At 43.0% G+C, this 144179-nt stretch overlaps 1 protein-coding gene across 2 annotated transcripts; it reads left to right on the forward strand.

Moving 5' to 3' along the window:
• The first annotated feature begins 4348 nt into the window (after window positions 1–4348).
• On the forward strand, window positions 4349–114758 carry SLC38A1 (solute carrier family 38 member 1). Of its 2 annotated transcripts, none has more exons than XM_077265392.1 (16): window positions 4349–4548; window positions 25236–25426; window positions 42549–42627; window positions 44164–44279; window positions 54265–54338; window positions 54583–54675; window positions 55199–55280; window positions 79030–79112; window positions 79480–79538; window positions 79657–79776; window positions 82463–82542; window positions 85554–85654; window positions 88016–88134; window positions 103662–103803; window positions 106364–106461; window positions 112301–114758. In XM_077265392.1, exons 2-16 carry the CDS (start codon window positions 25308–25310, stop codon window positions 112379–112381), a joined length of 1446 nt encoding a protein of 481 aa, XP_077121507.1. In that variant the 5' UTR covers window positions 4349–4548; window positions 25236–25307; the 3' UTR covers window positions 112382–114758. The 2 variants fall into 2 exon arrangements, with proteins under 2 accessions (XP_077121507.1, XP_077121508.1); XM_077265393.1 differs by lacking the exon at window positions 4349–4548 and adding an exon at window positions 14595–14717.
• The last annotated feature ends 29421 nt before the right edge of the window (window positions 114759–144179 follow it).

Below are 144179 nucleotides of genomic sequence, written 5' to 3' on the forward strand. Positions count from 1 at the left end.
TTAATGAGGCGGCACCATGTGACTGCTCACACAGGGCGAGCTGCAGTCGTGCAGTCGCTGAGAGCTAGTGATGGGCAGTCTGGCTCTTTTTGGTGATCCGGCTCTTTCGGCTCCGCTCACTATAAAGAGGCGGCTCTTTCGGCTCGTGAACCGGCTCTTTTTTAAATAAAACTAGATTTTACTCTGTCATCGTTCCCACTCTTTGCCTGTAAAGTGACAGCCTCATGATACACCTGTGTAAGTATCTAGTGAAGCAGTAAAGACTGTTTTTTAGCGTTGCTGTTTCCGCAGATTGTTGGCTCTTGTGAACAGAGCCCGCGCTACTTGGTTGTAGTCCTAAGGCCGGGTTCACACTGCGTTAGCAGCAGCCCGCTCAGCACATATGCTAACTGGCTGCTGTTAACGCAAGTGCCGACGTTACATCGCGCTAGCGCAGATAGAGCATCTTCTAGCTCTATCTGCGCTAGCAGTGACGGACCCGGAAACGCTGCAGCCCGCGGCTCCGGGTCCGTCACTCAATGATGGCATATCCCTAGCGCTCGCCCATTGTGGGTGTGCGCTACTGATGCGTCCGACAATGGAGTCAATGGTGGCCGTAACGGACTGCGTTACACCGCGTTTATGCCGCTGTGTAACGTAGTCCGTCTAACAGACGCCACTAACGCAATGTGAACCCAGCCTAACCTGTATTACTTTGTAATATGTGCCGTTTTTTGTACACGTCCTTTCCGAATTAGCAAGTGCTGTGCTATATGTTGGTGCTGTATAAGATTGTAATTCATAAAAATAAAGGCATGCTGCAAGCACTGTGCTAAGGCTACTTTCACACTAGTGTCGGTACGGGGCCATCGCTATGCGTCGGCCCGATGTACTGACGCACGTTGTGAAAGAAATGAACAACGTGGGCAGCGGATGCAGTTTTTCAATGCATCCGTTGCCCATTGTAAGGTCTGGGGAGGAGGGGGCGCAGTCGAAAATGGCAGATGTGACGCACAAAAAAAGTTACATGGAACTTTTTTGTGCCGACGGTCCACCAAAACACAACGCATTTGTCGCACGATGGATGCGACGTGTGGCCTTACATCGCAATGCGTCGCTAATAAAAGTCTATGGAGAAAAAACGCATCGTGCAGATAATTCTGCAGGATGCGTTTTTTCTCCAAAACAACGCTAGTGTGAAAGTAGCCTTACACGCACACTGTATACGCACACTGTACACACACTACACACACATACACTGTATACATACACAATGTATACACTGCACACACACTGTGCAAAGCATACGGAATAGTAAACTCAGTTTATTTCAACACAACGTGGAACAGAAATGTATAATTGCTACTATACCATCAACTCCTGCTGGTGGTGCACAGCACTACAAATCCCAGCAAGTCAAACAGAATATGGCACTGCAACCCTAGTTACATACCAACTTTATTAACAGTTAAGTTACAGTAAATATGATTGAGGTAGTATTACAGATAGAACAAGTTTAAAGAGATTGTCCATGACTAACATTGATGGCCTGGCCTTAGGGTACCGTTACACTAAATGATTTACCAACGATCACGACCAGCGATACGACCTGGCCGTGATCGTTGGTAAGTCGTTGTATGGTCGCTGGGGAGCTGTCACACAGACAGCTCTCCAGCGACCAACAATGCCGAAGTCCCCAGGTAACCAGGGTAAACATCGGGTTACTAAGTGCAGGGCCGCGCTTAGTAACCCGATATTTACCCTGGTTACCATTGTAAATGTAAAAAAAACAAATACTACATACTTACATTGTGATGTCTGTCATGTCCCCCGCCGGCGGCTTCCCGCACTGACTGTCAGTGCCGGCCGTAAAGCACAGCACAGCAGTGACGTCACCGCTGTGCTCTGCTTTTACTTTACGGCCGGCGCTCACAGTCAGTGCGGGAAGCAGACACCGGGGGACGTGACAGACATCAGAAGGTGAGTGTTTTTTTTTTTTTTTTACATTTACAATGGCAACCAGGGTAAACATCGGGTTACTAAGCGCGGCCCTGCGCTTAGTAACCCGATGTTTACCCTGGTTACAAGCGAACACATCGCTGGATCGGTGTCACACACAACGATCCAGCGATGACAGCGGGAGATCCAGCGACGAAAGAAAGTTCCAAACGATCTGCTACGACGTACGATTCTGATCGGTCCCAGATCGCTGCTGCGTGTCAGACACAGCGATATCGTATGGATATCGCTGGAACGTCACGGATCGTGCCGTCGTAGCGACCAAAGTGCCACTGTGAGACGGTACCCTTACTGTAGGTGATCAATGTGGCGAGACGCTGCAGAGAAGCGAGTGCAGCCCCAGCCTCCTGTGATGCCACGTGTGAGACCACCTCAAATGAAACCGTGCACTCTGAACTACGCAAAACAAATCCCCCAAACTATACGGTGGAATTGCTTCCCCACCTTCATTTTACCTCACTGTGAACTTTTTTTTTCCTGGTTTTTCCAGGACATTATATGGTAAAATGGGCTCATTCAGAACTAAAACTTGTCCTGCAAAAAAAGAAACACAAAACCCCAAGCCCTTACAAAGGCTCCTGAAAGGTGTGGCAGAAAAAGAACAATAGCTGCAACATGAAGGGGTTAATCACCATGATTTGCAGATATTTTGGGTGCATTACAAAGGTTGCAAAAGTGTAAAGACAAGAAGAGCTGCAGAGTGTCAGATAATTGGAGATGGCACAGAACTGCAGCCGTTATTAGAGGGAGCTGATAATAACAGCATGGCCACCTCTCCAGCACAAGCCTGGCCTGACGGGAGGCTACAGGCTGCACAGCTGCGGTACTTGTGTGAGGTGAGTGCCCGGGTGCTGAGGGGAACAATACAGCGACACTTCAACCGCACCGGCTGTGCCTTCCTAGGGAGTGGGGACTGATTTTGTGATCACATCACTGGACTCACCGGCATTTCTTTACACTCCACAGACTCCACATCTCCCTCTCTCCTGTCTGCTCCTCCCACATGAGTCACAGTCACACTCACTGAGCTCGCTGAATCTGATAGGCTGCAGGTGCCAGACAAGGAAGGAAAAAAAAAGACTCGGTTCACTCACGCTGGCAGATAGAAATTTTAGTAAACGGCTGCCCCGTACCGGGTCGTACCGGCTGAATCCCACCCCTGCCTGTATGTCATCTCCTCCTGTATGTAGTATGTACCTGTATGCCATCTCCTCCTCTATATAGTATATACCTGTGTGTCATCTCTCCTGTATGGTAGTGTGTGGCGCATTTTGTGTGTGTGTTCATATCCCCGTGGTGGTGTGGTGATTATCCCATGTCCGGGGCCCCACCTTAGCAACTGTACAGAATATACTCTTTGGCGCCATCGCTCTCATTCTTTAAGTCCCCCTTGTTTACATCTGGCAGCTGTTAATTTGCCTCCAACACTTTTCCTTTCATTTTTTTCCCCATTATGTAGATAGGGGCAAAATTGTTTGGTGAATCGGAAAGCGCGGGGTTAAAATTTCACCTCACAACATAGCCTATGACGCTCTCGGGGTCCAGACGTGTGACTGTGCAAAATTTTGTGCCTGTAGCTGCGACGCCTCCAACACTTTTCCTTTCACTTTTTCCCCATTATGTAGATAGGGGCAAAATTGTTTGGTGAATTGGAAAAAGAGTAACTACTAGGCTGTTAACCTGGATGCTGTGCATTGCCATAGTGTGAACAGCGCCCCATACAAGTCTTTATTGTACATTAATATACCAAGCAACCACCCCCTCCATGGATTGGTAGGCCGTGAGTGGTTGCCTCATCGGTATTCTTGCACCCGTGTTACCGCGATCTTATGGGTCCACTATATCCAGCTAGTGCATTTGTTTGGAGGCCTGGGCAGGTAAGGATCTCTGCCTTTTTGCTGCATTTTTGTAAATCTCTCAGTATAAAAATCGTTTATGATTGAAGTAGATAATTTAGAGAAAATAAAGACTTTTCATGTGACTCAGATACATACACACTGCGACTAATTAATACATGAACTCCAATATTGCTGCAAACGTTAAACACACAAGGTACAGTGGGCAAAAGAAGTATTTGATACAGATACATTGTCGATTTTGCCAGCTTTCCCACCTACAAAGAATAGCCAGGTCTGTCATTTTTATCGTAGGTACACTTCAACTGTGAGAGACAGAATCTAAAAATAAAAGCCAGAAAATCCCATTGTATGATTTCTACAGAATGAATACGTCCCTATTCTTTCTTTCTCTTTTTCACGTGAGGAGCAGATTCTTAAGGTGGACCTAATCCTGTTCAGTGTAGCTACCAGTGTGGGGAGCTGTAATAAGCAGGCAGGCTGCCGGATGCTTCATCTACACTGACTCCACAGCACACATGCTGCACACTAGTCTGATGCAATCCTTTGTCTGTTCAGTAGAGTGCACATATTCACTTGGCCGGCTGGCTCCTACTCATCTCCCCATCCAGACCAGATTGTGATACAGGAATCTACCTTTGGATGTACTGCCCGGTCATCCCTATCGGACCAGCTGCACTGCTCCAGGACCCAGGTAACACCCATTCTCACCATGCTTTCACCCTCAACATCTATGTGACCAAATGTCTCGACCTTGTTCTTAGTGCCTAGCGGCAAGTACCTTCTTGTGCTCGGACAAAATTTATTAACCGGATTTTATATATATGTATATATATATATATATATATATATATATATATATATATATATACAAGTTTCCATGGTGCAAATACAATAAGGCGGCAAGTCATGATGTGCAGTGTAGAAGTCTCGCTGTCAGCCCTGTGTAAACAGCAGCACGCTGACATCCCATGATTGCTCTATTGAATGGATGCCGGATGGAGCTGTCCTTCAGTCATTCATTGCAGGGCACCAGGACTTGTGCTGTCACTGGACGCGTCCTTTATAAATTGTGCATTCTAGTCCGTCATTGAACTCAATATCTTGCATTTCCCTCCCTTTCCGCCCATTTCCCTCCATTTTAGAGGCTTTCAATAAGCATATATTTAACGCTTATACAATAGGATTATAACAAGTGACCTAGAATATAGTCACGTTGTGATGTCTGAGGCTTTAGACATATGATGATGACATACATCATAAAGGGAAACGTCCTCATCCTCTGACATAGCCTAAGCATGCAGCTGACATGCGAATTGATGGAGGGTCATTTGTTTCATTCATTGGAGGAACAGAAGGAAGCTGCATGTGGCTATGACGAGCGGTGCCCTTTAACAATGTGCTGCTCTCACATGATATTGTGCAGTCACAATGTATTCATTACGGTTGGAGGTGAGACTGACGTCACAAGCACAATGCCATGAATATACACGTCCCCCCGGGCATTTGTCACAGAATTCTCTACAGACAGCATCATGGTAGCAGCTGGGTTATTCAACAGCATTCTTCACTTATTTTCTATTTTCTAACAAATCAGCCATAATTTAAAGGGGAAATTCCATTTACTAAATGACTACTAGGAAGTGACGTTTGAGGAAGGCAAGTTTTTATCCACCATAATCCTCTCTGATCACGCAGTATAATCTAAGCTACAGATCTGTAAGCAAAGGAAGAACGGGCAGAAGGCTTTGTATAGTGTCTAACAATATTCACATGTACAGTAATAGATGTAAAAAAAAAATACAACTGTAGCTGGGAGAAAAAATTGGGGCACAATTATTATCAAAGGTGAGACTTTTGTGGCATAAGTTGTGTTAAATTTTAGGTTGTTTCTGACGGGTTCTACACTTTAAAAGTGTCTAGACAACTGTCTGTCTGTGCTCGTGAGTGTGTTTATATGTGTGTGTGTTTATATGTCTGTCTGTGTGTGTTTAGGTGTCTGTGTATGTGTGTGACCAGGGGCGGACACTGACAGCTTGAGGCCCCTGTGCAAGAAATGTGTCTGGGCCCCCCTCCTTTTATGGCAACAAAGTTATATATATAAGTTTTTGTTGTTTTTATAATATATATGGAGCGCCCCCAAAGGCCATGGGGTACTCGGGCCAGATTGAACAGTTCTTAAAGGGGATGTGGTCGCGGCAGCTGTGACACGGTACGTGGCCCTGGGCATCCAAATAAAGGTGAAATAAAGTTTATGGAAAAGGGAATTTGTTCGTGACGCCACCTGTGGTACTCGGCAATAAAGGTGTTAACCAACGCTGCTCCAGAGTCCACTGGGGCTGATGGTGATGCAGCAGAGTTGGTACAGCTCTCCACAGATAGAGCTAAACCCCAGGGCAACTGAATGAATAGATGATGAGATGATGGTGGTTGTGGTAGGCCGGGCAGGTATTGTAGAAATAATGCAAAGACACAGTAAGGTGCAGTTTCCATTTTTACTCACAGTTCTCCAGTCCACAAATGCTAGCCAGATGCTGTGTTCTCCAGGTCAGTGGTCCAGCAAACTCCCAGGTAGATTGGGATGCACCTTTCCAGGACTCCTTTCATATGCCTTTCTCTGGCCGTCTCACTACACTGGCTTTTCACTTCTCCTGCCCAGCACCTAACCCAAAGTGTCCGAAGCCAGCAGCCACAAACCTTGTCGGGCGACGTTCTCTGAGTCCCCTGGATTCTATATGGTTGCCTTTTTGGCGAAGTATGGAAGTATGGGTGGATGTGGCTGTGCTTCTTGCAAAAGCCACAGCCTCTGGTTTCTTAGCTGAACTTGAAGTATTCCACTAAGTTGGGGCCAGTCCCCTAACTGCAACCTGGTCCCTCCATGTCTGGATACGGGCCCCATGGGTGGCTTCTGCCCCTAGGAACTCTTCTGTCCTTCTGGGAGCTTCCTTCTGTCTCTCCATTTCAAGTCTCTCTTCGGGCTGTCAGGAGCTGCAGACCCTCACATCTGCTCAGCTCCACTTCTCTCACAATTTCTCTCTCTGACTCCCTCTGACAGGGAGCCTCTTTCTGCACGTCTTACTCCATTCAGCTCCTCTCACCATCTCTCTCACTTCCTAATTAGCTCCTCCCCTACTCTACTTTCCCTACCTACTCCCCAACACCTTTTCCTGCCCAGCCTGGCAGGTGGCCATCCTCCCTAAGGGTACACTCAGATGCCCCAACTGAACTAGTGTGTGTTGGATGTGAGTGTTAGAGTCCAGGGTAGTGCTCTCTCCCTTACCTGAGAGTGGGATACCACACCTCTGGGTGAGGTGCAGTATCTCTGTGGCGACTGGACCCCAGGGGCGCCACATATATATAGCCACACACACTTACATGTGTATATATATTACATAGTCTCCTTTATTATGTATATTGCCGTCCCTTATTATACAGTGCCCTCTCTTGTTATATACAGTGGAGTCCCATACATATAAGATTATATAGAGCCATTTTTTATTACATATCATCCTGTCTTGTTAGCTCTATAATGCAATGATGGCTGATGGAGCTTGGGAAAGCTTCTTTTCTAACGGAGGAGCTGATGGACTGGTCGTCTGGTCACCTGCTCCTCCATCAGCAGTCATTTTATATCTAAAAAGAGAGGGGACTATGTAATAAAAGAGGGCGCTGTGATTAACAAAATTAACAAGAATACACTATGTAAGAGACAGCACTGTACATAACAGCAGAGGAAGCTATATAATAAGGGATGGCAGCATATATAACTAGAGAAGATGGTCTGTAATAAGGGACGATGTTATACATAATAAAAGAGGAAATTATGTAACTATGGATGGTGTTATACAGAATTAGTGAGTACACTATATACTAAGGAACTGAGTTATGCATAATAAGTATGTACACTCTATATTAAGGGACTGTGTTAGGCTAAGTACACATTTGCGTTTGGCAGCCCTGCGTAGGGCTGTGTACTTTTTCTCTTCATATCCGCACAGCTGCGCATGCGTCCTGCATACCTATCCTTAACATTGGGTACGCAGGGACATGCTTTGTCAGCGGGCATGTCTTGCTTACCCAATGTTAAAGATAGGTACGCAGGACGCATGCAGAAGTAGGCAGACCTAAACGCAAATGGGTGGAGCTTCAGGGAGGAAGTACGCAGCCGTCTATAAAGCCACGGTACACAAGTGTGAACATAGCCTTAGACAGAATAAGCCATAATAATGTCTTCCTCCACCTCCCCCTGTTCCTAAGTCCATTATAAGTCCCTCTTCATCCCATCTCAATCCCCCATACCCCTCATTGTCCTTCTCCCCCACATCCCATTATTGTCCTCTCCCCCACCCCATCATTGCCCTCTTCACCACCTCCATCATTGCCTTCTCCACCACCACTACCATTGCTTTCTCCCCACCACCCCATATTATTGCCCATTCCACCACCACCATCATTTCCTCCTCCCCATCATTGTCTTTTCCCCCACCACTACCATCATTGCCCATTCCACCACCTCCATCATTTCTTTCTCCCCTACCACCCTCATTATTTCCCTTTCCACCCCCACCATCATTGCATTCTCCCCCAACACCCCATCATTGTTCTTTCCACCACCTCCATCATTGCTTTCCCCCACCACCTCATCATTTCCCTTTCCACCACCCCATCATTGCCCTCTCCATCACCCCAATCATTGCCCTTTCCACCACCTCTATCACAACCTTCTCCTCCACCACCCCCATCATTGCCTCCTTCCCCACCACTCCCATTATTGTCTTTTCCACTACCACCATCATTGCCTTTTCCCCCACCACCCCATCATTGCCCATTCCACCACCTCCATCATTTCATCCTCCCCCACCATCCTCATCATTGCCCTTTCCACCACATCCATCATTTCCTCCTCCCCCACCATCATAGCCCTTTCCACCACCACCACCATCATTGTCCTTTCCACCACCACCATCCTTGCCCATTCCACCACCTCCATCATTCCCCCCTCCACCACCATCATTGTCCTTTCCACCACCACCATTCTTGCCCATTCGACCACCTCCATCATTTCCTCCCCGCTCCACCACCATCATTGTCCTTTACACCAACACCATCCTTGCCCATGCCACCACCGCCATCATTTCCTCCCCCTCCATCCCCCATTATTGGCCTTTCCACCACTTCCATCATTGCCTTCTCCCCCACCACCATCATTGCCCATTCCACCACCTCCATCTTTTCTTTCTCCCCTACCACCCCCATCATTGCCCATTCCACCACCTCCATCATTTCCTCCTCCCCACCATCCCCATCCTTGCCCATTCCACCACTTCCATAATTTCCTGCTCCCCCACCATCCCTATCATTGCCCTCTCCATCACCCCATCATTGCCTTCTCCCCATCAGTCCCATCATTGCCCTCTCCTCCCCTACACACACACAGCACCATTCACTTCTCTGCACATTCCCCTGCAATGCTACACATGCACACACACCCACAACACACACACGTGCTACGCATGCACACACACAGCACCATCTCACCTCTCCGCACGGTCTGCTGCAGCATCATCGTCACCTTCCTCTCTCTGGCACAGGAAGCGCAGGCAGGAAGCAGGACAGATCTCTGCAGCTCCTCTGCGATTTTCTCTTGCAGGCAGTGGAGCTGCAGGGATCGCTCCCTGCCTGCCGCACATGAGGGCAATCTGGCCAGGGGCCCCCTGGAGCCTCGGGGCCGGATAAACAGGCCAGATTGCCCTCATTATTAGCCATCCTGCAGGGGCCCCCCAGAGCCTCTGGGGGCCCCGATGCAGCCACACAGGCTGCACATGGGGTATGTCCGCCCATGTGTGTGACTGCCTGTGTTTGTGTATGGTTTATATGTGTGTGTCTGTCTGTGTTTTTCTGTGACTGCCTGTCTCTATGTGTGTGTCTGTCTGTGATTGTGTTTGTGTGTCGCTGAGTGTGCCTGTGCTTGTGTTTGACTGTGTCTGTGAAACTGTGCGTGTGTATCTGTGTGTTAATGAGTGTGTGTGTGTGTGTATATATATATATATATATATATATATATATATATGTATACATATATATATAGGTAGGTTTTTTTGTGCTAGTTATAAAAGTTGAGGTTGTTGGAGCTGCACAACTATTTAGCAAAGAATAGGTAGACCTAACCATATGTGCAGTCATGCCCAAAAGTGTTGGCACCCTTTAAATTGTTCCAGAAGATGAAGTATTTTTCCCAGAAAATAATGCAGTTATGCATGTTTTGTTATACACATGTTTATTGTGTTTGTGTGCACTGAAACAACACAAAAAACAGAGATGAAAGACAAATTGGACATAATTTCACAGAAAACCCCCAAAATGGGACAATATTGTTGGCACACTTAATTTAATATTTGGTTGCAGTCCTTTGGAATAAATAACTGCAATCAATCACTTCCTATAACCATCAACAAGCTTCTTACACCTCTCAACTGCAATTTTAGACCACTCTTGAGCAAATTTCTCTCATATATGAAGGGTGCCTTCTCCCAAAAGTGTTCAATGGGATTTAGATCTGGACTCATTGCTTGACACTTCAGAACTCTCCAGAGCATCTATTTCTGGGTACTTCTTGAAATATGTTTTGGGTCATTGTCCTGCCATTGTGACCCAAAATCCTTTGGAAGTCATCAGATTTCATGATGTCTTGCACACAGTCAAGGCACCCAGTGCCAGAAGCAGCAAAACAACTCCAAGACATCTTTTAGCCTCCATCATATTTAATGGTAGGAACTGTGTTCTATTCTTTGTAGGCCTCATTCCATTTTCGATAAACAGTAGAATGATGTGCTTTGCCAAAAAAGCTATATCTTGGTCTCATCTGTCCACAAGACACTATCCAAGAAAGATTTTGGCTTAGGTATTTTTTGGCAAACTGCAGTCTAGTTTTTTTATGTCTCTGGGTCAGCAGTGGGCTCCTATTGGGTCTCCTGCCATAATGTTTTATTTTATTCAAATGTCGACGGATTATTCACATTGACAATGATGCATCCTGAGCTTGCAGGACAGCATGAAATTCTTTGGAACTTGATTGAGGCTGCTTAAACACTATCTGGACTATCCTGCTTTGCAACCGTTCATCAATATTTCTCTGACATCCACGTTCAAGGAGATTAGCTATAGTGCCATGGGCTACAAACGTTTTAGTTATGTTGTGCATGGCGGACAAAGAAGCACCGAGATCTCTGGAGATGGACTTGTAACCTTGAGATTGTTGATATTTTTTAACAGTTTGGGATCTCAAGTCCTCAGACAGTTCTCTTCTGCTCTTTCTGTTCTCCATGCTTAGTGTGGCACACACAGACACACAATGCTAAAATTAAGTCAACTTCTCGAATTTTTATCTAGTTTCAGGTGTATTTTTCTTATTGCCCACATCTGTTAATTGCCACAAGTGAGTTTTAACGAGCATCACATGCTTGAAACAAAGCTGTTTTTCCACAATTTTAGAAAAGGTGCCAATAATTTTGTTCAGTCCATTTTGGGGTTTTGTGTGAAATGATGTCTAATTTACCTTTTTTTATCTGTTAGTTTATACACACATGGGAAATAAACATGTGTTTAACAAATCATGCATAATTGCAATAATTTTCCGGGAGAAATACTTAATGTTCTGGAACAATTTTAACCACTTAACCCCCTGAGCTTTTTTCGGTTTTGCGTTTTCGTTTTTTGCTCCCCTTCTCAGAGCCATAACTTTTTTATTTTTCCATCAATATGGCCTTGTGAGGGCTTGTTTTTTGTGTGACAAGTTGTACTTTTGATAGACACCATGGGTTTTACCATATCGTGTAACAGAAAACGGGAAAAAAATTCCAAGTGTGGTGAAATTGCAAAAATAGTGCAATCCGACAATTGTTTTTTGTTTGGCTTTTTTACTGGGTTCACTAAATGCTAAAACTGACCTGCCATTATGATTCTCCAGACAAGTTCATAGACACCAAACATGTCTAGGTTATTTTTAATCTAAGTGGTGAAAAAAAATTCCAAACTTTGTTAAAAAAAAAAAAATGCGCCATTTTCCAATACCTGTAGCGTCTCCATTTTTCGTGATCTGGGGTTGGGTGAGGGCTTATTTTTTGCATGCTGAGCTGACATTTTTAATGATACCATTTTGGTGCAGATAATATCTTTTGATAGCCATTATTGCATTTTAAGGCAATGTCACGGCCACCAAAAAAACGTAATTCTGGCATTTTGACTTTTTTTCTCACTACGCCGTTTAGCGATCAGGTTAATCCTTTTTTATTGATTGATCGGGCGATTCTGAACACGAAAATACCAATTAAGTGTATGTTTGATTTTTTTTTTACTCGTTTTATTTTGAATGGGGCAATGGGGCTAGAGGGGGGTGATTTGTACTTTTATTTGTTTTTTTATTTTTTTTTAAATATTTTCAATAGCCTCTATGGAAGACTAGAAGCTGCCACAACCCAATCACCTCTGCTACATTGAGGCAATGATCAGATCATCTCTATATAGCAAAATTACTCACTTGCTATGAGCGCCAACCACTGGATGGCGATCACAGCAAGCCGACACTGACAACCATAGAGGTCTCCAGGAGACCTCCGGTTGTCATGCCAACACACCGGTGACACATGATCAAGTGACATGGGTCACCTGTGGGCGAATTTTCAGCGCGATTGCTAGAAGCGCTTGTTAAATGCCGCTGTCAGTGTTTGACAGCGGCATTTATATGGTTATTAGCCACGGGTGGATCGCGATTCTACCCGCGGCTATTGCGGGCACATGTCAGCTGTTCAAAACAGGTGACATGTCCCGGGAAAGATGTGGGCTCCGGAGGTGAGGGAGGGAGTCCGACATCGGCATAAATATACGCCCGATGTCGGAAAGGGGTTAAGGTACCAACACTTTTGGCCATGACTGTATATTACAATTGAATAACGCAACTAGCGTAGCAGTTTGACCACTTAGGACATATTTAAACATAGGTAGGACCAATAATGAACTGTGTGATTTTAATATGCACTTTAACATATGATTTGCACTACCTACTCCTAGTTTAAACTTAACAATGAAAGATTATGTTTTATTTTGAATTGGGTAAAATAGAATTATTTGGCAATTGGCTAATGGATTAAAAAACAAATGTGTGTTTGTCAGTGTGTGTTTGTTTATGTGTATGTGTGCATATTTATACATAAAAAAAATATTAAATATAATACAAAAAAGTAGGTAAATAAAAAATTGATTCTTAGCATAAAATATATTGGTTTAAACCGTAAACTTTAAAATAAGTTAGTGAAAAATATATATTTACATTGTGACTTTTCAAAATGTTGAAATCTCTTTTTTTAACATGATCCTAATATACTAGTAGAGACTTAGGGTTGTCCATAAAATATTGTATTGAACTGAGTTCTGGTTGCCCTGAAACCCCTCTTCTAAAAAGAAGTCAGACAGGTGTGGAAGATGTTGTGGAGTTTGTTCTTTACTCACTGTTCCTTCAGGAGTTCTTCCTACCTCTCTGTCCATGGGACTGGTCTGGCTGTAGCTTCAGACAAAACAGGAGACCTTTTGTACGGGTTAAGCATATGGCTCTTTTAACATTTTGATGGTCTGATGATGTACAGAAAAAAAAAATCGGACTTGTGTCCTACTTTGGTCTGATTTGCGGACTAAACTCGTCCACTCTAACTAATGTGTTTGCATTTCGTATAGACAGCGCACAAATGACATCTATATCAAACTTTAAAATAGAGTCTTACTCTATTCATGGTTTTAAAGGGTTTTTAAAGGGTTTGTCAGCTCAAACCCTATTGATGACCTAGGATAGGTCATCGATATCAGATTGGAGGAGTTTGAAATACGGCTCCCCCACCAATCAGCTGTTATAAGCAAGGCACAGCTTCATTCAATGTGTAGTAACTGCTGTTAGGTTCATTAGAATAGGACCTGTTCTACACCATACTGCAGCTCCATTCAAAGTGTTTACATCTGGTTGCCACCACAGTTTGTAACAGCTGATCCATGGGGTTGGCGGGTGTCACCCACTCCAAGCCAACACTGATCTAATATTGATGACATGCAGAATCGCTAGAAGAAGACACAAGCTATACATCCGTACACTGATGTGCCTGCGCTCTAGGGTGCTTCCCTTATAGCGGCCCTGCACAGCTCCCTGACGATCCCAGTATCTGGAAAGGGAAACACATTGAGAAAGATATGTGTGACATTTATATTTTTGCTGTCCAGGGCTCTTATTTGTCTGGGAATAGTTCACATCATGTCTTTCTTTACTGGAATAATACTAATTGATTGTGATGGCCTGCAATTGTACTGATTTAAGGTTTAATGAAGGTTTATTATTAATGTTTAACTTTCATGTTTTGTGCAGTAATGATATTGTGATAGCATTGTAAAATGTTTATTCAACTTTTTTTTGCCAAAATTGCTTGCTTTCTGCATATGTAGATATCAGACGTGTCCATATTTAGCTTTTAACTGTATTTTCTATGTGATGTATTAGTACAACTAATGAAAGCTGCACTGTCGAACACAGACAGAAAAGGGCCTCTATGCAAGAACAATGTTGCATGCATGTCACTCAGTATATGAAGGCGATACAAAGGAAACATGAGTTTTTGTTGGAATCCTGGGAAATCTTACTCAGGGTGACAATTAATTATAATTTTTCACAATATAGGGGAGGTAACGGTTTACAGGCACACAGACCAGCTATGACACAGTTGTGAGCTGCAGTTGATCACAGGGGTTTTATTCAAGATTCTTTTCATCAGACAGATTCACTTCTCTTCATGCAATGCTTCATCAACATATATGGAAGTCTCTTCACAGGTAACTTCTCTTTACAGATAACATCTCTTCACACACAGTGTCTTAACCTAAGCAGGAGTGTACCTTGCTCATGAGGTGGGGGAGGGGGGATGAGTCCAGTGCTGTAGCTCTATCACTTCTATCGTGAGGTAATAAAGATGCTCCTGGCTATCCAGACTGCTTCTATGATTACAGCAATTGCTTCCCAGGAAGAACTGGTCTATACAGCTTGTCTGATTTCAGTCTGACTGGATGCTCTCTAACAAACATCTTCCTCTTGGATGTCCAGGACACAATAACAACTTTACCAGTATCCCCTGGGGCTGAGCTAATCACTCCCTGTCTGCTATAACCATTTTAACCCCTATAGTTGCTGGATATTTCTAAATCAACAGTGCAGGTTCTATCTGTCACAACAATATAGGGGCCCTTTTCAGTCTAATAGCTCCTCATAATTCACATTTCTACCTGCTTTAGAGATGAAAATGGGTCCCCTTACCTCTTGGGCTCCTGTGTGGCTGCACAGGTTGCACCAATGATATGTCCATCCCAGCATAGCAGTATTCCGGTTATCTCATGTATATTCATTGTGCAAATTACTATCATAACTAAATACCTTATTTCTCTAAGCATTCTGTGTGGGTTTAGAAATAGACTAGGAAAAGGATAGGGAAAGCAATCAAGGAGCAGGGCATCACTAACGCATACTAAGACGTATGCCATCCTTCTTGGTAGAGACTTTATTAATTATTCCTATTTATGATATTCTTTCATCTTTTTTCTGCATCTTGTTTTTGATTGGTTCCACAATATTACTTCTAGTCGTTTCAAGATCAGTATATTTTTTTGTCTATTGGATACATTAGCTCCAATTCATCAAGATCTGGGTGTTGGAGTCAAATGGCTCTTAATGAGTCAGCAGCGTCTGTCGAGTGGCATGCATCATTGTGCGTCACGCCACAAATCTTACGCCACTATTGGAGTATGATTTCTGGTATGTGGTGCTCTGCAGCCCGTTATAAATTAGATGCGCTGTAGCATCACACTCGTTTTCTGCCCGCATCCCACCCAGGCTCTACTCATTTTGGTGGAGCTGAGTAAAACTGGTGTAAAAATGCCAAAAGTCGCAACATTTTTGCACAACTCAAAACTTTTGTGACTTTTCAATGGAATTTATGACAGAATTCCGGCATACCATATATACTCGTGTATAAGCCGACCTGAGTATAAGCCAAAGCACCTAATTTTGCCACAAAAAAATGGCAAAATTTATTGACTCAAGTATAAGCCTAGTATACATTGTCCCTTCATCCACATCCTGGTATGCATAGCTCCTTATCCCTTCCTTGTCTGCATGACTCCTTATCCCCATCCTTGTATGCATGGCTCCTTATCCCCATCCTTGTATGTATGGCTCCTTATTCCCATCCTTGTCTGCATGGCTCCTTATCCCCTATCCTTGTATGCATGGCTCCTTATCCCTATCCCTGTATACATGGTTTCTCATCCCTATCCTTGCATGTGTGGCCCCCATGAGAAAAGCCAGCAGCTCCTGCAGCCGAGCGATCACGTGTCCCCGCTCATTAGGTAATCAATATTCACCTCTCTCCGTGCCTATGGGAGTGGAGAGAGGTGAACATTCATTACCTTAATGAGCCATCATCCGTGAGAGCCCGGCAGCAGCTGAAAGTCAGCAGCTGTAACTGTACACGCTATCAGAGAAATGAATATTCATTGCCAGTGCAGTGAATATTCATTTCTCCTTAGCAGCAGGCACAGGCTTTAGCTGCAGCCACCAGCTCCTGCCTCCTCTGACCCGCCGCTCCCCCTCCCCCTCTGTCTTCTGGGATAATGACTCGTGTGTAAGCCGAGGGGGGCGTTTTCAGCACAAAAAAATGTGCTGAAATACTCAGCTTACCGGTGTATACAAGTATATACGGTAATTGCTTTGATGACTCAGGGCCAGTGTGTATATGTTTGTATTTTTAACAAGTATATTTAATACAGCTTGTGTTTTTTTTAATAGTATACAGTTTACAGATACTGTGCATATATTAGCTGAAAAATTATCTAACCACAAAAACTTAAAATGGAAGTTAGCTCTCTCTCTGCGATACCAACTACCTGATATTTTAATTCAAACTTATTACTCTAAAATTACAAAAAAAAATACATTGCACTGTTTTGATGCACATTCACAGGCAGAAACATTGTAATTTTTTATTAACCCATGTTACTGACCTACTGGCAGTGCATTGAACAGCAAGGTGGATTGTTGCTGAAGGAGAAAGAGAAAAAAAAAAATTCTTTAAATCTTCAGCTTAGGGAGTGTGAACGAGCTAAGTGTGACCTGAGCGTAAGTGTGAACGGCGGAAAGTGTGACTTGTGATTCAGTGACTTTGGATACAGGGAGTTTCCAAGGGAGGAATTGCTGAATTACTGTCTGTATTTTATTAATACTTTGTATTTATTTTTATTTAACTTTTCTGTCTGGTGCAATCCCCATTAGGAAATGTGCTCCACTATTGTTAATGCCATCCAGTGCACATCTTGCCACATGTATGCAGTCCTTGATCAACCGGTCGAGGGTGCATACTGCTGTGCGAGATGTGAGCACGTTGTGCATTTGGAAGCCTAGATTCTGGATCTAAATGTGCAGCTGGCAACACTGAGATCCATAGACAATATGGAGAGGAGTCTTCTGCTCACTGAGCAGACACTCAATGGGGTAGATGAGGGGGGGATGGTAGGATGGAGCTGCAGGACAGTGAAGTAGCTAGCTGGGTGACAGTTAGGAAGCGGGGTAGAGGGAAGAGTGCCAGGGAGGCTAGTCCTGATCTGGCACACCCCAATAAGTTTGCTAAGTTGGCAAATGAGGGGGGTGCCAGTACAGGGGTAGCACTGCTGCAGCCAGGCATGTCCTCTGAAAGCCGGAGGAGTGACTGCTATAGTAAGGAGGGAAATAGGAGAGCAGGGCAGGCTAGACAGGTGCTGGTAGTGGGGGACTGAATTATTAGGGGAACAGATAGGGCAATCTGTCACAAAGACAGGATCGTCGAACGGTGTGCTGCCTACCTGGCACTCGAGTCTGACATATCGCTGATCGGGTGGACAGATTACTGGGAGGGGCTGGTGAGGACCCAGCAGTCATGGTGCACATTGGCACAAATGACAAAGTTAGAGGTAGGTGGAAGGTCTTTAAAAATGATTTCAGGGAATTAGGCTGCAAGCTGAAAGCAAGGACCTCCAACGTGGTATTTTCCGAAATACTGCCTGTACCACGTGCCACGCCAGAGAGGCAACGGAAGGTTAGGGAGATAAATAAGTGGCTCAAGAATTGGTGTAGGAAGGAGGGGTTTGGGTTCCTGCAGCACTGGGCCGACTTCTCAGTTGGCTACAGGCTCTACACTAGGGACGGGCTGCACCTCAATGGGGAAGGTGCAGCTGTGCTGGGGAGAAAATGGCTAGAAGGTTGGAGGAGTGTTTAAACTTGGGATTGGGGGGAGGGTATTCATTTCATAGGAGGGGAAGATAATGCAGATAGAGACCTGGGCACAAATAAGGAAGTTGGGGGTGACGGTGGCATGGGGAGTGGGGTTAGATCAATTATTAATTTAAGAAAGAATAGAGGTACAGAGAGGAACATCAAGTGCATGTATACTAATGCCAGAAGCCTCGCCAACAAAATGGATGAATTAGAATTATTGTTGTTGGGGCATAATTATGACATGGTGGGGATATCTGAAACATGGCTGGATGAGAGCCATGACTAGGCTGTTAACTTGCAGGGTTATAGTCTGTTCAGAAATGACTGAATGGATAGGTGAGGGGGAGGAGTGTGTTTATATGTAAAATCGTCCTTAAAACCCATCTGGCGTGATAATATAGGTGTATCTAATGAAAATGTAGAGTCCCTGTGGGTGGAGATAAGGGGAGGGGGAAAAATAATAAATTACTGATAGGGGTTTGTTATAAGTCTCCAAAAATAATGGAAGCAACGGAGAATATCCTCGTAAAGCAAATAGATGAAGCTGCGACTCAAGGAGAAGTCATTATTATGGGGGACTTCAACTACCCTGAAATAGATTGGGGAACAGAAACCTGCAGTTCCAGCAAAGGTAATCGTTTTTTAACAACTATGAGAGACAATTACCTTTCACAACTGGTTCAGGACCCAACAAGGAGGGGGGCACTGCTAGACCTAATATTAACCAACAGGCCAGACCGCATAGCAAATATAAGGGTTGGGGTCACTTGGGTAATAGTTATCACATGAATCCTTTTCATGAATCCTTTAATAAGATGTGTAGTAGAGGGGTGACAAGGACACTAAACTTCAGGAGGGCAAATTTCCAACGGATGAGAGAGGATCTTGGTGCAATTAACTGGGACGATATCCTGAGACATAAAAATACACAAAGAAAATGGGAGACGTTTATTAGCATCCTGGATAGGACCTGTGCACAGTATATACCGTATGGGAATAAACATACTAGAAATAGGAGGAAACCAATATGGCTAAATAGAGCTGTAAGGGGCGCAATAAGGGACAAAAAGAAAGCATTTAGAGAATTAAAGGAAGTAGGTAGTGTTGAGGCGTTAAATAAATATAGAAAATTAAATAAATTCTGTAAAAAGCAAATCAAGGCAGCAAAGATTGAGACAGAGAGACAGAGAGACTCATTGCTAGAGAGAGCAAAAATAACCCCAAAATATTCTTTAACTACATAAATAGTAAGAAACTAAAAAATGATAGTGTTGGCCCCTTAAAAATAGTCTGAGTGAAATGGTGGATGAGGATGAGGAAAAAGCCAATATGCTAAATGACTTTTTTTCATCAGTATTTACACAAGAAAATCCCATGGCAGACAATATGATCAGTGATTTCAAAAATTCCCCATTAAGTGTCACCTGCTTAACCCAGCAGGAAGTACGGCGGCGTCAAAAATCACTAAAATTGACAAATCTCCGGGCCCGGATGGGATACACCCTCGAGTACTGCAGGAACTAAGTACAGTCATTGATAGACCATTATTTTTAGGCTATGTGCACACGTTCAGGATTTCTTGCAGAAATTTCCTGAGCAAAACAGGACATTTTCTGCAAGAAATCTGCATGCGTTTTTCTCGCGTTTTTTACCGCGTTTTTGGTGCGTTTGTTTGCAGATTTTTCCGGAGGTTCCCAATGCAATAATATAGTGGGAAATCCTGAAAAAATCCACAAAATTAATGAACATGCTGCGTTTTTTACCGCGATGCATTTTTTTTGCGGAAAAAAACGCATCATGTACACAAAAATTGCAGAATGCATTCTAAATGATGGGATGCATAATGTATGCATTTTTTTCACGTTTTTATAGCAAAAAAATGTGAAAAAAACATAAAAAATCTGCTACGTGTGCACACAGCCTTAATCTTCAAAGACTCCATAATAACAGGGTCTGTACCACAGGACTGGCGTATAGCAAATGTGGTGCCAATATTCAAAAAGGGGACAAAAACTGAACTCGGTAATTATAGGCGAGTAAGCTTAACCTCTACTGTGGGTAAAATCCTGGAGGGTTTTCTAAGGGATGCTATACTGGAGTATCTGAAGAGGAATAACCTCATGACCCAGTATCAGCACTGGTTTACTAGGGACCGTGCATGTCAGACTAATCTGATCAGCTTCTATGAAGAGGTAAGTTCTGGACTGGACCAGGGGAACCCAGTGGACGTGGTGTATATGGACTTTTCAAAAGCTTTTGATACGGTACCACACAAAAGGTTGATACATAAAATTAGAGTAATGGTGATAGGGGAAAATATGTGTAAGTGGGTTAAGAGCTGGCTCAGGGATAGGAAACAAAGGGTGGTTATTAATGGAGCACACTCGGACTGGGTCGCGGTTGGCAGTGGGGTACCACAGGGGTCAGTATTGGGCCCTCTTCTTTTTTACAAATTTATTAATGATCTTGTAACGGGGGCCAGGGTGGTAGCCGTACCGAGGGATTGCTGCTGCTTCTTCATCACACCCCGATGCTCCGCTACAGAAATATCATGTCCATTTTGTGGTGTGCTGTGTGTGTCATGTATTTCACCCACCTGTGGGTCAGAATCCTTCACAGCATACAGGGCTCCAATCCGTCGCAGACACACACAAATGTTCTCAAAGTCCAAGTTCATTTTCAATAAAACTTTACTTAACTCGTGCATCTTCATAACAGTTACAGTCCATCCATTTTCCCCAATACATGAGTAATCCATCTCCTGCGTTTTCCCTGGTCTGCTCCCTCAGCTTTTCTTCCTGCACCGTGGCTCCCAGGCCCGCAGCTTCCTGAACCATCCAGCTAGCTGATACTGAGTGCTCCCCGTCCACTTTCCCCATCTTGGGTGAAAATTCAGGTTGCCTCCACAATTCCTGTTCAGACCGTAAGTCCCGGACGTCATGGGAGGTAACCCACAGACTAGCCACTGATTCTTCCAGGCTGCCTCACTCTCTTAACTCTACACTGTTGCTCTGTTCAGCTTTCTGTCACAACTTCTAGAACAATTCTCCTCACACAGCTTTAGCTCCTCCCACTACCTGAAAATCACCTCAGGAAGGCACTCTCCCTGCCACTACACTGGCTCCGCCCCTTTCTCAACTGTCACTACTCTGACTGAAACCAGTTCTCAACACAATCTAATCTCCTACTCTACAGTGCCCCCTTAACACTAACCTATAACTACAATGCCATAACCCTTACCAATGCTAACCTACCACTGCCACTGACTTTCCCTATTCCTGTCCCTAAGGGTACCGTCACACATTGAAATTTTCATCGCTGCGACGGCACGATTCGTGACGTCGCAGCGTCGTATAAGCATCGCTCCAGCGTCGTAGACTGCGGTCACACGTTGCAATCACGGCGCTGGAGCGATGCCGAAGTCCCCGGGTAACCAGGGTAAACATCGGGTAACTAAGCGCAGGGCCGTGCTTAGTAACCCGATGTTTACCCTGGTTACCAGCGTAAACGTAAAAAAACAAACAGTACATACTCACCCGTCGGTGTCCTTCAGGTCCCTTGCCGTCTGCTTCCTGCTCTGAGTGCAGCCGTACAGTGAGAGCAGATCGCAGCACCGCTGCGCTCTGCTCTCACTTTCCGGCCGGCACTCAGAGCAGGAAGCAGACGGCAAGGGACCTGAAGGACACCGACGGGTGAGTATGTACGGTTTGTTTTTTTACGTTTACGCTTGTAACCAGGGTAAACATCGGGTTACTAAGCGCGGCCCTCGCTTAGTTACCCGATGTTTACCCTGGTTACAAGCGAAGACATCGCTGGATCGCTGTCACACACAACGATCCAGCGATGTCAGCGGGTGATCAAGCGACGAAAGAAAGTTCCAAACGATCTGCTACGACGTACGATTCTCAGCAGGGTGTCTGATCGCAGTAGCGTGTCAGACACTGCGATATCGTAACGATATCGCTAGAACGTCACGAATCGTAACGTCGTAGCGATGGAAATTTCAATGTGTGACGGTACCCTAACACACAGATATCAGAACAATGTCAGCCATTATCATATTAAACAGTGTCAACTATCATAAACTACACAGGGCACACAGCAAACACAAAACATACCCAGTTTCATTAGGTAGGCATGCACAGGAATGCAGGGCTCAAACAAGCCGCCTGCATACCCCCTTACAACCTTGTAGGGGGCATACAGAGTGGAATTTCAATATTTGCAGATGACACTAAACTCTGCAGGGTAATCAATACAGAGGAGGACAATTTAGTATTACAGGATGATTTATGTAAACTAGAAGCTTGGGCTGATAAATGGCAAATGAGCTTTAATGGGGATAAATGTAAGGTCATGCACTTGGGTAGAAGTAATAAGATGTATAACTATGTGCTTAATTCTAAAACTCTGGGCAAAACCGTCAATGAAAAAGACCTGGGTGTATGGTTGGATGACAAACTCATATTCAGTGGCCAGTGTCAGGCAGCTGCTACAAAGGCAAATAAAATAATGGGATTTATTAAAAGAGGCATAGATGCTCATGAGGAGAACATAATTTTACCTCTATACAAGTCACTAGTTCGACCACACTTAGAATACTGTGCACAGTTCTGGTCTCCGGTGTATAAGAAAGACATAGCTGAACTAGAGCGGGTGCAGAGAAGAGCGACCAAGGTTGTTAGAGGACTGGGGGGTCTGCAATACCAAGATAGGTTATTACACTTGGGGCTATTTAGTTTGGAAAAACGAAGACTAAGGGGTGATCTTATGTTAATGTATAAATATATGAGGGGACAGTACAAAGACCTTTCTGATGATCTTTTTAATCATAGACCGGTGACAGGGACAAGTGGGCATCCTCTATGTCTGGAGGAAAGAAGGTTTAAGCATAATAACAGACGCAGATTATTTACTGTAAGAGCAGTGAGACTATGGAACTCTCTGCCGTATGATGTTGTAATGAGTGATTCATTACTTAAATTTAAGAGGGGACTGGATGCCTTTCTGGAAAAGTATAATGTTACAGGGTATATACACTAGATTCCTTGATAGGGCGTTGATCCAGGGAACTAGTCTGATTGCCGTATGTGGAGTCAGGAAGGAATTTTTTCCCCAATGTGGAGCTCACCCACATGGGTTTTTTTGCCTTCCTCTGGATCAACATGTTAGGGCATGTTAGGTTAGGCTATGGGTTGAACTAGATGGACTTAAAGTCTTCCTTCAACCTTAATAACTAAGGTACTATGTTACTATGTATGCTTAGAGGTTGCCCTGCACCAAGTACCTTAGGACCATACAAGCATACTGCATGGCCCATCTGAGAATGTTACATTATAGATCTTTGAAGAAAAAGGAGAGATGCTTGCAATGCTCACATCCCTAAATTCTGTTATACTGAGTTAACATTCCCCTATATTATGCAAAAGGATCATGTAACTCTCTAGTGGACATTGTATACCAATACAAAAAGAACCTCACTGCTGCACTCTAGACCCTGATTTGTGAAGAATGCTATCAATCATATTTATTTTGCAATATAGTACAAAAAAAAGTACCACTATCTCAGTAAAGCCTTATTACATGACCAACTGTGGACACCAAATACCTGGATCTAAAACTGAAGCTTAAGAGGCCGCACAAGCAATGGATGATTGTTCAGCCAGCTGATATCTATCGCAACTCCTTCATGAACAGGTGGTTGCTACAAGAGCTGCTGCCAGACTGCCCTGGCGGCAGCTTATCCTGCCAAGAACAAAAGGATCAACAGTCTGGAATTGGACATCCTGAATCCTTGTCCCCTCCGACATCTTCTGTTGTGGTAGAGTCGGGAGGCCTTCATACACATTAAACCGTCTACTGAACCCACAGATATTAGTGTTGCCCATTGCATACTAATGTTATCAAGAAAATCAAATATAATTTATTCGCTGCATCAAGCTTTTCCCACTATAAAAATATACAGAGCATTAACACAAAGTTGTGGGTTTTTTTGGCTTCACTCTTTTGTATTTAAAATCGTATCTGACTCCTCTTTCAAGTTGGTAAAAAAACATGGCCTAACAAACAGCGAAGGTGCATGACAAAACGGGAAACTGTTTTTTCATACTGTGGGCCTTTAATAGTCTGTGGATATGTTCCATGCATACATCAACAAATTTCCTAAGGCTGCACCATACCGAGTTTTTTCTTATCAGATTTATGCATTTATGGTCATTTTAATGCATACCAGAATTTTACCTTTGCAAATCACAGACTAGTATCTTTCTGCTGTGGCCATTTACATTTTTTTTTCCCTTCCTTTTTTATTCCTATCAAGAACCATCTTTTTTTATTTTTCCATCTACTTAGCAGTTAGAAAACATGTTTTATTGCTTGAAGAGTTGTAGTCCAAAAACAGCACCATTTAATTTACCATTTAATATCCTAAAAAAGGTCAAAAAAGTTGTTTATTGGATATGAATTTTTTGGCTTTCTCTGTGCTGTACAAATGACGTAGTAACTTTATTATTTTACATTTTATTACAATTATAGCTGAAAGGGGTTTTCCCCGTTCTTAACTACTCTTTTTTTATATAAAGCACTCACCATTGTAAAATTAAAAGTACATATACTCACTTCCTGAACTGACGCCATTACAGCAATGTTTTGTAATGTATTGGGCATCTAGAAATAAAATGTGATCCCTGTTGTATCCAAAAGCTACAGTTGGGAGATTTTCATACATATTCAACCAATCTTGCAAAAATTGTCATGTTTCAAAGACTCATCTATCCGTATGGCCACTTTTACTAGAATAAAACTATAATAAATCTAATAGGTATTAAAAGCAAGTTTTCCACACACAATAAGTACATTTAGCACTTACTTGGCTATAGAATGTGGTTATGTGTCAGAAATCAGAAAATGTAGCTTGCGACCCTCAAAAGGGTTTATGCAAATAATGGCAACTTAGGTAGAGCTGTAGGTGATATATAAACAATAGAAAATAAATATATTAATATATAATACATATTGTGGTTCATTATTGCTGTCATTTTTTTCTCTTAAAGGTTCGCCACCAAGCATACCCAAAGAAAAATATATACTGAGTAAAAGCTAGCAACTGGAAAGAAGGGGTTAAAATGCCGTTCAAAAATGGCTTGGAATTGACGGAATTGCAGAATATGAACACACCGGAGGATGACAACATTAGCAATGATTCCAATGAGCTCATTGAAGCAGATGGCAATCGTATCAGCAGGTTAGTGATTTCCCTTATTACAAGGTATGGATCACTGATTACCAGGTGTATTGCCGTGTTACAGATCATGGCTACGTGAGATCTTACTTTGAGTCTTGTATCCTCATTACTGAATTTGTCTAACAAAGTTGTAGGATATGGAATATACTGTCTATACAGGCAGGGAGATTAGATTTAGAAAGAAAAAATGATGTCCAAGATTTTTTGCTTTTTTTTTTACTAGTACTTATTAAAAGATAAGGTCAACGTCGGTGTCACTGTAGTGATAGTCTGTAAGGGCTGCTCACATAAACATTTCTCTCGTACATGTGATGTTTGTGGGTTTTGAGAAGATTCCAAAGTGTTTTCTATAAAGAAAATCTCTCAAACATTACTGATTATAAGCACAATATCCGTGGATGGCCAGGCAGACTTGTAAATAAGAGTAGAAAATATATACATTCAATGGTAGTTAAAGTGGACCTGCCATGTCCAGAAAAGCTGTTTACCTGCAGATATAGGGTTAACCTGCAGGAATGAAGCAGAAAGGCAGAGACAGACTGCTGTATTTCTCGTGCAAGGATCGTATCGCACTGCACGGACTGGCCGGCACCTCTCCTGACCTGAGCAAGGCAGCATGATGGATTACTATGCAGCTGCCAAGCTCAGGTCAGGAGAGCCGACAGCCAGTACGAGGTTTACAATGGGATTCTCACACGAGTAATACGGCAGTCTGTCTCTGCCCTTACAATCCTGCCTGGCTGCCTTAATAGAGTGGTGTCTACAGGGAGCAAATTCACTTTTATCCTCCCTGTTAGGCACTCACATTCAGTCATCGTGGCAGTGCAGGGGGCAGATACAGTCACCTGCTCATTACACTGCGAGCGCAGCTGTAATCACTGCCTGGCGCTTTAATTGACTGCTTTCTCTTCAGTGTACGTGTGCAGTGTGTGCAGTGCAGCCTGTCATTAAACCCGCACTCACAATATAGTTAGCGGTGACTGTCACAGCCTCCTACACCACCCTGATGACTTGAAACGAGCAGGTGCTGGGAGAATATAAATTAATTTTCTCCCTGCAGCCACTGCTGCAATATTAAAGGATATTAACTCTATTTATCATGCAGATTAACAATATATTTGTAGGTAAATAATGTTTTTGGACATAACAGATTCCCTTTAACATCAATGTGCTGTAGATGGCATGGGGCAGTTTATGATGCCGTGTTCCTTTAAAGAAAAAAGGTAGTTGAGAACATTTAATAAGGCCGGGGTCACACTAGCGTATTGCATCGGATGCGATATGTTATTGCCCCTTGGCTCCTGCTCTGCTGCAGCAGGAGCCGAGTGTCATGCGTCTGTTCTCCGAGCCTCTCGCACAGAGCGAATCGGAGCACAGCTGCGGAGGAGGCGGAGAAACTAATTTCTCCATCTCCTCTGTTGTCGGCATATATCGCACATCACTTGGATGATATCCGAGTGATAGGCGTTGTCTCACTCGCACCCATAGGCTTATATTGGTGCGAGTGAGCTGAGACTCGGCTGAGTGTCTGTGACAATTGCAGCATGCTGCGACTTCAATCGCACACTGAAAATGGCAGAGAAAAAAAAACCCTAATGTGAGCTGCCCCCTAGACTAACAGCGGTCCGAGTGCTGTGTGATGTTTTATCGCTTAGCACTCGTCCGTATTCATCGCTAGTGTGACTCCGGCCTAAATCAGGCAACCTAAAGGCAGTGGTGATAACATACAATTTTGCTATAAACAATAACACCAGAGAATGCCACTGTTGAATTCACACATGACCTAGTATAACTCTTTATTGTTTCTTTGTACCATTGGAGGTGAAGGATCTGGTGCCATAGGGGATATAATAATCCTGCTATCTCATAAGGGGACAAAAGTATTATTAATGTCAACTGGTAGGTGATAGGCCCTGTTACAAATCTTACATTGGCACCCTGGATGCTCAAATTACCCTGTGCAAGTGTCTCATTTCTTTCTTTAGAAACACTAGATTAAGAGTATAGTTTTAGAAAACTATAAGGTTCAGTCTTTGAGGTTTAGAGTAATCGCCGTTTTAATTATTTCAGAAATTAACAGGACACATGAATATAAGAAATGTTGTACTTTGTCCCATCAGAGAAATCTGCTTCTTTCTGCTCCAGGACTGATCTTTTATTCTTAAAGGGATATTCCAATCTCCAAGATACTATCTCAATAAATAGTAGGTGTAATAATAATGATATTAGCAAGTGCCTCCAATTATAAATGTAGTATAGTTCTTCTGATTTGCTATGTGTCTTTCCTCATGTGCAGGCATTGCAGGACCTTAGGTATCAATGATTATGACCACTGACATAGTGACAGTTAGCTAGTTGCTAATGGTTGTAACTATAGATACCCAAGGTCCTGCAATGCCTGCAAATAAGGAATGAGGCATATTGAATCAGAAAAATATACTACATTTTTAATTGGAGATATTTGCTAATATTATTATTATTATTATTATTATTATTATTATTATTATTATTACTACATCTACTACATATTGGGATGTTAATACCCCTTTAAGATTTTCAATTCTCAGGTAAAATCTGTGATAAATACAGATATTCTCATTACTGAGATAAGAGATGACAGTTGGTGCTCATAAAGTTCTGTGGAAAACTGTAACTGTTATTTCAAGAGAAATTACAGCAGAATGTTGGTGTCTGCCTTTAGTACCTCCTCCCCTCTCCATAGAACTTTAAAAGCACCAGCTGCCATCAGGAATGTTAGGAACCTTAGGAATGTGACAATCTGTCTTCACTGAACAAAGATTTTAATAGTAAAATATCAGTCCTGGAAGAGAAAGAAACAGATTTTTCTGGTAAGATATTACAAAGTTTATTACTTTAATGTGTCCTATAGATTTACGAAATAAAAATTGAAATGATGATTACTCTTTAAGGCAATTTTATTATGATTTAAAGGGAACCTGTCAGCAGGATTGTGCACAGTAACCTACAGACAGTGTCCGGTCGGGGCCATTATTCTGATTAAAATTCTATCTGGGTTGATGAAATCCATCTTGTGGTTGTTGTTTAATCTTTATTTTCAGTCAATGATATGTTCGTGCTCCGGGGCGGCCTATGGGGGGGGTCTTAATGTGGTGCTCTGATTAGGTGTTCATACTGATGGCTTATGACAGGTCACTGATCCATCAGCGACCTCCCCATATTTTACATACTGAATATTATATGGAATGAAAAAAAAATCACATCCAGCAAGCAGGAGGTGGCGCAGCATGATCACATGTATAATATGTATTAAATTATTTTATTTAGGGATATACCGTATTTTCCGGCGTATAAGACGACTTTTTAACCCCCGAAAATCTTCTTAAAAGTCGGGGGTCGTCTTATACGCCGGGAATCGACTTGTACGCCGGTGTATATGGTGGGTGGGGAGGGGGAGGGATCCTGATGACGAGGGGGCGTCTCACAGGAAAGTGAGTAATCCCCATTACCTTATCCTAGCGGTGCAGCGTGGGGGTGTCAGTGCTGGGAGCGGCGGCGGCTGCTGTGTTCTGGTGCGGCGGCTCCTGTTCTGTGTGGGGCCTCTGTGCTGTGAGGTGGCGGCGGCAGCGGCGTATCTTTATCCAGTTGGGGCTCCTCCGGCATCTCCTTAGCCCTGGAGGCCCCGCCGCAACTCCATCGGTGCAATGTGGTGGCCTCCGGGAAAATGGCCGCTGCTCAGATTCAGATCTCGTGTCCCGAGATTTCGGGACGAGATCTGAATCTGAGCAGCGGCCATTTTCCCGGAGGCCACCGCATCGCACCTATTGAGCTGCCTCCGGGAAAATGGCCGCTGCATTGCACTCATGGAGTTGCGGCGGGGCCTCCAGGGCTAAGGAGATGCCGGAGGAGCCCCAACTGGATAAAGATATGCCGCCGCCACCGCACAGCACAGAGGCCCCACACAGAAGAGGAGCCGCCGCACCAGAACACAGCAGCCGCCGCACCAGAGCACAGCAGCCGCCGCACCAGAGCACAGCAGCCGCCGCCTCCCAGCACTGAGACCCCCACGCTGCACCGCTACGATAAGGTAATGGGGGATACTCACTTTCCTGTGAGACGCCCCCTCGTCATCAGGATCACTCCCCCCCCCCCCCCAAAAGGCACATATTCACCGGCCCTATAAGACGACATAGGGTGTATAAGAAGACCCCCGACTTTTAAGAAGATTTTATATTTTAACTGGTAAAGTTGGGGGGTCGTCTTATACGCCCAGTCGTCTTATACGCCGGAAAATACGGTACATTTATTCTGAAAAAAAAAAAATCTTTTTCAAAATGGTTGGTAGAGCCATTTTTTTTTCCTCTAGCAAAATGGCGCCAGCGGCACCTGTGCAGTAGCATCTATCAGATACTACTGTGTAGGCGCGGCTGGCGCAATTTTGAGAAAGATTTTTATTTTTTTAATAAAATAATTTAATGCATATTATAGATGCCATCATGCTGCAGCGCAGGCACCGCCACCTTTCTGCTGAATGTGATTTTTTTTTTTTCAAAACATATTATATTCAGTATGTAAAATAGGGGGGCAGGTCACTGAGGGATCAGTGACCTGTCCTAAGCCATCAGTATGAATAGCTAATCAGAGCACCACATGAAGACCTCCCACGAGCACGAGAATTTCATTAACTCATAACTGAAAATAAAGATTAAAGAACAACCACAAGACAGATTTCATCACCCAAGGTATCATTGTAATCAGTATAAAGGCGCCGACCTGACACCGTGTGTAGGTTACTGTGCACAATCCTGCTGACAGTTTTTGTTTAATTCTGTACAGAAACATAGTCATTGCAGTCTGAAGAAATCTCCTAGCTCTTTATCACGGTAGTATCTGCTCAGCATAATACTTTTTTACAATTTGAATTCAAAACCACTTATTAGACACCTCATACAATGATGATGGTGCCGATTTTACAAAATGTCAAATTACGCATGTGGGTAATGGGAATGGGCTTGGAGACACAACAATTTCGGTAAAAATGTTCCTATTTCTGAAGACCAAACATTTCAATAATAAATGCATTATTGTCTATAATAACAGGACCTATATAAACGGATATGAGACTTGTAGTGGAATGAGTAACTAACAGTTATAATGGAAATATACTGTACATAACCTATGCCCTCATTGTGATACCTCAGAAGATGCACTATAGTCTCAGCCCAAACAGAAGGTTAATTAATGGCTGGCTTCTTATGCTGGTCACTAGGTAAGAAGATTTCTTAATCTGATCCCGGTCATCCTGCTGTGCAGGATTTGTCAGTGCCAGTTTTCAACTGTGACAACACAGTGCATAGCAGACACATGCGGTGTACAGATCAGGGTCTACCATTCTGCCTGTTACTCTTCATAGGGAGTTTTAGAGACAACCATTTTGTGTGTGCTTTCTTAAAATACTAATTTATTTATAGTAATCACAGTATCAGTGTATGAAGAACAAATAATGAAAAGATGTTGAAGTGGTCAGATGCTAAGCCCCAAACACACGCACACCCACACACACACACAAGATGGCTGTCGGCCTAAGATGGTTCGGTCAATCGTTTGCCAAGCTGCTATCTCGGCCATCTCTCCCATACACAGGGTTGTGCTGTCTGTGTTCTCTGGAGAGCAGTCACCAGACATGTCTGGAGGTGGCTTATCTTTGGCATAACAAAAGAATTGGTAGACTGACATTGGAGATGTCGGATCCTTATCCCCCTCGACAATCAATTTTCTAGGGTTTCCATACCCATTAGACTGAGGTAGAAGTCATCATTTTCTATGCAAATAACTGACAGTAGTCTAGTGTGTAAGGAAGGCACTTAGATGTCACTGGGTCATGGAAGAATGGAGTCAAAGTTATTAGGGACATTGCTATGGTCTAAAAAATAGCTGTGTTGGGCTGAATTACATTTTAAACCCTTCCTGTCATCTGTTGTACATGTATGGCGCATATCAGTGCAAATGCATGGAGTGGGCTCTAACCCATAGGATGCCGGCTGTGTTATACAGATGGCATCTGCAACTAACAGTAGTGATCAGAGATAAGCACCGATCGCTGCTGTTAATCTCTAAATTGTCCCTGTTGATCTTTGACAATGTCATTTAAGGTGTGTGGACCAGAAGACATGATGTATTGGAGCTCATCAACCACCCAGGAAAGCAATTGGTGCCAATGGATTGCTATGCTAAAGGCCTCCATGCTATGTTGGTAGTCCTGTTCATTAGAGATCATTATTTTAGCTATGCTTATTTATTTATTTTCCTCACTTAAATACCGACATTAATTCCACAGCGGTTTACAGAGATATTATCAACTATATACTACAATACAATTGTACTACAGTATATACAGTGGCTTGCAAACTTAATCACCCCCTTGACTTTTTACCTATTTTTTTACATTACAACCTGTGTTTAATTATTTTTACAATCCTATTTGTGTGTAATGCATCAGCACTATTTTAAGTTGATGACATGAAATGAGAACTATAGGAATAAATTTAATTTATGGGATCAAATAACTAAAAATTGGCATGTGCATATGTTTTCACCCCTTTTGCTATGAAGCCCCTAAACATTTCTGATGCAAACAATTACCTTCTTAAGTCACATGCTTTGTGAAAGGAAGTCCACCTATGTGCAATCTATGTGTCACACAGTTTGTCAGCATATACACACCTTCTCTGAAGGGCCACAGAGGCTGCAACACCATTAAGCTAGAGGCACCTCTAACCAAGCAACAACATGAAGACCAAGGAGATCTCCAAACAAGTCAGGGACAATGTTGTTGAGAAGTGTAAGTCAGGGTTGGGTTATAAAAAAAAAAAAAAAAAAAATCCCAATCTCTGATGATCCCCGGAGCACCATCAAATCCATTATCATCAAATGGAAAGAACATGGTACCACAACAAGCCTACCACGAGAGGGCCGCCCACCAAAACGCTCAACCTGAGCAAGGAGGGCAGCACAGATACCATACAACCATAATAAGCCGCACACTGCATAGAAGTGCCATTTATGGAAGAGTGGGAAGAAAGAAGCATTTATTTACACACAAAAATCGTAAGGCTCATTTTGAGTATGCCAAGACACATGGGAGACTCCTCAAATGTATGGAGGAAAGTGCTGTGGCCATATGAGACCAAAATTGCACTTTTTGGCCACCAAGATAACAGCTATGTCTGGTGCCAAACCAACACAGCTCATCACCCCAAGAATATCATACCCACAGTGAAACATGGTGGTGACAGCATCATGCTGTGGTGATGGTTTTCGGCAGCAGGGACAGGGAAAATGGTCCTAGTCGAGGAGAAGATGGATGGTGCGAAATACAGGGATAGTCTTGAGTCTTGTCTCAGTTTGTCATTGATTTGAGACTGGGACAGAGGTTCACCTTCCAACAAGACAATGGCTCAAAGCATGCTGCTAAATCAACTCTCTAGTGGTTTAAGTGGAAATGTGTAAATATTTTGGAATGGCCTAGTCAAAGCCCAGACCTTAATCCAATTGAGAATCTGTGGTCAGACTTGAAGATTGCTGTTCACCAGAGGAAGCATCTAACTTGAAGGAGCTGGAGCAGTTTTGCCTTGAGGAATGGGCAAAAATCCCAGTAGCAAGATGTGGAAAGCTCATAAAGACTTATTTAAAGCGACTTGCAGCTGTAATTGCCATAAATGGAGGCTCTACAAAGTACTGAATTTAAGGCGGTGAATAAATATGCACACCGAAGTTTTCAGTTATTTTGTCCTATTTACTGTAGGCATGTTATTTACATGAACCTGATGCAAAACCTCATGTTTTTGAGGTAGCAAAACACAAAAAATGCAAAGGGGGTGAATACTTTGGCAAGCCACTGTAGAATAAGCAATCAGCTGATCACAGGTTCAAGTCCTGTCAGATAGCTAAAATAAAAAATGAAAAAGTAAAAAAAATATAAATCCTCTTTAAACCCTTTTAAAAAGAAGAAATGTAAATTAACTGTGGAATTAATTGCGCTATATACAGTAAGTGGGTAAAATAAATAAATACATTGTGCCACAAGAAATACAGCTCCATATTGCTATTTTGATGTAAGAATAAAAAACATTCAGCTTTTTGAAGTCGGGAAGGAAAACAATAAAAATAAAAAACAAAATTGGTCATGGTGGAAAGGAGGTAAATAAAACTCAGAGCTACAGTACATGTAGGAGAAAACAGCATAGGACAGATGCATCACAGGCAAACTAGATAACAATTCCGATACAGCCACTGTTTCCAGGTGCTCCTTTTTTTTGGGGGGGGGGGGATGATAATCATTAAGGGTAAAATATAACTTTTAATGAAAAAAGTAAAAAAAAAGTCCAAAAATAATTTATTAATGAGATAAGTGCTGAGTGCAAAACAGTGATGTGCAAATAGATGCAAGCAATTGAAGATGGTAAATATAGGGGAGTATATTAGAGAGAAAACATCCCACATCAATTAACAGAGTACCAATTGTATGGCAATATAGCAGCCACACTCTTTGAATATACAGGATACATCCTATTGAAGCTCCCCTGATGAATCTTTAATGACGAAACGTGTTGGGAGATAGGTGTTTGTACGGGTCTTACTTACAAGTTGATTTAAACTGGATACAAATATCATCTTGTGCTATTTGTACTGTGTAGATTATGGAATAAGGGACATCATATCATGCATTGCTTTGATGCTTTCCATATCCACACGGGTATTTTCTTATATAAGGAATGGATTGAATGGCATCACGTTACACATGTCTAAATGCTTTCTATAGCCACATGGTTTTTGTCTTCTACAGTCATGTTTGCGGCTGCTAATGATTATGTTGTGACTGGTAATTATACCGTATAAGAAAATTCATTTTTTTTTATTAAAGGCCCCGTCTCACATAGCGAGATCGCTAGCGAGATCGCTGCTGAGTCACGAATTTTGTGACGCAACAGCGACCTCCATAGCGATCTCGCTATGTGTGACACGTACCAGCGATCAGGCCCCTGCTGTGAGATCGCTGGTCGTGTCGGAATGGCCTGGACCTTTTTTTGGTCGTTGAGGCCCCGCTGACATCGCTGAATCGGTGTGTGTGACACCGATCCAGCGATGTCTTCACTGGTAACCAGGGTAAACATCGGGTTACTAAGCGCAGGGCCGCGCTTAGTAACCCGATGTTTACCCTGGTTACCAGCGTAAATGTAAAAAAAAACAAACACTACATACTCACCATCTGATGCCCGTCCGGTCCCTAGCCGTCTGCTTCCTGCTCTGACTGAGATCCGGCCGTACAGCGAGAGCGCAGCGTGCAGCAGTGACGTCACCGCTGCGCTCTGCTCTCACTGTACGGCGGCTCAGTCAGAGCAGGAAGCAGACGGCTAGGGACCGGACGGGCACCGAAAGGCGAGTATGTGCTGTTTGTTTTTTTTGTAACCAGGGTAAACATCGGGTTACTAAGCGCGGCCCTGCGCTTACTAACCCGATGTTTACCCTGGTTACCCGGGTGCTGCAGGGGGACTTCGGCATCGTTGAAGACAGTTTCAACGATGCCGAAGTCGTTCCCCTGATCGTTGGTCGCTGGGGAGAGCGGTCTGTGTGACAGCTCCCCAGCGACCACACAGCGACTTACCAACGATCACGGCCAGGTCGTATCGCTGGTCGTGATCGTTGGTAAATCGCTTAGTGAGACGGGGCCTTTACTCTTATTTGAAGATTGGTATAACACAGACCTAAGGCCCCGTCTCACTAAGCGATTTACCAACGATCACGACCAGCGATATGACCTGGCCGTGATCGTTGGTAAGTCGCTGTGTCCCCCTGCAGCACCCGGGTAACCAGGGTAAACATCGGGTTACTAAGCGCAGGGCCGCGCTTAGTAACCCGATGTTTACCCTGGTTACCAGCGTAAATGTAAAAAAAAACAAACAGTACATACTCGCCTTTCGGTGTCCAGGTCCCTTGCCGTCTGCTTCCTGCTCTGACTGAGCCGCCGTACAGCGAGAGCAGAGCGCAGCGGTGACGTCACTGCTGTGCTCTCACTTCTCACTGTACGGCCGGGAGTCAGTGAGAGCAGGAAGCAGACGGCAAGGGACCTGGACACCGAAAGGCGAGTATGTACTGTTTGTTTTTTTTTACATTTACGCTGGTAACCAGGGTAAACATCGGGTTACTAAGCGCGGCCCTGCGCTTAGTAACCCGATGTTTACCCTGGTTACCAGTGAAGACATCGCTGGATCGGTGTCACACACACCGATTCAGCAATGTCAGCGGGGCCTCAACGACCAAAAAAAGGTCCAGGCCATTCCGACACGACCAGCGATCTCGCAGCAGGGGCCTGATCGCTGGTACGTGTCACACATAGCGAGATCGCTATGGAGGTCGCTGTTGCGTCACAAAACTTGTGACTCAGCAGCGATCTCGCTAGCGATCTCGCTATGTGAGACGGGGCCTCTAGTGGTGAGCTTATCTCATTGGTATCACTATTGCCTCTTTTATATACTCAAGGCCAAGTGAGGTTACAGTTGACTGTGTTATTGCCATACAATTGGTTCTGTTAATTGATTTGAGAAGTTTTCTCTCTAATATACTCCCCTATATTTACCATCTTCAATTGCATGCAGCCATTTGCATATCACTGTTTTGCACTTAGCACTTATCTCATTTATAAGTCATTTTTGAACTTTTTTTTTTACTTTCTTCATTAAAAGGTTATATTTTACCCTTATTGCTTACCCACTTCCAATTTACTGGATATATTTACCTAGCTTCTACATGCTCCTTTTGTTGGCATGTTAATTTCTGATATAAGAAATAAGGGACTATCTATTCGATAATGATCTATGAACTATTATCACACAGACCTAAATCTGCAAAGGAAACAGAGAGCAACAGAGCCCAAAGAGGGGACAGAGAGCATCTCAGCTCACAAGATAAGACAGAACAGTATAGCCCAAAGTGAGGGTAAAGAGCAGCACAGCCCATGTGGAAAGACAGGGTAGCATATTCCAAAGAAAGAGTAGAGAGCAGCACAGCTCACAGGAGACTACAGAGCAGCAGATCCCAAAGAGAGGATAGAGAGCAGCACAGCCCACACAGCCCACATGGGAAGACAAAGCATCATAGCTCAAAAAGAGAATGGAAAGCAAAACAGCCCATAGAGTTAGACAGAACAGTACAGCCCAAAGAAAGGATAGAGAGCAGGACTGTCCACAGGGGGACGAGAGAGAAGCAGGACTGTCCACAGGGGGACGAGAGAGAAGCTATATCCGCAGAGGAACAGAGAGCAGGAAATCACATGGGTAACAGTAACACAGCACAAAGAGGGGATAAAGAATAGCAAAGCCCACAGTGGGTGCAAAGAGCAGCAGAGTTGAGGGACATGGAAACAGCAAGCACATAGGTGGGGACGAAGCAACATCAGGAACACAGCAAGAAACTGTAAAGCAGCAAGCACATAGCTGGAGGCATACACCATTGTGTAATTAGTTAAGAAGGCACCAGAGCTTGCAGAAACTACCAGGAATATCATATGGTAATACTGCTACTGTTCTCCATGCACAGGATGCATGTGTAGAGACACAGGGGTCGGCGTGCACCCAGGTCCGCTAGCCGAAACCACATGGACCAGGGAACTTTCTGCCGAACGCCCGCTGCCCCTTTAAACGTGGGCAAAATGCTACTCAGGCTGAGGCTAAAACAGTGTGGCAATGCTTTGTTGAACCACAAAACAGGCAGATAACATGTAGAACAGTCCCAGCCAAATATCCCAAGATAGTGCACATTAGAGTCTCACCCTTCACCAGGATAATGGCAGCTGTTACTTCAGAGCTCCCAGTATCGGCTACCCCACCTGTGGCACACACAGAGAGGAGGTAAGACAAGCTTAGGAAGATGACAGTCCATTGAGTTACAAGGCCAGTTGACCCGAGGATCACAACCTGGCTTCTCTGAACATCTCCATGGAGCCGTTCAACCGAGAGGTCCCAATCCTGGCTTTCTCCAAACGTATCCATGGTTCAGTGATGGTCAATAGAGCAGATCTGTATTCTTCCAACCAGAGCTGAGGTCACCTAGGTTGTTTCCTGTAGAATTATAGATCCGTGTGTTTTGTGATGGGGCCATGATGTATTGGCAGCAGTCCTGCAGGGTCCCCTGGATGTTTGGATGTCTTGGCAGAATTTCTGTCTCTCTCTCTGTGTCTCTCTACAGAGGCATGTAACCCATTTTTATATTTAACAAGCGTCCTTAAGTCCAGCATCACAGATAAGGGGAAGAATGGTGATGACCAAGTCTCCTTGTTTGATTATGTAATCTATTTGCATAATTTTCCTCCTCTGTTTTAAAAATCAGCAAACTATGTGGGCTACCCAATGCATAATTAGCATATCAATACACATCACTAGTCATCAAGGATAAGAGCAAAATATGTTATATCAAATATCAGCTTACGAGTCAGTATTCCAGGCTTACACAAACAAAAGTCTGTTTTCTTGACCAGCCAGAAAGAAATGCTTAAAATTGAAATATCAACATACAGATAACAGCATACTCTTTCTGGCTTGCTAAAAAAAAGTTGTCTGGTTAATTAAGTTACATAGTTATTAAGGTTGAAGGAAGACTTTAAGTCCATCTAGTTCAACCCATAGCCTAGCATGCCCTAACATGTTGATCCAGGGGAAGGCAAAAAAACCCCATGTGGTAAGAGTAAGCTCCATCATGGGGAAAAAAATTCCTTCCCGACCCCACATACGGCAATCAGACTAGTTCCCTGGATCAACGCCTTATCAAGGAATCTAATATATATACCCTGTAACATTATACTTTTCCAGAAAGGCATCCAGTCCCCTCTTAAATTGAAGCAATGAGTCACTCATTACAACATCATACGGCAGAGAGTTCCATAGTCTCACTGCTCTTACAGTAAAGAATCCGCATCTGTTATTATGCTTAAACCTTTTTTCCTCCAGACATAGAGGATGCCCCCTTGTCCCTGTCACCGGTCTATGATTAAAAAGATCAGCAGAAAGGTCTTTGTACTGTCCCCTCATATATTTATACATTAACATAAGATCACCCCTTAGTCTTCGTTTTTCCAAACTAAATAGTCCCAAGTGTAATAACCTATCTTGGTATGGCAGACCCCCCAGTCCTCTAATAACCTTGGTTGCTCTTCTCTGCACCCGCTCCAGTTCAGCTATGTCTTTCTTATACACCGGAGACCAGAACTGTGCACAGTATTCTAAGTGTGGTCGCACTAGTGACTTGTATAGAGGTAAAATTATGTTCTCCTCATGAGCATCTATGCCTCTTTTAATGCATCCCATTATTTTATTTGCCTTTGTAGCAGCTGCCTGACACTGGCCACTGAATATGAGTTTGTCATCCACCCATACACCCAGGTCTTTTTCATTGACGGTTTTGCCCAGAGTTTTAGAATTAAGCACATAGTTATACATCTTATTACTTCTACCCAAGTGCATGACCTTACATTTATCCCCATTAAAGCTCATTTGCCATTTATCAGCCCAAGCTTCTAGTTTACATAAATCAGCCTGTAATATAAAATTGTCCTCCCCTGTATTGATTACCCTGCAGAGTTTAGTGTCATCTGCAAATATTGAAATTCTACTCTGAATGCCCCCTACAAGGTCATTAATAAATATGTTAAAAAGAAGAGGGCCCAATACTGACCCCTGTGGTACCCCACTACTAACCGTGACCCAGTCCGAGTGTGCTCCATTAATAACCACCCTTTGTTTCCTATCCCTGAGCCAACTCTCAACCCACTTGCACATATTTTCCCCTATCCCCATTATTCTCATTTTATGTATCAACCTTTTGTGTGGCACCGTATCAAAAGCTTTTGAAAAGTCCATATACACTACATCTACTGGGTTCCCTTGGTCCAGACCGGAACTTACCTCTTCATAGAAGCTGATCAAATTAGTCTGACATGATCGGTCCCTAGTAAACCCGTGCTGATACTGGGTCATAAGGTTATTCCTCTTCAGATACTCCAGTATAGCATCCCTTAGAATGCCCTCCAGGATTTTACCCACAGTAGAGGTTAAACTTACTGGCCTATAATTTCCGAGTTCAGTTTTTGTCCCCTTTTTGAATATTGGCACCACATTTGCTATACGCCAGTCCTGTGGTACAGACCCTGTTATTATGGACTCTTTAAATATTAAAAATAATGGTCTATCAATGACTGTACTTAATTCCTGCAGTACTCGGGGGTGTATCCCATCCGGGCCCGGAGATTTGTCAATTTTTGTGATTTTTAGACGCCGCCGTACTTCCTGCTGGGTTAAGCAGGTAACATTAAATTGGGAATTATTATCACTAGTCATATTGGCTGCCATGGGATTTTCTTTTGTAAATACTGATGAAAAAAAGTCATTTAGCATATTGGCTTTTTCCTCATCCTCATCCACCATTTCACCCAGACTATTTTTAAGGGGGCCAACACTATCATTTTTTAGTTTCTTACTATTTATGTAGTTAAAGAATATTTTGGGGTTATTTTTGCTCTCTCTAGCAATGAGTCTCTCTGTCTCTCTGTCTCAATCTTTGCTGCCTTGATTTGCTTTTTACATAATTTATTTAATTTTTTGTATTTATTTAACCCCTTCACCCCCGGAGCTTTTTCCGTTTTTCCGTTTTCGTTTTTCGCTCCCCTCCTTCCCAGAGCCATAACTTTTTTATTTTTCTGTCAATTTGGCCATGTGAGGGCTCATTTTTTGCGGGACGAGTTGTACTTTTGAACGACATCATTGGTTTTACCATGTCGTGTACTAGAAAACGGGAAAAAAATTCCAAGTGCAGTGAAATTGCAAAAAAAGTGCAATCCCACACTTGTTTTTTGCTTGCCTATTTTGCTAGGTTCACTAAATGCTAAAACTGACCTGCCATTATGATTCTCCAGGTCAGTACGAGTTCATAGACACCTAACATGACTAGGTTATTTTTTACCTAAATGGTGAAAAAAAATTCCAAACTTTGCAAAAAAATAAATAAATAAAATTGCGCCATTTTCCGATACCCGTAGCGTCTCCATTTTTCGTGATCTGGGGTCGGGTGAGGGCTTATTTTTTGCGTGCCGAGCTGGCATTTTTAATGATAGCATTTCGGTGCAGATACGTTCTTTTGATCGCCCGTTATTGCATTTTAATGCAATGTCGTGGCGACCAAAAAAACGTAAATCTGGCGTTTCGATTTTTTTTTTCATTACGCCGTTTAGCGATCAGGTTAATGCTTTTTTTTTATTGATAGATCGGGCGATTCTGAACACGGCGATACCAAATATGTGTAGGTTGGGCTTTTTTTTTATTGATTTATTTTGATTGGGGCGAAAGGGGGGTGATTTAAACTTTTATATTTTTTTTATTTTTTTCACATTTTTTTTTACTTTTTTTTTTTACTTTTACCATGCTTCTATAGCCTCCATGGGAGGCTAGAAGCAGGCACAGCCCGATCGGCTCTGCTACATAACAGCGATCATCAGATCGCTGTTATGTAGCTAAAATGCAGGTGTGCTGTGAGCGCCGACCACAGGGGGGCGCTCACAGCCACCGGCGATCAGTAACCATAGAGGTCTCCAGGACCTCTATGGTTACAATGTACAAGCATCGCCGACCTCCGATCATGTGACGGGGGTCGGCGATGCGCTCATATCCGGCCGCACGGCCGGATGCGGTAGTTAAATGCCGCTGTCTGAGTTTGACAGCGGCATTTAACTAGTTAATAGCGGCGGGTGATCGCGATTTCACCCGCCGCTATTGCGCGCACATGTCAGCTGTAAAAAACAGCTGACATGTCGCGACTTTGATGTGCGCTCACCGCCGGAGCGCACATCAAAGCGGGGGTCCCGACATGTGACGTACTATTACGTCACATGTCGGGAAGGGGTTAATGCCTCCTCACTACCTACTTCCTTTAATTCTCTAAATGCTTTCTTTTTGTCCCTTATTGCGCCCCTTACAGCTCTATTTAGCCATATTGGTTTCCTCCTATTTCTAGTATGTTTATTCCCATACGGTATATACTGTGCACAGGTCCTATCCAGGATGCTAATAAATGTCTCCCATTTTCTTTGTGTACTTTTATGTCTCAGGATATCGTCCCAGTTAATTGCACCAAGATCCTCTCTCATCCGTTGGAAATTTGCCCTCCTGAAGTTTAGTGTCCTTGTCACCCCTCTACTACACATCTTATTAAAGGAGACATGAAAACTTATTATTTTGTGATCACTATTCCCCAAGTGACGCCCAACCCTTATATTTGATATGCGGTCTGGCCTGTTGGTTAATATTAGGTCTAGCAGTGCCCCCCTTCTTGTTGGGTCCTGAACCAGTTGTGAAAGGTAATTGTCTCTCATAGTTGTCAAAATCCGATTACCTTTACTGGAACTGCAGGTTTCTGTTCCCCAATCTATTTCAGGGTAGTTGAAGTCCCCCATAATAATGACTTCTCCTTGAGTCGCAGCTTCATCTATTTGCTTTACGAGGATATTCTCCATTGCTTCCATTATTTTTGAAGATTTATAACAAACCCCTATCAGTAATTTATTATTTTTTCCCCCTCCCCTTATCTCCACCCACAGGGACTCTACATTTTCATTAGATTCACCTATGTTATCACGCAGGATGGGTTTTAAGGTCGATTTTACAAACAGACACACCCCACCCCCTCGCTTATCTGTACAATTAAGATACAATGCTGTGTCTCCACAGTATGCTAATACAATGACGCCAGAGCAGGGAAACCTGCCCCCTTGCAAGCTCCTTTGCACTAGTGTCTATACATAAGTTGGCACTGTTCAGTTAGAACTACAAAATAAACTTTATCCTGCAGGACTGAATAAACTACCTCCTGCATTTTACCCAGCACTCATCTGCAATTGACCTGTTCTGTACAGTGCTCAGAGTTTGAGTGTAAAATATGATAGTAATCCATTTATATGTGTTCTGTATTTATCTACAAAATACGTGGGATTTTTACATTTACAGTCTGGATGCCCCCCCCAGCTGAAACACAGTTCTTCAGCATGAAAGAGTTAAGAATTATAATAAAAGTAAGCACTCAATGTCCTTCACTTTCTCTACAGTAAATTTATTGCTGATCGTGAAAGCAGAAGAAGTCTAACTAACAGTCACCTGGAAAAGAAGAAGTCCTGCGATGATTATGTAAGTGGCCTTGCTCTTTACTAGTTGGCTGCTAATGGATATTCCTATTCTTGATATTCCTATTATTGACATTCTGAATATTGCCATCCACATATAACATTATGTTTTGATATAAAAAGGCGATAATCAAATCTGGGAACTGTAACGAGAATGAAAAGTAAAGAAATATTTTTTAATATTCTTCCCTGAGAAACTCAAATCTTTGTGTATGTAGTAATTGTGGGACATTTATTTGTATAACTCTGTGCTGTTAATCTGATATTGCTTTAGTAAATGAATGAAAATATTAAAGGTTTTGTCAGGAACGTTAACAGTGATGGGCTATCCTTAGAATAGGTTAGGTCATCAATGTCGGATCATCCCCATCACCCTCGCCGATTAGCTGTGGCCATGACCGGGTACTGATTTGAACAGGTGGCGGATGTGCAGTAGCTGGCCACAGCCATTCTATAGTCGACAGATGTTCAGGTCCATAACTTAGCAATTTAGGCCCCGCCAACACTAGAAACAGCTGTTTGGGAGGGTTGTGGGGTGTCACACCCCCGCCGATCAGACATTAATGACCTATGTTAAGGATAGATCATCAATGTTAAAACCTCAGACAATCACTTTAACAAGTGAATGTTACCAACTTCCTTGTCATTATGTCACAATTCCTCCTATAGGCATGTCTGGATGCAGTGAATGACAGTTGTGCCATCCAATCTAGGACAGGGGCGTGCGGAGCTGTCAGTATGGTGACTGACAGCACATCCATTCAGTCGGATGCTGGGGTGTGCTGAGCTGTCAGTGTCTTGAGTGACAGTTTAGCTGTCCAATCAGGACCAGGGTGTGCTGGGGCTTCATCCATTTGTCTCCTGTTCAGAGTGATTACCTGGCTATTTAACCATCCATCTGCCTTAGATTGCTGACAATTGTAGATTTGCTCAAGAGTAGTGATGAGCGAGTGTGCTCGACTCTTAATCATGTTTCATGATGTTCGGGTACGCATCAAGTATTGCGGGTGCTCAAGCACCAAGCTTGAGTCCCCGCCCCACATGTTTCATGGCTGGTAGCCAACATGACTGCAGAATTACTGTGTATGGCAGGCAATACCCACATGGGTACCCGCGATACTCGATGCATACCTGAGAACCCGATGCACAATAGAGTGGCGAGCAAGCTCGCTCATCACTACTCAAGAGGTGTGTGTTTTCTCTGTGCTCCTAGTCTTGTATTTTGATCTTTGATGCTCGACCTTGGATTTACTTTTGACTTGCGTTTGCCTCGTCCTTTTTTAATGATCTGCTACCTTCTTGGAATTCGGTCATTGGACTGTTACTTGACTACACATTTTGTCTCACCCCTCTTTCTATGACATACCCTCCTGGCTTTTGACCTTGGACCTCTTGACTACCCAGCTTCACGGCTTGTCCATGAGTAGTGAGTGACTAGCATCACACATTTTGGAGGAATTGTATAATGTTCAGAACTATCTGAATGACAATAGTATAATAAATGTACAGCTAATTCTAGAAACATTTGTGTTTTCTACAGAGTCCAGGCACAACGTCCATTGGAATGTCGGTCTTTAACTTGAGCAATGCTATTATGGGGAGTGGGATTCTTGGCTTGGCTTTTGCTTTGGCGAACACCGGGATAGTACTCTTTGTGTAAGTGTCCATGTTTTGTGTAATATAAGAAGTCAAGTGCTTTTTATTATTCTAAATAAATAATAGTTACCTGTTGTTTCTTAAATGGAGTTTCTTTATATGGCAGTGGTAAAATGGTCTTCCAAACTCTTTTATTTTGGAAAAGATCCTATCATTACGCCTGCATGACTGAAAGCCGACCGCTCCTAGGAAGAATAAGATTCATTTTCTCCCAGCCACTCCAATTTCAGTACACTGGTCGGGCACCTTCATAACGCTATTAACCTGAAGATTAACCCTATATCTGCATGTTCATAGCGTTTCCGGACCTCACAGGTTCCCTTTAAACTGGTTCTTGTAGATGGCTGACAAGAACGGTGGTGCCGTTTCTATCTATAATGTGATAAGACTGCGTCATCAGCATCATGGGCATCTGCTTACTTTTTGTGCAACTGACAATGTTGCAGTATTTTCTACAGTTTCTACAGGCACAAAAAAGGAAATAATTTATTGATTCCTGCACTGCTGGTACAAAAAGTGAAAGTTAGTTTCATACTAACAAAGTTCAAGAATAAATCAATTATACTCCTTATTGTGCACAAATATACAAAACTGTTTTGATATATAATTTGCGTTTCAGATTTGGGTAATGGAAAAAGTCAGAGAGTTGTATAGGGCTTTCTGCAGTTGCAGTGGTTGTAATATGGCCTTGTTACAAGCATGAGTGGCTATATTATTTTTAGTGAAAAGGAAGACACATTGATAAAATTACCAAATATAACGTAACATTTATTATTATATACATTGTATTTAATATCATGTTTTCTCACAAGTAAAATAGTCCAACAAACAGAAACTCCAGACAAAACTTAAAACTTTATTCACACTTCAGTATTGGCAGCCTACATCATCATCAAATACTATTGTTATAGAAGCACTAGAAAATTATCGGGCACCTAGAACTGAAGCTAAACAGAACAGTGACAATGTATACAAAAGGGAATTGACACACTGAGGGCCCACTTCATCAGAATATTCTGGCCTGAAAAGCTTTAAAAAGCTGCAACATTTAGGTGCAACTCGAGGCTGCACTAACCTTTGGCATCCAACGCTGCCCCCATATTGGCCTAGCTAACTGGAACTGTAATTGCCAAAAGTCGTAATGTGTTTGTGCTGCTGCTGAGTTATTTATGTCAGATTTCTCCTAAGCAACTTAATGAATCGCCTCCAAAGTGTCACAGAAACATCCAATACTTTACTGGATAAATAGTATTCATTGATTCACTGATGACCCACTCCATGGGGCACCAGGACTGATTTATCATGACATTTGGCTACCAGGAACCTTATAAGGACTTATTTCACAAGTTTCTACTGTATGCAATTTTTTTTAATATTCATATAGGTGCCCTTACTTCTGTAAAGTATCACACATTTTTTTCCTTGCTAGGATATACTTAGGGTGCAATGATTAAGGTTCCTCAGTGGAATTGCCTTTATTGGGGCTCCTCACCTGTTCTAGGCAGTGTAGTATGTAGTAGTAGTAACAATCATTAATTTTAAGTACATATTTTCTAGAATTTGTAGAATATATTTGTGGGTATTTTGAAGAGAATGCAGATATAGACTGCATAATGAGATGGTTTTGATACTTAGGTTACTTTTCCATTGCCAAATAAAGCTCACATTTTGCACCTACACTATATTACAGCTGTAACATAAGTAATAGGCTTCTGTGAGTTCAGTTTAGCAGAATTCTAAGAGGACCAAGTATTGTGACAGCAATATGATGTGACCTAAAGCACCTGTACTATGGTTGTCTGATGGTGGCTTTACAGTGTAGTAATGTTAGGGTCTCAAAATATGGTTTAATTAAAAGGGTTGTTTGGTAAAAAAAAAATCATCTATGCACACATAGATGATAACTTACTGATCGTCAGAAAGCTGAATTTTTGTCCCCATTGGTTACTTTTATTCCCATTACAAAATGGAGTGATAGGTTGGATGATCAACCGATGCTCCATTCAATCTCTGTGACTGCTGGAAAAAGCCAGGCTTCAATGGGGCGGTGGACAAGAATGCACCCCACCGCTCCATTCTAAAAAAGTGCCCTGTTCTGCTGATCGGTGTGGCTTCTAATGGTAAAACCCTGTCGGATTAATAAATGATCACTAACCTTTATGGTTCTGTGCCATGCAAGTCTTCATACTCTGCCCGGCAGGCTCTGTGCACAAAGCTTTGCCATGTGCATGAGTCTTAAGTCAGCTATACTGCAGATCCCAAGCTGACTTACGTCTTCTCAGGGAACATAGAGGTTTGCGTGACCTTTGCTGTTTTCAAGTTAGCTTCTCTGACAATAAGACCAAAACAGTCCCACAGTGTTTGTAGGGGCCGTGCAATGGTCATCGTCTGGCCTTGCCTCTCAGGGAAACACAGAAATATTATGTGAATGAGTATTATATGGTTTATACACTTTCTAACAAGTGAACTTTATAAAATATATACAGTATATATAAAAAAAGGTAAAAGGGACATGGTTAAGTAGAGTCATAAACTGTGCCATCGTTGTCCAACATAATGGTTTATATAACTGTCAGCCATGAGATACTGAAAGGAACAGAGTAAATATCCCCCAATGATAAATCTTTCAAATTGTATTATTATGAGCACGTTGTTTAAGAGTATGTTAGTTTTTGTTGCCATGGTCTCTTTTAGTTATATTATACCGTGAGGTTTCTATGTACAGTTATTGGGATTTTTTTTACAGCCTCCCTGCATAATAATCCTTTAGTGACACTGTTTACTAGTAGTTACTTTCTACAAGTCACACAGATAAAAGCGACTTTGAGTAGAGGAGATGGTGTCATGTATAAATATGAGCCAATATAGAGAAAATAACCAGCTCATCCATCCCCTGAGCTCACAGATCCGGGCTCCATGGTAATGGTAATCCAAGAGATGGCAGGAGATCCGGTACCTTGGTAAAAACAAGCTTTTATTTGAAATGCTAAAGCATATCTGCTATGGCAAGATCAGAGACAGAGGAAAAACGTCCTACAAAAGACTAATATGGTTGACGCGTTTCGAAGAAGTGTTACTGTGAAACGCGCCAACCATATCAGTCTTTTGTGGGACCTTTTTCTCTGTCTCTGGTCTTGTCATGTCGGATATGCTTTGGAATTTCAAATAAAAGCTTGTTTTTACCAAAGTGCTGCCCGCCTCTAGGATTGAATTTGGATTGCCATAGATGTGCGTCAGCAGCACCTCTAACCTCATCTGCCAGAATTTGGGCTTTAGGAATGCATGTATATGCAGAATACATGAATGAACTTGGATAGTATTTTGTTACCTGTGTAGTTTTCTTTTCTTAAATTATTGCGAAAACAACGAGTATGTTCATGTTTTTTTCTGCTCTAACATTCTAGGACTCCTTGTGTACATTCCCCGAATGCGTCCTTGACATTGTGAATCACCACACTTCCCCTTACAGTCATTTTCTTTGTATAATGGAACGTTTTGTCCACAGACAAAGAGCTGCTAGGGAAAAAGCACAGACAAGGCAGGCTATGACACTTTAAAGAGTCGTCCTGCTCCACCTCCGTATTTGGATAATGTAAGTGATTAATGTCACTGTCAGTGGTAGACAGAAGCTCATGGAATATGCTACCAGCGCTATTATACCACTAGGTTTTAAAGTTCAACAATCAGCAAAGATATTACTGGCACTGCTAAGAAAGGAAACATGGTTGGGAGAATTCCTCTATTATTTATCTACTTGTGTCTGTAAAAAGCATTTTGTTCTTTTGTATTATGATGCCAATATGATTCTAAAATTACAAATTTATTTTTAACTTCAGACACATCTAATAATACATAATACCGACAAATTAAAAATATAGTCATTGAAAGTATTATACAAGTTAAAGGGCTATGCCAGTAAATCATTTAAAAATGTAATGATCAGTGGATGTAAGGACCCGCTTGCTTCCTGGATGCTCATAATTGTTCTCTTATGATATATTTAAAGGGAACGTGTCACCATGAAAATTCAGCTCAATCTGCTGGCATAGTGTTACAGAGCAGGGGGAACAGAGTAGATTGATATATATGTTTTTGTGAGAAAAGATCTGGTATAAGCTGTGATTTATTCTTTTAATCCTTTGCTGCTTCTGGGATTTTTAGTCCAGTGGGCGGACCTGTCATTGACTGACAGCTTTTTGTGTCTAAGAGCATGGAACGCCCGCCAGGGCCGTGGGGTTTTCGGTACCGGGTCTGGTACTTAAAGGGGATGTGTCACAGTAGCAGCGACCCGGTCCGTGGCCCTGGGCGCCCAAGTAAAAGAGACGGTCTTTAAAGGGGTTTGGGTAAAGTTTGTTATTGACGCCACCTGTGGTACTCAGTCAGGGTGACCGATGCTGCTTAAAGGGGTCCTCTGGGGTGATGTTGAGACAGCAGGAATGGTATGGCTTCCCACAGGTGAAGCTAGGTCCCCAGAGCTCCCGGTGTAGTAGGGACAGGTGGTAGGTGGTATAGAAAGAAACGGAGGTTGCAATCTCTTTACCTCTTTACTGAAGGGTTCAGGCATTCACAGTCCAGGGTACCGGATCACAGGTGCAGGTATGGTCCGGCCGGCTTGGAAGCAATTCTGGAATCCCTTTACCAGGTGGGGTTGGAAGCCTTCCTACTAGCGCTGTGATGTTGTAGTCCCTTGTTGCCTTAGGCCTCACACAAGGTCCTCACGTTCTCTCTGTCCCCCTTGTTGGTAGGACACTACCTGTACGACAGATAGCTCGAGCCTTTTTACAGGATCTCTACCACAACCTGGGCTCTATTCTGCTACTGTGTCCTCAGGTGTCAATGGTGGACAGGTGACTTGCAATCCAGCTGTCCCGCCGGTTTCTGCTGTGAGACGAATAGTACTTCACAACCTCAGTCTTACGGCTACCGATGTCTGCGCTCAGCATGGAGGAAGCCCAGTCGCAGCTTCTCTCCAGCTATTCACTCTCCTGCACTCTACTTCCCCTCTCAGTCTCTTTACAGACTGCTCTGCTTTCTCTTTGCTCTTCCCAGGAGCTTCAGCACCTCTCGTGGCTGCACGGCCCCTGTCTCCTTCCTCACTTCTCACTCTCCTCTCACTGACTACTCACTAACTGTTGTATGTGCTGAATACCTGATAAAGGGATCCTTCCTTGCTTCCAAGCTTGACATCACTCTCCCTGAAAGGAAAGCAATGCCACTGTAACAACCAGGAACCTGGGGTGTTACAAGTGCATGCGGAGAAAGCTGTCAGTCACTGATAGGACAAAACAGCATATTGCCCAAAAAGAAAATAAACTCTATATAAGGGATGCATTAAAAACTAACTTTAACCAGCTACATATAGTCAACCTCTTTTGATAAGCAAGTATCTCACTAGCTACAGTTCTGCTTAAAAGTTTACATACCCGGCAGAATTTTTGCTTTCTTGGGCTTTTTTTCAGAGAATATGAATGATAACACCAAAACTTTTTCTCCACTCATGCTTAGTCTTTGGGTGAAGCCATTTATTGTAAAACTACTGTGTTTTCTCTTTTTAAATCATAATGACAACCCAAAACATCCAAATGGAGTTCAAAAATCCATCTGGATTCCTTCTGTAAAAGGGAGGAGTTAGACACCCACCAAGGACATTTAATGAAACTTTTTAAGACCCAATACCTGCAGGCCATGACATTTACCACCGTGATGGTGTAGACAATGTGAGGTGACTGAGGTGCTTTGTTTTTGAGATGATTCCAGGGCCCAAGATTGATGGTACAAGTATGTTTCTGAAGGTGTTTACACAGTAAATAAATCTTACTATTATAAATCTTAGATCCTAATAGATCGACATTTCAATTCATATATAACCTTACCTATAGCCTTAGACCAACAGTTAAATGTATTGCTAAAGCTGGAATTGTGTCCTGGATGTGGGATGCTGAAAATGTTTGTCCTTAGGTGGCATTAAGGGCCAAACATTGCAATTGCCACAAGGGAAAGAACCCCTGAGGTGAGTCCCGGTACCAGTGGCCCTTTCAAGAGGACCTGTCAAGCTATTCATCCCCAAAACCTTAGGCAGCATGAATAATAGCCTGACTGCAATATTACAGAAAGGTATATCGTTCTCTGGGACATCAGAGAAAATATACTTAGAAGATCCAGCTGGGGACAATAGCCGGAAATGACACTAGTCTAGCTCCATCCAAAGACAAGTTCTCGTAGTGCTGCTACAGGTAGTTGTCAGGGCTTTCCGGTGTGTGTACACATGGAGGGACCTGTCAATGTGCTGTGGCAGCACTAGGAAGAGTCATCTGGCGGTGTGGCCACACTAGTCTAGTTGACGACTAAGGTCTCTGGCCAGACCTTCAAAAAAACTGGAATACTGGAACTTTTCAGAGAATGGACATTGTGCAGCCAGTCTGCAATTCATGTTGCCCATGGTTTGAAGACTGTGAATCATCCAACAGGTTCCATTTAAATGCACAATTCCTGGCGTCCCTTGATGCCCTGACTGCACTGATGCCCGGTACAAAGTGTTCCTGGTGGGTAGGGAAAATGCAAACTAATCAGAATCTCCATTAGATACTGAAAAAGTGATTTTGTTTCCCAGTATTTATGATAAGAGCATCATAAAGCATATTTACTACACAAAATGGGCATATTTATACATACATATAAAACTGCAATGTTTAAATGAAATTAAATAACACAATAAAAATAGATACATTTAACGAGGAACTGTCAGCCCTCCTGATATGTCTGTTTCAGTAATACTTGCTCTCCATATTAAAGCACCACTCCAGCATATTTTTCAGTGCTGAAGTGGTGCTACTAAACTAAGGCCCCTGCCCCGTCTTACACTCAGCCTCCAACGCCTTCATCATTTTTCAGCACCGCTCCGGTCCCACGGCTCCATCTTGTGGCTTCCAACTGGTGGGAAGTAAGACATTATGTTACAAACTCTCAATGAAAGTCTATTAGAGCCAGAACCAGGTTCTCATAGAGTTGCATTGAGTTGTGACCTCCAGCTCACTCCATGAAACACTACAGCAATTGGGCAGGTCACAAACTGCAGGAGAGCGGCAGTGAAAGAAGGTGAAAACAGCAAAGGGTAAGTATCAGACTAGGTGCACGGATTTCACATTAGAAGCTCCACTCCAGCGCTGCAATAAAAAAATGACGGAGTGGTGCTTTAAATAGCAATTCTGTGGCATCCTTTAATAGACCTCTCCATTGTGTGGTCCTCTAATATTACTCTTAGGGCTCGCTTACATAAGCGTATAATATGGCTGAGTGCTATCCAATGCTTTATTGGACAGCACTTGTGCAAGGTTATACTATGGGACACCGCAGATCTGCTTTTTTTTTCTCATGCCGATTCGGATTGAAAAAAAAATTGGAGCATACTGCAAGTGGCTTCGCAAATCATAGCAGCCATTCAAGTGTCTGAGTGTTTGTGAAACATTGGACTGCACTCTGATGTCATCCAAGTGCAGTCAGATTTATGCAGACAATGGTATAAGATGGAGAAGTTAAGTTCTCCGTCTTCTCCGCACCTGTACTGTGATCATTTCACATGAGAGATTCAGATCGCAGGAAACTGAAACTCGGCTCCAACTCTGATCGAAGCCTCATTACTATAATTGGAACAATTCTCTTGCATGAGAGAATATACAATTGTGTGACCACGGCCTTATACATGTTTTGTAGAAACAAACAGGGTGCTTCCATTTACTTTGTAAATCTTGCCATGTCTCTTCAGTGTCTAACAATTTGGGCTGACAGAGTCTGAGTGTAGAGAAAAAAGGCCCACCGACAAGGGAAATGGTAAGACCAAGTTGTCCAGTTATTTTATACCTTTCCCAGTGGAAGAACAGAAGGTGAGCACAGTGCAAGGTTGCTCTAGTATTTTTTTTTCTAGAGGAATGAAAGTATTTACTAAAACTCACGTCAGGAGCTCAAACTCTTCTTTTTTTTAAGGGGAATCTTTCAGGTCCCCTAAGTTTGCCAAATCACCACTATAGGGTTAAATTGACTTACATCTGTTATAACACAATGCTTCATGTTATACAGAAATGCTTCGATATTGTAAAAAAACACTTCTATGTGCCGGTTGGTAAATGCTAATAATTTAGGGCTTGTCAGTCAAGGTATCACTACCCCCGACTAGTTCTGTTTCATATCATGTAATCATGCCCGGGGGTGCATGATTGATATCCTCTATTTTGGGGTCGAATAGACCCCAGGCACTGGCATTATCTGCAGCCTGGCTGCTGTGTATGTACAACTGTACTGCTCAACGCTCCTCGCGGGGATGGACAGCCCAAGAGATTAGTGCACATTGACTGAAGCTGTCCTCTGCTGCTGGCTGCAACACTATCTGTGCTGACTGTAGCATTGTGCCAATCAGTTGTCGACTTGTCACAGGCACCAGCAGAGGAAAGCTTCAGTCAGAGTCTCATGAAGGCAACGTTTCATCCGACTAGTCCTTCCTCGTTAGCATATACCGTAAAGGAACATAAGCTGCTTTTAGCAATATAGAAGAATATGTGTTTGACAGTATGTGCTGTAATGCAGGCATAAGCCAACTGAACCTAATAGTGCCCGTTTGGCAAATTTGCTTGACCTGGCAGGTTCCCTTTAAAACATATAAGTCAATCTTATTACTTGCAGTTCCTTGGTCGAATATACTCTAAACCTTGTAAAACTGTGTGTGATCTATTTTAAGTAATTCTTCATAAAGGACTCAAAAACCACAGAGTTACCAGAACTGTTACAAAAAAAACTGCCAGTTTCACAAGTTTTGTGCTTCCTTTTAGTAATTTCCTCTGAACATACTCTCTTCTATAAAAGATTGTTTGAGATAATAGGCTGTTAAAGGGAACCTGTCAGATCCGATGATGCTATTGTCCTGCAGACATAGAGCCTATCCCGCAGGGTAATGAAGGTGCCCGGCCACAAGACTGAAAGCGGCACCAATGAGAAAATGAACTTTATTTCTACCGTGAGCTGCCGGCTTTCAGTCATAATAGCAGTAAGGATTACTATTAGTAGGATATATACCCTAACTTTTAATATAATAATATAAAAACAGGGGAACACGTAAAAACAAACAAAGCCACAGAGAAATTGCTCAAAAGATACACCAGTGCAGATAATTAAATGGTTTGGTCTCACCCTTTCGATGTCCTGGAGAAGGCCATGCTTATGATAGGGAAACCGGGGAAAGTATAGGAGTGCTATATAGGCTGCCCTGTCATGCCCTGTGCAGGTCTCCCGTCCTCACAAGGACAGTCCCCAAGTGTGGTCCTGTCCCAGAGAATGTCCCTTAGCTCTTCTGATGCATTTCATCGTTTTGGGGACTCAGAATTATCTTGACCAATTTGTGCAGCACTCTGCAGACAGGATAGGGTCCTTCATCATAGGGATACCCTTCAAAAAATTCTGAGTCCCCAAAGACTCTATCATGGTTCCTAAAACTACTATGACCCAGCTTGATACAGTAAAGGAAGGTACACTGCACAATTACCATGAATGAGCGCTTCCACTATACGTGTAGTCTAAATAACGTGACGATCACCCAACGAATGAGCAAAATGTTCAATAATCTGATAAAATGATCTGTTGATCATCATCCTCGGTAGCACACAATCCAATTGGACTGATGCTGCTGCGAAAAATTGTGGCCTCTACTCACACAGAATGGTCTATTATAGATCAGCCATTAAACAGTCGTTGATGGCCAAATGTGTTCCTGGTCGGAGGTTGTAAATCGGTGCACATCAAACCGTGTAAAGAAAATTATATATAGATCCAAATAATCCGAGTAATGCCAATGATGCACTGAGTAATTTTAATTATACCATTTGGAAAGCTGAGATGACTATTTTAGCATCTCCTCTTTATACGTCAAATATGTCAAGATCCAGACTGTGCACACTTACTGAAAATTCTGATACAAAATGTTTTCCCCCTTACTTTTTAGGGTGCTCCTAATTTCAGTGACTTTGTTGTCTATCTATTCTATTAACCTCCTACTGAAATGTTCCCAGGAAACAGGTAATTGATATTTTTTTATTTATTGTTGCTTTTCATTAATTATTTTGTACTTTTGCAAAAGAATGCTCATAGCACTGATGACAGTTTAGATATAAAAATACCTTCTTGCCTAAGAAAAAAAGAAAATGGATTGAAAGAAAAAAAAAATACACAAAATTCATCAACAGAAAACCATTTCCTGCGTATACTTTGTGGTCTGTGCTAAGGCAGATTATTAATAGTAAATAATGATTCATGTGACCAGGCTGTATGGTGTATGAGAAGCTCGGGGAGCAAGTATACGGCACTCCAGGAAGATTGCTGGTCTTCGGGTCAACTACACTTCAGAACACTGGAGGTAAGTGCTTTATTAGGAGCCTCCCAAAAAAGTCCCAATAATTCCACCAAATTTCTTTTGGAAGAGAAGTTGTTTGGAGCTATGTGTGAGAAGAGTCAGATTATTTTCTTTTTCAGGTAGATTTTTTAACATTTTACCTATTTAAATTATTAAATTATTTGATATATTGGTTTTCATACAGAAAAAAGGACAAGATATTGGAAATAGGAATTCCCAGAATTTGTGAGGTCAGATATAAATGGAGAATTAGTTTGTGTACGTGAACATTTGGTCCCATTGGATCTTGTGAAAATGAACTCCTTGGTTATCTATGGAGGGATATTTCTTCAGAGCAGAAAAAAAACCAGCATAGTCGGAATCTCTAAGATGTTCCTAACACCAGTGTGCTTTATCGTAAGACCACAAAATCATGATCATGGAATGGCAACTTTACCATTTCAGAGTTCCCAGTACAGGGAATCATTATTTTGATGGTTAAAATGCTAATTTGTGATTTAATCCTTTCTGGTTTTCTGTCTTACAGCAATGCTGAGCTATCTATTTATAGTGAAAAATGAATTACCCAATGTTATTAAATTCCTGATTGGAATGGAAGATACATCCTCGTGAGTGGAAAGTTGGCTTTTATAGATTGTCTAATGTAGCCTTTACTTGATATTTTTGGTTAGATGAGTATGTCTATTAACTGTTGAATGTTTAAAGGGTTATTCTGGTAACATGGAGTTATTACCTATACATAGGACATATGGCTCCTTAATACACTAAGCAGGGCTGGCCCCGGGTGAAAGAGCTTCAGTAGGCCCCATTAAAGGGAACCTGTCACCCCCAAAATCGATGGTGAGGTAAGCCCACCGTCATCAGGGGCTTATCTACAGCATTCTGTAATGCTGTAGATAAGCCGCCGATGTTACCTGAAAGATGAGAAAAAGACATTAGATTATACTCACCCATGGGCGTTCCGCTGCGGTCTGGTCAAATAGGTGTCTCAGGTCCGCTCCGGCGCCTCCTATCTTCATTCCATGACGTCCTCTTCTGGTCTTCACGCCGTGGCTCCGGCGCAGGCGTACTTTGTCTGCCCTGTTGAGGGCAGAGCAAGGTACTGCAGTGCGCAGGCACTGGGCCTCTCTGACCTTTCCAGCGCCTGCGCACTGCAGTACTTTGCTCTGCCCTCAACAGGGCAGACAAAGTACGCCTGCGCCGGAGCCGTAACATGAAGACAAGAGGACGTCATTCTATGAAGATAGGAGGCGCCGGAGCGGACCTGAGACACCCATCGCAGCGGGACCGCCCCTGGGTGAGTATAATCTAACCTCTATTTCTCCTCTTTCAGGTAACATCGGCGGCTTATCTACAGCATTACAGAATACTGTAGATAAGCCCCTGATGACGGTGAGTTTACCTCACCATCGATTTTGGGGGTGACAGGTTCCCTTTAACCCATAGCACAATTCATGATGCACAGATATAGCAGAAATATAGGTATAGTACAATGCCAAAGATTTTAATGGTCCCTATATAATGCTCAATGCAGAATAATGGGCCCCATATAATGCTCAATGCAGAATAATGGGCCCCATATAATGCTTCATACAGAATGGGCCCTATATATAACGCCATACAGGACAGGCCCCATATGATGCTCCATACAGAATGGGCCCCATAAAATACTTCTTACAGTATAGGCCCCATATAATGCTCCATATGGAATGGGCCGCATTTAATACTCCATACACAATTGGCCCCATATATTGCTCCATACAGAATGGGCCCCCACATAATGCTCCATACAGAATGGGCCCCCACATAATGCTCCATACAGAATTGGCCGCATTTAATACTCCATACACAATGGGCCCCATATATTGCTCCATACAGAATGGGCCCCATGTAAAACTCCATACAGGATGGGTCTTATATATTGCTCCATACAGAATGGGCTCGCATATAATGCTCCATACAGAATGGGCCCCATATATTGCTCCATACAGAATGGGCCCCATGTAAAACTCCATACAGGATGGGTCTAATATATTGCTTCATACAGAATGTGACCCATATAATACTCTATACAGAATGGGCCCCATATATTGCTCCATACAGAATGGGCCCCATGTAGAACTCCATACAGGATGGGTCTAATATATTGCTTCATACAGAATGTGACCCATATAATACTCTATACAGAATGGGCCCCATATATTGCTCCATACAGAATGAGCTCCCATATAATGCTCCATACAGAATGGGCCCCATATATTGCTCCATACAGAATGGGCCCCATGTAAAACTCCATACAGGATGGGTCTAATATATTGCTTCATACAGAATGTGACCCATATAATACTCTATACAGAATGGGCCCCATATATTGCTCCATACAGAATGGGCCCAAATAATGCTCCATCCAGTATAGGCCCCATATAATGCTCCATCCAGAATGGGCCCCATAAAATGCTCCATACTGAATAATGGGACCCATTTAATGCTCCATACAGAATGGGCCTCATATAATACTTCATACAGAATGGGCCCCATATATTGTTGCATACAGAATAATGGGCCCCATATAGTACTCCATACAGTATGGGCCCCATATAAGGAAATACAACAATGCATAGAGGACTTATGGCTCCTTAGTACACTAGTGCAATGCAACAATGCACTGGAGAAATATGGCTCCTAAAGGCCCCGTCTCACATAGCGAGATCGCTAGCGAGATCGCTGCTGAGTCACAAGTTTTGTGACGCAACAGCGACCTCCATAGCGATCTCGCTATGTGTGACACGTACCAGCGATCAGGCCCCTGCTGTGAGATCGCTGGTCGTGTCGGAATGGCCTGGACCTTTTTTTGGTCGTTGAGGCCCCGCTGACATCGCTGAATCGGTGTGTGTGACACCGATCCAGCGATGTCTTCACTGGTAACCAGGGTAAACATCGGGTTACTAAGCGCAGGGCCGCGCTTAGTAACCCGATGTTTACCCTGGTTACCAGCGTAAATGTAAAAAAAAACAAACAATACATACTCGCCTTCTGATGTCCGTCAGGTCCCTTGCCGTCTGCTTCCTGCTCTCACTGACTGCCGGCCGTACAGTGAGAAGTGAGAGCACAGCAGTGACGTCACCGCTGCGCTCTGCTCTCACTGTACGGCGGCACTCAGTCAGAGCAGGAAGCAGACGGCAAGGGACCTGGACACCGAAAGGCGAGTATGTACTGTTTGTTTTTTTTGGTAACCAGGGTAAACATCGGGTTACTAAGCGCGGCCCTGCGCTTAGTAACCCGATGTTTACCCTGCTTACCCGGGTGCTGCAGGGGGACTTCGGCATCGTTGAAGACAGTTTCAACGATGCCGAAGTCGTTCCCCTGATCGTTGGTCGCTGGAGAGAGCTGTCTGTGTGACAGCTCCCCAGCGACCACACAGCGACTTACCAACGATCACGGCCAGGTCATATCGCTGGTCGTGATCATTGGTAAATCGCTTAGTGAGACGGGGCCTTAAGCCCACTAAGGCAATATAATAATGCACAGGGGACATATAGCTCCTTAGTAAACTAAGCTAAATCAACAATGTAGGCTGGTCACATGGCACCTTAGTACACTAAGGAAATACAACCATATACATGAGACTATACATGTCTCCTTATACATATATACATGGCTCCTTGCTCAAACACAACACCATTTATTTTCTATATAGCCAAGTACAACACTACAGGAATAACCCTTTAATCCCTTTATGTACGGCAAGACAGCGCAGAGCCAGTGCAGTCATCAGTGGGTGTCAGCGACATCTCATAGCTGACTCCCTGCAATAACACCCACGATCGGTACTAGCACTGATTGCAGGTGTTTAACCCTTCTGGTGCCGCGGTCAATAGCGACAGTGGCATTCATCAACTTACAGGGGAAGGCAGCTCCTTCTCTGCTCTAATCGGCATAGTGTAATTGTGATTGCATTGTGCTGATGGTCTCCATGGTGACCCGAGGCCAAAAGATGACTGGGAGTCATGCAGTACTGCCTGAAAGCTCCTGCGGAGAGCAGGACCTGACACGTCTCCTACCTGTGTCTGATTGACACCTCTAATGCCCAGGACTGCAAAAGCATTGCACAGATTTAGATCTCTGTGAACAGAGCATGAAAACTTGATGTCCCATACTAACTAAGTAAAAAAATATTATAAAGTTTCTAAAAATGAGAAAAAATAAAAGTGAAAGTACAAAAATAAATGTTTGCAAGTTTTGCAAGTGAAAACACGGTTTTCCACAAAAAAGTAAGGAAAAAAGTACACATATTTGTTATCACCGCGCCTGGAATGAAAACAATCTATAAAACTATGATATTATTTATCCCATATGGTGAACTACATAAAAAAACGGCAAAAATATAGCTTTTTCTTCATACAGACACACAAAACAGAATAAAAAGTGTTCAAAAGATCACATACAAACAAAAATGGTATCAATAAAAACGTCACCTTGTCCTGCAAAAAAAAAGAAGCTTTTTTAAAGCTCCATCGACAAAAAAGTTTTTAAAAAATTACAGCTGTCACATTATGACGATGGAGAAACAAATAATTGTTTGTAAAAAATTGATTTTAGTGTGCAAAAAAAGCAAAACATAAAAAACCTATATAAATCCGATTTCACTGCGATCGTAATGACACGAAGAATAAGTTTGCCTAATCATTTTTACCACACAAAAACAAAAAAGCAATCAGAAACTGTTATTTAGTCCAAAATGGTACAAATAAAAATGTCAACTCATCCCACAAAAAACCTGCTCCCACACAGCTTGCTCAGGGGAAAGATAGAAAAAACTATAGCTCTCTCAGGATATGGCGATGCAATAACAAATACTTTTTTGTAAATCAGTATTTTAGCAATAGCAAATTATAAAAATACTTCACAACCCTGGCGTCACTATAATTGTACTGACCCGAAGAATACAGTTGTCTAATCACAATTACCACACTCGGAACATGGTGGCTTTACACTTATGTTTGGGTTCTTTGCGTAAGGCTGCGTACTTCTTCCCTTCAAATCCGCATAGATGCACATGCGTCCTGCATACCTATCTTTAACATCGGGTACGTAGGGACATGTGTTGTAGGCGGATTCGTCTGCGTGCGTCGTTTTGACCGCACGAGAACGCAAAATGTTGCGGATTTGAAGGGAAGAAGTACGCAGCCCTATGCAAAGAACCTAAACGCAAGTGTGAACTTAACCTTAGTCAGATCGGTCATCTGTCAATGGAAAAATAAAGGATGTACAGGGTTCCTAGTAGTTCCTAGGAGTTGGAAAAGCGACATTGACATAGCGCCCAAAAAACAATCCAGTAAAATCCCCTCTTGGAAAGCCAAATGGCCCCCTCTCTCCTGAGGTCCAAAGTGTGCCCAAACTACACCAACATGTATGGTATAGCTGCAGAAGGGAAAACGCACTTAGGGGTTCTCTGGGTCTAATCATTGATCTATTTGCTCAATAGTTCTTCAATCTGAGATCGGTGGGGGTCATATATTAGCACACCCACCTATCAGCTAAAAACTGCTCCTGCAGCGGCCAAACCTAAGTGATGTATGGTCTGAATATAGTAGCACTGCACATTGCTTAGTAGATGAGTACTGAGCTAACCACCAAGCAATATACAGAGTTGCTGTATATAGCCTGCACATCACTTACGCTAGTGTCCTTGCACCTGGCCTACAGTATACGTCTGGAAACTTTTCCAGACTTATACTGCACTTGACCATGGCTGACCGGAATGCACCATGTTATATTATATAGCAAAGCGCAGCAGATTGTACTTTACAATAAGGGGGGACACTGCAAAGAGATGTATACGATACTATATATGTCTCATTACAGTGGGTCGGTATGATGGTCGGATGTTTCAGTATCCATCCTGACAATGCACACTGATGTGCGCATACCTCCCAAGCATATGCACCCAATAGTTTCCACAAGCGCAGTGTGGACCTAACATTAGTTCAGGCCACTGCCGGAGCATTTTCACCTGATTGTGAGAGTGTCGGACCCTTAGCAATCTTTTATTGAGATGAGTGATCAATTGTTAGGTCCTTTTCACAATCTATGTGGCTCATCTCTGGAAGCACAGGCCGGCCACTAGGGTTGAGCGACTTTCATTTTTTTAAGATCGAGTAGGGTTTTGGGAAACCCGATTTTGTCCAGAGTCGAGTCGAGTGCAGTCGGCCAATTATCGCTAAAAGTCGGGGATCGACCGAAACACGAAACCCAATGCAAGTCAATGGGGAAGCATAGTCGGCAGTGAGTGGAGGCCAGGAAAACACCTACAGTGCCCATTTTAATGCCAAAAACATCCATTCTTGTTTCTGAAGCTTGCCAATCTTAATTAACTGTATAATAATAGTTGGGCATAGGGAATTGGGGGAAAGTTGTGGGGGGAGTAGGGCTGGCTCAAGTTTTTCGTGGGCCCAGGAAATGCGGACTACGTCACGGCGGTGTTGCAGGGAAAGGTAAGTATTTAAAAGTTGCAAGTGCTGTGATCCTGAGCAAGCAGGGGGGGGGCCCACTCGTTCGCATTGCCACTGGCACAGGGCCCCTCAAAGTACGGCGGTGTGTTTGCATGGCGGGGGCGCCTCCCACCAGCAGCGACACTTTTGCGTACTCTGAGGGGCCCTGTGCCAGTGACGTCGCCAACGAGTATGCCCCCCCACCTGATGAAGGAACCTGCACTTTCATCTGCACCTTCCTCTTTGTCCCTGTGTAAGGTGGTATAACATGCGGGAAGGGGAACCTTACTTTCAGCAGGGACAGATTCTGGCTGTGTAGAGTACAAGGGGAATGTAGTGGTCTAGGTCAATGTACCAGCAGACTCATTTAGCAGTGGCTGGGCAATGGGCAGGATGAGGAGGAAACAGATATAGGGCCAAAGAATAAAGTAGGCTACATGCAGTTCAAAATTGGTAACAGGACTAAACAGGCGGCATTGCTTTGTTCAGTGGAGTAGCAAACCCAAGAGCAGCAGACACTGTTTCAAGGGCCTAACCACACTAGTAGGCCAAATGCAGTTTAATATCTGATAGTATAGGGCGAAAGCCAGAATGTGGAAGCTCAGCTTTGTTCAGTTGAGGACAACACCAGGGAGGGGCAGACACCTTTAGTAGGCCGGAAAAGCCTATTGCATTTTTTAAAATGGTAATTTGGAGCAGAAGGTTGAAGCTCAGCTTTATTTAGTTGAGGGCAACACCAGGCAGGGGCACACAGACAGACACCTTTAGTAGGCCGGAAAAGCCTATTGCATTTTTCAAAATGGTAATTTGGAGCAGAAGGTTGAAGCTCAGCTTTATTTAGTTGAGGGCAACACCAGGGAGGGGCAGAAGCCGTTAGTAGGCCCTAACCACCATTTTTTTTTTAAAACCACTTAATGAGAGCCGGAAGGTTGAAGCTCAGCTTTATTTAGTTGAGGACAACACCAGGGAGGGGCACACAGACAGACACCTTTAGTAGGCCTGAAAAGCCTATTGCATTTTTCAAAATGGTAATTTGGAGCAGAAGGTTGAAGCTCAGCTTTATTTAGTTGAGGGCAACACCAGGGAGGGGCAGAAGCCGTTAGTAGGCCCTAACCACCATTTTTTTTTAAAAACCACTTAATGAGAGCCGGAAGGTTGAAGCTCAGCTTTATTTAGTTGAGGACAACACCAGGGAGGGGCACACAGACAGACACCTTTAGTAGGCCTGAAAAGCCTATTGCATTTTTCAAAATGGTAATTTGGAGCAGAAGGTTGAAGCTCAGCTTTATTTAGTTGAGGACAACACCAGGGAGGGGCAGAAGCCGTTAGTAGGCCCTAACCACCATTTTTTTTTTTAAAACCACATAATGAGAGCCGGAAGGTTGAAGCTCAGCTTTATTTAGTTGAGGACAACACCAGGGAGGGGCACACAGACAGACACCTTTAGTAGGCCTGAAAAGCCTATTGCATTTTTCAAAATGGTAATTTGGAGCAGAAGGTTGAAGCTCAGCTTTATTTAGTTGAGGGCAACACCAGGGAGGGGCAGAAGCCGTTAGTAGGCCCTAACCACCATTTTTTTTTTAAAACCACATAATGAGAGCCGGAAGGTTGAAGCTCAGCTTTATTTAGTTGAGGACAACACCAGGGAGGGGCAGAAGCCGTTAGTAGGCCCTAACCACCATTTTTTTTTTTAAAACCACATAATGAGAGCCGGAAGGTTGAAGCTCAGCTTTATTTAGTTGAGGACAACACCAGGGAGGGGCACACAGACAGACACCTTTAGTAGGCCTGAAAAGCCTATTGCATTTTTCAAAATGGTAATTTGGAGCAGAAGGTTGAAGCTCAGCTTTATTTAGTTGAGGGCAACACCAGGGAGGGGCAGAAGCCGTTAGTAGGCCCTAACCACCATTTTTTTTTTTAAAACCACATAATGAGAGCCGGAAGGTTGAAGCTCAGCTTTATTTAGTTGAGGACAACACCAGGGAGGGGCACACAGACAGACACCTTTAGTAGGCCTGAAAAGCCTATTGCATTTTTCAAAATGGTAATTTGGAGCAGAAGGTTGAAGCTCAGCTTTATTTAGTTGAGGGCAACACCAGGGAGGGGCAGAAGCCGTTAGTAGGCCCTAACCACCATTTTTTTTTTTAAAACCACTTAATGAGAGCCGGAAGGTTGAAGCTCAGCTTTATTTAGTTGAGGACAACACCAGGGAGGGGCAGAAGCCGTTAGTAGGCCCTAACCACCATTTTTTTTTTTTAAACCACTTAATGAGAGCCGGAAGGTTGAAGCTCAGCTTTATTTAGTTGAGGACAACACCAGGGAGGGGCAGAAGCCGTTAGTAGGCCCTAACCACCATTTTTTTTTTTAAAACCACATAATGAGAGCCGGAAGGTTGAAGCTCAGCTTTATTTAGTTGAGGACAACACCAGGGAGGGGCACACAGACAGACACCTTTAGTAGGCCGGAAAAGCCTATTGCATTTTTCAAAATGGTAATTTGGAGCAGAAGGTTGAAGCTCAGCTTTATTTAGTTGAGGGCAACACCAGGGAGGGGCAGAAGCCGTTAGTAGGCCCTAACCACCATTTTTTTTTTTTAAAACCACTTAATGAGAGCCGGAAGGTTGAAGCTCAGCTTTATTTAGTTGAGGACAACACCAGGCAGGGGCACACAGACAGACACCTTTAGTAGGCCTGAAAAGCCTATTGCATTTTTCAAAATGGTAATTTGGAGCAGAAGGTTGAAGCTCAGCTTTATTTAGTTGAGGGCAACACCAGGGAGGGGCAGAAGCCGTTAGTAGGCCCTAACCAAAGTTGAAGGCCAAATGCAGTTTAATTTCTGATACTATAGGCCGAAAGCCAGAAGGTGGAAGTTCCGATTTAGACAGTGGAGGACAATTTGAATTAGGGACTGCAGACAGACTTAGTAGGCTGTCCCCTGTGGACCATGCATCCACCACATTAACCCATTGCGCCGTAATGGACACGTAATCTTCCGTGGCCATGCCTACAGGTCCATGCGTCTGTTGTCAGGTGCACCTTTGTACTCACAAATTGCCAGAGTGCATGGACAATGCGGTCTTCTACATGCTGGTGGAGGGTTGGGATGGCTTTTCTCGCAAAAGAAGTGTCGACTGGTTAGCTTGTAGCGTGGTACAGCGTAGTCCATCATGGCCTTATTAATAGTAAATAAAATATATAACTAGGCTCTATGAACTTTTAAATAGGTTCCAGGGGTACACGGGCAGCATTGGTGTGGTCAGTGGAGGAGTATTGCAAGTAGGGGCTGCAGACAGGCTATCAAAGGCCTAAAATAACAAACAATAGGCTCATGGCAGTTTTACAGCGGTTACATGGATACACGGGCAGGCAGCTTGGTGGTCAGTGGAGGAGTATTTAAAGTAGGGACCGCAGACAGGCTATCAAAGGCCTAAAATAACAAACAATAGGCTCATGGCAGTTTTACAGCGGTTACATGGATACACGGGCAGGCAGCTTGGTGGTCAGTGGAGGAGTATTTAAAGTAGGGACCGCAGACAGGCTTCAAAGGCCTAACATAAGAAAATGGGCTGGCTGTAGGCACTTTATAATTGGTTCCAGGGGTACACGGGCAGCAGTGGTCTGGTCAGTGGAGGAGTATTTAAAGTAGGGACCGCAGACAGGCTATCAAAGGCCTAACATAACAAACAATAGGCTCATGGCAGTTTCACAGCGGTTACATGGATACACGGGCAGGCAGCTTGGTGGTCAGTGGAGGAGTATTTAAAGTAGGGACCGCAGACAGGCTATCAAAGGCCTAAAATAACAAACAATAGGCTCATGGCAGTTTTACAGCGGTTACATGGATACACGGGCAGGCAGCTTGGTGGTCAGTGGAGGAGTATTTAAAGTAGGGACCGCAGACAGGCTTCAAAGGCCTAACATAAGAAAATGGGCTGGCTGTAGGCACTTTATAATTGGTTCCAGGGGTACACGGGCAGCAGTGGTCTGGTCAGTGGAGGAGTATTTAAAGTAGGGACCGCAGACAGGCTATCAAAGGCCTAACATAACAAACAATAGGCTCATGGCAGTTTCACAGCGGTTACATGGATACACGGGCAGGCAGCTTGGTGGTCAGTGGAGGAGTATTTAAAGTAGGGACCGCAGACAGGCTATCAAAGGCCTAAAATAACAAACAATAGGCTCATGGCAGTTTTACAGCGGTTACATGGATACACGGGCAGGCAGCTTGGTGGTCAGTGGAGGAGTATTTAAAGTAGGGACCGCAGACAGGCTTCAAAGGCCTAACATAAGAAAATGGGCTGGCTGTAGGCACTTTATAATTGGTTCCAGGGGTACACGGGCAGCAGTGGTCTGGTCAGTGGAGGAGTATTTAAAGTAGGGACCGCAGACAGGCTATCAAAGGCCTAACATAACAAACAATAGGCTCATGGCAGTTTCACAGCGGTTACATGGATACACGGGCAGGCAGCTTGGTGGTCAGTGGAGGAGTATTTAAAGTAGGGACCGCAGACAGGCTATCAAAGGCCTAAAATAACAAACAATAGGCTCATGGCAGTTTTACAGCGGTTACATGGATACACGGGCAGGCAGCTTGGTGGTCAGTGGAGGAGTATTGCAAGTAGGGGCCGCAGACAGGCTATCAAAGGCCTAACATAACAAACAATAGGCTCATGGCAGTTTCACAGCGGTTACATGGATACACGGGCAGGCAGCTTGGTGGTGGTGAGTGGAGGAGTATTTAAAGTAGGGACCGCAGACAGGCTTCAAAGGCCTAACATAAGAAAATGGGCTGGCTGTAGGCACTTTATAATTGGTTCCAGGGGTACACGGGCAGCAGTGGTCTGGTCAGTGGAGGAGTATTTAAAGTAGGGACCGCAGACAGGCTTCAAAGGCCTAACATAAGAAAATGGGCTGGCTGTAGGCACTTTATAATTGGTTCCAGGGGTACACGGGCAGCAGTGGTCTGGTCAGTGGAGGAGTATTTAAAGTAGGGACCGCAGACAGGCTATCAAAGGCCTAACATAACAAACAATAGGCTCATGGCAGTTTCACAGCGGTTACATGGATACACGGGCAGGCAGCTTGGTGGTCAGTGGAGGAGTATTTAAAGTAGGGACCGCAGACAGGCTATCAAAGGCCTAAAATAACAAACAATAGGCTCATGGCAGTTTTACAGCGGTTACATGGATACACGGGCAGGCAGCTTGGTGGTCAGTGGAGGAGTATTTAAAGTAGGGACCGCAGACAGGCTTCAAAGGCCTAACATAAGAAAATGGGCTGGCTGTAGGCACTTTATAATTGGTTCCAGGGGTACACGGGCAGCAGTGGTCTGGTCAGTGGAGGAGTATTTAAAGTAGGGACCGCAGACAGGCTATCAAAGGCCTAACATAACAAACAATAGGCTCATGGCAGTTTCACAGCGGTTACATGGATACACGGGCAGGCAGCTTGGTGGTCAGTGGAGGAGTATTTAAAGTAGGGACCGCAGACAGGCTATCAAAGGCCTAAAATAACAAACAATAGGCTCATGGCAGTTTTACAGCGGTTACATGGATACACGGGCAGGCAGCTTGGTGGTCAGTGGAGGAGTATTTAAAGTAGGGACCGCAGACAGGCTTCAAAGGCCTAACATAAGAAAATGGGCTGGCTGTAGGCACTTTATAATTGGTTCCAGGGGTACACGGGCAGCAGTGGTCTGGTCAGTGGAGGAGTATTTAAAGTAGGGACCGCAGACAGGCTATCAAAGGCCTAACATAACAAACAATAGGCTCATGGCAGTTTCACAGCGGTTACATGGATACACGGGCAGGCAGCTTGGTGGTCAGTGGAGGAGTATTTAAAGTAGGGACCGCAGACAGGCTATCAAAGGCCTAAAATAACAAACAATAGGCTCATGGCAGTTTTACAGCGGTTACATGGATACACGGGCAGGCAGCTTGGTGGTCAGTGGAGGAGTATTGCAAGTAGGGGCCGCAGACAGGCTATCAAAGGCCTAAAATAACAAACAATAGGCTCATGGCAGTTTTACAGCGGTTACATGGATACACAGGCAGCTTGGTGGTGAGTGGAGGAGTAGTGCAAGGAGTGTCTGTCCCAGTACTCCCAAAATATAAATAGATGTTAATGTCTCGCAAAACAACCAAAACAAAAAAAAAAGGTGGCATACTTAGGTACAGGGGTGGGCTCATCTACTGAGTTTCTGACATAGTAATTTGGCAGTAACTATTTAATGGTGCCAATATAGGACACAGACACAGACTACTTTAAGTTGCATCATAGATGTCTACAAATTTGTATTGTCAGTGCCAGACATTGAATGATGTCAGCGAATAGACTAAAGATTGGTGGAGCTGTGCGACATAATTTTGCACATGGTAGAGCACATTTTGAGCTGGGGTAGGGGGGAACTCTCTTGAGGCCGGCGGGACCGCCCCAGGGCCCCTCATGTTACAACGGTGTGTCTGACGTTGGGTGCGCACCACCACCGCCAGAGACACTACATTGTACTATGAGGGACCCAGTAGCAATGCCGTCAACCAAAAGCGAGCACACCCACCTCTTCAGACAAACAGCAGTCTCACGGGTGCTTGCGCCAAGTCGCGATACCACGGCCCCGTGTGGGGAGTTTTGCCATTTAGGGAGGTGTAAACATGTCGTATGCTGTACAATCAGCTGCAGCAAATTAGACATTAGAAAAGTAATTCACAGGCAAGAGCTTTTCATAGGAAAGCTAGGTGTCGGCCGGGCAAGGTGGGGCAAAAGATTTCGAAATCCAGTTGTGGTTTATTTTAATGAATGTTAGATCGTCAACATTTTGGGTAGCCAGACGAGTCCTTTTTTCGGTTAATATTGAACCTGCAGCACTGAATACTCTTTCTGATAGGACACTTGCTGCCGGGCAAGCAAGCTCCTGCAATGCATATTCTGCCAATTCTGGCCAGGTGTCTAATTTGGAGGCCCAGTAATCAAATGGGAATGACGGTTGAGGGAGAACATCGATAAGGGATGAAAAATAGTTAGTAACCATACTGGACAAATGTTGTCTCCTGTCACTTTCAATTGATGCAGCAGTACCTGTCCTGTCTGCGGTCATAGCAAAATCACTCCACAACCTGGTCAGAAAACCCCTCTGTCCAACGCCACTTCTGATGTGTGCACCCCTAACACTCCTAGTCTGCTGCCCCCTGGAGCTCGTGTGAGAACGATCACGTGCGCTGTGTGCTGGGAATGCCTGAAGCAAACGGTCAACAAGAGTTGATTGTTTGGTTGCTAATATTAGTTCCAAGTTCTCATGTGGCATAATATTTTGCAATTTGCCTTTATAGCGTGGATCAAGGAGGCAGGCCAACCAGTAATCGTCATCGTTCATCATTTTCGTAATGCGTGTGTCCCTTTTTAGGATACGTAAGGCATAATCCGCCATGTGGGCCAAAGTTCCAGTTGTCAAATCTCCGGTTGTGATTGGTTGAGGGGCAGTTGCAGGCAAATCTACGTCACTTGTGTCCCTCAAAAAACCAGAACCCGGCCGTGACACGCAACCAAATTCCTGTGCCCCCGGGAAAGGTTCGGCATTAAAAATATACTCATCCCCATCATCCTCCTCGTCCTCCACCTCCTCTTCGCCCGCTACCTCGTCCTGTACACTGCCCTGACCAGACAATGGCTGACTGTCATCAAGGCTTTCCTCTTCCTCTGGTGCAGACGCCTGCTCCTTTATGTGCGTCAAACTTTGCATCAGCAGACGCATTAGGGGGATGCTCATGCTTATTACGGCGTTGTCTGCACTAACCAGCCGTGTGCATTCCTCAAAGCACTGAAGGACTTGACACATGTCTTGTATCTTAGACCACTGCACACCTGACAACTCCATGTCTGCCATCCTACTGCCTGCCCGTGTATCCTCCCACAAATAAATAACAGCACGCCTCTGTTCGCACAGTCTCTGAAGCATGTGCAGTGTTGAGTTCCACCTTGTTGCAACGTCTATGATTAGGCGATGCTGGGGAAGGTTCAAAGACCGCTGATAGGTCTGCATACGGCTGGCGTGTACAGGCGAACGTCGGATATGTGAGCAAAGTGCACGCACTTTGAGGAGCAGGTCGGAGAACCCAGGATAAGTTTTCAATAAGCACTGCACCACCAGGTTTAAGGTGTGAGCCAGGCAAGGAATGTGTTTCAGTTGGGAAAGGGAGATGGCAGCCATGAAATTCCTTCCGTTATCACTCACTACCTTGCCTGCCTCAAGATCTACTGTGCCCAGCCACGACTGCGTTTCTTGTTGCAAGAACTCGGACAGAACTTCCGCGGTGTGTCTATTGTCGCCCAAGCACTTCATAGCCAATACAGCCTGCTGACGCTTGGCAGTAGCTGGCCCATAATGGGACAACTGGTGTGCAACAGTGTCATCTGCCGATGGAGTGGTTGGCAGACTGCGTTCTGTGGAAGAGCTGTAGCTTCTGCAGGAGGACGAGGAGGAGGAGGAGGAGGGGGTGCGAACGCCTACAGCCAACTGTTTCCTAGACCGTGGGCTAGGCACAACTGTCCCTAAATTGATGTCGCCTGTGGACCCTGCATCCACCACATTCACCCAGTGTGCCGTGATGGACACATAACGTCCCTGGCCATGCCTACTGGTCCATGCATCTGTAGTCAGGTGCACCTTTGTACTCACAGATTGCCTGAGTGCATGGACGATGCGCTGTTTAACATGCTGGTGCAGGGCTGGGATGGCTTTTCTGGAAAAAAAGTGTCGACTGGGTAGCTCGTATCGTGGTTCAGCGTACTCCATCAGGGCTTTGAAAGCTTCGCTTTCAACTAACCGGTAGGGCATCATCTCTAACGAGATTAGTCTAGCTATGTGGGCGTTAAAACCCTGTGTACGCGGATGCGAGGATAAGTACTTCCTTTTTCTAACCAGAGTCTCATGTAGGGTGAGCTGGACTGGAGAGCTGGAGATCGTGGAACTTTCGGGTGTGCCGGTGTACATGGCAGACTGAGAGACGGTTGGAGACGGTATTGTTTCCGCCGGTGCCCTAGATGCAATATTTCCTCCTACAAAACTGGTGATTCCCTGACCCTGACTGCTTTTGGCTGGCAAAGAAACCTGCACAGATACTGCCGGTGGTGCGGAAAATGGTGGCCTTACAGTGACGGAAGGGATGTTGCGTTGCTGACTAGCTTCATTGGCCGAGGGTGCTACAACCTTGAGGGACGTTTGGTAGTTAGTCCAGGCTTGAAAATGCATGGTGGTTAAGTGTCTATGCATGCAACTAGTATTTAGACTTTTCAGATTCTGACCTCTGCTTAAGCTAGTTGAACATTTTTGACAGATGACTTTGCGCTGATCAGTTGGATGTTGTTTAAAAAAATGCCAGACTGCACTCTTCCTAGACTCGGATCCCTTTTCAGGGATTGCAGACTGAGCTTTAACCGGATGGCAACGCTGTGCTCCAACAGGTTTTGGCTTTGACACGCGTTTTGGTCCAGATACGGGCCCGGCAGATGGAACCTGTTGCGATGTTGATGCCTGCTGCGGCCCCTCCTCCACCTCCGCTTCTGAACTACTGCCGCCTGCACCCTGTTCCCCCAATGGCTGCCAATCGGGGTCAATAACTGGGTCATCTATTACCTCCTCTTCGAGCTCGTGTGCAACTTCGTCTGTGTCACTGTGTCGGTCGGTGGTATAGCGTTCGTGGCGGGGCAACATAGTCTCATCAGGGTCTGATTGTGGATCTGTACCCTGAGAGGGCAATGTGGTGGTCTGAGTCAAAGGAGCAGCATAGTACTCTGGCTGTGGCTGTGCATCAGTGCACTCCATGTCAGAATATACTTGTAATGGGCATGGCCTGTTAAATGTTTCACTTTCTAAGCCAGGGACGGTATGTGTAAAGAGCTCCATGGAGTGACCCGTTGTGTCGCCTGCTGCATCCTTCTCTCTTGTTGTAGTTTTTGCTGAGGAGGACAAGGAAGCGACTTGTCCCTGACCGTGAACATCCACAAGCGACGCGCTGCTTTTACATTTACCAGTTTCGGAAGAGGAGGCAAAAGAGCTAGAGGCTGAGTCTGCAATGTAAGCCAAAACTTGCTGTTGCTGCTCCGCCTTTAAAAGCGGTTTTCCTACTCCCAGAAAAGAGAGCGTTCGAGGCCTTGTGTAGCCTGACGACGAAACTGGCTCCACAGCTCCAGACTTAGGTGGAATATTTTTATCCCCACGACCACCTGATGCTCCACTACCACTACCATCATTACCAGCTGACAATGAACGCCCACGACGACCTCTTGCACCAGACTTCCTCATTGTTTTAAAATCTTAACCAAAGTAACTTTATTTGTTGCTGTCAAACAACTTACACGGTGAGCTATAACTTCAGTATGATTTCAATATCCCTTAACAGGTTGGTGAGACCACAAGGAAAATCAGGCACAATGTTACACACTCTGTTTTCTGTGGCACAAAATCACAGAGATGACACACACGCAGGACTGTCACTCAAGCACTAATGTCAATATTAATCTCCCACCTAATTTATTTATTTTTTTTTCTCAGGGAGACTTTAGAAACCAAATAATATTAAAAAAAAAAAAAAAAAAAAGGCTTTCTATGGCCCACAATTAGAGAGAGAGAGGTGGCACAACCAGGAGTCAAGACTGGCGCACAAGCTGAAAGGGCAATATTACTCTCCCACTGTTTTTTATGTTTTTTTTGTTTTTTTCAGGGAGACTTTAGAAACCAAATAATATTAAAAAAACCAAAAAAAAAAAAGGCTTTCTATGGCCCACTGAATGAGAGGGAGAGAGGTGGCACACCCAGGAGTCAAGACTGGCACACAAGCTGAAAGGGCAATATTACTCTCCCACTGTTTTTTTAGGGTTTTTTTTTTTTTTCAGGGAGACTTTAGAAACCAAATAATATTAAAAAAAAAAAAAAAAAATAGGCTTGCTATAGCCCACTGAATGAGAGATAGCACACACAGCAGTGGCACACAAGCCCTGACTGAGGCCAATATTTTTCTCCCACTGATTGATGTAGTGTTTTTGTGTTGAGGTAGAATTTAGAACACAAATCACGGAAAAAATAAATAGGCTTTCTATGGCCCACTGAATGAAAGGGAGAGAGGTGGCACACCCAGGAGTCAAGACTGGCACACAAGCTGAAAGGGCAATATTACTCTCCCACTGTTTTTTTATGTATTTTTTGTTTTTTCAGGGAGACTTTAGAAACCCAATAATATTTAAAAAAAAAAATAAATAGGCTTTCTATGGCCCACTGAATGAGAGGGAGAGAGGTGGCACACCCAGGAGTCAAGACTGGCACACAAGCTGAAAGGGCAATATTATTCTCCCACTGTTTTTTTAGGTTTTTTTTTTTTTTTTCAGGGAGAATTAGAAACCAAATAATATTAAAAAAAATAAATAAATAGGCTTTCTATGGCCCACTGAATGAGAGGGAGAGAGGTGGCACACCCAGGAGTCAAGACTGGCACACAAGCTGAAAGGGCAATATTACTCTCCCACTGTTTTTTTAGGTTTTTTTTTTTTTTTCAGGGAGACTTTAGAAACCAAATAATATTAAAAAAAAAAAAAAAAAAATAGGCTTGCTATAGCCCACTGAATGAGAGATAGCACACACAGCAGTGGCACACAAGCCCTGACTGAGGCCAATATTTTTCTCCCACTGATTGATGTAGTGTTTTTGTGTTGAGGTAGAATTTAGAACACAAATCACGGAAAAAATAAATAGGCTTTCTATGGCCCACTGAATGAAAGGGAGAGAGGTGGCACACCCAGGAGTCAAGACTGGCACACAAGCTGAAAGGGCAATATTACTCTCCCACTGTTTTTTTATGTATTTTTTGTTTTTTCAGGGAGACTTTAGAAACCAAATAATATTAAAAAAAAAAAAAAAAAAATAGGCTTGCTATAGCCCACTGAATGAGAGATAGCACACACAGCAGTGGCACACAAGCCCTGACTGAGGCCAATATTTTTCTCCCACTGATTGATGTAGTGTTTTTGTGTTGAGGTAGATTTTAGAACACAAATCACGGAAAAAATAAATAGGCTTTCTATGGCCCACTCAGTGAGAGATGGCACACACAGGGATGGCACTGTAGCAGAAATGCCAATCTTAATCTCCCACAAAAAAAAAACAAAAAAAAAAAAAAAACTGTCCTACAATTACTATCTCCCTGCAGTAATGTAAGCCAGGTATGGCAGGCAGCAATAGGAGTGGACTGATGCACAAATTAAATAAAAAGTGTGGACAAACAAAAAAGATAGCTGTGCAGAAAGGAAGGAACAAGAGGATATGTGCTTTGAAAAAAGCAGTTGGTTTCCACAGTGGCGTACACACAGCAATACAGCTATCACGGAGCCTTCTAGGGCAGCCCAATGAGCTACAGCGCTGAGGGGAAAAAAAAAAAAAAATAGCTTCCACAGTCCCTGCACACCGAAGGTGGTGTTGGACAGTGGAAATCGCTGCAGCACAAGCGGTTTGGTGGTTAGTGGACCCTGCCTAACGCTCTCCCTGCTTCTGACGAAGCGGCAGCAACCTGTCCCTAAGCTCAGATCAGCAGCAGTAAGATGGCGGTCGGCGGGAACGCCCCTTTATAGCCCCTGTGACGCCGCAGACAGCAAGCCAATCACTGCAATGCCCTTCTCTAAGATGGTGGGGACCAGGATCTATGTCATCACGCTGCCCACACTCTGCGTTCACCTTCATTGGCTGAGAAATGGCGCTTTTCGCGTCATTGAAACGCGACTTTGGCGCGAAAGTCGCGTACCGCATGGCCGACAAGCACAGGGGTCGGATCGGGTTTCATGAGACGCCGACTTAGCCAAAAGTCGGCGACTTTTGAAAATGATCGACCCGTTTCGCTCAACCCTACCGGCCACTATGTATTGGGCACTAAAATTGCATATTTGCAAGTTTCACTCTGCAATATCAACTGCGCACTAATTTCTGGAGAACGCCAGTGTGGTCAAAATAGTCACTACACACCTAGATGATTTCCCTCAGTGTAATTTGTAAAATGGGGTATTTTGGGGGATTTATGTTGTTTTGGAAGCTTAAGGGGCTCTGCAAATTGTGCCCATTTACTCCAGGAATCTCTGCACCTTAAAAATCAAATGGCGTTCTCTGTCTCTTCTGAGCCATGCTGTACGTCCACACAAAAGTGTATGACCACAGATAGGGTAATGCTGGATTCAGAAGATATTGCTTCAAAAAAGTATAGGTCCATTTCCCCCTATTATTCTTTGTGAAAATTAAAAATTTAGGGCTAAAACAACATGTAAAAAAAGTTCTATTTCATTTTCATGTCTCAATGTTATAAAATTGTGATTCACCTGTGGGTTCAATATCCTCATCGCACCACTTGATGAATTCCTTGAAGGGAGTGGTTTCCAAAATGGAGTCATTTGTGGGAGATTACCGCTTTTCTGGCAGTAAAGGGGCTCTATAAAAGTGGCATGGTGCTTACAAACCATACAAGCAAAGACTGTTTCCCAAGATGTAAATTTGTTTTGGAGCTCTCCCCTGTACACAAACAGTTGTTTCCCAAAACACATGGGGCATTGGCCTTTTCAAGAAAAAACGCTAAAAAATTGGGTGGTCCACTTGTTACTCTTATGAAAATAAAAAAATTGAGGCTACAGCAACATTTTTGGGGAAAAAAATTAATGTGTAGTTTTCACCACCTGGAAGCACCTATAGGTTCAAGATGCTCACCACACCATAGATACATTCCTGGAGGGGTGTAGTTTCCAAAATGGGGTCACTTGTGGCACATCAGAGGCTCTGCAAAAGCAACATGGTGTCTGCTGTCTATTCCAGCCAATTTTGCTCTACAAAAGTCAAATGGTGCTCCTTCATTTCGGAGCCCTGTCATGTGCCCAAACAGTAGTTTTCCACCACATATGGGTTACCTGTGTACTCAGGAGAAATTGCGCAACAAATTATATGTACTATTTTCTACTGTTATGCTTGTAAAAATGAAACATTTTGGTTGAAAGAAAAATTTTTGTGGGAAAAACTTTCAATGTTATAAAATTCTGTGAAACACATGTGGGTTCAAGATGCTCATCACGCCTCTAGATAAATTCCTTGAGGGATGTAGCTTCTAAAATGGTGTCACTTGTGGGGATTTCCACTGTTTAGGCACATCAGGAGCTCTGCAAACACGGCATGGCGTCCGCTATCTATTCAAGCCAACTTTGTGCTCCAAAAGTCAATTAGTGCTCCTTCCCTTCTGAGCCCTGCCATGCACCCAAATAGTAGTTTTCCACCATGTATGGGGCGTGCTCGGGACAAATTGTACAACAACTTGTATGGTCCATTTTCTCCTGTTACCCTTGTGAAAATGAAAAACTCTTCTAACTTCCTAACAAAAAAAAATTAAACAAAGTAGTCATGGTAAATGTTATTTATTATCTAAAAAACACAATTAACACACTGGTGCTCCCACGTACGTGGTGACTAAAGCTGCTGGGAGTTACACAGGTTCTGTGTGCCAACCTGTCTGAATGATAATTAAAAAATGGGAATAGCTACAAAACTCCCACGCTATAGTACCTAATTACAACAAATGCCCTATAGCTGTACAATAAAGCAAACCTAAAATACAATCAAAAGGACGTATTGTGATGTGTCCTATGGGATTGGGTAGCTGCCATTGATAAATAAAAATCCAGAATGAGATGGACTGACCCATGACACTAAGGTAATGCTTGTGTGGGAAAGAGCTGCAGGCTAGTATGCTCGGGGATGCATGCTTCCCACAGATAATACGAATTTGTTCCTTACTGTATTGGGTCAGCTGTAGCTTCCGTCCTCACAAATAGATGCTGGGGAAGGCCTTGGGGAGCGAGCGATATGCTGTGGGAGTGTTGCTTCCCCAAGACTTATTGGAGTATTGAAATGCAGCGCGCTTCTGCCCAAAACAACACTGCTGGCTAACGAGGCAAGCGGGAGAGTGACAAAAGCATGACATCACAAGCTGAGAGCTACACATCACAATACCTCCTTTTGACCATATTTTAGGTTTGCTTTCTTGTACAGCTGTAGGGTACTTGTTGTTATCAGGTACTATAGCGCGGGAGTTTTGTGCTATTGTCATTATTTATTAGCTATTTTATGTGATGTAACTCACTGGTTTAAGGGCATAAAAAAATCAAAGTTTGAAAATTGCGAAATTTTCTAGTTTTTCCGTCATATTTTTGTTATTTTCATACATAAACGCAAATCATATTGACCAAAATTTACCACTATCATGAAAAACAATGTGTCACTAAAAAACAGTCTCAGAATCGGTGGGATTCGATGAAGTGTTCGAGAGTTATTACCTCATAAAGTGACAGTGGTCAGAATTGTAATATTTGGCCTGGTCATTAAGGTGAAAACAGGCTTCGGGGCTCATTCATGTGGCAGGAAAAATACATAAAGGCACTACAACAATGCATAGGGGACATATGGCTCCTTAGCACAGTGCTGCCTGGTCTCCATACACAGCCTTAGAGGCTCTGTCAGACTTTGTGTGTACAGAAACATTTTCTTTATAAATGGAGAACTTCTGTACTTATTCCGGTAGAGCATGTCAAGAAATCCAAAGGAAAAAACAAATTATGTATGCCTAAGTACGAAATCAAAAGCATATGGAGGTAAAGCAGAACCCAAATGGATGGGACACTTTTGTAGTCTGTGGAAATAGAGTGGCAATGCGCATGCTTGAACACAGCACCATTTATTTTCTATACAGAGCTAACAGAATACCCTTTTAACCCCTTAGTGACAGAGCTAATGCCAGGCCAAATTTTAGAAATCTGACCAGTGTCACTTTATGAGGTAATAACTCTGAAACACTTCAACATATCCCAGTAATTCTGTTTCTTAGTGACATATAGTACTTCATGATCGTGGTAAAATATGTTTGAGATGACTTGCGTTTATTTGTGAAAATATTGCAATTTTGGCGAAAATTTTGAAGAAAAAAAAAATCGTAATTTTTGAAACTGTTCAAAATAATTAATAAATAACATTTTCCATATGTCTACTCTACATCTGCATAATTTTTCAAATGACATTTTATTTTGTTAGGATGCTAGAAGGGTTAAAAGTGTTGGAGCAATTTCTAGTTTTTTTCAACAAATTTGCAAAACCTGGTTCCTTTAGGAACCTATTCAGATTTTAATGGACTTTGAGGGCCCTATATATTGGAAACGCCACAAAAGTGAGGCCATTTTAAAAACTGCACCCCTCAAACACTTTAAACCCGGAATTTTTTTTAACCCTTCAGGTGCTACTCAAAAATTAATGCAAAATTGCTTTAGCCCAAATTTTATGACTTTTGCAAGCAGTAACACCAAAAAAATGGACCCCAAAGTTTGTTACCTACTTTCTTTCAAACACAGCGATACCCCAAATGTAGTCAAAAAGTTCTGTTTGGACAAAGCGCTTCGAGCAATATTTGAATTTTGGAACACAAATTTGGATGAAAGAGATTGTGGGCACCATGTTGCATCTGCAGGGCCCCTAAGTTGCCTAAAAAAGAGAAACCCCCCACAAGTGACCTCATTCTGGCAACTGCACACTTCAAGGTTTGTATCCAGGGGTATAGTGAGGATTTTGAACTATACAGAATTTGATAACATTAGGTTGTCCTATTGAATATGTCGTCAGATCATCTTTTTTTTTTTTTTTTTACTTTAACCCTAAGCCTAACCCTCACTGCAAAGAATGAAATAAATACAAGTTATAAAATAAAAAAAAAAATAAGAAAAGTAATCTGACTAAGGGATTGACACAGGGGAGGAATGAACAAGGGGTGCACAACGAGGCACAGCCCAAGTGCTATCCTATGTACTAATTATTGGGCTTTTGATCACTGTGATAGGTTCTATCAGAGTGATCAAAAGTCAGGAACCAGTAGGAAAAATTCTTGCGGTTGCCGGGTGTTGGCCAGCAGCCCTCAGCCGGAGCACTGTGCATGCGCCCGCCATTTTGCTTCATGCAGAGGAGGAGGAGGAGGGCCAGGGGATGATGAATCTGGTACTAAGATACCGTGTGGGGCTTGTGGACACCATTTCTCTGTCCTATGACATGTTATATCATGTCAGAGAAGAGAAAAAAAATTTTTTTTACACAAGATCTCACTTTTTTACGTGATTGGAGACCGGAGAATCCATCCCTAATCATGTTCTTCATAGTCTCAGCTAGCCCCGGAGCTGAAACCCAGGAGATTTTCCTACTTTGGGGGCGCTATTACCTTTATTCCCAATCCCAGCTTTAAAACAGTTTTGAAGGCCCCTTAGCGGCTGCTATTTTTATGTGTAACTGCGGTCGTTAAGGGATTAAGGACTCATGCACATGGCAGAGTTCATTATTTTTATTCATTTATTTTACTCACTTTTATAACATCATTAATTCCACCCTGCTTTGCAATCATACATTACATGAAGGCACTACAACAATGCACAGGGGACATAATATTTGTAATTGGATACCAACATTCTTCCTGCTGTGAGTGGTGCTCAATAATTTTCCTGTTGGGAAACAAGTACAGATTATTACTCCAGAAAACCAGCACACAATTTAACATTTTTCCACTCTAAAAAAGGTTCCATGTTACCGTTATCCAGCCATGTAGGAAGCAGAACTGCCGATGATGGCCAAATGGCTCTTCAGCAGTGATGTGTATACCTACAGTGGTTTATACTGGAATTTCTCCATGTGTTTCATGCAAAAATATTAATTAGAGAAGTTACAATAAACAACCTATTCTTTGGAGTCCCTGTAAATTAAAAACATTATTTTATTGCATTTTCAATTCATCTTCAGTCAGACTCATCATTTATCCCTTTTTGCTTTACAGGCCATGGTATTTGGATGGACGATTTCTACTTGTTGTTGTAACTATTGGAATTATTCTTCCATTGTGTCTTCTCAAAAATTTAGGTAAGACAGAATCTGCCAATCCTAAATTACATACGGTAATCTGGCAAGTTATACATATTTTATTTCCACAAATATATTTGTTACGAAATAGGGTAGAGATAATAAAATACATGGAATTCCAGCTTCTGTCATTTTGAAATATTTTAAGAAAAATTGATTATACCTGAAATCCTGCAACGTGTAGTATATGTATCCAAATTCAGTGACTGCCATCTGCTGGTAGAGAGCATTATTGCTGTTCCTTGCTAAATAAATAGACTCATGCAGATCAGCTGCGAAAGAGAAAAATATAAAGAGTATCGTCAGATAACTATAAGCGCTTTAGGACTTAGCTTTAGACTAAAACATTATATTTCATTCCAAACAGGATACCTTGGCTATACCAGTGGGTTCTCCTTGACCTGTATGTTTTTTTTCCTTGTGGTGGTAAGTTCAGAAATATCTTCATTTGCATTTCAAGATTTTTTTTTATTTATACAGTTATTTAATGATAGCTCTTTTCTTTTTATTTAAACTTTTTATGTTCTGCTTTTTCTTCTTCCAGGTGATCTACAACAAATTTAAAATTTCATGTACTATAAGTAATAATGGAACGTCGCACACTGCTTACAATACGTCAGTAGAAGAACAGTGTACACCAAAGTTTTTCACATTTAATTCTAAGGTAGTTAATCTTTTGCTTTAAAATTGTTTTATTCCAGGTTCTCATAATCTCTAAAGTCTGATAATCTGACCCTTTTTTTGTAGCCGAGAAATGCAATGTCATGTTTAAAGGGAATCTGCAAGCAGGGCTTTGCTATGTAATCTGAAGACAGCATGCTGTATGGGTTAAAATACAGATTTAACCCCTTCTCGTCCTCCAACGTACTATTACTGCGGAGGTCGGATCCCCTGCTTTGATGTGGGCTCCGGCGCTGAGCCCACCTCAAAGCCGGGCACATGTCAGCTGTTCAAAACAGCTATCGGGCCGGAAATGAGCGCATCGCCAACCTCCGTCACATGATCGGGGGTCAGCAATGTGTCGGCATAGCAACCAGAGGTCTCCTTGAGACCTCTATGGTTGCTGATGCCAGCTTGCTGTGAGCGCCACCCTGTGGTCGGCGCTCATAGCACACCTGCATTTCTGCTGCATAGCAGCGATCTGAAGATCGCTGCTATGTAGCAGAGCCGATCCAGTTGTGCCAGCTTCTAGCCTCCCATGGAGGCTATTGAACCATGGCAAAAGTAAAAAAAAAAAAAGTAAAAAGATATATGAAAAAATAAAAAAATATAAAAGTTTAAATCACCCCCCTTTCGCCCCATTCAAAATAAAACAATAAAAAAATCAAACCTACACATATTTGGTATTGCCGCGTTCAGAATTGCCCGATCTATCAATAAAAAAAAAGGATCAACCTGATCGCTAACCAGCATAGCGAGAAAAAGGCCTCCTGGGCCTCCTCCTGTGACAGGCAGCTCAGGGTCTATTGACAATGTACATGGAGAGCCTGGTGTGGGCGGGGTTATCTTACTCAGCTCTGCTTCATTGCTAAATCTAAAAGCTCTGATTGTGTGAGAACGGCTGCACCCAGTAATCTAAGTATACGTTGTTGGATGCAGGGATCTCTTTGCCTACATCAGGCAGTATATAACACAGCCCAAACAGTATGTAGCACAGCCCACATAGTATGTAGCACAGCCCACGCAGTATACCGCAGCCCACGCAGTATACCGCAGCCCACGCAGTATACAGCAGCCATGTAGTATCTAACATTGCCCACATAGTATATAGCACAGCCCACGCAGTATCTAGCAGCCATGTAGTATATAACACAGCCCTCATAGTATTTAGCAGTGTGGGCACCATATCCCTGTTAAAAAAAATAATTAAAATAAAAAATAGTTATATACTCGCCCGCAGGGATCCAGCGAAGTCCTGGCAATGCGCACGCGGCTGCCGCCATCTTCCGTTCACAGGATGCATTGCGAAATTACCCAGAAGACTTAGCGGTCTCGCCAGACCGCTAAGTCTTCTGGGTAATATTGCAATGCATCTCTGGGAACGGAAGTCGGCGGTGGGCGCGAGCGCATCGTCCGACGACGGAAGGTGAGAATAGCCGTTTTTTTGTTTTTTTATTATTTTTAACATTACATCTTTTTACTATTGATGCCGCATAGGGAGCATCAATAGTAAAAAGTTGGGGACACACAGGGTTAATAGCAGTGGTAACGGAGTGCATTACCTGCGCCATAATGTGGTCCGTTACCGCTGGTATTATCCCCGTGTTTGAGGTGACTGGAGGGGAGTACGCGGGCGCCAGGCACTGACTGCAGGGGAGTAGGGAGGGACTAATCGGACTGTGCCCGTCACTGATTGGTCGCGGCAGCCATGACAGGCAGCTGGCGAGACCAATCAGTGACGCGGGATTTCCGTGACGGAAGTTGCAGACAGAAAGACGGAAGTACCCCTTAGACAATTATATATATAGATGGGACCCTTTGTCAAGCCATTTGCTTATTCACTCTTCATAAGCAAATTTCCCACTACTGGCTATCCCTCCTGTGAATATGCCCCAGATGTCTGAGAGTTGGAACAACCTTTAACATTTTATTTCTGGCTTATTTATTGATTCACTTCATTTACACGCTATTTTAGATTTGATACTTTCCCATGATAGCACGAGTATAAGTATGAGTAGTATTTCCTAGATAAATACAACATTACCTCACAGTAATCAATTGCTACCCTTCCACTATTAGACAAATTATAGACATGTCAGGGTTGAATCAGCAAAGCAAGAAGTACCGTAATGCTTTAAGATAAAGCTTAGACCTCCTTCACACACACTTTCTTTCAGCATCTTGAAAAGTGACATGCATTTTTGGGAGATTTTGGTGACGTTGCCCTTAGAGATCACCAACTTGGCATTCTTCATAGCATCCATAAACATCAGTAATATAAAGGAGTAGTGCCATGCTCAGGGGCGTAAGTACAACGGGGGCATGTCTTCCACCTGGAGCCAAGAAGTGCCAAAAGATCCCTTTAGACCATTTGAGAAAACTATTATTATTAAAAACCTGTGATAGTTGGGGGACATGTTGGAGATTTTGCATTGAGGCCACTCACAGTGCACATATGTAGCCACTTCTCATATGTATGGCTCTAATAAAATCAGGTAGGTTATGGCGCCTATAGAAGGGAAGGTCACATCTATCAATTTTTTTGCTCTGGGACCTCCACATTCATTGGTATTTCTCTCTTTTTTTATTGCAAATGTGTATGACATTTGCAATGGTTAATTGTGAACATAGACTTTTACTAGATTTAATGATGTGACCTAATTATGTGTGTCTCTTCTTTTCATCTACAGACTGCTTATGCACTGCCAACACTTGCATTTGCATTCGTGTGTCATCCGTCAGTCCTACCCATATACAGCGAGCTCAGAGAGTAAGAAAAAATGTATACGTATTAACACAACTGTCAGGTTAAGGGTAATGCAGATTGCTATACTTCAGACACAGCTCACAGAATTGGAGTATATGCAGATTTATCTGCTGTAATTTCTCATTTATTTTTTGTGTTTTCATACATTAGAGAAAAGTCAGCCCAATCTGTTGAATCTAGCAGGACTGACCGTCAATCTAATGTGTATGAGGCTCTCCCAACTCTCCATTGCCTGCAGATGTTTGGGACAAAAGGCTCAGGGATTTTGGATATTAACAAAACCTATCCTCAGCTCTCACCAAAGATATGCTTATGCCAAAAAAGGAAAAACATGCACTAGTCAAGTCAAGCATGTATATTTATGGCAAAGTTGGCAAAAATCATTAATCTGACAGCTAAAGCATATACAAATGTTTAAGATGGCCATACACCTTGGATAGCGTTGAGCTTAATGCTTGATTAGCTGACAGTTAGGGTACTGTCTCACAGTGGCACTTTGGTCACTACGACAGCACGATCCGTGACGCTCCAGCGTCACTCCAATATCGCTCCAGCGTCGTAGACAGCGGTCACACTTCGCAATGCACGACGCTGGAGCGATAATTTCATGACGTATTTGCGATGTAGAAGCCATTGGTTACTGTGCGCACATCGTATACAACCTTTGTTACACGATGCGATCATGCCGCCACAGCGGGACACTTGACGACGAAAGAAAGTTTCAAACGATCTGCTACGACGTACGATTCTCAGCGGGGTCCCTGATCGCAGTAGCGTGTCAGACACTGCGAGATCGTAACTATATCGCTGGAACGTCACGGATCGAGCCGTCGTAGCGACCAAAGTGCCACTGTGTGACAGTACCCTTAAGGCCCCGTCTCACATAGCGAGATCGCTAGCGAGATCGCTGCTGAGTCACTAGTTTTGTGACGCAACAGCGACCTCAGTAGCGATCTCGCTATGTGTGACACGTACCAGCGATCAGGCCCCTGCTGTGAGATCGCTGGTCGTGTCGGAATGGCCTGGACCTTTTTTTGGTCGTTGAGGTCCCGCTGACATCGCGGAATCGGTGTGTGTGACACCGATCCAGCGATGTCTTCACTGGTAACCAGGGTAAACATCGGGTTACTAAGCGCAGGGCCGCGCTTAGTAACCCGATGTTTACCCTGGTTACCAGCGTAAACGTAAAAAAAAAAAACCGTACATACTCACCATCTGATGTCCGTCAGGTCCCTGGCCGTCTGCTTCCCACACTGACTGAGCGCCGCAAAGTGAAAGTGAAAGCAGATCACAGCGGTGACGTCACCGCTGCGCTCTGCTCTCACTGTACGGCGGCTCAGTCAGAGCAGGAAGCAGACGGCAAGGGACCTGACGGACATCAGATGGTGAGTATGTACGGTTTGTTTTTTTTGGTAACCAGGGTAAACATCGGGTTACTAAGCGCGGCCCTGTGCTTAGTAACCCGATGTTTACCCTGGTTACCCGGGTGCTGCAGGGGGACTTCGGCATCGTTGAAGACAGTTTCAACGATGCCGAAGTCGTTCCCCTGATCGTTGGTCGCTGGAGAGAGCTGTCTGTGTGACAGCTCCCCAGCGACCACACAGCGACTTACCAACGATCACGGCCAGGTCGTATCGCTGGTCGTGATCGTTGGTAAATCGCTATGTGAGACGGGGCCTTTAGTCTTTCCCAGCCCTTCTGCGCATCCAGCCAAGACTGTATGCAGTATGAATAAAAAGAGAGAGGAGTAAGCTGCTACCAGATGTCTCTGTAGGCTTATCTTCCTTGAGAACAAAGGATTGGACAGATAGAAATCCAACATGCCTGATGCTCCTTTCCCTGACTTCTGCCATCAGAGAAAAGTCAGAAAAAAAACAACATCAGAAGGATGGCTAGTGCTGCTAAAATCGTTAGATATGTCTGACACTCATCTAATGTCGCCACCTTTGGAGTGGACTTATCATTTTATTATTTGTCTCTCATCACAATTTTACATTTCTACTGACTTGTTCTTATCACTGCATTACATGTCCAAGTAAAAGACATCTGAAAAACTTATGTCTTTCATGATGTCATTGTCATATGTGTTGATCTGGGCTTCTTTCAAGTGTAATAATAAAACTTTTTGTTTCATTATCTTTTTTATTATCTCTCCTTCTCAATCCATAGGGATACTATGGAACAGCGAGATAAATGTATTTAACTCTTTTACTTCTAACAGGAATTTATGACATGTCAATTAATTGGAATAATTCATTGAAATATACAGTATGTATAACTGTATGAACATTATATTTGTCTTCTAGTCTCCAAGCCTGTCAACACCTTCCACAAGACTTATAAGTCTTTATGTATCTTGCTCCACCTCACTTATCCATCCAGAAGTCTTAGAGAAGTCTTCATCTGTCACAGTCCATTCCGCACATCCATCCATAAGGTTCATAAAAGTCTTCATCTGTCCTATTCCATCCCACACATTCATCCGCAAGTTTTATAGAAGTCTACTGGCCTGCTCCGCTCCATACATCTATCCTAAGTCTTATAGAAGTCTTCATCTGTCCTTCTCAACCCCACACATCACTCCGTTAGATTTCTACATCCACCACTCTCACAAAGGCCATTTCCATACTTCTAACATTCATGGTCTGAGCACTGACCTCAATGTCTGGACCAACAGCAGGTCTCAGCAAGCATTTATGAGGCTGTTGAGTTTGGATAAAGAGACGCGAGCCCAATTTAAGGTTTACTCTGTGAAACTGGCCTAACAAAGATGCGTAGCTGTTTAATGTTAGTGGGGCAGCCCAACAATTCCCTGACGTGTGGCTTGGAGGGAAAGAATTGTGTATGTTCGATTTCAACATGAGGTCTGGAACAAGACAATTTACAGTGTATATGGTGAAGCTGAAACTATTTTAGAACATCTCTATCAGATAAAATTGAAGAAAAATGTCTATTGTTTACTGCACGTGTTCTAACGAACAGATATTAAATGTTATTATATTTTTGTTTTCTAGTCGCTCACAGAAAAAAATGCAGCTGGTATCAAAAATTTCCTTCTTCGCTATGTTTCTTATGTATCTGCTTACTGCCATATTTGGCTATCTTACGTTTTATGGTGAGTTGTGATTGCATTTGCTGTAATTAGATAGTTTGATATCAAATCCTTTAAGTTATAATGTAGATGGAAGATTATAGGAAGCATCTTATATTGCTTGGTATGCTGTGATAAGTCGATGTTACTGTGCGAATTCAAGGTGTTGACATATTACAGTGCCTACAAGTAGTATTCAACCCCCTGCAGATTTAGCAGGTTTAATAAGATGCAAATAAGTTAGAGCCTTCAAACTTCAAACAAGAGCAGGATTTATTAACAGATGCATAAATCTTACAAACCAAAAAGTTTTGTTGCTCAGTTAAATTTTTATAAATTTTAAACATAAAAGTGTGGGTCAATTATTATTCAACCCCTAGGTTTAATATTTTGTGGAATAACCTTTGTTTGCAATTACAGCTAATAATCGTCTTTTCTAAGACCTGATCAGGCCGGCACAGGTCTCTGGAGTTATCTTGGCCCACTCCTCCATGCAGATCTTCTCCAAGTTATCTAGGTTCTTTGGGTGTCTCATGTGGACTTTAATCTTGAGCTCCTTCCACAAGTTTTCAATTGGGTTAAGGTCAGGAGACTGACTAGGCCACTGCAACACCTTGATTTTTTGCCTCTTGAACCAGGCCTTGGTTTTCTTGGCTGTGTGCTTTGGGTCGTTGTCTTGTTGGAAGATGAAATGACGACCCATCTTAAGATCCTTGATGGAGGAGCGGAGGTTCTTGGCCAAAATCTCCAGGTAGGCCGTGCTATCCATCTTCCCATGGATGCGGACCAGATGGCCAGGCCCCTTGGCTGAGAAACAGCCCCACAGCATGATGCTGCCACCACCATGCTTGACTGTAGGGATGGTATTCTTGGGGTCGTATGCAGTGCCATCCAGTCTCTAAACGTCACGTGTGTGGTTGGCACCAAAGATCTCGATCTTGGTCTCATCAGACCAGAGAACCTTGAACCAGTCAGTCTCAGAGTCCTCCAAGTGATCATGAGCAAACTGTAGACGAGCCTTGACATGACGCTTTGAAAGTAAAGGTACCTTATGGGCTCGTCTGGAACGGAGACCATTGCGGTGGAGTACGTTACTTATGGTATTGACTGAAACCAATGTCCCCACTGCCATGAGATCTTCCCGGAGCTCCTTCCTTGTTGTCCTTGGGTTAGTCTTGACTCTTTGGACAAGCCTGGCCTCGGCACGGGAGGAAACTTTCAAAGGCTGTCCAGGCCGTGGAAGGCTAACAGTAGTTCCATAAGCCTTCCACTTCCGGATGATGCTCCCAACAGTGGAGACAGGTAGGCCCAACTCCTTGGAAAGGGTTTTGTACCCCTTGCCAGCCTTGTGACCCTCCACGATCTTGTCTCTGATGGCCTTGGAATGCTCCTTTGTCTTTCCCATGTTGACCATGTATGAGTGCTGTTCACAAGTTTGGGGAGGGTCTTAAATAGTCAGAAAAGGCTGGAAAAAGAGATAATTAATCCAAACATGTGAAGCTGATTGTTCTTTGTGCCTGAACTACTTCTTAATACTTTAGGGGAACCAAACAGAATTCTGGTGGGTTGAGGGGTTGAATAATAAATGACCCGCTGAAAAAACTTGTCCCAATTTAAAAAAAAAAATAAACAAAGAAATAACATTCTTTTTTGCTGCAGTGCATTTCACACTTCCAGGCTGATCTACAGTACAAATGTCACAATGCCAAGTTAATTCCAAATGTGTAAACCTGCTAAATCGGCAGGGGGTTGAATACTACTTGTAGGCACTGTATGTCATGGGCAACCAAATTACATCATCGAAATGTTCTTACACGAGCTGTAGGAGTCAAATACAAATTGTATAGCATGTAAAAATGATGTGATAATAATGTCATAATATGGATTCTACAAGGTATCAATTGCTGCAAACTAATGAGTAAGTCACTTTTTGTGAGATGTTCATCACAATGCTGTTGAATTAAGACAGTATAGCCTGATTCATTAAGATTAGAGTTGTCTTTATGATCGTGGCCGCTAGAGTAAGATGCACATAATTCTTTAAGAAGCACCCACCACTTTATGAATCACCGTATATGCACCTTTCAAGTGCCGTGCACCTTGGCAAAAATGGACTCCATTCCTGGACTAAAGTAGCATACCTTTTTAAGAACTAGACCTTCACTTATTTTTGCAGAGCGGTCTTGAATTGTAAAAGTTTTGCACAGTTTCAAGTTGTGTAAAATATGTGTAACATTGAAGAGTGTTTTACGGCAAAAATCTGGTAAATTTGTTCTAATTGTGTGTAGTTTTAATTGTCTCTATTTTTATTCTCTCGATACATGCAATTTCTATCTCATAATTTCTCTAACATTACTAATATTTTTTTAAATTTCATTTCTTCAGATAAAGTCGAATCTGAGCTTCTCGGGACATATAATGATAAAAAGGACATTCTCTTATTGACTGTACGCCTGGCTGTTATAATTGCAGTTATACTTACTGTACCAGTATTATTTTTTACTGTAAGTGCATATTAACATTCTGATGTAACATCATGTTGACACCATTTGTTAAAGCTCTCCAGCTTTTTTTATTGGAGCGGTGCCACTCATCTAAGTTCCCTGCGCTTAGTCTCATACTTACCAGCTGCCCCTCTCTTCTGCTGTCATCGGTGCTGCTAAGGCCAGTCTCCAGCAGACCTACCTAACGAGGCACTTATAGACATTACATTGACAACTTGAGACCATTAGCAATGACCTCTAGTCAGTCAGAAGTTGCAGTAACAAGATGGCGGTGCAGGAGTGGAGCGGCGCTGGTAAGAGCTTAAGACAGTGGCAGGTAAGTATAAGACTAGGAAACTTAAATTAGTGACACCAGTCCAGCAGTGAAAAAACAAAAACACTGGACTTTTGCTTTATTCATAAAAAAAAGATTTTATAAATATAACTTGTATTCATTTTAATAAAGGCTTATTCTTATTTTTATCTTATCTAAATAGGACCTGTTAACATAACTAAAGTGAGCAGTTTTTGCTCATATTTTATTTGCACCCAGAGTATTCCATTTTTATATATAGATATATACCGTATTATCTGTTCCAGAGATATGGGCCTTTATATTTAGGGCTAATCTTTATGGTCTTTACCAAATTAATATTGCTCACTAGGGTTGAGCGACTTTCATTTTTTTAAGATCGAGTAGGGTTTTGGGAAACCCGATTTTGTCCAGAGTCGAGTCGAGTGCAGTCGGCCGATTATCGCTAAAAGTCGGGGATCGACCGAAACACGAAACCCAATGCAAGTCAATGGGGAAGCATAGTCGGCAGTGAGTGGAGGCCAGGAAAACACCTACAGTGCCCATTTTAATGCCAAAAACATCCATTCTTGTTTCTGAAGCTTGCCAATCTTAATTAACTGTATAATAATAGTTGGGCATAGGGAATTGGGTGAAAGTTGTGGGGGGAGTAGGGCTGGCTCAAGTTTTTCGTGGGCCCAGGAAATGCGGACTACGTCACGGCGGTGTTGCAGGGAAAGGTAAGTATTTAAAAGTTGCAAGTGCTGTGATCCTGAGCAAGCAGGGGGGGGGCCCACTCGTTCGCATTGCCACTGGCACAGGGCCCCTCAAAGTACGGCGGTGTGTTTGCATGGCGGGGGCGCCTCCCACCAGCAGCGACACTTTTGCGTACTCTGAGGGGCCCTGTGCCAGTGACGTCGCCAACGAGTATGCCCCCCCACCTGATGAAGGAACCTGCACTTTCATCTGCACCTTCCTCTTTGTCCCTGTGTAAGGTGGTATAACATGCGGGAAGGGGAACCTTACTTTCAGCAGGGACAGATTCTGGCTGTGTAGAGTACAAGGGGAATGTAGTGGTCTAGGTCAATGTACCAGCAGACTCATTTAGCAGTGGCTGGGCAATGGGCAGGATGAGGAGGAAACAGATATAGGGCCAAAGAATAAAGTAGGCTACATGCAGTTCAAAATTGGTAACAGGACTAAACAGGCGGCATTGCTTTGTTCAGTGGAGTAGCAAACCCAAGAGCAGCAGACACTGTTTCAAGGGCCTAACCACACTAGTAGGCCAAATGCAGTTTAATATCTGATAGTATAGGGCGAAAGCCAGAATGTGGAAGCTCAGCTTTGTTCAGTTGAGGACAACACCAGGGAGGGGCAGACACCTTTAGTAGGCCGGAAAAGCCTATTGCATTTTTTAAAATGGTAATTTGGAGCAGAAGGTTGAAGCTCAGCTTTATTTACTTGAGGGCAACACCAGGGAGGGGCAGAAGCCGTTAGTAGGCCCTAACCACCATTTTTTTTTTTTAAACCACATAATGAGAGCCGGAAGGTTGAAGCTCAGCTTTATTTAGTTGAGGACAACACCAGGGAGGGGCACACAGACAGACACCTTTAGTAGGCCTGAAAAGCCTATTGCATTTTTCAAAATGGTAATTTGGAGCAGAAGGTTGAAGCTCAGCTTTATTTAGTTGAGGGCAACACCAGGGAGGGGCAGAAGCCGTTAGTAGGCCCTAACCACCATTTTTTTTTTAAAACCACATAATGAGAGCCGGAAGGTTGAAGCTCAGCTTTGTTCAGTTGAGGACAACACCAGGGAGGGGCAGACACCTTTAGTAGGCCGGAAAAGCCTATTGCATTTTTTAAAATGGTAATTTGGAGCAGAAGGTTGAAGCTCAGCTTTATTTAGTTGAGGGCAACACCAGGGAGGGGCAGAAGCCGTTAGTAGGCCCTAACCACCATTTTTTTTTTTTAAACCACATAATGAGAGCCGGAAGGTTGAAGCTCAGCTTTATTTAGTTGAGGACAACACCAGGGAGGGGCACACAGACAGACACCTTTAGTAGGCCTGAAAAGCCTATTGCATTTTTTAAAATGGTAATTTGGAGCAGAAGGTTGAAGCTCAGCTTTATTTAGTTGAGGGCAACACCAGGGAGGGGCAGAAGCCGTTAGTAGGCCCTAACCACCATTTTTTTTTTTAAAACCACATAATGAGAGCCGGAAGGTTGAAGCTCAGCTTTATTTAGTTGAGGACAACACCAGGGAGGGGCACACAGACAGACACCTTTAGTAGGCCTGAAAAGCCTATTGCATTTTTTAAAATGGTAATTTGGAGCAGAAGGTTGAAGCTCAGCTTTATTTACTTGAGGGCAACACCAGGGAGGGGCAGAAGCCGTTAGTAGGCCCTAACCACCATTTTTTTTTTTTAAACCACATAATGAGAGCCGGAAGGTTGAAGCTCAGCTTTATTTAGTTGAGGACAACACCAGGGAGGGGCACACAGACAGACACCTTTAGTAGGCCTGAAAAGCCTATTGCATTTTTCAAAATGGTAATTTGGAGCAGAAGGTTGAAGCTCAGCTTTATTTAGTTGAGGGCAACACCAGGGAGGGGCAGAAGCCGTTAGTAGGCCCTAACCACCATTTTTTTTTTAAAACCACATAATGAGAGCCGGAAGGTTGAAGCTCAGCTTTGTTCAGTTGAGGACAACACCAGGGAGGGGCAGACACCTTTAGTAGGCCGGAAAAGCCTATTGCATTTTTTAAAATGGTAATTTGGAGCAGAAGGTTGAAGCTCAGCTTTATTTAGTTGAGGGCAACACCAGGGAGGGGCAGAAGCCGTTAGTAGGCCCTAACCACCATTTTTTTTTTAAAACCACATAATGAGAGCCGGAAGGTTGAAGCTCAGCTTTATTTAGTTGAGGACAACACCAGGGAGGGGCAGAAGCCGTTAGTAGGCCCTAACCACCATTTTTTTTTTTAAAACCACATAATGAGAGCCGGAAGGTTGAAGCTCAGCTTTATTTAGTTGAGGACAACACCAGGGAGGGGCAGAAGCCGTTAGTAGGCCCTAACCACCATTTTTTTTTTTAAAACCACATAATGAGAGCCGGAAGGTTGAAGCTCAGCTTTATTTAGTTGAGGACAACACCAGGGAGGGGCACACAGACAGACACCTTTAGTAGGCCTGAAAAGCCTATTGCATTTTTTAAAATGGTAATTTGGAGCAGAAGGTTGAAGCTCAGCTTTATTTAGTTGAGGGCAACACCAGGGAGGGGCAGAAGCCGTTAGTAGGCCCTAACCACCATTTTTTTTTTTTAAACCACATAATGAGAGCCGGAAGGTTGAAGCTCAGCTTTATTTAGTTGAGGACAACACCAGGGAGGGGCACACAGACAGACACCTTTAGTAGGCCTGAAAAGCCTATTGCATTTTTTAAAATGGTAATTTGGAGCAGAAGGTTGAAGCTCAGCTTTATTTAGTTGAGGGCAACACCAGGGAGGGGCAGAAGCCGTTAGTAGGCCCTAACCACCATTTTTTTTTTTAAAACCACATAATGAGAGCCGGAAGGTTGAAGCTCAGCTTTATTTAGTTGAGGACAACACCAGGGAGGGGCACACAGACAGACACCTTTAGTAGGCCTGAAAAGCCTATTGCATTTTTCAAAATGGTAATTTGGAGCAGAAGGTTGAAGCTCAGCTTTATTTAGTTGAGGGCAACACCAGGGAGGGGCAGAAGCCGTTAGTAGGCCCTAACCACCATTTTTTTTTTAAAACCACATAATGAGAGCCGGAAGGTTGAAGCTCAGCTTTATTTAGTTGAGGACAACACCAGGGAGGGGCAGAAGCCGTTAGTAGGCCCTAACCACCATTTTTTTTTTAAAACCACATAATGAGAGCCGGAAGGTTGAAGCTCAGCTTTATTTAGTTGAGGACAACACCAGGGAGGGGCAGAAGCCGTTAGTAGGCCCTAACCACCATTTTTTTTTTTAAAACCACATAATGAGAGCCGGAAGGTTGAAGCTCAGCTTTATTTAGTTGAGGACAACACCAGGGAGGGGCACACAGACAGACACCTTTTGTAGGCCTGAAAAGCCTATTGCATTTTTCAAAATGGTAATTTGGAGCAGAAGGTTGAAGCTCAGCTTTATTTAGTTGAGGGCAACACCAGGGAGGGGCAGAAGCCGTTAGTAGGCCCTAACCACCATTTTTTTTTTAAAACCACATAATGAGAGCCGGAAGGTTGAAGCTCAGCTTTATTTAGTTGAGGACAACACCAGGGAGGGGCAGAAGCCGTTAGTAGGCCCTAACCACCATTTTTTTTTTTAAAACCACATAATGAGAGCCGGAAGGTTGAAGCTCAGCTTTATTTAGTTGAGGACAACACCAGGGAGGGGCAGAAGCCGTTAGTAGGCCCTAACCACCATTTTTTTTTTTAAAACCACATAATGAGAGCCGGAAGGTTGAAGCTCAGCTTTATTTAGTTGAGGACAACACCAGGGAGGGGCACACAGACAGACACCTTTAGTAGGCCTGAAAAGCCTATTGCATTTTTTAAAATGGTAATTTGGAGCAGAAGGTTGAAGCTCAGCTTTATTTAGTTGAGGGCAACACCAGGGAGGGGCAGAAGCCGTTAGTAGGCCCTAACCACCATTTTTTTTTTTTAAACCACATAATGAGAGCCGGAAGGTTGAAGCTCAGCTTTATTTAGTTGAGGGCAACACCAGGGAGGGGCAGAAGCCGTTAGTAGGCCCTAACCAAAGTTGAAGGCCAAATGCAGTTTAATTTCTGATACTATAGGCCGAAAGCCAGAAGGTGGAAGTTCCGATTTAGACAGTGGAGGACAATTTGAATTAGGGACTGCAGACAGACTTAGTAGGCTGTCCCCTGTGGACCATGCATCCACCACATTAACCCATTGCGCCGTAATGGACACGTAATCTTCCGTGGCCATGCCTACAGGTCCATGCGTCTGTTGTCAGGTGCACCTTTGTACTCACAGATTGCCAGAGTGCATGGACAATGCGGTCTTCTACATGCTGGTGGAGGGTTGGGATGGCTTTTCTCGCAAAAGAAGTGTCGACTGGTTAGCTTGTAGCGTGGTACAGCGTAGTCCATCATGGCCTTATTAATAGTAAATAAAATATATAACTAGGCTCTATGAACTTTTAAATAGGTTCCAGGGGTACACGGGCAGCATTGGTGTGGTCAGTGGAGGAGTATTGCAAGTAGGGGCTGCAGACAGGCTATCAAAGGCCTAAAATAACAAACAGTAGGCAGTCATGGCAGTTTTACATCGGTTACATGGATACACAGGCAGGCACTCCAGGCAGCATTGTGGTCAGTGGAGGAGTATTGCAAGTAGGGGCCGCAGACAGGCTATCAAAGGCCTAAAATAACAAACAATAGGCTCATGGCAGTTTTACAGCGGTTACATGGATACACGGGCAGGCAGCTTGGTGGTCAGTGGAGGAGTATTTAAAGTAGGGACCGCAGACAGGCTTCAAAGGCCTAACATAAGAAAATGGGCTGGCTGTAGGCACTTTATAATTGGTTCCAGGGGTACACGGGCAGCAGTGGTCTGGTCAGTGGAGGAGTATTTAAAGTAGGGACCGCAGACAGGCTATCAAAGGCCTAACATAACAAACAATAGGCTCATGGCAGTTTCACAGCGGTTACATGGATACACGGGCAGGCAGCTTGGTGGTCAGTGGAGGAGTATTGCAAGTAGGGGCTGCAGACAGGCTATCAAAGGCCTAAAATAACAAACAGTAGGCAGTCATGGCAGTTTTACATCGGTTACATGGATACACAGGCAGGCACTCCAGGCAGCATTGTGGTCAGTGGAGGAGTATTGCAAGTAGGGGCCGCAGACAGGCTATCAAAGGCCTAAAATAACAAACAATAGGCTCATGGCAGTTTTACAGCGGTTACATGGATACACGGGCAGGCAGCTTGGTGGTCAGTGGAGGAGTATTTAAAGTAGGGACCGCAGACAGGCTTCAAAGGCCTAACATAAGAAAATGGGCTGGCTGTAGGCACTTTATAATTGGTTCCAGGGGTACACGGGCAGCAGTGGTCTGGTCAGTGGAGGAGTATTTAAAGTAGGGACCGCAGACAGGCTATCAAAGGCCTAACATAACAAACAATAGGCTCATGGCAGTTTCACAGCGGTTACATGGATACACGGGCAGGCAGCTTGGTGGTCAGTGGAGGAGTATTGCAAGTAGGGGCTGCAGACAGGCTATCAAAGGCCTAAAATAACAAACAGTAGGCAGTCATGGCAGTTTTACATCGGTTACATGGATACACAGGCAGGCACTCCAGGCAGCATTGTGGTCAGTGGAGGAGTATTGCAAGTAGGGGCCGCAGACAGGCTATCAAAGGCCTAAAATAACAAACAATAGGCTCATGGCAGTTTTACAGCGGTTACATGGATACACGGGCAGGCAGCTTGGTGGTCAGTGGAGGAGTATTTAAAGTAGGGACCGCAGACAGGCTTCAAAGGCCTAACATAAGAAAATGGGCTGGCTGTAGGCACTTTATAATTGGTTCCAGGGGTACACGGGCAGCAGTGGTCTGGTCAGTGGAGGAGTATTTAAAGTAGGGACCGCAGACAGGCTATCAAAGGCCTAACATAACAAACAATAGGCTCATGGCAGTTTCACAGCGGTTACATGGATACACGGGCAGGCAGCTTGGTGGTCAGTGGAGGAGTATTGCAAGTAGGGGCCGCAGACAGGCTATCAAAGGCCTAAAATAACAAACAATAGGCTCATGGCAGTTTTACAGCGGTTACATGGATACACAGGCAGCTTGGTGGTGAGTGGAGGAGTAGTGCAAGGAGTGTCTGTCCCAGTACTCCCAAAATATAAATAGATGTTAATGTCTCGCAAAACAACCAAAACAAAAAAAAAAGGTGGCATACTTAGGTACAGGGGTGGGCTCATCTACTGAGTTTCTGACATAGTAATTTGGCAGTAACTATTTAATGGTGCCAATATAGGACACAGACACAGACTACTTTAAGTTGCATCATAGATGTCTACAAATTTGTATTGTCAGTGCCAGACATTGAATGATGTCAGCGAATAGACTAAAGATTGGTGGAGCTGTGCGACATAATTTTGCACGTGGTAGAGCACATTTTGAGCTGGGGTAGGGGGGAACTCTCTTGAGGCCGGCGGGACCGCCCCAGGGCCCCTCATGTTACAACGGTGTGTCTGACGTTGGGTGCGCACCACCACCGCCAGAGACACTACATTGTACTATGAGGGACCCAGTAGCAATGCCGTCAACCAAAAGCGAGCACACCCACCTCTTCAGACAAACAGCAGTCTCACGGGTGCTTGCGCCAAGTCGCGATACCACGGCCCCGTGTGGGGAGTTTTGCCATTTAGGGAGGTGTAAACATGTCGTATGCTGTACAATCAGCTGCAGCAAATTAGACATTAGAAAAGTAATTCACAGGCAAGAGCTTTTCATAGGAAAGCTAGGTGTCGGCCGGGCAAGGTGGGGCAAAAGATTTCGAAATCCAGTTGTGGTTCATTTTAATGAATGTTAGATCGTCAACATTTTGGGTAGCCAGACGAGTCCTTTTTTCGGTTAATATTGAACCTGCAGCACTGAATACTCTTTCTGATAGGACACTTGCTGCCGGGCAAGCAAGCTCCTGCAATGCATATTCTGCCAATTCTGGCCAGGTGTCTAATTTGGAGGCCCAGTAATCAAATGGGAATGACGGTTGAGGGAGAACATCGATAAGGGATGAAAAATAGTTAGTAACCATACTGGACAAATGTTGTCTCCTGTCACTTTCAATTGATGCAGCAGTACCTGTCCTGTCTGCGGTCATAGCAAAATCACTCCACAACCTGGTCAGAAAACCCCTCTGTCCAATGCCACTTCTGATGTGTGCACCCCTAACACTCCTAGTCTGCTGCCCCCTGGAGCTCGTGTGAGAACGATCACGTGCGCTGTGTGCTGGGAATGCCTGAAGCAAACGGTCAACAAGAGTTGATTGTTTGGTTGCTAATATTAGTTCCAAGTTCTCATGTGGCATAATATTTTGCAATTTGCCTTTATAGCGTGGATCAAGGAGGCAGGCCAACCAGTAATCGTCATCGTTCATCATTTTCGTAATGCGTGTGTCCCTTTTTAGGATACGTAAGGCATAATCCGCCATGTGGGCCAAAGTTCCAGTTGTCAAATCTCCGGTTGTGATTGGTTGAGGGGCAGTTGCAGGCAAATCTACGTCACTTGTGTCCCTCAAAAAACCAGAACCCGGCCGTGACACGCAACCAAATTCCTGTGCCCCCGGGAAAGGTTCGGCATTAAAAATATACTCATCCCCATCATCCTCCTCGTCCTCCACCTCCTCTTCGCCCGCTACCTCGTCCTGTACACTGCCCTGACCAGACAATGGCTGACTGTCATCAAGGCTTTCCTCTTCCTCTGGTGCAGACGCCTGCTCCTTTATGTGCGTCAAACTTTGCATCAGCAGACGCATTAGGGGGATGCTCATGCTTATTACGGCGTTGTCTGCACTAACCAGCCGTGTGCATTCCTCAAAGCACTGAAGGACTTGACACATGTCTTGTATCTTAGACCACTGCACACCTGACAACTCCATGTCTGCCATCCTACTGCCTGCCCGTGTATCCTCCCACAAATAAATAACAGCACGCCTCTGTTCGCACAGTCTCTGAAGCATGTGCAGTGTTGAGTTCCACCTTGTTGCAACGTCTATGATTAGGCGATGCTGGGGAAGGTTCAAAGACCGCTGATAGGTCTGCATACGGCTGGCGTGTACAGGCGAACGTCGGATATGTGAGCAAAGTGCACGCACTTTGAGGAGCAGGTCGGAGAACCCAGGATAAGTTTTCAATAAGCACTGCACCACCAGGTTTAAGGTGTGAGCCAGGCAAGGAATGTGTTTCAGTTGGGAAAGGGAGATGGCAGCCATGAAATTCCTTCCGTTATCACTCACTACCTTGCCTGCCTCAAGATCTACTGTGCCCAGCCACGACTGCGTTTCTTGTTGCAAGAACTCGGACAGAACTTCCGCGGTGTGTCTATTGTCGCCCAAGCACTTCATAGCCAATACAGCCTGCTGACGCTTGGCAGTAGCTGGCCCATAATGGGACAACTGGTGTGCAACAGTGTCATCTGCCGATGGAGTGGTTGGCAGACTGCGTTCTGTGGAAGAGCTGTAGCTTCTGCAGGAGGACGAGGAGGAGGAGGAGGAGGGGGTGCGAACGCCTACAGCCAACTGTTTCCTAGACCGTGGGCTAGGCACAACTGTCCCTAAATTGATGTCGCCTGTGGACCCTGCATCCACCACATTCACCCAGTGTGCCGTGATGGACACATAACGTCCCTGGCCATGCCTACTGGTCCATGCATCTGTAGTCAGGTGCACCTTTGTACTCACAGATTGCCTGAGTGCATGGACGATGCGCTGTTTAACATGCTGGTGCAGGGCTGGGATGGCTTTTCTGGAAAAAAAGTGTCGACTGGGTAGCTCGTATCGTGGTTCAGCGTACTCCATCAGGGCTTTGAAAGCTTCGCTTTCAACTAACCGGTAGGGCATCATCTCTAACGAGATTAGTCTAGCTATGTGGGCGTTAAAACCCTGTGTACGCGGATGCGAGGATAAGTACTTCCTTTTTCTAACCAGAGTCTCATGTAGGGTGAGCTGGACTGGAGAGCTGGAGATCGTGGAACTTTCGGGTGTGCCGGTGTACATGGCAGACTGAGAGACGGTTGGAGACGGTATTGTTTCCGCCGGTGCCCTAGATGCAATATTTCCTCCTACAAAACTGGTGATTCCCTGACCCTGACTGCTTTTGGCTGGCAAAGAAACCTGCACAGATACTGCCGGTGGTGCGGAAAATGGTGGCCTTACAGTGACGGAAGGGATGTTGCGTTGCTGACTAGCTTCATTGGCCGAGGGTGCTACAACCTTGAGGGACGTTTGGTAGTTAGTCCAGGCTTGAAAATGCATGGTGGTTAAGTGTCTATGCATGCAACTAGTATTTAGACTTTTCAGATTCTGACCTCTGCTTAAGCTAGTTGAACATTTTTGACAGATGACTTTGCGCTGATCAGTTGGATGTTGTTTAAAAAAATGCCAGACTGCACTCTTCCTAGACTCGGATCCCTTTTCAGGGATTGCAGACTGAGCTTTAACCGGATGGCAACGCTGTGCTCCAACAGGTTTTGGCTTTGACACGCGTTTTGGTCCAGATACGGGCCCGGCAGATGGAACCTGTTGCGATGTTGATGCCTGCTGCGGCCCCTCCTCCACCTCCGCTTCTGAACTACTGCCGCCTGCACCCTGTTCCCCCAATGGCTGCCAATCGGGGTCAATAACTGGGTCATCTATTACCTCCTCTTCGAGCTCGTGTGCAACTTCGTCTGTGTCACTGTGTCGGTCGGTGGTATAGCGTTCGTGGCGGGGCAACATAGTCTCATCAGGGTCTGATTGTGGATCTGTACCCTGAGAGGGCAATGTGGTGGTCTGAGTCAAAGGAGCAGCATAGTACTCTGGCTGTGGCTGTGCATCAGTGCACTCCATGTCAGAATATACTTGTAATGGGCATGGCCTGTTAAATGTTTCACTTTCTAAGCCAGGGACGGTATGTGTAAAGAGCTCCATGGAGTGACCCGTTGTGTCGCCTGCTGCATCCTTCTCTCTTGTTGTAGTTTTTGCTGAGGAGGACAAGGAAGCGACTTGTCCCTGACCGTGAACATCCACAAGCGACGCGCTGCTTTTACATTTACCAGTTTCGGAAGAGGAGGCAAAAGAGCTAGAGGCTGAGTCTGCAATGTAAGCCAAAACTTGCTGTTGCTGCTCCGCCTTTAAAAGCGGTTTTCCTACTCCCAGAAAAGAGAGCGTTCGAGGCCTTGTGTAGCCTGACGACGAAACTGGCTCCACAGCTCCAGACTTAGGTGGAATATTTTTATCCCCACGACCACCTGATGCTCCTCTACCACTACCATCATTACCAGCTGACAATGAACGCCCACGACGACCTCTTGCACCAGACTTCCTCATTGTTTTAAAATCTTAACCAAAGTAACTTTATTTGTTGCTGTCAAACAACTTACACGGTGAGCTATAACTTCAGTATGATTTCAATATCCCTTAACAGGTTGGTGAGACCACAAGGAAAATCAGGCACAATGTTACACACTCTGTTTTCTGTGGCACAAAATCACAGAGATGACACACACGCAGGACTGTCACTCAAGCACTAATGTCAATATTAATCTCCCACCTAATTTATTTTTTTTTTTTTCTCAGGGAGACTTTAGAAACCAAATAATATTAAAAAAAAAAAAAAAAAAGGCTTTCTATGGCCCACAATTAGAGAGAGAGAGGTGGCACACCCAGGAGTCAAGACTGGCACACAAGCTGAGAGGGCAATATTACTCTCCCACTGTTTTTTTATGTATTTTTTGTTTTTTCAGGGAGACTTTAGAAACCCAATAATATTTAAAAAAAAAAATAAATAGGCTTTCTATGGCCCACTGAATGAGAGGGAGAGAGGTGGCACACCCAGGAGTCAAGACTGGCACACAAGCTGAAAGGGCAATATTACTCTCCCACTGTTTTTTTAGGTTTTTTTTTTTTTTTCAGGGAGACTTTAGAAACCCAATAATATTTAAAAAAAAAAATAAATAGGCTTTCTATGGCCCACTGAATGAAAGGGAGAGAGGTGGCACACCCAGGAGTCAAGACTGGCACACAAGCTGAAAGGGCAATATTACTCTCCCACTGTTTTTTGTATGTTTTTTTTTTTTTTTTCAGGGAGACTTTAGAAACCAAATAATATTAAAAAAACAAAAAAAAAAATAGCCTTTCTATGGCCCACTGAATGAGAGAGAGAGGTGGCACACCCAGGAGTCAAGACTGGCACACAAGCTGAAAGGGCAATATTACTCTCCCACTGTTTTTTTAGGTTTTTTTTTTTTTTTCAGGGAGACTTTAGAAACCAAATAATATTAAAAAAAAAAAAAAAAAAAAAAATAGGCTTGCTATAGCCCACTGAATGAGAGATAGCACACACAGCAGTGGCACACAAGCCCTGACTGAGGCCAATATTTTTCTCCCACTGATTGATGTAGTGTTTTTGTGTTGAGGTAGAATTTAGAACACAAATCACGGAAAAAATAAATAGGCTTTCTATGGCCCACTGAATGAAAGGGAGAGAGGTGGCACACCCAGGAGTCAAGACTGGCACACAAGCTGAAAGGGCAATATTACTCTCCCACTGTTTTTTTATGTATTTTTTGTTTTTTCAGGGAGACTTTAGAAACCCAATAATATTTAAAAAAAAAAATAAATAGGCTTTCTATGGCCCACTGAATGAGAGGGAGAGAGGTGGCACACCCAGGAGTCAAGACTGGCACACAAGCTGAAAGGGCAATATTACTCTCCCACTGTTTTTTTAGGTTTTTTTTTTTTTTTCAGGGAGACTTTAGAAACCCAATAATATTTAAAAAAAAAAATAAATAGGCTTTCTATGGCCCACTGAATGAAAGGGAGAGAGGTGGCACACCCAGGAGTCAAGACTGGCACACAAGCTGAAAGGGCAATATTACTCTCCCACTGTTTTTTTATGTATTTTTTGTTTTTTCAGGGAGACTTTAGAAACCCAATAATATTTTAAAAAAAAAATAAATAGGCTTTCTATGGCCCGCTGAATGAGAGGGAGAGAGGTGGCACACCCAGGAGTCAAGACTGGCACACAAGCTGAAAGGGCAATATTATTCTCCCACTGTTTTTTTAGGTTTTTTTTTTTTTTTCAGGGAGAATTAGAAACCAAATAATATTAAAAAAAAAAAATAAATAGGCTTTCTATGGCCCACTGAATGAGAGGGAGAGAGGTGGCACACCCAGGAGTCAAGACTGGCACACAAGCTGAAAGGGCAATATTACTCTCCCACTGTTTTTTTAGGTTTTTTTTTTTTTTCAGGGAGACTTTAGAAACCAAATAATATTAAAAAAAAAAAAAAAAAATAGGCTTGCTATAGCCCACTGAATGAGAGATAGCACACACAGCAGTGGCACACAAGCCCTGACTGAGGCCAATATTTTTCTCCCACTGATTGATGTAGTGTTTTTGTGTTGAGGTAGATTTTAGAACACAAATCACGGAAAAAATAAATAGGCTTTCTATGGCCCACTCAGTGAGAGATGGCACACACAGGGATGGCACTGTAGCAGAAATGCCAATCTTAATCTCCCACAAAAAAAAAAAAAAAAAAAAAAAAAAACTGTCCTACAATTACTATCTCCCTGCAGTAATGTAAGCCAGGTATGGCAGGCAGCAATAGGAGTGGACTGATGCACAAATTAAATAAAAAGTGTGGACAAACAAAAAAGATAGCTGTGCAGAAAGGAAGGAACAAGAGGATATGTGCTTTGAAAAAAGCAGTTGGTTTCCACAGTGGCGTACACACAGCAATACAGCTATCACGGAGCCTTCTAGGGCAGCCCAATGAGCTACAGCGCTGAGGGGAAAAAAAAAAAAAAATAGCTTCCACAGTCCCTGCACACCGAAGGTGGTGTTGGACAGTGGAAATCGCTGCAGCACAAGCGGTTTGGTGGTTAGTGGACCCTGCCTAACGCTCTCCCTGCTTCTGACGAAGCGGCAGCAACCTCTCCCTAAGCTCAGATCAGCAGCAGTAAGATGGCGGTCGGCGGGAACGCCCCTTTATAGCCCCTGTGACGCCGCAGACAGCAAGCCAATCACTGCAATGCCCTTCTCTAAGATGGTGGGGACCAGGATCTATGTCATCACGCTGCCCACACTCTGCGTTCACCTTCATTGGCTGAGAAATGGCGCTTTTCGCGTCATTGAAACGCGACTTTGGCGCGAAAGTCGCGTACCGCATGGCCGACAAGCACAGGGGTCGGATCGGGTTTCATGAGACGCCGACTTAGCCAAAAGTCGGCGACTTTTGAAAATGATCGACCCGTTTCGCTCAACCCTATTGCTCACATTAGTCTCTGGGGTCATGTTGTGCATTATTACCATATGTCCAACGAGCACTTGGTAAAGACGATAAAAAGTAGGACTAAATGAAAGGGTCCATATATCTAGAACCGTAAGCCAGATTAAAAAGAAAAAAACAATACCAAGGGCAGCAGTAGAAATACAATAACAGCAAAACTGGCCACTTTTAACTGGGTGAAAGGTTCTCCTTAAGGAATGTCCACAGAATTTTCCATTAAAGTCAGGATGGAGTTGACCATGCACGCACTTGCACTGATCCGTAGACCTATGTATTTAGAAATAAACTCTTTGTATGTATTTACCTCATTATTTTTTTTTATTTTTTTTTTAACAGCACCGCTTTTAAAGATTTTTCCTATTTTTCACTGTATTATTTTTTATTCTATTTTTTTTTGCTTTTTTTTTTGCTATCTCTAGAACAAAAATCCATGACCACTGCCTTGTAGCTGCTTTGATTTGAGAAATGCTTAGCTGTTTTCAGATGTGAAATAGACATGTTGGGCCATTTCTCTATTCACAGCGGGGAACAGAGGCTCCTTAATGTTCAGATCTCCACATCTATTAGACATTTATGGTATCCTGTGTATACACCACAAATGTCTAAGAAAGGAATCACTTTTACAGCTAACAGTTGAAAAAAAAATGTCATAGCTAAGATGAACTTTGTGCACCTGTTCTGTCTTATGTCACTTCCTTTACCCGCTTCTGGGTTCAAAAACTTTAAAGTGGTTAAAAGAAGTAAAATGTTCATTCTTCGGGTGGCTTCATTTAGAAGCCGCCCACTCTATATAGTAAAAAGTATAGAATAAAGATGCCTTTGGCGGAACTGCCGCAAAAATGACCGAGAATATGCTGAAGTTCCTTAAAGGGAACCTGTCACCTGAATTTGGCGGGACCGGTTTTGGGTCATATGGGCGGGGTTTTCGGGTGTTTGATTCACCCTTTCCTTACCTGCTGGCTGCATGCTGGCCGCAATATTGGATTGAAGTTCATTCTCTGTCCTCCGGAGTACACGCCAGCGCAAGGCAATGCCAAAACCGGTCCCGCCAAATTCAGGTGACAGGTTCCCTTTAAGGAAAACGCTGAGGGTCGTTTTTACCTTAGAAAAGTCGGCAATTCCGCAGGTTTCTTAACTAAAGACACCATGTGCACATACCCTTAGAAGAAATTTTGGATTTTATGATGAACTTGCTTAAGGTGATATTCATCTTTAAACTATCTTCTTCATTCAAAGGTTCGCTCCTCATTGTTTGAACTGGCACGGAAGACAAAATATAAATTCTGGCAGCACTTATTAGTGACATTAGTCCTTCTAATTTTAATTGACCTACTTGTTATATTTATACCAGCAATGAAAGACATTTTTGGAGCCATAGGTAAAGTACTTCAGTTTATATTTTTGTATGGATAATATAGAAAGTGATAGCAAATCACTAAGATAGGCTGCTATATTCTGATTAGAAAGAGTCCGACTGTCAGGGCCCCACTGATCATTAGAATGGAGGAGCAGTATGCACACAGGGACAACATTGTTGGCACCCTTCTGGTTAAGTATTTATTTATTTTGCATCTTTTCTTGGCTGGATGGGGCATTAGCTGTAATGACACAGATGGAGTCATTTTGTGCTCGGTCTGGTTTGTGTTTGGATAGTGTTTATCTTTTTGAAGTGGGCCAAAAGCGCAGTAGACCAAGCTTTTGTTGTCTGCTTCAAGACACTACAGAAACAAAGATCAGATTCGGTTAATTGCCCTATTAGGCTACGTTCACATTAGCGGCGCCCGCCGCAGCGGCGGGCGCCGCAGCGGCGCCGCATGCATCATGCGCCCCTATATTTAACATGGGGGCGCATGGACATGCGGTGCACTTGCTTTTTGCGCCGCATGCGTCCCTGCGGCGCCCGCGTCGGGTCGCGGAGGACGCAGCAAGTTGCATTTTTGCTGCGTCCAAAATCAATGAAAAAAAGGACGCATGCGGCGCAAAAAGCTGCGTTGTGCATGTGTTCACATTTGCGCTGTGCGTTGCGGCGGCGACGCTGCGGCGCACACCGCAAATGTGAACGTAGCCTTAGGAGGTTCAACCCAAATCCCATTTTCCCAGGCTTCAGAGAAAAACCCTGACATAGACACTGACTTGTATCAGTTTTTCCTGAAGAGTTTCCATGTTGCATAAAAGGTGGCCCAGAGTCCTGCTATTCACAGGAAAAGTAGATAAGATTTTGTTCTTTAATTTTTAGCAATCTGCGGGGGTCCCAGAAGTCTTGCCTTCTTTGATGTACAGTGGGGAAAATAAGTATTTGATACATTGACGATTTTGCATGTTTTCCCACCTTCAAAAAATAGAGAGTTCTGTAATTTTTATCGTAGGCACACTTCAACTGTGAGAGACAGAATCTTTAAAAAAAATTATTTATGATTTTTACATAATTTGCATTTTATTGCATGAAATAGAAAAACAGAACTTAATATTTGGAACAGAAACCTTTGTTTGCAATTACAAAGGCCTGATGTTTCCTGCAGTTCTTGACTAAATTTGCACACACTGCAGCAGGGATTTTGACCCTCTCTTCAATACAGATCTTCTTGAGATCTTTCAGGTTTCAGGGCTATTGCTGAGCAACATTGGTTTTCAGCTCCCTACAAAGATTTTCTATTGGTTTCAGGTCTGAAGACTGGCTATGCCACTCCAGAACCTTGAAATGCATTTTATGAAGCCACTCCTTAGCTGCCTGGCAGTGTATTTTGGGTTATTGTTATGCTGGAAGACCAAGCCACAAACCATCTTCAATAATCTTTCTGAGGGAAGGAGGTTGTTAGCCAAAATCTCGCGATACATGACTTCATCCATCCTCCCTTCAATATGGTACAGTCGTCCTATCCCCTTTGCAGAAAAGCACCCCCAAATTATGTTTCCCCTACTATGTTTCACAGTTGGGATGGTGTTCCTAAGGTTGTACTCATCCTTCTTCTTCCTCCAAACACAGCGAGTGGAGTTGATACCAAAAAGTTCTATTTTGGACTTATCTGACCACATGTCCTTTTCCAATGCCTCCTCTAAATCACTATATCATCCAGATGGTCATTGACAAACATCAAATGGTTCTGGTCATGTGCTGGCATGAGTGGGGGGACCTTGTGTGCTCTGCAGGATTTTAATCCATGATGGTATAGTGTGTTACTAATGGTAATGCTTGAGACTGTGGTGTCCGCTCCCTTCAGGTAATTGACCAAGTCCTCCCGTGTAGTTCTGGGCTGATTCCTGACCGTTCTCATCATCTTTACCGCACTTAGCAAGATCTTGCATGGAGGTCCAGACCAAGGAAGATTGACAGTCATCTTGTGTTCTTCTATTTTCTAATAATTTTCCCAAAAGTTGCTGCCTTCTCACCAAGCTGCTTGCCTATTGTCATTTAGCCCATCCCATATTTGTTGGTGTACAATTTTGTCCTTGGTGTCCTTAGACAGCTCTTTGGTCTTAACCACGGTGGAAAGGCTGGAGGGTGATTGATTGTGTGGACAGGTGTCTTTTATACAGGTATCAAGTTCAAACAGGTGCAATTAATACAAGTAATGAGTGCAGAGTAGAAGGGCTTCTTAAAGAATAACTAACGGGTCTGTGATAGCCAGAATTCTTGCTGGTTGATAGGTGATCAAATATTTATTTCATGCAATAAAATGCAATTTAATTATTTAACAATCATACAATGTGATTTTCTGGATTTTTTTTAAGATTCGGTCTCTCACAGTTGAAGTGTACCTACGATAATATTTACAGACCTATCCATTCTTTGTATGTGGAAAAACTTGCAAAATCGGCAGTGTATCAAATACTGATTTTCCCCACTGTAGCTATAAATGAAAATCTATAAAATAAACTCACCCAGTTTTTTAATGGTACATGATATGCAGTGATAATAGACATTTTAATATACTCCACAGGTGCAACATCTGCTAATATGCTGATATTTATTCTTCCATCAATATTATACTTGAAAATTACTCATGGGAATGACACTTTATCCAAAGAGAGATTTTGGGTAAGTTTATTGGTAAATGTAATGATACTCAGTAATGAATGTTGGAAATGCCTGAAAAGTATGCTTGAAATTATACTGAAGCCATGTACATAATTTGTTTTTCTGATATTACACAGTGTGACGCCAGATACCACATGGTAAAAAAAAGTGGTCAGTTTAATACCATCTTTAATGCATCTTTGTGGTATTCATTGGTCCATTGCTAGACTCACTGCACTGCTAAGCTTGCAAAAATGCAGACTTGTGTAACTTGTGATTGTGAGCAATTTGGAAAGAGACCGTCAAAAGTGCATGGGATACTGCATTTATAATTATTTGTCATTTCCAGTCAAGCAATGCATTCATTCACTTACCAAAGTTAAACTTTTTCTACATTGCATATACATACAAATATATACAACCTTCAATGTCTGACAGATGCAAGTCCGGCACCTATTTGGAGACCAGTGGTCCATTTAACCCTGATCTGCTTGGTGAGATAGTCAAATCGAGCATTTACACAGCTGTCTGTTCTTTTTTGCACAAAACTGTAAAATAGATCTGTTTGTGGTAGTTTGGCAGCTTCCAAAGGGCTTCCACTGTAGGGTTTGTGTAATCCACTTTATCTGGACTTATACATGGCCCCCTGGTTTGGGTCTACAGAGCGGCTGATGGCTGAAGAAGCAGGCTGGCAGAGAAGAGTCATATCAGAAGAGTCAAAATCAAAGTGTTCTGCATGATATTTGCATCTATTCGGCATTTATCGAATATCCTCTAGATAAACTATAAATATTTGTGTTGGAAATATCTTTTAAATGCAATTTTCCAATACATTTGTCAAAATGATCCCTAAAAATGAAGTTACAAAAAAGATGGTTACGTCAGAAACAGCTAGAAGAGGTCAGTGATTATATTTCACTGCAATTAGATTTAATTAACCCCTTAACACCTGGAGCTTTTTTTCGGTTTTGCGTTTTCGGTTTTCACTCCTCTTCTTCACAGAGCCATAACTTTTTTATTTTTCGGTCAATATGGCCATGTGATGGCTTGTTTTTTGCGGAACGAGTTGTACTTTTGAACGACACCATTGGTTTTACCATGTTGTGTACTGAAAAATGGGAACAAAATTCCAAGTGCGGTGAAATTGCAAAAAAAGTGCAATCCCACACGTGTTTTTTTGTTTGGCTTTTTTGCTGGGTTCACTAAATGTTAAAACTGACCTGCCATTATGATTCTCCAGGTCATTATGAGTTCATAGACACCAAACATGTCTTAGTTCTTTTGAATTTTTTTTTATTGTTTTATTTTGAATGGGGCGAAAGGGGGATGATTTAAACTTTTTTTTTATATTTTTAAAAACATTTTTCTTTAAGTTTTGGCATGCTTCAATAGCCTCCATGGGAGGCTAGAAGCTGCCACAACTTCATTGGCTCTGCTACATAGAGGCGACGCTCAGATTTCCTCTATGTAGTAGAATTACAGCATTGCTATGAGCGCCGACCACAGGGTGGCACCCATAGCAATCCGGCATCACCAACCATAGGTCTCCAGGAGACCTCTGGTTGTTATGCCGATGAACCGATGACCCTGATCCATTGACAGGGGTCAGCAGTGCGCGTATTTCCGTCCCGATGGCCAGAAGTGCGCATTAAATGCTGATGTCAGAGTTTGATAGCAGCGTTTAACTAGTTAATAGGCGCGGGTGGATCGAGATTCCACCCGCGCCTATTGCGGGCACATGTCAGGTGTTCAAAACAGCTGACAATTCCAGGCTTTGATGCGGGCTCACCACCGGAGCCAACATCAAAGCGGGGGTACTGCCATTGGACGTACTATGCCGTCCAATGGCAGTAAGGGGTTAAACTTAATTCCCATCAGCTTGAGATTATAAGTCAACTAATATCACCCACACTGGCCTTGTACATAGATACAGTGTATATTTGGCGCAGTCTGAGGAATAGTGGAAGTCTTTCCTTTTGGGATTCACTCTTCATTTTCTAAAAAAACATCCATGGAAAGTGCACCAATGTCAATACTAGATTGGAAATGTATTGTTTTAGCCTGGGTTTGTGTCACATTTTGCACCCTGTTATAACATACAAGACAATAAAGTCATCCTGTATGGGATCTATAAGGCTCAAATGTCCATTTCAAATGTGTCCTCTTGACTAAATCCTGTTTTTCTGCAGGATAGAAAAGGAGAGCTTTTTACATAAAAAGGAAATTTTTGTTTTTAACAATAGATATCTTTGGCAGCTTTATAGAATTTGTTTTATCAATAACGTCTCAATAGAATATAATACTATTTTAGACTCTGCGCCTGACAGGCACAAGTAACGTTAGAAAACCACTTATAATATCTGATTTTCTCAATTTCTGGCCTCTAAAAGTAATCAGTGACCTTCATAGTGAAGTATTAAAAGAGAGAACAAAAAATCAGATGCAAAAATTTTTTTTAATAATCATAAACGTAATGAAACAAAAAGTATCCAAATTTCACAACTTCTGTTCTCTTACTTGTAAGAAAACTCTACTTATTTCAACAAAAAATCCACAAACTTTGCATTATTCAATCATAAAACAAGCGAAATAACAATTCTGATGAAAAAAACTTAGAAAGTACGAACCTTCAAAAGTGAGAACCTTCAGGTGCAATGAGCCTGAGAGGCCACGGAGCTCACACCTGCTCTTCGTAAGGGCAGTGGTAAAACTGAGTGGGGGGTTTCAAGCAGCATCTAAAGATAAGAAGGTAGTTGGAGGGGCGGGATCCCCTGCTGCCTTGGAGAGCAGGGGGAAACAAAAATTCAATTTTTTTAAATAAATGGGTAAAAGGGACTGGGGTGTTTTATTTAAAATAAAGGACCTGGAATATCTTTAATACAATCTTACTAAGGGGTTAGTAATAGAGGTGTCTTATAGACTTCTCTCCAATACGAAGCTGTGGGCTTGATGTCAGCAACCATAAAACAACTGACATCAACCCCACAACTATTACCCACTTGCCACTGCACCAGGGCAAGTGGGAAGAGCCAGACAAAGCACTAGAATCGAACAGACGCCTTTTCTGGAGTGGCCTTTTCTGGAGTGGCTGTGGGCTGCTATTTTAAGGCTGGGGAGGGCCAATATCCATGGCCTCTTCTCACTCTGAGAATACCAGCCCCAAGCTGTCTGCTTGAGCTTGGCTGGTTGTCAAAAATGGGGGGACCCCATGCCTTTTTTTAATCATTATTTAACCCTTTCCGACATGTGGCGTAATAGTACACCCATGTCTGACTCCCCCTGTAGATCAGTTGACATGTGCCTGCAAGAGCGCGGGTGGTCGGCGTTCATAGCAAGTGAGCATTTTTGCTACATACAGGTGATCTGATCATTGCCTGTGTATAGCAGAGGCAATCAAAATATTACAGCTTCTAGTCTCCCATGGAGACTATTAGAGCATGCAAAAAGTTTTTAAAAAGTTTTTAAAAATATAAAAAAATAAAAGTTCAAATCACCCCCTTTCACCCCATTAAAAATAAAACAATATATATGTGTGTGTGTGTGTATGTGTGTGTATATATATATATATATATATATATATATATATATATATATATATATATATACATATATATATATATATATATATATATATACATATTTGGTATAGCTGCATTCAGAGTCGCCCGATCTATCAATATAAAAAAAGGATTAACCTGATCGCAAAAACGGAATAACGAGAAAAAAATTCAAAACGCCAGAATTCCGTTTTTTTTCGTAACATTGCAATAAAATGCAATATCGGACGATCAAAAGATCATACCTACAACAAAATGGTATGAACAAAAAATGTGAGCTCGGCACGTAAAAAATAAGCCCTCACCTAGTCCTAGATCACGAAAAATTTTGGATTTTTTTCATTAATAAATACAAAAGAACCTAGACATGTTTGGTGTTTTTGAACTCTTAATGACCTGAAGAATCATAGTGGCAGGTCAGTTTTAGCACTTAGTGAACATGGTAAAAAAAACAAAACGGTGGAATTGCACTTTTTTGCAATTTCACCGCACTTAGAATATTTTTCCCATTTTCCAGTACATGATATGTTAAAAACAATGGTGTCTTTCAAAAGTACAACTTGTCCCACAAAAAACAAGCCCTCACGTGGCCATATTGACAGGAAAATAAAAAAAGTTATGGCTTTTGGAAGAAAGGGAGCAAAAAATGGAAATTCAAAAACCGAAATACCCCTGGTCGTTAAAAGTTAAATAATTACAAAATCCGGCGTGTGGACCCCTCTATTTTTGATAACCAGCCAATATAAAGCTGACAGTTGGGGGTTGCAGACCACAGCTGTCAGCTTTACTTGCGCTGTTTATCAAAAATAGAGGGGAATCAACGCCATTTTATATTTATTTATTTATTGCACAGGCACCAGCTGATGAATACTCTCATCAGCCTCTCCTGCTCTCACTGCTATCAGTGAGAGAAATGATAGAATGATGAGAGTAGTACTCTCATCAGTCGACACCTGTGACCAGCTGTAACTTTTTACCGCCAGTCAGAGCTGCTGGCTCACATGCTGTCATCTGTCCACATAGGAACCACAGCTCTCTGACTTGCAGTAACAATCTTATCACCGATCAGAGCTGGTGTTTCCCGTGCAGTCACGGCTTCGGGTTTGAGCTCGGGTATCGTTCTGGTGCCCAAACTGAACTTTTTAAAAATGTTTGGCCAAACCCAAACATCTATGCCTTTGCCCATCTCTACTCATTGGTTTTTCAACTGTCCTCACACTGGTGTTGCAGAAAACTTGTCATTTATTCAGCAAGTGAATAGGATACATTTCAGCCCATTCCTAGATGGGCTGAAATGCGTCCTATTTAGTTGTTGAATAAAGGACAAATTTACGCAAAGTGAGTGCCGGAGCCTGCTATGTACCGTGTAATGGTTGTATCTGACCGGGCAAGGACATGGTCTGATCATACCACAGCTCCTGGGCAGGTGGGGAGAGCAAAGGAGTATCCAGACATTACAGCATGGGATTACCACTGATTTTTTTTGTGATGTATAACATTTCCCTGCCTGTTTTTAAACAATGTTTTACTTCAAAGAAAGAGCTATGATTTGATCAGATCATGTTCCTACACGGTCTGACATGGCTATTACATTGCACACAGCGGAGACACAGTTATAAGATTATCTCAGCACAGGGACATTTTATTTAAACACATTCAATTGTGGAAATTATTAATATTCCAAGATCTATTGATTCAAGTAAACTTTTGTTCATGGGAAAACCCCTAGAAGTCTTTATGTTGAATTGGCGAGATCTAAATGCCTCTGTTAAGGATTTTCAGATTAGTACTGTCTATTTTTTTAAACTATACAGCACAATATAGCGTTATAAGGTCCCGCAAGAACCAGTACAAGTTGACTGGACGACAGTCTGACTGGAACAAAGGTCTTGTATTACATCATGCCGCACCAAAACACTTCTGTCAATATGGATTTCCATACTATAAGGAATTCACGATTAATTGTGACTCTGTGTAGATGCAAGTTCAGCGCAATGTTTGGACTGTCATGAAATAATTTGTTACTATAAGCTGCATGCTCAGATGCGTATGTGTAATGAGGCATGGTAGAGCGTATGTTTTCTGCCTGTTGGAAATGGGTAACATAATTTATAAACACTACACAAGCATTTTGCGTTTTTTCATTATGTATTATCCATCGTAGGTTATGTATAATGAGCATTAAACATCAGCAAAATAACAAATATGGTCACGTCATACATCACAACTGATTTAGTGAATATGTCTGGCAAGATTTACCTTTTCTTTATTTAATACAGCATTTTATTGCTTCTTTCCTACAGGCATGTGCTTTCTTTGCACTTGGATTGTTATTCTCCTTGGTAAGCATTCCACTTGTGATATACGACTGGGTTCATCCATGAAATCCATAAGATGGAAGCCGATCTTGCCTGCAAGGTGTCCGCTTACCACTACCACCACATTGTTTTAAAGGCACTCGTTTAAGAGGACAGTTCTTACTATACCTCATTGGATTTCCCTACTCCATGTCTTTCAGTGTCACAATTATGTTTCTCAATGAAATATTGCACTCTTTAGAATATTACTTCTTCATCTTACATTTAGATGAGTTCCATAAACTGCCTCAAGTGTATCATTAATGTTTTCACCAATGTTGTTAAAACATATAAATTACATAAGAAACCAACATTTATTCACCTCCACTTTGCCTACTGAATATATATCAATTACTGGCCTCAATTTGGGACCCTCTAAGGCTAATGGATTGCCATTGTCCATAGAAACGTACAGTTTAAATTCATCTGGAATTATTTTTCGAATGGAATTAGCACATACATGGTAACTATTACGTTAGAAGGCTTGGTTCATGTTCACTCATTCTCACTTTTGCTATTACTGAAGATTAATGTGCTATAGGTCCTGTAACGGCAGAGTCCAAAAATTCTACTCAGTAAGTCACAATTAAGAAATAAAACATTTTAACCAGGATACACTGATGGCTTCAAATTCCAAATACGTAATTACATAATCAACTGAAAAGTGCATAACGTTTCACTTCCATTAGACCTAGTTGCTTAAAATAGAAAATTCTAAAGCACAATTGCCCATAACTATGGCTAATTTTATCAGTATCAAAATATAAACATGGTGCAATGGATTTTGTAAGACTTTCAAATTTAAAAATATTCATTTAAAAGTTGTTGCTGGTCTACTAAACCAGACTGATCCCATAAACCATATTTTAAAAAAGTGACCATTTCCTATTGTTGGATTAAGAATACATGTAATATTTATTTCCCTAATTAGCTGAAGTAATGAATCACCAACTGACATATTCTAAATACCGTTTTAGTGACCTTGTGCTTACACCTGCTTATATTTTTCCAAATGTTCCATTGTTCATAATGACTAGTGAGGCGTTGTCTGCTTTAGACAATCCATGTACGTATTCCCTATCAATCTATTACCCACGGCAAAGACAAGGTACAAAAACGTAGCTACAAAAGGCCAACTACAAAAAGGCATCTCTTCTTCAGGCTTGCCCTTCTATTATTTTATACAGTCCACTGATTTCAGTGGGCAAAATCTAATGTTTCATTTTGTTGCAGGCGAGATGAACAATTGTGAGCTTGGTTAACTAGAGATCAGAGCTGACTCCATCACATTGTCAAAAGCTATGTCCACCTTCACTAACAATCACACATTATACCAAGATGGGTCTCGGATGTAGAAAACAAACATTATTTTCTTTGTCATTTTCTAATGGCTTACTTTTATCATTGATTGCCATATTAAAGTATGAAGGCATCAATAGCAGTCATGGCTGATTTCCAGCTACATTTTCAAATTCCTAACCCTTTCAGAATTTAAGAAAGTGTCACACTATATAAGACATTGGTAATCTTAAATCTAGTTCATACTGGTATCTACTAATAGTGTGAGCTGTTTCGTGGGCCTGCGATTGGTGGCAAAAAAGTTCCTGCATATATTATGCTAATGAAAACTTGAGTCTATGGAATAGCACTTTTCATCTACATAGACATGTTTTTTATGAACCCTCTTATGATAGCCCTAACAACAACATATGCGCGTTAGGACGTACACATTAACAGTTCAATAATTAAATTACCATCAAGATCTTTTTTTGTTTGTGTCTAGGGACTCGGCCTACTTGCATATGGTAATGATGTACCAGTTGGTAGGTAGTTAACAGTTTGCCATGATAAAAACCTAAATAGAAAAAAACGAATTAGTTAAATATATAAAGAAACCAATATCCATACACATTTAGTCTTAAAGGCGTTTGCCAATTTATTTTAACAGAGGTGTTACGGGCATAATTTTGTGGCAATTATGATTATAGAAGTACAACAGCTTCTCCTCCTGCTCTTGTTACTGTAGCTTTGCTCACAGACTTCACAGTTCTCCAGGCTATAAAATGGCTGCTGGTGGAGGAGCATGTGATCAGACCAGTCCATCAGCCTCCTCCAATAGAAAAGCAGCTTTCCCATGCGTATTCTTCAATTGGAGGAGGATGATGGGCTGGTCTGGTCACGTGCTCCTCCATTAGCTTCCATATTGTGAACAGGAGAGCAGAACTGTCTGAGGAAAGCTGCAGTAAGAAGACAAAAGAGGAAACCCTGTAATTCTTAGCTATTCTTAGATACTAGTAGAAAGTGCCACAAGTGTCCTGAATTAAATGGTTAAAATATAGATACATTTTTAATTTTCTATTTATAAATGAAAAATATAAAATATAATTAACATAAATGTGAAATGAAAAAAAAAAAATCTTGAAAAATTATAATTGTTCTGAATGAAGCAAAAAAAAACCTAATGGTACAAAACAAAACATATAGAAAGTTACGTAACTGTAGGTGGCTGGGTAAAACATTGATAGGAAATACGTAGTCTCTTTCAATGGGATCTATTTCCATTTTTAGTAAAAATATACAGATAAAATATGAACAATATATGGACTAATATAAATTTGTCCATAGCTTGCACTCCCATAATACTAAATGCAGCTATCATGGTTAAGGAGCACATATGTAGAAAGAAATTGTCTCTGCCCAATGTTTTATTAGACACACAAAGCAAATATTGCTCCGTTTCATTAACGTGTTTCATTTATTTCTTGACTTTAAAAATGCTGTGGATATGTTGACCAATATTTTTGTGCTGTTAAGGATGGAGTATATGCTGCAGATTTTTTCGATTCTGATATTCAGCTATTTGTACAGTGCTGCTATATTGTGTAGTATCTGAATGTTGACAAGTCCTCATCCGTAGTTTCATTGTTCTTACCAGGGCACATTCACAAAGCACAGTAGTTAGTACAAGTTCTTTTCTATGTGCATGTTATTTAAATATATTTATTATGAAATGAATGAAGAACTAAACATGAGCACAGGTTTGGGATTCAAGTGTGTACTAATCTTAGTAGTATAGTGAGCATATGTAGATATGATAATTAAGCAGTCTGGCACAAGATATCTTCAAATTCCCATATCAATAAATATTGGGAAATTCAGTCACTTTACAGTAACAGGGCATATAATTTAATAGTCTGGCTCTCTTTACAATGTTCATATGGGAATAGAGAGGAGCAAAATGACAACAAGGACCTTAGTCCAGAGGTGACACCAAATGTCCATGGTCACCAGACCAGAACTCTACGAACACTCTACTAACTGCATCCAGGTGCCTCTCCTTTCTAGTAGATCCAGCAAGAACTCATGCATGCTGCAGAAATAATGCCATGTTGAGTCTAGTAATCAGAAGAGGTGCCAGGGAATGACAGTAGGTAGGAGGAGGTTCACAGGGCTCTGGACTACTGACATGACAGCAGGACCAAAGTCCTTGGAACTTTTTTTATTCAACTCCATGTTTACACATAAATTTCTCCTAAGTATCATTTTGTCTTTAAGCTGACCTGCATTTCAACAGTGAAAATATTGAAATGCATTTCACCCAAAAGGCTTAGGTCTGCAATGGTCCCAAACCCTAATAATGAGCTTTCCCAGGAAAGTCTGACATCAGGAATAGATAAATGTTTGGAGGTCCCACCACCCCATTATTCCTCACTGCTTCCAGGATTATCAGCACTGCAGTGCCTTCATGCTCAGGAATCGTGGAGAAGCTAGAGGTCAGACCCATAGTGATCATTAAATGTTGGCATAGCCTAGTGATATGCAAACAAGAACACTCTTTCAAAGGAAAACTATCACCAAGATAGTGTCTTTGCAATTGATGCCCAAATAACAATGAACTAGAAGTTGCAATTTCATCCGCTAAACACCCTTCACAATGTGGCATTCTGGAGATTGGAAAATAGATTGCCACATATATCTCACCTGTTTCTAAAAAGTCAAGGGCTGTGCTCACTTATTGTGGCCCGCATTATGCCACTTTCAGTTGCATTTAGTGATAGCAGCTCAGTGAAAAACATCAGGTTAATAGGGCATTATACCAAACAGATGTCCTGCTATAAAGTGACAGAGTCCCTTTAAAGGGACTCTGTCACCTGAATTTGGTGGGCTATGTAAATGCCCTGTGTCGGTCCGATGGGCGGTGTTTCCTCTTCTTTCATTCACCCCTTCCTTTCCCGCTGGCCGCAATATTTTCTTGAATTTCAGTAGGTTTCCTCTGTAGTTCACGTGTGCGCAATGCAATCTTGCCTCGCGCACACGCAGTATGCTTTGCCCAACTGCGGGCAAAGCCGAAAAGCATTAGTGCACAGGCGCCGCCGCACTATGTCCCAGAAGTATTTCGCTGTGTTCCGGGACATAGTGCGCCGGCGCATGTGCAGTAAAGCTTTTCGGCTTTGCCCCCAGTTGGGCAATGCATACTGCGCGTGCGCAAGGCAAGATTGCATTGCGCACACGTGAACTACGGAGGAAACCTACTGAAATTCAAGAAAATATTGTGGCCAGCGGGAAAGGAAGGGGTGAATGAAAGAAGAGGAAACACTGCCCATCAGACCGAACACAGGGCATTTACATAGCCCGCCAAATTCAGGTGACAGAGTCCCTTTTAAAAAAATTGAAATGCTATTAACAATTATTATTAGCTTGGTTCTAGCTTGTAGTGAAATATAGTATAAAATCATAGTGGGCGGAATAAATAGATTACTCCAATTTTGCCCTTATATTACTGTAATTTTTTATATCTTGGTGTTGTCTAATATAACATATTTATGGTACTGTCATCATTATTCCTGTCTGTGAACAAGTTTTGCACTAGGGTATATATATTAAAATGTCCTCCCTGGTACTTGCCCCTAGTTGTCAATAGACTTAGGGAAATACACTTTATTGATACAGAATACAAAATGTATTTTGTATCTGTGAAGTTTTGAAGTTTTAAAATATACGGTAAGTTTAGCATGTATTCTCCTATGTGTAATGAAAACATACAAGCTTGAAAGAGGGTATACCACCATTTTCTGAGTTATAATGATAAAAAGAATATCCAGGAATCCACCTTAGTACATTAGTGGCAGTTACTTTATAATTTCCCTTTTTTTCTGGTGGTTTTGTAGGCTGGCAGAGTTGCAGGGAAAAAGGAGAAAGCATCCACCCAAACCAATATTAAAGGGAAGGTGTCACCAGGTTTGTCCCATTTGAGATAAGGCCACCACCTTTCAGCCCTGATATACAGAATTCTAATATGCTATATGTTCCCCCAACCTGGCCTACGAGACAAGAAAACACCTTTTATTATACTCATCTTCGAGCATCGCTGGTCATGGTCCGGTGCCTGGTCTCTTCTTGCGATGTTGTCCTCCTTCTGGCTCTGTGTGGATGATGCATCCTACATCATGAGCACTGTACTCTGCCCTAGTCAGCTCACAAAAGTGCACCTGCGCAGGAGCACAATGCCGGGGATACTGTATGGATGACGTAGGACACGTCATCCACATGAAGCAAGAAGGAGGACGACATAGCAAGAAGAGATGAGGCACCAGACCAAGACCAGTGATGCCCATTAGACCAGAACGCCCCGTAGGTGAGTATTATAAAATGTCTTTCTTGTCTGGCTGGCCGGATTAGGGGCATATATACGGCATATTAGAATGCTGTATAAGAGAGCTTACAGTTACTGGCCTTACCTTGTATGGGAAAAACCTGGTGACAGGTTCCTTTTAAAGCAAGGTATGTATTTCAGACTGCCACAGATTCCCCATAGGCACTGTATCAAAGGTCACAGACCACAACTCAACCCTAATGAGGAAATAGAGAGGAGGAAAGCATGAGCCTTACAAATATAAATGATAAACACACATCTGAACATGCACTTTATCATTTTTATTAAAAAAAATAGGAGAATTTTGTTACTAAAGACCCTTTTCAGGAATGTTATAAAAAGGCTTTGTTCAAATCTGCATCAGAAACCTTAGGAGAACTCAACAAACCTCATAAATCAATAGGGTTCAACCGGAGCCTCTGACAAATCCAGCACAGAACAAAAGCCACAATGAAGTTGTAAATAGAACTTAATGTGGTTCTTATGAATTCCCATGCTGCCACCTTAAATATTTTTGAATAAAATCAACACTTAAAAATAAAAAAGGCAAATGTGATGATCAATTCTCTGTAAGTTCATGTAAGATAAATCTATGATGTACAACATAGGGTGCAAGCATAACTAGATGCAAGGAACTATTGTAAGCAGATGAATTCCAAGATAGAATTGTTTACTGTATCGTGATGCCCCAAAAATTGTAACTCTATGCATAAGGCATTCTCCGTTGTTAATGTATTTATATGTACATATGCTGTAAATAGATAATATGCTATATATTTTTGCAATGGTTTCTTTTTAGTTGTCAAGTTAAAATGACCATTTTAGGTATTTTTGTAGATGTAGTTAATGACGTAGTTGGAATTCATAGTAATACAAAATGGAATATAACATTTGTACTTAAAATAGATGTTAAGAAAAACAATGCACAATGTGTAATCTTTAGTAAATGAACAATACCTACTGGCCTACCTGAGGTAGGAAAAAACCCTTTATCAACAGCTGCTATACATGTATGGCACAGCAAGCGGGTAGTTCCTGCAAAGCAACTGACATCTATGGTACAGTGATGCCGATGAGCTTGCCATCAACATAGGGTGTCGGCTGTAACTAACAGTTGACACCTGGTTGCAATTCCTGGGATCATAGCTAACTTAGATTCTGGCCACTAAACCCCACAGATACCAAGGTCAATGGCAATGCAGAGGGACTCGCACTGTCAACTTTATATCCCTTGGATAACATTGCAGGGTACTGATGGTTGGTATGGCATTTAGGACCTCACAATGACCCTTACGGATATAATTTTAGTACTTTTTGTACATTGACGATTACACCGCAGTACAACAAACCCAATTTTCCCCAGTGGTACTACAACAAAATGTTGAAAAAAATAACTAAAATAAAAAATGTAAAAAAAAAATGCAAAAAAAACCAAATACAATTTTTATGCTGTACAAGATTTAAAGGAGTTGTCCACAACTGCACAGCCTATTTTTTTAATGCCCTAAGTGTGCTAAATAAAATGAGAAAAGAAATTACTTTCCTCGCAGACCAGCACCACCCCTGCACTCGAAACACTGTGGCCCCAGGAAACTTAAGCTGTTAAGTCACATGATCTCTATATCAGCAGATGCATTCGGAGTGAATGAGCGGCATTGGTCGGAGAGGTATATATGATTTTTCTTACTTTATTTAGCATATTAGTTGCTATATTTAAAAACTTTTCAGTAAAATAAAAATAATCAACAAGTAAAACAGAGTGTCTTCTCTAAGGTTTTTCTCTTAATTGAGCTGCTTTTAATGTCACCGTTCAATTAAATTGAATTTTAACAATCAGAAGCAGCCATCAACTGTAACGAGATTTCCTACATCCACTTTGAAAAGATCACAAAGCATAATAGACAACCCATATATAGGTTTCAGTTAAACATGTCTACAATGGATATCCCATTTTCAACTTGTACTTGAGAAAATATTTTCATGGCAGGGTTCAGACTTATAAATATAAAATAACATGCCTCAAAATATTAAGCTAGTAAATTATATTTTTTACCTAAAAACTGACTACAATTTATGATTGTAATGTACTTGTAGGGTTGCATTCTTAAAATAAAAATCATGGTAACCCTAGAACTGCCATAATTGTAAGATGTTTTCTGATCCACACTGTGATATTGATCAGTATTGATGTTAGCGGTCTCATGTGAGCTCTGTATTTTCTACCTATTTTCTCATATGGTAAAGAAGAAAAGTTGGGAGTTATTTAATTACAGAAAGAACATGATGTTTGGCATTTTGACTTTTCCCAAAAGTTTTAAAAAAGAAAAATTTATTACATTAATTTAAAAATGTACCGTATGTAAAGTGGCTTTTTGTCTTCAGAACACCCCTTTTCTGTGCATGCAGGTTTTTTTTTTTAAAAAAAAGACAAACTGAGTTTTAATCACAATTGTCAGGTTCAGCGCTGAGTCTCCACTTTCCTCCCAATGTCTGTTATTGCCTTCAGCACTGACATTACTCATCAGGAGTGATCAGCTAGGAACTAAAGGTACCTTCACACTAAGCGACTTTACAACGATAACGATAGCGATCCGTGACGTTGCAGCGTCCTGGATAGCGATATCGTTGTGTTTGACACGCAGCAGCGATCTGGATCCTGCTGTGATATCGCTGGTCGTTGCTGAAAGTCCAGAACTTTATTTGGTCGTCAGATCGGCGTGTATCGTTGTGTTTGACAGCAAAAGCAACGATGCCAGCAATGTTTTACAATGGTAACCAGGGTAAATATCGGGTTACTAAGCGCAGGGCCGCGCTTAGTAACCCGATATTTACCCTGGTTACCATTGTAAATGTAAAAAAAACCACTACATACTCACCTTCTGATGTCTGTCACGTCCCCCGGCGTTCGCGCTGCTGCTCAGAGCTTCCTGCACTGAATGTGTCAGTGCCAGCCGTAAAGCAAAGCACAGCGGTGACGTCACCGCTGTGCTCTGCTTTTACTTTACGGCCGGCCGGCGCTCACAGTCAGTGCGGGAAGCAGACGGCCAGGGACCTAACGGACATCAGAAGGTGAGTATGTACTGTTTTTTTTTTACATTTACAATGGTAACCAGGGTAAACATCGGGTTACTAAGCGCGGCCCTGCGCTTAGTATCCTGATGTTTACCCTGGTTACCCGGGGAATCCGGCATCGTTGGTCGCTGGAGAGCTGTCTGTGTGACAGCTCTCCAGCGACCACACAGCGACGCTGCAGCGATCGGCATCGTTGTCGATATCGCTGCAGCGTCGCTTAATGTGACGGTACCTTAAGCTCATGGGCTCTGCCCAAGTTGATGGCAAAAGCTTAGTAATCAGCTGCGGTGCTGTCGAGATGACATCTGTGCTGCAGACTATACCAGAAATAGGAACAGCAGTGGAAACTCAGCTTGGAGAATGAATAAAGCAGAGTTTTTTTTTAAAAAACACTTTGCAGTCGTAGAGAGGAGTTTTCCAAAGCCAAAAACCCCTTTAAAGGGAACCTGACATGTCCTCCCTACCCTCCAACCCACCAAACTTTGTAAATATATTGCTCAATTCCCGGCCTAACAAGCCCTTTATACCCTTAATCACCTGAATGCATATTTTAAAAAAATGTATTTAGAAACTCAGTTTTTCTTATACAAATGGACCTTTTAACTAGTCAAAGGGGCACTGTTTTCCCCAGGCTAGTCCTCTCTGTGGGCATGACAACATGATTTGCAATAGCCACCGTCATCGCCGAATCTCTGCAGATCTTACACATGCATGCGGCTTATTTCAACCGTCCTTACAGATAGCTCCTCTTGATCTGATCTTGATCTTTTGGGTCTTCAGTGTACTTGAGCCATCTTCTGGACTTCTGATCATGCTAAGTGTGCCTCTAAAGCCAGGAAAAGTACCCCCAGGTTCAGAGGCTCAATGACGTGGCTTAAGAAAGCCATAGCCATGCACGAGATTTGCAGAGAGTTGACTATGACTCCGGCTCTTGCAAATCATGTTATCACGCCAACAGGGATAACAAGCAGAAAGGGATGACTAGTCTGTTGAAAGCATTGACCCATGGACTAGTCAAAAGTTTCATTTACATAAGAAAAACAGACTTTCTAAATCCTTTTTTTAAACTTATGTTTAGGTGACTAAGGGTACATAGGGCTTGTTAGGGAGGGAATTTAGCAATAAAGACACCAGTGCTTGTGGATTGGAGCACATGGGGGACTTGTTATGCTCCTTTTAAGGTGTAATTTCATATGCTTATTTTGAAATATTTCAATATTATTATTTTTCCAGTTCCTGTGCCATTGTCCTGTTTTGATATGAGTTTTATAGATAAAATGTCAGAAGAAAAATATCATATAGTTCAAATCAGGTTTTTATTTTAAATGTATTTTTTAATAGTTTGATTTTTATTTTATTTTTTAATTTTCATATCACTAGTCACTAACTATATAAAAAAGAAAAAAAAATCTTGCAATTTTCACACTTGACATTAAGGATAATGTTGGACCATTCTGAACAGATGACTTTATCATTATAAAAGGAGTTCAATGAAAGGTAACACCTCTATTTACGAAAAATTCATCATTCACAATAGGTGATGTTACAGCTCCCCTCCTTCTCCTCCCTTCACATTCACTTTTTCTCGGATTAGAGCATACCCAGTTTAAATTTCTGTAAAATATCGTCTGAGTCAGTCCCTTGTTGCTAATGTCCAGTGAAGAACAGGAAGTAGAGGTCTAATATTACGCCTGGTCGCCAGAGAGAAAAATTGCAACTTTTTTTTTGCTAGTTATATAAAAAATGAAAACAAATATTAACAATTTTTAAGAAATACATTTAACCTAAAATCCTGATATAAAGAACAGATTATTTTCTGATGGCACATTCCCACTTCGAGGAAAAAATATTACATTAATGTTAATTATAAAACTTGACGTGTTATTCTAGATATCACAACTTGAATATAAATTGTTTCATTGGTGAAAGTTGGATAGATTCTGTATTAGTTATCTGATGTAAACATTAAATGTGATGCTTCTAAAACGGACACATTCTAATGTTTTTAATAAAGATAATAATGAACTAGTTCTTAAGTGCTTTATTTCATTTTCATTACATTTATGTTTTTTTTGTTCAAATGACTGCAGAATAGTCAAGGTAAATAAACATTGGGCAGATATGCTGCAGATTTTCCTTATTGATTTGCTTGTAGAAACTCTACAGCAGAATACAATAGTAGCCCATGTATACATTGTAAAAACTTTCCATTATAAAATCACATTTTAGGCCTCATTCACACATCTGTGTTTCAATGCATACGTGAAAAAATGGTGCCAAGTTCATAAGTGTTTTGGATGTGTGTGGTCCGTGTGTCGGTTTCTACCATCAGTGTATCGTCAATGTTTTTCACAGATGGATACAAAAAAATAAATTACAAAGTCTCTCCTATCCTTTGGAATGATAAGTAAGGATGTCATCCATGTACTGTACTTGTTTATCATGGACCTGTAGACTTGTATTTACACTTTTCATCTGTGACATCGGAAATAAACAGACGTCTCCATGAGTTTTGCATGGACATACAATCTGTGAAAAAACGCGGAGATGTGAAGAGCACTATAAATTATAATGGGTACATGCTCTATCCGTGAAAAACACATACAATAAGTATGTACAACACAGACATCTGAATGAGGCTGTTATGGACTGACCTGGGTTGGAGCAGTGGTATTGCAACCACTTGCGGCAGCATCGGCAGGTAGCGTAGTCAGGAATAGCCAGGGGTCGGTACACAGGAGCAGCAATATAGTTAAAGGATCGACAGGTTGAGTAGTCAGGAATAGCCATGAGTCAGTACACAGTAGCAGCAGTACAATCTTGGCAAGAAGCAGCAGGTGAAAGGAAAGCTTTACTAAAGGCTGGGAGCTCAATAATCTTGCAAGAAAGGAAGTGCAATGCCAGGTTTAAGTAGGATGTTCAATCAGGGTGAAGACAATCAGAAGCAGTGCAAGTACTAGTATCTGGGTTAGCAAGGAACTGCCCGGCAAGCTGAATAGCTCAGAGAGAAGAGCTGCCGCCTGGTGCACAAGAGCTGCTGACAGCACTCCCCTCCATCCAGGATGGCCTCTGGACATCTCATGCGCTGGCTTCTCTGGATGTCACTGATGATAAGCTCTTGTAAGCCTGGGTGCATGTACGTTACCCTCCAGCTCCCATGCATTATCTTCTGGTCCATAACCCCTACTTAAAAACGGTAAGTTTTTTAATATTAGAGTTAGGACTGTCCCAAATACGGTCACCGTGAAGTAGTGGGATGACTTGAATTTTTTTTCATCAAAAAATATGTTAACTAAGTACCTTATATTATTTTCATGCACTATGTAGTTTATTTATTGACTGCACGCTATGTAATCATTATGTTTCTGTCTTTGTTTTTTTCTGCTAAGTGGCCAATGTGAACGTGCGCTTACACACTACATGAACACCAGTTTATATTCCAGTTCAAACCTTTGGGTTTTTTCAGTCTGTTTGTGTAACAAGGGGCACTGGGGTGGTAGACCGGACCAAGCTCACCCACTAAACAGTCTGTAGACACCCCAGCTCCTTGTACATGCAATCTGGGATGGATTCAGTCTTTCCCCCAAACAAAGTTACCTTCTCTCCTCGGGCCACAGTAGTCCAGGCAATTAAGAGTCCAGAGATGCAGCTGTATTTTAACAGGGAAAATAACTTGTTTAATGTAACAGGATATAAGGAATTAAACAACAAAAATACATCACTGGATTCCTGATCTCTCCCTGACGCTGGCTACATCCGTACACACAATGGCTGCAGAAGCCAGAGATCACAAAAGTCCACCTGCTGGCATCTGGGCACTTATACCCCTTCAGCGTGGCTCCCTCCTGTAGTCCTGGAGACCCATGGTGCAGTCCTTATTTTGTAGTCCTTCAGAGTCCAGGGCAACAGTTCCCTCCTTTCCGGAGGCCTGGTAGTGCCCTGTGTATAATGTCCGTGTGCCGTGGCCAGCGATCCGGGCAGAACTGAGGAAGCAGCAGCTTCCTCTCTCCTCGTTGCTGTAAATTCAGCCCCCTTATTTAACTTCTGTCCCTAACTAGACAGGCATTAAAGGGAAAACACCCACATTGTATTACAGTGTACTACAGAGCATGAAGCACATATATAACATTACAGATACATATGTACATAAGAAGTGCACAGGGAGTCACATGGCAAAAGGAGAGGGCGCAACCGAGAAGACTTGCTACCCCCTTACACTCCCCCCTCCTTAAACATGGCCGTCCCCAGCCATGGCAACCTTGGCAAAACGCATACATATAACAACAGAGTCCCAGTGTCTCTGCAAATGGGTCCATAGAAAAAAACAGTTCCTTCCAATAACCTCCTCCTCCCTCCTTTCAGCGGATCACAGGCGCTTTTGACATACAGTGGTGGGCTGCATTTAAACATGGCGCCAGTCCAAGGGAAAGAATGAGGACAAAGTTCAGGAGCAGGCAGTCTGACAACCACAACCAGAGTCCACCATCATTAACCCCCAATAAGGGAGGCACGAACGGGTGCAAATAAAACTGGGAGGAGGGGACAACAAAACAAGTGTGGCCACTAACATGGGGCCACGTGTTATGGACCTGGTGGTTAGGAGCACCCGGAATGACCTGATGAGTAAACTAGTAATCGGAACAAGCTCTGGGAAAGTGGGAACTCTGCTGACCGCAAAACCTACTCCTATCACACACACACTAGAAATAGCCGTGGAGCGTACCTAACTCTCCCTAGACGCCTCTTCACAGCCTAAGAGCTAACTACCCCTAAAGATAGAAATAGAAGCCTAATCTTGCCTCAGAGAAATTCCCCAAAGGTAAAGGCAGCCCCCCACATATATTGACTGTGAGTTAAGAGGAAAGTCACAAACACAGGAATGAAACAGGTTTTAGCAGAGGAGGCCAGACTTCACTAAATAGTCAGAGGATAGAAAAGGGAACTATGCGGTCAGCACAAAAGACTACAAAAAACCACGCAGAGTAAGCAAAAAGACTCCCCACACTGACTCACGGTGTGGAGGTGCCACTCTGCACCCCAGAGCTTCCAGCTAGCAAGGGAATATCATGATAGCAAGCTGGACTAGAAATTGGCAGTACTAAGAAACATATTCAGGAAGCAGTAACAACAAATGAACTAGCAAAGACTTAGCTTCTGCTGGAGTAGACAGGTCCTCAGAGAAGTCCAAGAGAGATCTGAACCAATACTGAACATTGACAGCTGGCATGAAGTAACGATCTGAGTGGAGTTAAATAGGGAAGCCAACATAGCAATAAACGAGAGCAACTGACAAAGCCAACCTCAGTGACCAACAGTTCCGCTCAAAGCCACCAGAGGGAGTCCAAGAGCAGAACTAACCAAAGTACCATTCATGACCACAGGAGGGAGTCCGAGAATGGAATTCACAACAGTACCCCCCCCTTGAGGAGGGGTCACCGAACCCTCACCAGGGCCCCCAGGCCGATCAGGACGAGCCAAATGAAAGGCATGAACTAAATCGGCAGCGTGGACATCGGAGGCAACAACCCAGGAATTATCCTCCTGACCATAGCCCTTCCACTTAACCAGGTACTGAACCTTCCGTCTCGAAATATTAGAATCCAAAATTTTTTCCACCACATACTCCAACTCCCCCTCAACCAACACCGGGGCAGGAGGATCAACGGAGGGAACCATAGGCGCCACGTACCTCCGCAACAATGACCTATGGAACACATTATGGATGGCAAAAGAAGCTGGAAGGACCAAACGAAATGACACAGGGTTGAGAATTTCAGAAATCTTATAAGGACCAATGAAACAACTTAAACTTAGGAGAAGAAACTTTCATAGGAACATAACGAGAAGACAACCAAACCAAATCCCCAACACGAAGTCGGGGACCAACACAACGACGGCGGTTAGCGAAACGTTGAGCCTTCTCCTGGGACAACGTCAGATTGTCCACTACGTGAGTCCAAATCTGCTGCAACCTGTCCACCACAGAATCCACACCAGGACAGTCAGAAGGCTCAACCTGCCCCGAAGAAAAACGAGGATGAAAACCAGAATTGCAAAAAAAGGCGAAACCAAAGTAGCCGAACTAGCCCGATTATTAAGGGCGAACTCAGCCAATGGCAAGAAGGTCACCCAATCATCCTGATCAGCAGAAACAAAGCATCTCAGATAGGTTTCCAAAGTCTGGTTGGTTCGTTCGGTTTGGCCATTTGTTTGAGGATGGAAAGCCGAAGAAAAAGACAAATCAATGCCCATCTTAGCACAAAAGGACCGCCAAAACCTAGAGACAAACTGGGAACCTCAGTCCGACACAATGTTCTCCGGAATGCCATGCAAACGAACCACATGTTGAAAAAATAATGGCACCAAATCAGAGGAGGAAGGTAATTTAGGCAAGGGTACCAAATGGACCATCTTAGAAAAGCGATCACAAACCACCCAGATGACAGACATCCTTTGAGAGATAGGAAGATCTGAAATAAAATCCATGGAAACATGCGTCCAAGGCCTTTTCGGAACTGGCAAGGGCAAAAGCAACCCACTGGCACGAGAACAGCAGGGCTTAGCCCGAGCACAAGTCCCACAGGACTGCACAAAAGAACGCACATCCCGAGACAAGGAAGACCACCAAAAGGACCTAGCCACCAAATCTCTAGTCCCAAAAATCCCAGGATGACCAGCCAACGCTGAGCAATGAACCTCAGAAATAACTCTGCTAGTCCATCTATCAGGGACAAATAGTTTCTCCGCTGGACAACGGTCAGGTCTATCAGCCTGAAACTCCTGCAGCACCCGCCGCAAATCAGGGGAGATGGAAGACAGAATTACCCCCTCTTTGAGAATACCAGCCGGCTCAGGGACACCCGGAGAATCAGGCACAAAACTCCTAGAAAGGGCATCCGCCTTCACATTCTTAGAACCCAGAAGGTATGAGACCACAAAATCGAAACGGGAGAAAAACAGCGACCATCGAGCCTGTCTAGGATTCAACCGCTTGGCAGACTCGAGATAAGTCAGATTTTTGTGATCCGTCAAGACCACCACGCGGTGCTTGGCTCCCTCAAGCCAATGTCGCCATTCCTCGAATGCCCACTTCATAGCTAGCAGCTCCCGATTGCCAACATCATAATTACGCTTAGCAGGTGAAAATTTTCTAGAAAAGAAGGCACATGGCTTCATCACAGAGCCATCAGAACTTCTTTGAGACAAAACAGCCCCTGCTCCAATCTCAGAAGCATCAACCTCGACCTGAAAAGGGAGCGAAACATCTGGCTGACGCAACACAGGGGCCGAAGAAAAACGACGTTTCAGCTCCTGAAAAGCCTCAATGGCCGCAGAGGACCAATTCACCACATCAGCACCTTTCTTTGTCAAATTAGTCAAAGGTTTAACCACACTAGAAAAATTAGCGATGAAGCGACGGAAAAAATTAGCAAAGCCCAGGAATTTCTGGAGGCTCTTCACAGATGTAGGTTGAGTCCAATCATAAATGGCCTGAACTTTAACAGGATCCATCTCGATAGTAGAAGGGGAAAAAATGAAGCCCAAAAAGGAAACCTTCTGAACTCCGAAGAGACATTTAGACCCCTTCACAAACAAGGAATTAGCACGAAGGACCTGGAATACCATTCTGACCTATTTCACATGAGACTCCCAATCATCCGAAAAGACCAAAATATCATCCAAATATACAATCATGAATCTATCCAGATACTTTCGGAAGATGTCATGCATAAATGACTGAAACACAGATGGAGCATTTGAAAGCCCGAATGGCATTACCAGGTACTCAAAATGGCCCTCGGGCGTATTAAATGCTGTTTTCCATTCATCGCCCAGTTTAATACGCACAAGGTTATACGCCCCTCGAAGATCTATCTTGGTGAACCAACTAGCCCCCTTAATCCGAGCAAACAAATCAGACAGCAGAGGCAAAGGGTACTGAAATTTGACCGTGATCTTATTGAGAAGGCGGTAATCTATACAGGGTCTCAGAGAACCATCCTTCTTGGCCACAAAAAAGAACCCTGCTCCCAACGGTGATGAAGACGGGCGAATATGCCCTTTCTCCAAGGACTCCTTTATATAACTCCGCATAGCGGCGTGCTCTGGCACAGATAAATTGAAAAGTCGGTCCTTAGGAAACTTACTACCAGGAATCAAATTTATAGCACAATCACAATCCCTATGAGGGGGTAGGACACTGGATTTGGGCTCATCAAATACATCCTGGTAATCCGACAGAAACTCAGGGTCTTCAGAAGGAGTGGAAGCAGAAATTGACACCAACGGAACATCGCCATGTACCCCTTGACAACCCCAACTAGACACAGACATTGATTTCCAATCCAATACTGGATTATGAAGCTGTAGCCAAGGCAAACCCAACACGACCACATCATGCAAATTATGCAACACCAAAAAGCGAATATCTTCCTGATGTGCAGGAGCCATGCACACAGTCAACTGAGTCCAGTACTGAGGTTTATTCTTGGCCAACGGCGTGGCATCAATTCCCCTTAATGGAATAGGATACTGCAAAGGCTCCAAGAAAAAACCACACCGCCAGGCAAACTCCAAGTCCATCAAATTCAGGGCAGCGCCTGAATCCACAAATGCCATAACCAAGTAGGATGACAAAGAGCAAATCAGAGTAACAGACAAAAGAAATTTAGGCTGTACAGTACCAATGGTGACAGACCTAGCGAACCGCTTAGTGCGCTTAGGACAATCAGAGATGGCATGAGTGGGGTCACCACAGTAAAAACACAGCCTATTCTGACGTCTGTGTTCTTGCCGTTCAGTTTTGGTCAAAGTTCTATCACATTGCATAAGCTCAGGCCTCTGCTCAGAGGACAAAAAATGGGTTCAGAACTTCTCTTATCCCTCTTTTGAGATGCATTAACACTTTGTTGGCCAGCTGTACTGTTATAGACCTGGTGGTTAGGAGCACCCGGAATGACCTGATGAGTAAACTAGTAATCGGAACAAGCTCTGGGAAAGTGGGAACTCTGCTGACCGTAAACCCTACTCCTATCACACACACACTAGAAATAGCCGTGGAGCGTACCTAACTCTCCCTAGACGCCTCTTCACAGCCTAAGAGCTAACTACCCCTAAAGATAGAAATAGAAGCCTAATCTTGCCTCAGAGAAATTCCCCAAAGGTAAAGGCAGCCCCCACATATATTGACTGTGAGTTAAGAGGAAAGTCACAAACACAGGAATGAAACAGGTTTTAGCAGAGGAGGCCAGACTTCACTAAATAGTCAGAGGATAGAAAAGGGAACTATGCGGTCAGCACAAAAGACTACAAAAAACCACGCAGAGTAAGCAAAAAGACTCCCCACACCGACTCACGGTGTGGAGGTGCCACTCTGCACCCCAGAGCTTCCAGCTAGCAAGGGAATATCATGATAGCAAGCTGGACTAGAAATTGGCAGTACTAAGAAATATATTCAGGAAGCAGTAACAACAAATGAACTAGCAAAGACTTAGCTTCTGCTGGAGTAGACAGGTCCTCAGAGAAGTCCAAGAGTGATCTGAACCAATACTGAACATTGACAGCTGGCATGCAGTAACGATCTGAGTGGAGTTAAATAGGGAAGCCAACATAGCAATAAACGAGAGCAGCTGACAAAGCCAACGTCAGTGACCAGCAGTTCCGCTCAAAGCCACCAGAGGGAGTCCAAGAGCAGAACTAACCAAAGTACCATTCATGACCACAGGAGGGAGTCCGAGAACGGAATTCACAACAGCCACGTCAGGCGCCATTATCTTTCATGCGCCATGCAGGGCTGACTGCCCTCTTGAGGACGCAGAACAGTCCCTTACAATATGTTGGACGAAGACCCACTAGAGGAGGAGTCTCCTCTATTCCTCCAGCTCTGCACTCCCTCCAGTGGTAGTCTTGTAGCTCCTTGAACCTCTGGCTCTGTTGACACATCTGCAGCCGCCTCACTGCTCTGAGGCAGCCGCAGATGAGTCTGGGAGGCTGCGCTGATGTTACTGATGCTGACGCTGGCAGCTTCTCATTCATTCCTCAGTGGTTTACAGCCGGGGCGGTAGCATTAGCACTGCTCCCGGTTGTAAACTATATATCCCCCAGATATGGATTATGCTGTGGGATTGACTGTACACCAGACAGGTATGGGTATACTGTTATTTTTTTATTTTTTTTTTATTACAGGAGATCGAGGGCATTGTTTGGATTGGCAGAAGAATAAAGATGGCAAAACTGTGAGTTTGTTCTTTCATTTCATTAAAATACTTTATTCTGCATGTCTGTATGTTTAGTTAACCCTTACAAACTGTAGTATTAGTAATGGATAGGTGTCTTATTGACACCTCTCCATTGCTAAGCCAGGCTTAATGTCACCTTACAATACAAAGGTGACATTATCCCCTTATTACCTCATATGCCTCCACTACAGGGCAGTAGGAAGAGAGAGGCTAAGTGCCATAATTGGTGCATCTTACAGATTTTCTGGGGCGGCTGGGGGCAGATGTTTTTAGCCGGGGAGGGGGGCAATAACCATGGTCCCTTTCTAGGCTATTAATATCTGCCCTCAGTCACTGGCATTCCCTCTCTAGCGCAAAAAATTGCATTCCATGAAAACATTCTTTTATTAAATACATACAGGTCCCAAATTTTACACACACATACTACTAACAGTATTAGTCACTGACATAGAGGCTAACTGTTCTGCAATGGTTTACTGTAATGTATGTAAACTATGTCTCCTATCCTGTTGGCTTCTGCAATGATTTTACAGAAGCCGACAAATCAATTAACGGCTATTTTGCTATCTCTCTATGAAATATAAAGATATATATGTGGGGATTTGGATGTTTCGCCCCCAGCAGTTCGCCCCCAGCAGTTCGCCCCTGGGTACATTTCGCCCCGAACATTTTGTCCCCAGCATTTGGCCCCCAGGATGTTTCGCCCCCGCACATTTCACCCCCGCACATTTCGCCCCCAGTTCACCCCCAGCAGTTCGCCCCCGCACTTTTTGCCCCCAGCAGTTCGCCCCTGGTACGTCGCCCCCGCACATTTCATCCCCAGCATTTGAGCCCCGGATGTTTCGCCCCCAGCAGTTCGCCCCCAGATGTTTGTACCCTTGTGATTCATGAATTCCCGTCCGTCAACAATGTTTCGCCCCCAGTTCTCCCCGGTAGTTCGACCCCGGATGTTTGCACCCTTGAGGTTCATGAATTCCTGTCCGTCATCAATGTTTCGCCCCCAGGCAGAACGCCCCCGGATGTTTGTACCCTTGTGGTTCATAAATTCCCGTCCGTCCTCAATGTTTCGCACCCAGCAGTTTGCCCCCAGCAGTTCAACCCCCGGCAGTTTGCCCCCGGATGTTTGTACCCTTGTGGTTCATTAATTTCTGTCCGTCATCAATGTTTCGTCCCCAGCAGTTCGCACCCAGATGTTTGTACCCTTATGGTTCTTGAATTCCTGTTCGTCATCAATGTTTCGCCCACGACAGTTCGCCCCCTGATGTTTGTGCCCTTGTGGTTCATGAATTCCTGTCCATCATCAATTTTTCACCCCCAGCAGTTTGCCCCTGCAGTTCGCCCCCGGATGTTTGTACCCTTGTGATTCATGAATTCCCGTCCGTCATCAATGTTTCGCCCCCGGCAGTTCGGCCCCAGATGTTTGTACCCTTGTGGTTCATGAATTCCTATCCATCATCAATGTTTCGCCCCCAGCAGTTCGCTCCCGGTAATTTGCCCCCGGATGTTTATACCCTTGTGGTTCTTGAATTCCTGTCCGTCATCAATGTTTGGCCCCAGCAGTTCGCCCCTGGATGTTTGTACCTTTGTGGTTCATGAATTCCTGTCCATCTTCAATGTTTTGCCCCCAGCAGTTCGCCCCTGGGAGCTCGCCCCCGGATGTTTGTACCCTGTTTTGCCCCCAGAATTTTGTGTTTGGATGTTTTGCTAGTTTGTCCTTGTGGTTCATGAATTCCTGTCCATCATCATTTCAATCCACATGCCACAAAAGTACTGTACAGAGTGCTGCACTTTTGTGACATGTTAAATCAACTGTTTCCATCTGTTAACCTCACAACTGATTGCATTATAGTGTCAGAGCATTTTGGACGCAAATTTAACAAGACATTTTCCAAAACTTTTCTAAAACGTTTTTGTGTTACAAAAACATAACACGAAAAAAATAAACGGATTAAAAAAATGTAGTGTGAATGAGGCCTGATTTAGGTGGGGAATGTAAACCACTCTAAAATCAAAACATTTTGTGAACTTTTACCTGACCCAGCACTGACCGGCTTGTTTGCAAGTTTTGTTGCAGATATAACAATTTTCATGTCAGGTTTCCTCCTGCAAGTTACCTTTAGACTAGCTCTTTTTCCATCTTAACATCAGAATATAGCAGTGTCTAAAATCTCTACAAAGAGAGAGGTGTACTAGCACAAAAAAATCAGTCAGCTTCCACAGCAATTCACTTTCTCCAAGTATGAATTCAGTTCTATCCAAACGTGGGAAGAAGAGGTTGGTCTACGAGAATCACATTTACGTATTTTCCAAACGAACGGCTGATGATGTCCATGGCATCTGGGTGTGTGAAAAATGGTCAACTTGCAAGGGACGTGTTTGGACCAATGAAGCATCTGGTGAAGTGGTGAAAGTAACCAATCCTCACAACCTTGCAACACAAGCAGCAAGACCTGAAGCAATCTGACTTGTCAATGAGGCGGTCACCAGGGCAAGGACAACACAGGAGGCACCACAACCGATTCTCACAGAACTCATTTCAGGAGCCCATTCTAATGTTGTAGCACTTCTCCCAAAGAAAGCATCACTGACGAGAACAATACGATTATCAAGGCAACTTGGCAATATTCTAAGGTTGCCCCAAACCCTTGATCAACATGTTATTCCCCAGGAGTTCCAGGGGATCAATATTGATGGCATTCAGCAGCAGTTCCTTCTGCATGACTCTGGTAAGCATTTAACATTTCTATTATGCAGAATTATTGCAAAGTTTATGTTGCACAAATGTGAAAAATTATATATTACAAAGAGCTGATATAGAATACTATGTGATTGTTTTGCCTTAAAGGGAAACTTTGAGGATAGTATAATGTAGGATGAGACCTACTGATTCCCACTATGCCTCACTGGTTTAGTTGCAGTTTAATTCTCTGCTCAGCTTCAAAGTAGAAGTCCTGCCTTTAAGATACAGTGGTCTGCCATGTTCATAAGCAGAGTGGTAACCTTGTCCACCAACCATGATTTGCAGGTATCCAGCCATTGTCAATCACAGCCAGAGGACAAGGTTGTCGCATCAAACCCGCATCACTAGATGTTAATTTTAGTGTAGAATTTTCTTCTATAAATTAGCGGCAGATTGTCTGCTGCAACTACTTAGTGCATGTGAATGGACCTTAAAAAGAAACCTGTCACCAAATTTTTCACCAATAAGCTGTGGCCACTGGCATCAGGGGCTTATCTACAGCTTTCTGTAAAGCTGTAGATAAGCCCCCGATGTATCCTGAAAGATGAGAAAAAGAGGTTGGATTATACTCACCCAGGGGCGGTCCCGGTTCTGTTCTGGTCCGATGGGTGTCTGGTCCGGGGCCTCCCATCTTCTTACGATGACGTCCTCTTCTTGTCTTCACGCTGCTGCTCCGGCGCACTTTGTCTGCCCTGTTGAGGGCAGAGCAAAGTACTACAGTGCGCAGGTGCCTGGAAAGGTCAGAGAGGCCCGGCGCCTGCGCACTGCAGTACAATCTCCATCAACTGGTCCAAAGTAAAGAGTGGATTGCTGATGGCATTTTTTCCACTACACTATCCCTGTTCAAGCAACTTTATACAAATCATGTAGTCCACAGCCGCCTTGTTGTTCCTGTAGTGTACGCCTTACTGATGGACAAGAGCAGTTCAACATACCAGAGATTGCTACAAGAGCTGAAGAACATGCAACCTAGACTGCAGCCACACAACCTGATGTTGGATTTTGAACTAGCTGCAATCCAGGCATTTGAGAATGAATTCCTCAACCTCAAGAAAACCGGTTGCTTCTTCCACCTATCACAGTCAGTTTGGCGTAAAGTTCAAAATGAAGGACTCAAGGTGCAATATCAAGGTGACCATGAATTTGATCATTGGATACGCAGGATACCTGCCCTTGCCTTTCTACCAACACAGAATATTGCGCCTTCATTTGAAGAGTTAGTGGAAAATCCTGAATTTCCACAAGAAACCATACCTGTTGCCAACTATTTTGAAGATTCCTATATTGGTCAAATGACTCGCAGAGGACATCAGGCACCTTTGTTTCCAGTTGAACTTTGGAATAAGTATGAACGAACATTAAATGATCAACAGTGATCAAATAATAATATTGAAGAATGGCTATGTTATAGTACCTGTGGCACTAATCTTCTTTTCCAATGGAGAACCCCTTCCAGCCACTTCACTTCTGTGTGAAAAGTCCCATCCAAGTTCCAGCAGCAGGCTCCATGTGATGCAGGATTTCAGTGGCTAATGAGAAGGTCATTTCACCATAGTAGCAGAACTTGTGGATGGACTCTAGGAGGGAATGGCTACATGGGATGTGCAACTATCAGGCCTCTTTCAGACTAGCGGTTTTGCTGGCGATTATCACAGCAGTTTAAAACCGAGGTGGTAGTCGCCAGCAAAACCACTACATAGCACTCGATTTGCCCAATGCAAGTCAATGGGCTCAAATCGCGGGAAAACTGTGCAGCAAAAGCCGAACGGTTTTCCATTTCCCAATGCCCCATGTGCTCAGTCCTTTACTGGCTTTACACAGGGGGGAAGCCCTCCTCTTGTCCAGGACCTAGCACATGAGGGGAGGGGGAAGGGGAACTTTCCAGAGGGCTGTGATCAAACAGCTCTGAATGTATCACAGGAAGCCTGAATCCGCCCACAATTTCTGCTATCAAGGGGGCCCGACTTCCTTAGTAACCACTGAAATCCTGCAGCACATAGAGCCTGCTGCTGTAACTCGGATGCGACTTTTCACACAAAACTATATAAAATTTACAAAATATATTTTAAAAAATAAACTAAAGCTGCTGGAAAGGGTTCTCCTTTGGAAAAGATCAGTGACCCTGGTACTATAACATATCATAAGTTTTTGGGCTTTTTTTAGAGTTACGCTTTAAATATATTGTTCTGCAATGTTGGTTGGTTTGACCAATTGTTAATATTTTTCTGTCTGTTTCTAAAGTTACTTATCTAGAAAACTCAAAGTTTTGGAATTAAAAAAAAACTGTAACTTGATCACATTTATACATCTTAGACCCAAAATATGATTAGTGAGAAATGAACCTGCCAGATTCAGCACCCCCAAACTATCATCTCCATTGAACTCAATGGGTATGGAGACTCAGAGGAGTGGAGGATCTGTCCACCACATCCTCATCACTAACCAGATAGTAAAAAGAAAATATATATATTGCTACTTACCCCTTTGCTCAGGTACCGGCAGACTCGGAGGGTCCTCTTCAGTCCTCTTCCATGCACTTCCACATTGTGTGAATAGGTCATCCTACCCGAGGGAATCCCTTTCAGGATTCCTAGCTAGGGATTCCCTTGGTCAAGAAGACTCTCCACACAGGTCGGGACCTCAGCAAAAGGGAGAGAAGTCATTTTTATTTTCTGATGAGCAAACTCCGAACATTGCCTGTTTGGGGTTGGTGTGGTTGAACCCGAGCAGGCAATGTTCGATATAAACCCTGAACTTTCCAGATCGGGTTTGCTCATCACTAGATACAGTATGATATGTAATGGATGACAAAAAGAAGCCATTAAGTGTAACACCACTAGTACATGACAGTAAAATGATGGTCACTTGTCTAAGGCTAGGTTCACATTGCGTTTAGTACAATCCGTTTAACGGATCCGTTAAACGCATGTCCAGAAATTAGCCAAATTTGGTGAAAATTTGGCTTCACGTTAACGCAATGTGTTTACACACGTGACTGCGTTTATGTCATTTTGATGTCCGTACGTGAAGCATCCGTTTGTCTGCGTTCAGGCACTGTCAATAAAGTTGTTCTCTGTTTTTTTTTGCTCTTTTGTCAGCGTTGGGTGTGTATGGAAAACATTCTCCATTGAGTGAACTTCTGCTAGCAAGATGTTTGTGTCTGAGCTTGTTAGAGTTCGCTTGATGCAGTTGCGACTTCGGCGGAGAAGGCGTATTTCCCAAAGGAGATATTGGATCCATGAGTGAATTTTTTACAGAATACATATGGTGCCTTTCACACCCTGTATGTTCAGCTTCGGGATCATCCCTAGGTGGTTGACCCCGATGACTGTGAGTCGAACCTCATGAGCATAGATTCGACAACTGTTCGGTCTACAGTTGAAATAATGAGGATTCGTGATCAATTTGCAAATTACTTCATACATGAAGGTCTTGTTCCATGGCAAGACATACACGTGTGAAAATGTTGAAGCCTGTTGATATTGGTGCTATGTGTGGGGAAATTCCCTTTTTTTAATTTCTTTTTTAAAATTTGTTTATATTACTTTAATCAATTGTAAAAAGTTCAATCCATACAAGATTATGAAATGTTATAATAGCAGTTAAACTTTACTAAAAATAGTTTGAAGACATTGTTAGTCCAACCTGATTGTTGCTAGACATTTTTACATATGACATTCCATAGGGATGAACAAAAACATACATGATTAACTTGGGTACAAAATTTTTTTTACACAATTTAAACGCAGGAATTGCCAAAGTTTGGTGATTGTTTAAACAGTAGTTACAGACTGTGATATTGCACGGGCGTATTGTCTGCCCAACTGTACGCTGGACTGCTACATTGCCTTTGCATTTCCATACTCGGTTCACCCTGGCCTCTGTATTGTGGTTTGTATGACGGCACGTCCATGGTTCTTGGTCTCGAGGAAGTGGGTTCCTGGGGGCCCAAAAATTCCTCAACTAGTTCATTAAGTCTTTGCCTAAACATTATATTTCTGTGCGCCGGTATATTTTGAACTACAGGCACATATGACAAAAGCAGGAGCTTCTACTCATTGGCTGCATATACGTACATATTCACGGGATTGCAATTCCGTAATTTGCCGCCTTAGATCTCTGTGTTCACTGCGACACAGATCCTCTAACCGTTGGAGTCCATCTACAATTATGACATCAACTTGATCTTTGGCAGATGCTCGCTTGCGTCCGCGGTGTGCTTGCAAACAGCCACTGACAACAGGAGCCACAGTACTACTCTCCATTGATCGTGGCTCGCTCAGGCCAGACACATCTTCAGCGCCCATCTGCTGGCTTGTTTCCTGTAGAGATGGCTCCGGTTCCTCTGCCTCTCGAGGCGCAGCGGTACTGCATATCGTTCTATAAACAAAAAAAAATATTTATTTAAGAGATTTTAATTAAATACTTGTTCGTCTCTCACACCGAAGCTTTTTACTTACGAGCGCTGGGACGTTTTCTGTAGAAACAAAAAGTGCTCATAATGTACATAAGGGGTGACACGTTTGCCACCAGATCCACTGGGGGTGTTTTGGCTGATGCGAAAGTCCCGTACAAATCGATCTCTAATGGATCTCCACCGGGTATGGACAGCTTCGGCTTCACAGAAAATAAACAAAAAAAAATTATTTGACAGCTTGCAATCTTTACATTTTGCAAGTTAAGTTCAGCAATAATTACCATTTTTTTTCTTAGACGAGGCGGACTTATCCAAATATCCTGGGTCCAACTGGCATATTATTTTATCCCACAACTTCCGGTTTTAAATAATATCATGGTGGGAGCTGTCACTTTGATCCCATATGGACGGATTTGCTTCCACTAGTGTTATAAGTGTCTCGTTCTCTATGTCCAAGGGCTCTTCGTCAACCGCAATATTCCTTATTTTTTTTGCGGGCTGCTTGGACTATGTAAACACAAAACATTATATTAAAATGTAGAATTTCATTTTTGGTTGCATAACTTTATCTCATCGCCAAAATTACATTTCATTATTAAGGACATTTTATCCAAATTTTTTTTGCTTTTTTAAAACACTTTTACATTTTTATAAATTTTTATAAATTGTATTGCAATGTTTAATCGTTAATTTTTGTTGGTTGTCCTTGTAGTGTTTGGTTTATGTTATGATATGTATGTAGTTTTTTAACCAGGGTTTTAAACGTAGTTTTATATACACTGTGTTACAAATTATTATGCAAATAATATTTCTTCATATTTTCTCTAAATTACCTATCTGAATTGCAGTCATTGTTATTTTCCAGTCATCTACTATTCTAGTATAATTGCAATGTTTTGGAAAAAACTGCCTATGAAAACAGTATCTTTTAAAAAAAAAAAACACTCAAAATGCATGTTCCAAATTATTATGCACAGCAGAGTTTTCAACCTTTTTTTTATTTTGATCAAAAAAATGTTCAATTGTGAAGTTATAAGCATTATCAGCTTATTAAAAAATGAAATCAAACAGTTTTCAAGTGAATACTTTATTCTAGGTGATGTTACATTTGCACATAGGACCCCTTGTTCAAAAGAAGCTTCTGAACTCTCTCGTCCATTGAATTTGTCAGTTTTTGGATGGTTTCTGCTTCAATTGTTTTGCATGTGGACAGAATACCCTTCCAGAGCTGTTGCTTAAATGTGAACTGCCTCCCGCCATCATAGACACTCCTTTTGATGATGCTCCAGAGGTTCTCAATGGGGTTGAGGTCAGGGGAAGATGGTGGCCACACCATAAGTTTGTCCTCTTTCATGCCCATAGCAGCCAGAGATGCAGATGTGTTTTTTGCAACATGAGACAGTGCATTATCATGCATGAAAATGATCTTGCTGCGAAAAGCACGGTTCTTCCTCTTGAACCATGGCAGGAAGTGTTGTTTTAGAAACTCCACATAGATTATGGAGTTCATCTTTACCCCTTCAGGGATCATAAAGGGGCCGACAATCTCTCTCCCATGATTCCAGCCCAAAACATTACTCCACCTCCTCCTTGTTGGCGCCTTAGCCGTGTTTTCATGAAGTGTCCATCCTCCACTCCATCCATCTGGACCATCGAGCGTTGCACGGCACTCATCGGTGAACAAAACAGTTTGGAAGTCAGTCTTTATGTATGGTTTGGCCCACTGGAGCCATTTCTGCTTGTGTGCAGTGGATAGAGGTGGTCGACAGGATGGCTTACGCACAGCTGCAAACTTCTGAAGGACCCTGCATCTTGTTGTTCTTGGGACGTTGGAGGCACCAGCAGCTTCAAAAACTTGTCTGCTGCTATGGCAAGGCATTTTTGCAGCTGCTCTTTTAACCTTATGCAATTGCCTGTTGGAAAGAGTCCTCAATTTTTCCTTATCAGCATGCACACGTGTGTGCTGGGAATCAACTACATACTTCTTGATTGTGCGATGATCACGATGAAGTGTCTTGGCAATGTTGATTGTAGTCATGCCTTGACCTAAATACTCCACAATTTGTTGCTTCTCAGCAGCCGACACATCCTTTTTCTTTCCCATTTTGGCAAAAAATGTAGGCTGCTTAATAATGTGGAACAGCCTTCTTAACTAGTCTTGCCTTTATTTGGACACACCTGCCAAACTAATTTGCACAGGTATCTGCAATTGCTTTCAGTGATATAAAGAGCCCTGACACACATCACCTTCAATGAGTTTGACAAACAAAAAAATTTGGAACACAGTGTATATATGCTTCTTGTGTTATTTTTCTTTTGTATATGTTTGATTTTTTAATTAAAAAAAAGGAAACAACTAATTAGTATTTTTTTTGGTCAAAAAGGAACATTTTGAGTGGTATTTACCACTTCTAGGTGAGGTGAAGACAGACGGCGAGGCTGTTTTTTTTCCCCTTTTCAACAACCTATGGTGTTGTAAAAAAAAAAATTACAATTCTTGTATCAAGTAATTTATGTGTTAATTAAAGACACAAAATGTGTGGCATGTACCTTCTTTGTTACTTTTGCCAATTTTTGGGGGGATGGCCTGGCAGGTTCGGGATCAGAAGATTCCTATTTGCAATAAAAACATGATTACACATTATTACCTCAATACACTGGAGTGACCCACAACATTATTGTGGCTTTTTAAATCGAAAGCATACCGATTGTGAAGAGAACACTGCAGACACGCTGCTGCTTGATCCCTCACTATCCGACATCTGTGTACAAACAAAACAATACATTTAGTACACACACATCCGACGGGCACTACACACTCAAATGATGTACACAGAAAAATATATACATAGAATTGTACTTACACTGCCTCTTATCGCTTGCAAGACACACACACTGTGCTGCTGGCGTTTTCACAATATCTACTGGCAGAGTATATGCTCCAAGATGGCTGCAATCATATTTCCTGTCACATGACCACATGGACCCTCATGGACCACCCACCACCCTCATTAACGCAATCCAACGTATGGTTTCATTTGGACATTTTGCTTGATTTGCCTCTGGCTGTGTTAGCAATAGACTTGAATGGCAGAATTAGAGCTTCCGTTAATCTTGCGTTAGCTTGACCGGACCCAAAAAGGCTGTAGGCTGCGTTCGAAGGTACGTCACAAAAAAACGGAATGTTGCAAACGCACGCCAATTTTGACATGCGTTATGATGTGTCATACAAAGGAAAATCTATGGGTGCGTTACAATGTCCGTTACATTGCGTTTTTACTACTTAAAAACGTGTCTGGTAGACGGACTGCCCTAGCGCAATGTGAACCCAGCCTTAGATCGGGGTGCCAAACTCATATTCACCAAGGGCCACACCAATTTAATGATTGTCCCCAAAGGGCCACTTGTTGCTGAAATACCAGATGCACACAACCGAGTCCCGTCCAGAACATGCATTTCTCTGCAGAGAGCAGTGCATGCCCCTGTATAAGGCTGTCATGTCGGACGCTGTTCAGACCAGGTCGTCCGACAGACAGCAGTAATTCCGCTTTTGACCACTATTTGCTCATTGGCGTCTGCTAGATTTTATCTAGCTGTTCCGGGGTTAATTGACCTAATCCTCGGATTGGAAGCTGGGCCATTCCCATGGCCTTTAAATAGTTCTCCTGTTCATTGGGCGTCGCCGATTATAGCTTCTGTTTTGTGCGTTCTTATCTCGGTCTGGAGTGGAGAGCTGGTTATTGGAGATTCGTTGCTGGTGGTGTATTTTCCTCTGTCTTATTTACTCCTTCCTATATTTGTATTTATTTTGCCCTGCACATTTATAGTGTATTCCTGAGTGACTGCGGTGTGGTGTATATTTTCCTTTATGCTTGTCTGTGCTAACTGTGGGTATTGGAATATAACCTCTTCACTGGGTGGAGGGCAGAGGTATCAGCCTAGGGTTAAAACAGGAGTTAGGGCGAGGGTCGAGGCCTGGACATGCACACCATCAGTGTAAACTCCAGGTAGAGGGTCAGTCAGGATTTCCCTAGTCTGAGGGAAACTGCAGGGGCCCGGGTTTTTAGCTCGCTCACCTAGTCTCCCCGTGACAAAGGCATGTCACGGTGGATCAGCTCCTTGCCAGGTACTGTCACATCTTCCCTGGATCTCAATGAAATCATGGAGAGCTATGGCTGCAGCGTCCAGTCACTTGTCATTGTTGTTGGTGCTGAAAGCTGTGATAAACAGCTGGTTCAATGCAGAATACAACTGGACCCTATTCTTGGCCTAATCTGAGAAATGGGCATCAACAGAAAAAGGGATCCTGAAGTAAGAATACCACTTTTATCTGCTGCTCCATTCTTTTGTATACTGGCAGAGTGTTCTGTGAGGGCTAATCCCAAAAACCCCCATCTGAAGACCTGATAAAGAGGTTCTGTAGAAGCTGGTTAACCACCACTTTAATTCAGCAAAGCCAATATCTCAGTTCTGCCGAGATGGTTGGTGGGATTAACCCTGTAGTCAGTCAACAATCCCCCTGCTTCCATACATAGCCAGCACTAAAGGGGTATTCTCATGCCGAACAGCAAAATCAAAATAAGGCAGCATGCTTCAGCAATTATGTCGCAGTAAGCATGCTGCCGATCTTCCCCTCCTGGTACTTACCTACAGGTCTTCTGCTCATCTTTGCCTAATCTCCTGGCTGTGTGGGCTGGCGATGGCCATGCTGGATCCGGAGGCCACCATGAATCTTGGTGACAGGAGATAGAAGAAAAAGCCAGTCCTAGGAGTGCAGAAAAAAGGACTCTGACACCAGACTGAGTTGAGCCTCAATGCATTTGACCACCTGAAGAAGACGGTGTATGCCGTTGAAACGCGTTGTGGCTCAACTCAACCTGGTGTCAGAGTCCTTTTGTTCTGCGCTCCTAGGACCGGCTTTTTCTTCTATAACCTGTTATTATATCCTCTATTGGGGTGCCCGGCTGGAGCTGCGGAGACTCGGCTGTCTACCTTCCCTGTTGTGAATTCCGTTCTTGGGCTCCCTCCTGTGGTTATAAATGATACTTTTGTGAGTTCTGCCCTTGGGCTTCCTCTGGTGGTTTCGAGTGGAACTGCTGCTCCTTGAGGTTCTGCAGCAGCTGCTTTCACTGATCGGCTCCACTGGCCTTGCTATTTAACTTGGCTCTGGTCTGTAGTCCATGCCAGCTGTCAATGTTCTCTGGGTTGGATTCAGATCTCTACTTGGATTTCTCTGATGGCCTGTCCATTTCAGCATAAGATAAGTTCTTGCTAGTTCTTTGGTTGTCCATTTGCTTTGGACCTTTCTGCTCAGTTATGTTTATTTTGTCCAGCTTGTCATTATGAAATATTCAGGCTAGCTGGAAGCTCTGGGGAAGCAGATTTGCCCCTCCACACCGTGAGTTGGTGTGGAGATCATTTTTGTAAACTCTGCGTGGATTTTTAGTTTTTAATACTGACCGCACAGTATCCTTTTCTATTTTCTGTCTATCTAGATTAGAATTGGCCTCCTTTGCTAAAATCTGATTTCATTTCTATGTATGTCATTTCCCTCTCTACTCACGGTTAATATTTGTGGGGGGCTATCTTTCCTTTTGGGAATTTCTCTGAGGCGAGATAGTTTTCTGTTTCCATCTTTAGGGGTAGCTAGTTCTTAGGCTGTGACAAGGCGTCTAGGGAGTGACAGGAACGTCCCACGGCTATTT

Source organism: Ranitomeya variabilis, chromosome 5, assembly GCF_051348905.1.
Source record: "Ranitomeya variabilis isolate aRanVar5 chromosome 5, aRanVar5.hap1, whole genome shotgun sequence".
Classification (NCBI taxonomy): domain Eukaryota; kingdom Metazoa; phylum Chordata; class Amphibia; order Anura; family Dendrobatidae; genus Ranitomeya; species Ranitomeya variabilis.

Bases quoted from the DNA above. Each gene is read 5' to 3' on its own strand.
- SLC38A1 (XM_077265392.1), top strand. From the start codon at position 25,308: ATGCCGTTCAAAAATGGCTTGGAATTGACGGAATTGCAGAATATGAAC. The intron at 55,281-79,029 runs GTGAGTGGAAAG...TTTGCTTTACAG, and splicing joins GGAATGGAAGATACATCCTC to GCCATGGTATTTGGATGGAC. The intron at 79,113-79,479 runs GTAAGACAGAAT...CATTCCAAACAG, and splicing joins GTGTCTTCTCAAAAATTTAG to GATACCTTGGCTATACCAGT.